The sequence below is a fragment of the Trichomycterus rosablanca genome, chromosome 6 (assembly GCF_030014385.1).
Source record: "Trichomycterus rosablanca isolate fTriRos1 chromosome 6, fTriRos1.hap1, whole genome shotgun sequence".
NCBI classification, from domain to species: Eukaryota; Metazoa; Chordata; class Actinopteri; order Siluriformes; family Trichomycteridae; genus Trichomycterus; species Trichomycterus rosablanca.
In genome coordinates this window covers 13,923,914-14,068,092 of record NC_085993.1, presented here as the reverse complement: position 1 = coordinate 14,068,092, position 144,179 = coordinate 13,923,914, and the positions used below count along the sequence as shown (strand labels likewise).

The window sequence follows — 144,179 nt, the reverse complement described above, 5'->3', positions numbered from 1 at the left end:
TCTTAGACCACAGGGGCATTGGCCCTACTTAGAGGGAATTAGGAAAATTAGATAAAAAAGAAAATCAGAGTTATCAGAACACTAGCTACTGGGTCCAGCGGGAGAAGCCACTCCACCACTGACGCAGCCCATGACCAGTGTGGATCCATCTGTGGGGACCATATGAGAGATCCTTAGAAAAAAGATCAAAGAATGGGAGCATATTCATTCATATTCATCAGCAGCAAATTAATGCTGACAAGACCCAGGGCCTATGATTAAAGAAAATGCTTTTGACAGTCCATTGCGTCTTAATGCCCTCTGCTGGCCTAACAACATAGCAGGTGCACATGCTTCTACAGCCTTTGTCCAACTTTGCAGCAACAGTTTAGGAAAGGTCCATTCCTGTCCCAGCATGATTGTGCCCCTGTGGACAAAGCAAGGTCTATAAAGACATGAAAAAGCTTGGTTTAAAGAAACTCCAGTGGCCTGCACAGAGCCCTGTTTTCATCCCCACCGGAACATCAATTGAGCTGCCATGAAAATGCTCTTTTGACAGAATAGGCACAAATTCTCACAGACAAACGTTAAAGTCTTGTGAGAAGCCTTTTCAGAAGAGTGGCTGTTGTGATAGCTGAAAAGATCACATAGACGTCACTGTAATATATTAGCTTTTGTTTTTAAAAAGGGATGTCTAACAAGCTCATAGTCAGGTGTCCAAATACCATATAGTGTAACTGACGCATGTTTCTATTTATTTACCATAAGTTCACCTGAGTGTTTAGGAACTCTTAAATGGTTATTTAAATCTTCTAGTTTTACTGGAATATAAAAATTTGATGACACAGAGGCCACATATCCTTCTCATTCATCAACATGGCAAATATTAAAGGATAAACAAACATAAAAAAGTGTGTACACCTCTTATTAATCAGGCAATACCTGCATGCCTAAAAATGTCCATATGCTCTGTCGAATTATAAAATTATAAAAAAGTTAAAACAACTGAATCTTTAATAAATTTTTCTATGGATTGCAGTCAAGTGTCCAAAACTATAATGCAATGCCTTTTGCCAAAAACAAATACATTTTTAATTTTGGGCTCATCATTTTATGTTATGGCATCCTAATTACTGACTAGAGCTGGTAAAGTTTTTAACATTACCCATTAAAAAGTACAAACTGGGCATCCTTTGCAAAGCGTTCTCTAAACTCATTGTAATGTAAAGCCAATCATGTTTCAGCCGGTTTTTGGTGGTTCTTGGATTATGTCTGACAATTAGGCCACACTTTCTTTTAGCACAGGGAAAGTCTATTTTCATCCCAACCTTGGCAAGATACCACTGTTCCGTATACACAATCACGTGGAATTAGGAGGTTGTGCCACAAAGCTAAATAATATTATACAACTTTATGCACTGTAAAATTAAAAATCTAAGCCTGTGTATGTACACTCACCGTGCATTGGTTATTTTGGTTGTTCTGGTATACCAGTGTATCAAGTGCAGCAGTGTTGTTGGGATTGTTTTCTAAATAAATTTTTTTCTAAATACATTTATTAGGAACACATACCCTGTTAGCACTGGTTGTAGGTGTACATAAACTAGATACTATAGCTGTTAAATGTGCAATGTGTGCAAATCTTCTCTAGTCCTTCATCAGATGATGCTTTCTGATTACAGGATACTGTTGGCTTTATATTTTTGGGCTGGAGCAATATTCTCCTCCCATCATTGATATTGAGGTGTTTAGAAATCCCAACAACACTGCTTCACTTAATACACACATACCAGAACGATGCACATGTCTTTGTTTTTACCATGTTAGTGTCATTGCATTTTTTAGAATGATCCACCATCCAAATAAAATCTGTCCATTGGGTACAGAGCAACTAATGGCCTATGGTTAGTAATTGTATATCCACAGTGTTTATCTGTATGGTAGGTGTAGTTAAGTGTACCTAATAATAAGTGCTAGTGACCAGTATATATATATATATATATAATTCTCTCTCTCTCCTACACACTCACACACACTTTAATTAAAAGGTTGTCAGTTCATCTTAGTCTGTATAAGCATATTATTACGTATTAAAGTATTTAGTCTTAATTATCTTTAGTACCATTAAATCCAAATGTACCCATATATCCCAGTTTTTGTTCTCTTACCCATTTCTGCAAAGTTGACTATCTCGTAGGCCTGGTCTTTTACAGGCGAGTGTCCCAGGTTGCTGTCCAGCTCCAGTGTCCCGTCAGTTTTGACTCGACCCGCATGCAGTTTGCGCAAAGCAGTGGCAAGTGCAGCGCGGGGTAAAGTCTGCGTGATGTTGGGTCTCTCCCGCAGGTGAAGCTTGCTCAGGATCTGCTTTTTGGCCAGCTCAATAAGAATCTTCTCTTCCATCACGCTGTCCATCTTCAGACCTCCGCAGGTTGTGCAGCCACTGCCAGTATCAGTTACCGCTGCCAAGCCTTCAGGAACCAGAGCGCACAGCAGCAGGAGCGCGGAGAGGAGCGCGGGTGCCAAACGAACCTCAACCAGGTACAGCCACATGGCTGGATATAGATAGGAGTTTAAGCTTGATATTAAATGCATGTCACCGTCTTCTTTACTTCTTGTTTCAGATTCATAAAAAAAGTGCATTAAAAGTTGGCGCAAGAAGCGGATTTGCTGATGTTCCGCTGTCTCAGAGCGACTGATGCGCACGGACTGAGGCCGATTTGGGACAGAGGCAGAGGCCGGGCAAACTGGAGTAATCCACCAAAAGTTATGACACGTTTAATGGGCGTACCAATGCATGCGTCAGAAGTGGTGGTCACACACATACACACACACACACACACACACAGACACATGCAGACGCGCAGACAGTTGTACACGCATGGTACGTAGGGTTCACAATCACGCCACTGCTATCACTTGTGCAAATATGCACATCTAAATAAAGTAGCAGTAAATTCAATATAACCAACCATTACCACAAGAAAGTAAACACAGAGCAGATACAGTTCGTGCGATGGTGCCGCACAAAGAGACCGAACACTTGCCCTTGGTCAGCGCATCACTGACAGTAAGAGAGAGAGAAAGAGCTAGGTCCAGAGCTGCTGATCTTTATCCCAATAACCTCCATCGTGCTGCACATCCAAATCAAACAGTGAACTTGAGGAACGCATGCTGAAACTAGTGTTGTAAACATGATGCAATCTAGGCTACTCACCTCCATGGGAAAGTATAGACCTGGTCTAACTGGATTCGGGGTCGGGGAATGGAGGTCATGCTGGTTTATTTATGGGTGATTCTTCAATTGCGGGCTCTTTTTACCATCTTAAGTTTTGAAAAATAAAATTAGTAATAATTTAGTTTTAATTATGTCAAGATAATGCTTACATGCTTTAGAGCAAAGACTTAATGATGGCTACAATTGAATTTTAATATTTCATATTTATTTGCGAAGTGGCATAGCAAAATGTCATTATGTGTTGGTAATGACGTGTTGCGGTAATGACAATTTTTACTTTTTTTAAGAAAAAAACTAGCTAGGCCATGGATTTGCTAAAGCTAGTCAACAGCTAGTACAAGATGCACTTTAAATACATATAAATAATGTGTAAATTTCTTATTTTTTGGTAAAGTACTGCCATATTGATGTAAATGGTAATAATGCTGAATAAATATACTCTATGATCAGGTGGAATACATGATTAAATTACTCACATTCCCAGACATTAAAATGTCAATCTTCTCTCATGGCTGACATGTGCTTCCTTGCGAGTCTTTGTTTCCATGGTTACAACATAAACAAGTGTTACCTTCAAATGATTCCCTACAGAAACCATACACTGTTGCGGTAATGATGATAATGCTGGGGACAGTAATATATTGCTCAAAAATATGCATAGGTTGTACAAATATGAAAAAAAAAAATTTTTGTTTCTTTTTAAGTTATTATTAAACTCTTATTGTAATTTTTATAATGAATTGATCACTTTTTAGCATTTTATTAGAGCAGAGAAGTTTTAAAGTCTGGGTTGGGGACAAGGCCAAAGTAGCAAAATATTGATGTTTAAATCATCATAAAAAATAGAAATCATAATTATTTTGGTATGTATTTTTTTAGTAATGCAATGAATGATCTTTTTAATACCTAAAATATTTGTATTAAAGTATTTTTAACACAAATTTAAAACCTAGGGACGTAAAAGTTCCCCCAATTGAAGAATCACCCTTATAATGTGCTGTCAGTAGGGTTTACATTGACATGGTTGGAATGTTCACGTGCACACGTGCCATGCGATCAATTATTTGTAAAATAAATACACAACTGAATAAGGAGTATGATAACAGAAGAAAACTACAACTTTTACTAGTCATGCCAACAGTTCTTTATAGTTCTGGATATAAGCTTTTTTACTTTATCAAAGGATTTCTATTAATAATAATACCACAAAACTAAAGGTTTAATAAACTATCTATGCACTAACCTGATTTTCCACAAATCCTAGAGTCGCCGCCTAGCAGTGATACAGTGCAAGTGCAGTCAATTCCAGAACAGTTGACTCACAAATCAGTCTCTAAATTTTCCTAAGATTTAAGTTAATACTCACTCACTTTCTTAACTGCTTAAGAAATCCAATTAGGGTCGCAGGGGGGTCTTGGAGCCTATCCCAGCTTTTCAGTGGGCGCAAGGCACACAGTAACACCCTGGACGGGGCTCCAGTCCATTGCAGGGCAGACACACACATGCACACACCCATTCACCTATAGGGCAATTCAGTGTCTCCAATTAACCTGATTGCATGTCTTTGGACTGTGAGAGGAAATCGGAGCTCCCGGAGGAAACCCACACAGACACGGGAAGAACATGCAAACTCCACACAGAAAGGACCCAGACCGCCCCGCCTGGGGATCGAACCCAGGACCTTCTTGCTGTGAGGCGACAGTGCTACCCACCATGCCCCCTTTAAGTTAATACATTTATTTATTTTTACTGACCCCTTCATACTGTTTATGAAAACACTGGGTCTAGGACGCAACCCAGAAACATCACATACAATCACATACAATTAAACATTTAGTTACTAATTTGCACCTTATATACAGTTGTGAGTCTATCTTCTGCATGTTTTGAAAGGTGGGGGAAGCCAAAGTACCTTAAAAAACTGGTCCCCAAGACCCATATTGCTGTGCAGCTTTAACTTTACCAGCTGCCTCACAGCATTGCCAGTTACAGTGATACAAAAAATAATGTCCCACTGTCTAATTGCCATTTTATTGCATTCTTATGACAGTAAATATAAATGGCTTCAGATTGTTTATTGTCACACAAAGCATATTACACAAAATATGTCTTATATCTTAATGGATTTGTGTTTGGTGAAAGCTACAAATACAGAGTACAGTAGGATCTATAGTAAGTATAGTAAGGGCAGCTACCTCTTAGGGATAATTAATTCCAATTATGGTCATATAACAGACAAGACATATGAAACAGCTTGTGCACTTTATTGCGCAAACACACTTTCCCAATAATGTTGTCAAAGTCCAGGAGACTGTCCTCATACTGTATATACAGCTGTAATTATTTCAGCTGTCTAGCACAATAATAGCTGATTAGCAGTTGGACTAGCACAAGGATGACGACATGTCTGTTTCACAGCCTACAAATGACCAAAATTAAACGTAAATCAGAAAGTGTACCCTAATAAAAGACTTGAGGAAGAATACTTTCTCACTTTACATCTACATCGAGTGCTAACAAGTCATCAAGGGTAATCATTGAATGTATGTACTGTATTGTATTGTGTATTGTCTTTGTGTAATATATATATATATATATATATATATATATATATATATAATCACCATGGTTACCCATCAATTTACACATAATTACCCATAATGACTTTTACAAAATTTAAAAAACAATTTGAAACATTTTAAAAAAATTAAGGAAGCCGCTCAGGTGGCACATCGTATCGAATCTCATCTCTGCCATCCGGCTGGCCTGGGCGGCTACATGAACAACGATTGGCAGTTGTTCACAGGGTGGGATGAGTCGGACCAGGGTTCCTCATAGCTGATGCAATTACGACATCTGCTGGCTGATTGATGGTGCCTGCGCAGAGTTGGGGAATAATGCTGATCGGGGTGCGCATATGAACTCCCCTGGTGCAGGTGAAAAGATGCAGTCGGTACTGCACACGTTTCGGAGGGGGCGTGTGTTGCGAAGCGCCTCAGTCAGCAGTGGAGGGTTGTATCAGTAGAGGTGAAGTGTAACGCATTCCGGGTTATTGGATACGAATAGATTAGGGGAGAAAATTGGGGGGGAAAATCGGAGAAAAAAAAAAACAATACTTTTGCAGCACGCAGCAAAGAGGATGTGGTTAGGCAAAATAAGGCCGGTGGACATGTTCTGTTTGGTAGTACTTCATTCATGTTTTACTGTTAAGCCATTACACAATCTACAAATATAATACAGAAAATTATACTATGGCATTGGCCACAGAAAATCTTCATTTCTGTTATAGTCTGTTCTATTTGTTGAATAAATCCACACAAATCTGCCCACGCTTGAAATAAATGAACGTCTATTTTAGCGCATTTAGCCGCCATATTACATAAGTTCGAACTTGAAGCTGACTCCTGACAACTTGATTAGCTTACATAACTAGTGTAAATTACTCCATCCTAACGTAACTGCTCGCTATAAGGAAAGATTCGAATAATAAGGTGGGTTTGAATAACCCTGGGTTTGAATAACCATTATTTTTTACCCATGCCATAGCATGCAAACCCCTGGCTTAGAGGCTTCACTGCAAGTAAGAAGCAATTTCTTTTTCTTTTTTTGCCCTCAGTTTTAAAGCTGAAGCTAATTAGTTACATGGCAGCATTGACTCCATCTACCAAATCGTCTCAATTTGCTTTACCGTGATAGTGAAGTGTCACCCATGTTTCTGCAGCTAATTCACAGCAGACCTGTTTTTTTTTTGTTGATTTCTGAATTGCACCTAGCATCGAGAGAAATTTACACCCAGCACAATGTGACAGTTTAATGTTGTCTTCTGGCCTTGGCAAAGAGACCACTGTTCCATTTACTTTGATTTGCAGTCAAATTAGCTCTATTCATATAAGCACAGAAAAGTTACAACAAGACATTGGAAGGCTTTGCCACAAGGTTAATTGCCATTAGAGAACGTTTTTACTTTATCTAATATAAATGACTACATTTGTATGTATAATTATTATTTGTATGTACAATTAAAGAACTTTACTTCATAAAAGTAATTTTTATCACTTAATCTCAGACAAAAATATACAGCAATCATTTACAGAAGTGATTTAAATCCAAAGACAGTAGCATTCTAAATGTTTAGAGTCTAATTTCAGTTTTATGTTTTAGACCTCAATTGCATTCCCAGTATGGTAGCTTACTAATAATCAATAGAATGTGATAGACTGACTCAAAATGAGAAAGTGAGATTGAGATTATACCTATATTCTCTTAAAATGCTTTTTATTGTAAGACATTTGATTACTAAATATGTTAAAACCTTTTTTACCATGATGGATTCTGCAAATGCCTTATCTTATTTTGGACTCAAACACTGACATGAATCATGCCAGCATGCAACACTGGGTGAATCTGTACCTTGGACTGAACAGTAGAACAGGTCTGGTTTTTACAGGTGGCCACATGCACTGTTGATTGTAGAGCAAAGGTCACAAGAACCTTCCAACTAAGATCCAACCTCACTTTATAGGTGTAGTTGAACTGTCTGGATGATGTAAATAAATGACTTTATGACTGTTTGGTCATATGATTGTTTAAGCCAGTGGATTGTACTGTGATATTACAGTAGACTTACAGTGAATGATGCCACACTTGGATAAAGTTCTTGTATAGAGCAGTAATTCCTGTCTGGTTACAGTTTTAAGTGAGTCAAAAGAAGGGTGTGAGGTCAAATCCAGTCATGTCAGAATCCAGTCATGTCAGAAAGACAGTCATGCCTACAGACCAAAGGCCTCAATCTTCAGCTGTAAACTTATAAAAGTCAATTTGCTTTGGATAAATTATAAATAAGTAAATGTGGTAAAATGCTAAATACTTTAAAAATATATATTATTAGTTATACAGTGAGCTAAAAGGTATTCATATCATTTGACCTTTTGCACACTTAATTGTGGATTAATTTTTTACCCCATCAGTCTACACTAAATCATCCATAAATAGAAGTAAAACAAATGTTTTTCAGGATTAAAAATCTTATTTACAAAATAATCACACCCTGGTTTCTATACTTTAAAAAGCCCCTTTGTTAGCAATTACATCTGCAAGTCTACTTGAAAACATCTCTACAAGCTTTGCATTCCTGGATTTATGCAGTTTATCTCTTCATCATGGCAGATCCGCTCAAACTCCATTGGACTGTATGTTGAGTTTTAAACTCCTATTCTAAAATCTCTTCAAAGATGCTCACTGGTGTTTTAAGTTGGCCTTTGGCTGAGCCACTCAAAGACAGACAGAGACTTACACAGAAGCCACTCCGAAGTTGTTTTGACTGTTTAACAGTGAAGTGTTTTCTCAGTGTGAGCTTGTGTGCTTTCTGGAGGGGGTTTAAGGAAGTTGGCTGCATTTGTCTAGTGATCTGCAGTGTCTGATTTTCACTAGACAAAGAGTTTAATTTTTATCGTATCAGACTACAGAATATTTTTCCTCGACATCGGCTTCTGTCCTGCCATAAAAGGCCTGATTTATGAGGTGCTACAGAGATGTTTATCTCATTTATTTATTACTGTTGCAGTTCTCTTAGAGACAATTTTGGGATCTTTCTTACCTCCCTGACCAAGGCCCCTTTTGTCCCCAAATTTACCAAAAGCCGTGGGAGGATTGGCTACTCTAATTCTCTCAGTAAGCATGGTTTACACAGGGTAAGTGTGCAGTGCCCTATGTGGTACTTTGTTAGGACTAAATAATGAAATAATTTTTGTAATGAATCAGGTATGCCAAAGCACATACATACAAGGCACTACTTATTTATTTATTTATTTATTAGGATTTTTAACGTCATGTTTTACACACTTTGGTTACATTCATGACAGAAATGGTAGTTACTTGTTACACAAAACTTATCTGTTCAAAAGTGTATTGTCAAACACAGTCATGGACAATTTTGTGTCTCTAATTCACCTCTCTTGCATGTCTTTGGACTGTGGGAGAAAACAGGAGCTCCTGGAGGAAACCCATGTAGACACGGGTAGAACCCAAGGCAAAATATTGGGTAACTGGTCCAGAAAAGACAGAATACATTATTTAAAAATATTTTTAAAAAATCTTTAAATATTTTTTATTAAGTTAGTAAAGAAAACAGTATAGCTGTAAAGAAAATGTATAGCTATTACTTTTTTTATTGTTTAGTTAATATCAAAACAGGCCTTGTGTCCTCTTATTTCCACGTTGCAAAGCAAACCATGAGAACCTTGTCTGCAGACTATGTGCAAAGGTTATTTGGCTTAAAATGCAGAAAAAGCTTATGCACTGGAATGGAACATAAATTGTTGTTGAAATGCAAAAATCATGCTATTTGCAATATAGCATATTGTTGGGTGAAGCATTTGTCATGAATTGTATTTCATGAATTGTCCTCAAAGTAAGAAAACGTAGCGTTGCTGAATGATTTTATTGTATATTTAAAAGAAAAAAATAATAATGTAAACAAAACTACAATGTAAATATTGTCACAAAATACAGAAAAAAAAATGAACACAATATAATTATATTAAACATAGATATGGTTTACAAAAGAATTGATGATATAGAAAAATATAGTAAAAAGCAATAATGAGGTTCACATTTGTAGTTTTAGACTTGCAAAACGGTTATTGTAACTACCTGACTGACCACCAGGTGGGGCTGCATGGAAATACAACACAAGTACATAGTAAATCAATTACGTAACTAATCAGGTAATTCCAAGTATTAAGTCTTCAGGTCAAACCTAAGTCTGAATCTCAGTCATGACTCATAAATGACTACAACACTTGTCATAGACACAAACAGTACAATTGAGGGTGACACTTGAGTGCCACCTGGTTAATCCTGAAAGGATGGAGACCACTTGTAAAAATTTGTTATTTTAGAAATGCCAATAAATTAACAACTCCAATAAATTACAGTCTATAAATAGCTACAGGGAGGACACACTTCTGTAGACGCCATCGGTATGGGCCAGCAGCAATGGCTTGTGGATAAATATGTAGGGAGTTCCCTCTATGGGACAGTCGTGCTGGCCGAAAGATTGCAACGGCATTTTGGTCTGATTGCGTTGGGTCTGATTCATTGTTTGAAAGGCAAGAAAAAACCCTGAACAGGTCGTCAGTCCAGCACAAGGCAGACACACACTTGAACACATTCACACACACTCACTGCAATTTTAGCAGCTCCAACTGGCTTGACTGCATATTGATGAGTATTTTAATGTTAAATAAATATAATAAATATATCAGTCGGTCTTTCAGAGTGGAGTAAATTGATAACTAGTTTACTGTATTTAAGTGTTGGTTGGCATTTAAGTGTGGAGTATATAGGTATATTAAGTGTAGAGTATATTAGTGGGTTTTAAGTGTATATTTTTAGGTATTTAGGTGTGAAATATACTGATTAGTTTACTGTATTTAAGCATGTAGTATATCTGTGAATATTTATGTGTGGAGTATATAAGTGGATTTTTAAGTTTATAATATATTAGTGGGTAAGCATGGATTATATATGTGAGTATTAAGTGTGGAGTATATAGGTGAGTATTTAGTTGTAGATTATACTAGTGGGTTTTTGCGCTTGAAGTAAATACACTGCTCAAAAAATTAAGGAAACACTTAATCATCACAGTATAACAGTATGTATATATATATATATATTGTATATATATAATAAGTCAGGGATATCAATCTGCTAACTTGTGAATCAAGTTCACCTGCTTTGGTGCAAATAAAAGTGATAACAGGTGCACCGGAGAAGCAACAGCAAGACAACCCCCAAAAAGTTAATTGTTTTGCAGGTGGTGGCCACAGACAAATACTCTCTTCTTATCCTTCATGACTAATTCTTCTCTAGTTTTGCGTTTTGCTAGTGTCCTTGTCACTACTGCATGAGGCGGTACCTGCAGCCCTTTCAGGTTGCACAGGTAATCCAGCTCCTCCAGAATGGCATATCCATACGTGCTGTTGCAAGAAGGTTTGCTTTGTCTCCCAGCACAGTCTCAAGAGCATAGAGGGGATACCAGGACACAGGACTTTACACAAGGAGAGCAGGACAGGGCCGTGGAGGAACAGGAGGACCACTTCCAGAGCCCTACAATGTGACCTCCAGCGAGTTACTGGTGTGCATGTTTCTAAACAAACTGTCATCCATGGGGGTGGCATGAGAGCCCGTCGTCCTCTAGAGGGACCTGTACACACAGCCCAGCATTGAGCAGCTCGACTGGCATTTGCCAGAGAACAACAGAATTGGCAGGTTTACCACTGGCGCCCCGTTCTCTTCACACATGAGAGAAGGTTCACACTGAGCACATGTGACAGACGTGAAAGAGTCTGGAGACGCCGTGGTGAACATTATGCTGCCTGCACCACCATCCGGCACGGCCGGTTTAGTGGTGGGTCAGTGATGGTCTGGGGAGGCAAATCCTTGGAGGACTGCACAAACCTCCATGTGATAGCCAATGGTACCCTGAATGCTGTTAGGTACTGAGATGAAATCCTCAGAGCCATTGTCAGACCTTACGCTGATGCGGTGGGCCCTGGGTTCCTCCTGATGCAGGACAAGGCCCAGCCTAATGTGGCCAGAGTGTGTAGTTCCATCGCAGTTCCTGGGCGATGAAGGCATTGATGCCACTGACTGGCCCTTACGTCCCCCAGACCTGAACCTCTGGGACTTTATGTATCAATGCATCAGACGCTGACAAGTTGCGCCACTGACTGTCCAGGAGCTCACTGATGCCCTGATCCAGGTCTGGGAAGACATCCCCCAGAACACCATCTGTCGTCTCATCAGGAGCATGCCCAGACGTTGCTGCGAGTGCATACAGGCACATTGGGGGGCCATACCCGGCTAACAAAATTACATTCTGAGAACGTTCCCCAAACGTTCCATTTTGGTTGTGGGAACGTTGCATTGGAATGTTCCCTCAACGTTATTTTGTCCAGTTTTCTTGATGTTCTCAGAAGGTTTTTTTAAAGTTATGAAAACGTTCATAGAACGTTACCTAAACCTCATTTGCAAACATAATTTAACATTTTCTGCATTTAGCAGACGCTCTTATCCTGAGCGACTTGCTGAAGTGCTTCCATAGTAAACATTTCATTTCTCTAGTTTAAGCAAACAACAGTCGAAGAACACAAATCTGCTGAAACCTGTTAGAACCAAAGTGTGTTGTTGTTTTTTGGAAATGGAAAAAATTGTTAGTAAATAAGTACAAGTCAGCTTAAGTGTTTAGTAAAAAGGTGGGTTTTTTATCGTTTTTTAAAGACAGCAAGAGACTCAGATGTTCAGACAGAGAAAGTTCATTCCACCACTTGGGTGCTAGTACAGAGAAGAGCCTTGATGCTTGTCTTCCTTTAGTCCTGGGTGGAGGATCAAGTCGAGTGAGACTGGTGGCTCGGAGGTTGCGTGGTACAGAGCGGGGTTTGATTAGACCGCGAAGGTAGCTTGGGGCTGGTCCATTTTTGGCTTTGAAGGAGAGCATCAGTGTTTTAAACTGTTTTAAACTTATTTACTGTTCTGGAAACATTGTCCTGGAATGTTCTAAGAACATTTTAAATAAGGTCCTCTGAACGTTCCCTTAACTTTCTATTTTGGTTGTATGAATGTTTTATTAGAACATTCCTTCAATGTTATTTTGTCAGTTTTCTTAATATTCTCAAGACATTTAATACAAGTTTAAGAACATACCCAAAAACATTTTTAATATATATATATATATATATACTGTATATATATATATATATATATATATATATATATATATATATATATATATATATTATATATTAGGGCTGTCGAAGTTAACGTGATAATAACGCATTAACGCAATCTCAATTTAACGCGATTAAAAAAAATAGTGTTCTGTTCTATTTGGCCCTGCGAGTCATCCGTAGTTCATGTTGAGACTTGACCGTGCACGGCATCTCTCATTAAGACAGCGTTTCTCAAATGTAACCGTAGTGATGCACTTTCTTAATAAAAAAATAAATACACGGTATTCACAAGTTGTCGGGAGCATTTAACACTTTTATAACTTTTTCTGTTACGGTACCGAATAGCGGACAGCTAGAGTCATCGTGTTAGCCAAGCATGCTGTTCCATGAACTATGGAAGCCCCAAAGGGTCAAAACACACTCACTTCGTGTAGAAACGTCCATCAAACCATTGTCTCGATACAACCACAGAAAAGTCTGTTACAATAACTACGCCTTATCCCACCTAAAGCACCGCTGATCTACAATGTTTGCTGATGGAGAAATTTTAACCTACAATCTGACATATATACGAAGTCAGGGGTCTCTGCTGGATAGTATTACTGCCTAGTATGTGAGTGAATAAAACTCCCTTACAGTTTTCTCTTGTCCCAGCAGTTTTTAACATCAGTACATTTAGCATAAAATGTGTTCACCATTTTAATTGTAACATTTCACTTAAAAATTATTGTTTTCTATAACATTTACACAGATTTTTTTTAATGCGATTAATCACGATTAACTATGTTTGACAGCCCTAATATACAGGGGTTGGACAAAATAACTGAAACACCTGGTTTTAGACCACAATAATTTATTAGTATGGTGTAGGGCCTCCTTTTGCGGCCAATACAGCGTCAATTCGTCTTGGAAATGACATATACAAGTCCTGCACAGTGGTCAGAGGGATTTTAAGCCATTCTTCTTGCAGGATAGTGGCCAGGTCACTACGTGATGCTGGTGGAGGAAAACGTTTCCTGACTCGCTTCTCCAAAACACCCCAAAGTGGCTCAATAATATTTAGATCTGGTGACTGTGCAGGCCATGGGAGATGTTCAACTTTACTTTCATGTTCATCAAACCAATCTTTCACCAGTCTTGCTGTCTGTATTGGTGCATTGTCATCCTGATACACGGCACTGTCATTGGATGCACATGGTCCTCCAGAATGGTTCGGTAGTCCTTGGCAGTGACGCGCCCAACTAGCACAAGTATTGGGCCAAGGGAATGCCATGATATGGCAGCCCAAACCATCACTGATCCACCCCCATGCTTCACTCTGGGCATGCAACAGTCTGGGTGGTACGCTTCTTTGGGGCTTCTCCACACCGTAACTCTCCCAGATGTGGGGAAAACAGTAAAGGTGGACTCATCAGAGAACAATACATGTTTCACATTGTCCACAGCCCAAGATTTGCGCTCCTTGCACCATTGAAACCGACGTTTGGCATTGGCACGAGTGACCAAAGGTTTGGCTATAGCAGCCCGGCCGTGTATATTGACCCTGTGGAGCTCCCGACGGACAGTTCTGGTGGAAACAGGAGAGTTGAGGTGCACATTTAATTCTGCCGTGATTTGGGCAGCCGTGGTTTTATGTTTTTTGGATACAATCCGGGTTAGCACCCGAACATCCCTTTCAGACAGCTTCCTCTTGCGTCCACAGTTAATCCTGTTGGATGTGGTTTGTCCTTCTTTGTGGTATGCTGACATTACCCTGGATACCGTGGCTCTTGATACATCACAAAGACTTGCTGTCTTGGTCACAGATGCGCCAGCAAGACGTGCACCAACAATTTGTCCTCTTTTGAACTCTGGTATGTCACCCATAATGTTGTGTGCATTGCAATATTTTGAGCAAAACTGTGCTCTTACCCTGCTAATTGAACCTTCACACTCTGCTCTTACTGGTGCAATGTGCAATTAATGAAGATTGGCCACCAGACTGGTCCAATTTAGCCATGAAACCTCCCACACTAAAATGACAGGTGTTTCAGTTATTTTGTCCAACCCCTGTATATACATCTTAACCCCACGTTAAGATGTGTTCTTAGGCTTCTAATAAAAATTTTTTTTTAAATAATATAGGACAACAATGCAAAAAAAGAGAAAAATCCAACCTTTAATTCAAGTGCATTTACTCAGTGGGAAAAATCCCACATTAAGAAATAATTTTTTTACATGAAATCTTGTGTGCCACAATTATTGGCACCCCTGAAGTTATTACTTTGTACATTCTCCTTTTGCCAACAAGACAGAACTTAATGTTCTCCTATAACATTTCACAAGATGGGAGAATACAGAGAGAGGGATCTTCGACCATTCCTCTTTGCACAATCTCTCTAACTCGTCCAGAGTCCTGGGTCCTCTCCTATGCACTCTCCTCTTCAGCTCACCCCACAGGTTTTGAATTGGGTTGAGGTCTGGGGACTGAGGTGGCCATGGGAGGAGCTTGATTTTGTGTCTGGTGAACCATTTTTGTGTAGATTTGGCCACATGTTTAGGGTCATTATCTTGCTGAAAGACCCAGTGACGACCCATCTTCAGCTTTCGGGCAGAGGCCACCAGATTTTGATTTAAAATGTCCTGGTATTTCAAAGAGTTGCCATGCCATGCCATGCACCATAACAAGGTTCCCGGGGCCTTTGTAAGAGAAACAGGCCCACAGCATCACCGATCCTCCCCCATACTTTACAGTGGGCATACTCATCTTTTGTGTTACGCCAGACCCACTTAGAGTGTTTGTTGCCAAAAAGCTCTATCTTGGTCTCATCTGACCAAAGCACACGGTCCCAGTTGAAGTCCCAGTACTGCTTAGCAAACTCCAGACGTTTATGTTTATGCTTGTAAGTGAGAAAAGGCTTTTTCCGTGCATGCCTCCCAAACAGCTTGTTGGCATGTAGATAGCGCCTGATTTTTGTTGTTATGGAGACTTTGTGACCATGCTACTCTTTGATGCAATTCTCTAACAGTGAGCTTTGCAGAACTTTTTACTTCTCTTACCCTCCTCTTCACTGTGTGTGGTGGCAAGATAAACTTGCGTCCTCGTCCAGGCTTGTTTGCCACTGTTCCGGTTGTTTTAAACTTCTTGATGATTCCTCTGACTGTAGATATAGGCAGGTGTAAGCGAGTGGCTATTTTCTTGTAGCCATTGCCTGACTTATGAAGGTTGACACACACCTGCCTTACTTGAATGGTGTGTTCTCTTGTCTTTCCTATGTTAAAGAGTGAATAAGAGAAATAGGCCTCTGTGTCACGTCATATTTATACCCCAGGGAAACAGGAAGTGATGAATTACTAATGAAATGTTCCTAGATACTGTGATTATCTTTATGAACTACAGTAGAAATGACAGAAATACTTCAATTACATTTATTTTCTAGGAATTGTTAGGGGTGCCAATAATTGTGGAACAGGTGATTCTATGAAAAAGAATAATTTGTTAGTCAGGGATTAAAAAAAAATTTTTTTTAATTCACTTGAGTACATTTTTCTACAATTTTCCGTGTGAGATTATGCTTCTGCAATAAATATTGAATTTATTTTAAGGCTTTTAACACATCTTAACCAGGGGTGCCAATAATTGTGGAGGGCGCTGTATATATAATTTTTCCTAATATGCATCTAAAGAATATCACACACATACTCCTTTAAAATTTTGTTTTTAAAAATTTTTTAAAAGACTGTTCAAATAACATTACACATTGAACAGAATATTTATCATGGTCACGTAACGTTTATAGAATGTTCTATTAACGTTATTGTGAGAACGTTTGCTCATAACATTAGGAGAACTTTCACGTAACGTTAGTAAAAATTGTGGGAATGTTCCCTGTTAGCTGGGTACACACTACTGAGTAACGTTATGAGTTGTGATAAAATTCACGGAAATTGGATGAGCCTATGATTTCAATGTTTTATTTTGATTTTCGGTATGAATTTGAGTCCAGCCCTCCATGGGTTGATGATTTTGGTTTCCATTGACTGTTGTTATGTCATTTTGTTCTTAACTAATTAAACAATTTATATCAGTAAAGATTTTCTATTTGAATCTTTCGTTCATCGAGATCCGATGTGTGATTTAAGTGTTCCCTTAATTTTTTTGAGCAGTGTACAGTGGGGCCAAAAAGTATTTAGTCAGCCACTGATTGTGCAGGTTCTCCTACTTAGAACGATGAGAGAGGTCTGTAATTTTCATCATAGGTACACTTCAACTATGAGAGACGAAATAAGAAAAAAAAATCCAGGAAATCACATTGTAGGATTTTTTAAGAATTTATTTGTAAATTATGGTGGAAAATAAGTATTTGGTCACCCACAAACAAGCGAGATTTCTGGCTCTTACAGACCTGTAACTTCTTCTTTAAGAAGCTCTTCTGTCCTCCGCTCGTTACCTGTATTAATGGCACCTGTTTGACATCGTTATCTGTATAAAAGACACCTGTCTACAGCCTCAAACAGTCAACCATGGCCAAGACCAAAGAGCTGTCGAAAGACACCAGGAAGAAAATTGTAGACCTGCACCAGGCTGGGAAGAGTGAATCTACAATAGGCAAGCAGGTTGGTGTGAATAAATCAACTGTGGGAGCAATTGTAAGAAAATGGAAGACATACAAGACCATTGATAATCTCCCTCGATCCCGTGGGGTCAAAATGATCATGAGAACGGTGAGCAAAAATCCCAGAACTTACATGGAGGGACCTGATGAATGACCTGCAGAGAGCTGGGACCAAAGTAACAAAGGCTACCATCAGTAACACACTACGCCGAGAGGGACTCAAATCCTGCAGTGCCAGGCGTGTCCCCCTGCTTAAGCCAGTACATGTCCAGGCCCATCTGAAGTTTGCCAGAGAGCATATGGATGATCCAGAAGAGGATTGGGAGAATATCATGTGGTCAGATGAAACCAAAATTGAACTTTTTGGTAAAAACTCAACTCGTCGTGTTTGGAGGAAGAAGAATGCTGAGTTGCACACCATACCTACTGTGAAGCATGGGGGTGGAAACATCATGCTTTGGGGCTGTTTTACTGCAAAGGGGACAGGACGACTAATCCGTGTTAAGGGAAGAATGAACGGCGCCATGTATCGTGAGATTTTAAGCCAAAACCTCCTTCCATCAGTGAGAGCATTGAAGATGGAACGTGGCTGGGTCTTCCAGCATGACAATGATCCCAAACACACTGCTCGGGCAACGAAGGAGTGGCTCCGTAAAAAGCATTTCAAGGTCCTGGAGTGGTCTAGCCAGTCTCCAGACCTCAACCACATAGAAAATTTGTGGAGTCCGTGTTGCCCAGTGACAGCCCCAAAACATCACTGCTCTAGAGGAGATCTGCATGGAGGAATGGGCCAAAATACCAGCTACAGTGTGTGCAAACCTGGTGAAGACTTACAGGAAACGTTTGACCTCTGTCATTGCCAACAAAGGTTATGTTACAAAGTATTTAGTTCAACTTTTGTTATTGACCAAATACTTATTTTCCACCAAAATTTACAAAAAAATTCTTTACAAATCCTACAATGTGATTTCCTGGATTTTTTTTTCTCATTTTGTCACTCATAGTTGAAGTGTACCTATGATGAAAATTACAGACCTCTCTCATCTTTCTAAGTAGGAGAACTTGCACAATCAGTGGCTGACTAAATACTTTTTGACCCCACTGTATGTGGGTATTAGGTGTGGACCATATAGGTGAGTATTTAAGTGTAGGATAAATTGGTGGGTATTTAAGCGTGGAGTAAATACGTATGTGGATATTGGAGTATGAATATACTAGAATATGTTAGTGGGTATTAGAGCGTGGAGTATGTAGGTAAGTATTTCAATTAGAGTTATATAAGTTAGTATTTAGAATGGAATTGTAAAATATATTGGTTGGTCCTGGGTACTAAGTGTGGGGTAAATATGTGGGTATTAAGTGTGAGGTAGAAATGTGCTTATTAAGTGTGGAGTATCTAGGTGAGTATTTAAGTGTGGAATATGTTGGTGGGTATTTAAGCCTGGAGTATGTAGGTATGTATTTAAATGAGGGTTATATAAGTAAGTATTTAAGTGTAGAATATACTGGTGGGTATTAAGTGTGGGTTAGATATGTGGGTATTAAGTGTGGAGTATATAAGTAAGTATTTAAGTGTAGAATATACTGGTGGGTATTAAGTGTGGGTTAGATATGTGGATATTATGTGTGGAGTATATAGGTGAGTATTTAAGTGTAGAATATATTGGTGGTATTAAGTGTGGGGTAGATATGTGGGTATTAAGTGTGGAGTATATAGGTGAGTATTTAAGTGTAGAATATATTGGTGGTATTAAGTGTGGGGTAGATATGTGGGTATTAAGTGTGGAGTATCTAGGTGAGTATTTAAGTGTAGAATATACTGGTGGGTATTAAGTGTGGGGTAGATTTGTGGGTATTAAGTGTGGAGCATATAGGTGAGTATTTAAGTGTGGAATATGTTGGTGGTATTAAGTGTGGGGTAGATATGTGGGTATTAAGTGTGGAGTATCTAGGTGAGTATTTAAGTGTGGAATATGTTGGTGGGTATATAAACCTTGAGTATGTAGGTATGTATTTAAATGTGGGTTATATAAGTAAGTATTTAAGTGTAGAATATACTGGTGGGTATTAAGTGTGGGGTAGATATGTGGGTATTAAGTGTGGAGCATATAGGTGAGTATTTAAGTGTAGAATATACTGGTGGGTATTAAGTGTGGGTTAGATATGTGGATATTAAGTGTGGAGTATTGAGTATTTAAGTGTAGAATATATTGATGGTATTAAGTGTGGGTTAGATATGTGGATATTAAGTGTGGAGTATATAGGTGAGTATTTAAGTGTAGAATATATTGGTGGTATTAAGTGTGGGGTAGATATGTGGGTATTAAGTGTGGAGCATATAGGTGAGTATTTAAGTGTAGAATATATTGGTGGTATTAAGTGTGGGGTAGATATGTGGGTATTAAGTGTGGAGCATATAGGTGAGTATTTAAGTGTAGAATATATTGGTGGTATTAAGTGTGGGGTAGATACAGCAGTGTTTAAAAAAATAGCAGTGATTTTAAAAAAGAGAATAAAGCACAAAATCATTATAATAACTTTTATTTCCATAAATGCAAATGCACTGAAAATACTACACTTTTAATTCTAAATCAAAACATTAACAAAATTTTGCCAGTTTGTGTTAATCCTTTACAGAAAGTTAAGAAAAATTAATATTAGGCTGTTCAAAATAATAGCAGTGCCAGCATTTTTCTTTAAAAACTCAAAAAATGTATGTATAAACTGAAAAAAATGTTTGAGGTTTCACTTTACTTTAAATTACTGAACTAATATTTAGTGGCATAACAATTGTTTCCAAGGTCTGTGTTGCATGGAGTCGACCAACTTCTGGCACCTCTGAACAGGTATTCCAGTCCAGGATGATTATTGATTTGATTGATTGATTGATTTGATTTGATTACACTACATTCCACAGTTCTTCTGCAATTTTGGGTTTTGCCTCAAAAGAACGCATTTCAGATTTCAGCCCACAAGTTCTCTCTGGGACTGAAGTCAGGGGATTGGGCTGGCCACTCTATTACCTCAATCTTGTTTGTCTGTAATCAAGATGTTTTGGGTCACTGTCATGTTGAAACACCCATTTTAAGGACATTTCTTCTTCGACATAGGGCAACATGATCTCCTCAAGTATTCTGATATATTTAAACTGATCCATGATCCCTTGTATGCCATAAATAGGCGTAACACCATGGTATGATAAACATCCCCATATCATAGTTTTGTACCACCATGCTTTACTGTCTTCACAGTGAACTTTGGCTTGAATTCAGTGCTCGGGGGTCATCTGACGTACTGTCTACGTCCACTGGACCCAAAAAGAACAATTTTGCTTTCACCAGTGCACAAAATGTTGAGCCATTTCTCTTTGGACCAGTCAATGTCTCTTGGCAAATTTGAACCCATTCAGGACACGTCTTTTTCTTAACAACGGGACTTTGCAAGGAGTTTTAGCTGGTAAATTGGCTTCACTTAATCATCTTCTGTACTCACTAGTAACTTCAGATGTTCCTTGATCTTTCTGGAGGTGATCATTGGCTGAATATTTGCCATTTTGGCTATTCTTCAATCCTTTTGAACAGTAGTTCCACGCTTCCTTCTGCGTCTTTCAGGTTTTGGTTGTCACTTCAAGGCATTTGAGATCATTTTAGCTGAGCAGCTTATAATTTGCTGCACTTCTCTGTATGTTTTTTCCATCTACAATCAACTTTTTAATCAAAGTACGCAGTTCATCAGAACAATGTCTGGAACAACCCATTTTACCCAGTATTTCAGAAGGAAATGCGCTATGACCAACCTGTGCAACATTTGCCACCCTCCTACATTAAATAAGGGACAAAATTGACACCAATTCTTCTGCAGAATGCATGACTTCACCAATTGAACTCCTCACTGCTATTATTTTGAACAACCCCCTTTCAATCAATGCTTCGATTACTCAGAATGAGCAGCATGCATGTCCTAATTGTTGGGTTTGTTTTGTTTTCATTACTCTACTACACTTTCAAGTAAATTATTTGCTATGTAGAAATATCACTTCTACTAAAAACAGTGATTCATCAGGTTAATGGTGTTGGACTGCTATTTTTTTGAACACCACTGTATGTGGGTATTAAGTGTGGAGTATCTAGGTGAGTATTTAAGTGTAGAATATATTGGTGGTATTAAGTGTGGGGTAGATATGTGGGTATTAGGTGTGGAGCATATAGGTGAGTATTTAAGTGTAGAATATATTGATGGTATTAAGTGTGGGGTAGATATGTGGGTATTAAGTGTGGAGCATATAGGTGAGTATTTAAGTGTAGAATATATTGATGGTATTAAGTGTGGGGTAGATATGTGGGTATTAAGTGTGGAGCATATAGGTGAGTATTTAAGTGTAGAATATATTGATGGTATTAAGTGTGGGGTAGATATGTGGGTATTAAGTGTGGAGCATATAGGTGAGTATTTAAGTGTGGAATATATTGGTGGTATTAAGTGTGGGGTAGATATGTGGGTATTAAGTGTGGAGTATATAGGTGAGTATTTAAGTGTAGAATATATTGGTGGTATTAAGTGTGGGGTAGATATGTGGGTATTAAGTGTGGAGCATATAGGTGAGTATTTAAGTGTAGAATATATTGATGGTATTAAGTGTGGGGTAGATATGTGAGTATTAAGTGTGGAGTATATAGGTGAGTATTTAAGTGTAGAATATATTGGTGGTATTAAGTGTGGGGTAGATATGTGGGTATTAAGTGTGGAGCATATAGGTGAGTATTTAAGTGTAGAATATATTGATGGTATTAAGTGTGGAGTATATAGGTGGGTATTAAGTGTGGAGCATATAGGTGAGTATTTAAGTGTAGAATATATTGGTGGTATTAAGTGTGGGGTAGATATGTGGGTATTAAGTGTGGAGCATATAGGTGAGTATTTAAGTGTGGAATATATTGGTGGTATTAAGTGTGGGGTAGATATGTGGGTATTAAGTGTGGAGTATATAGGTGAGTATTTAAGTGTAGAATATATTGGTGGTATTAAGTGTGGAGTAGATATGTGGGTATTAAGTGTGGAGCATATAGGTGAGTATTTAAGTGTAGAATATATTGGTGGTATTAAGTGTGGGGTAGATATGTGGGTATTAAGTGTGGAGTATATAGGTGAGTATTTAAGTGTGGAATATATTGGTGGTATTAAGTGTGGGGTAGATATGTGGGTATTAAGTGTGGAGTATATAGGTGAGTATTTAAGTGTGGAATATGTTGGTGGGTATTTAGACATGTAGTATGTAGGTAGGTATTTAAATGAGCGTTATATAAGTAAGTATTTACGTGTATAATATATTGGTGGTATTAAGTGTGGGGTAGATATGTGGGTATTAAGTGTGGAGTATATAGGTGAGTATTTACGTGTATAATATATTGGTGGTATTAAGTGTGGGGTAGATATGTGGGTATTAAGTGTGGAGTATATAGGTGAGTATTTAAGTGTAGAATATATTGGTGGTATTAAGTGTGGGGTAGATATGTGGGTATTAAGTGTGGAGCATATAGGTGAGTATTTAAGTGTAGAATATATTGATGGTATTAAGTGTGGGGTAGATATGTGGGTATTAAGTGTGGAGTATATAGGTGTGTATTTAAGTGTAGAATATATTGGTGGTATTAAGTGTGGGGTAGATATCTGGGTATTAAGTGTGGAGCATATAGGTGAGTATTTAAGTGTAGAATATATTGATGGTATTAAGTGTGGGGTAGATATGTGGGTATTAAGTGTGGAGCATATAGGTGAGTATTTAAGTGTAGAATATATTGATGGTATTAAGTGTGGGGTAGATATGTGGGTATTAAGTGTGGAGTATATAGGTGTGTATTTAAGTGTAGAATATATTGGTGGTATTAAGTGTGGGGTAGATATGTGGGTATTAAGTGTGGAGCATATAGGTGAGTATTTAAGTGTAGAATATATTGATGGTATTAAGTGTGGGGTAGATATGTGGGTATTAAGTGTGGAGCATATAGGTGAGTATTTAAGTGTAGAATATATTGATGGTATTAAGTGTGGGGTAGATATGTGGGTATTAAGTGTGGAGCATATAGGTGAGTATTTAAGTGTAGAATATATTGGTGGTATTAAGTGTGGGGTAGATATGTGGGTATTAAGTGTGGAGCATATAGGTGAGTATTTAAGTGTAGAATATATTGATGGTATTAAGTGTGGGGTAGATATGTGGGTATTAAGTGTGGAGCATATAGGTGAGTATTTAAGTGTGGAATATGTTGGTGGGTATTTAAACATGGAGTATGTAGGTAGGTATTTAAATGAGGGTTATATAAGTAAGTATTTACGTGTATAATATATTGGTGGGTCTTTTGCTGGGGGCACATTGGAGTAATTAACTTCGGTCGGTTCCTCCTACAGCTCAGCGCGTTTGTTATACAGTGTAAAGCTAGGCGGCTAGAAGAGCTGTAGGCTAATTGCTGTAGCCAGATAGAGCCAGTGAGTCAGTCACACAGAGTGCTGGTGCACAGCGCTGCTATCCTCTCTGCAGCCTAATGTGATATTTTCTTTTTTAGAGCTACAGTGCACAACACCTTTATCTAACTGCATTACAAGGCTTGCAACATGCTGTTTTATTTATGAGTTCATATGCTGCAACAAGGTAGCTGTCATTTTCATTAGTTGTGCAGTGGTTAGTTGTTAGCTAGTTAGCTATAGCTGTGGCTGCAAACCAAGCTAGACAAGCAGTTTAAACACATCCAGCTAACAACTGATCAACCGGTGTCGGATCTCGGTAGGTGGAACAAGAGTTTGCTGTTTTCTCCTCGCTGAATGAACACAAACACTCGGTAAGTGGATTCAATTTCAACTCGGTGACAGAACCTGTGTGTATTCTCTGATGTGTAACAGGCTTTCGTTAACTAGTACATTTACTCTTGGTAATGATTGTCATGTTTTATAACAGGTTACCTACTCTAATCTCAGCTTCAGCTAGCTGGCTAGGTAACTAGCAACGACCTACTTGTTTACGACGAAATCCCATTAGTTAGCTAGCAGACTTGTTAGCTTCAAACTGAGTAGCTAGAGCGAATTACACCGGCCGCCATGTAAGGGTTATATTTACAAATATTAACTACATTTTCACACGTGTTTATTACTATATTTGAAAATGGCGTTATATGATTCAGATATTATTGATATAAGCCGACAGGCTAATATTAGCTGTTTAATACATTTAATTCCATAGTGTCTTGTCTAAGGTGAAGAAAGGGTCCTGGTCTTATTCAGCTTGGGTGTCTAATAATACTCCATCAAATTCTGATTATCTGTTATCACACTTTTTAATTCAATTAATAAAACACACAACAATTAAAAACGCCTCATTCCTGTGCTGTTGCTTAACGTCTTTTTATTCAGTATGTTTAGCTTCTACAGTTACCCATTTACTAATCCTGTACAAGAGAAATAAAAAAATAATGTAACATCAGTATACCATGTGCCTTTTCCCCTCAAACACAACAGGTTGTCTGCCACCTTCTACTACTCACATCAGCTACTCACAATACACCAGTAATTGTTTGCTAAGCTGCAAATATTCTTTTTATTCTATTTATTTTATTTATTTTTAATATAGCTACTACTAATACCAATAATTATATTAGAGCCATTCTCTGAGCATCTGTCAAGAATCTGAAGAAGTTTACTATAAGACCAACAAAATAAATAGATGCACCTATTCAAAATCTACTTTTTTAAATGATACTCAGTTCCTCAATCGAATTATTGAAATTGTCTGGAGCTATGCAAAATCTCCAGACAACGTTTTAACACAACCATAACATTAAAACCACCTCCTTGTTTCTACACTTATAAAAGTACTTTGTAGTTCTACAATTACTGACTGTAGCTTTGTTAGCCCCTTTCATGCTGTTCTTCAGTGGTCAGGACCCCCACGGGACCACCACAGAGCAGGTGTTATTTAGGTGGTGGATCATTCTCAGCACTGCAGTGACACTGACATGGTGGTGGTGTGTTAGTGTGTGTTGTGCTAGTATGAGTGGATCAGACACAGTAGTGCTGATGGAGTTTTTAAACACCTCACTGTCACTGCTGGACTGAGAATAGTCCACCAACCAAAAACATCCAGCCAACAGAGCCCTGTGGGCAGCGTCCTGTGACCACTGATGAAGACCGTAAAGGTGACCAACTCAAACAGCAGCAATAGATGAGCAATCATCTCTGACTTTACATCTACAAGGTGGACCAACTAGGTAGGAGTGTCTAATAGAGTGGACAGTGAGTGGACATGGTATTTAAAAACTCCATTCATTGGGTATTCTAATTGTGAATAGTATCATGCCAGCAAACACACCATGTCAGTGTCACTGCAGTGCTGAGAATCGTCCACCACCTAAATAATACCTACTCTGTGGTGGTTCTGATCATTGAAGAACAGGGTGAAAGCAGGTAAAACAGTATGTAGAGAAACAGATGGACTATAGTAAGTAATTGTAGAACTACAAAGTGCTTCTGTATGGTAAGTGGAGCTGATAAAATGGACAGTGAGTGTAGAAACAAGGAGGTGGTTTTAATCTTATGGCTGATCGGTGTATGTTCATGTGCAAGAGGAGAGTGGCATCATGTATGTCAAATCCTCCCAGATCTCTACATTTTATGTTGGACTGGGACATGTAAACCATTTCCATAAGTAACTCCATCCATCCATCCATCCATCCATCCATCCATCCATCCATCCTTGCTGCAAAATAAATAGGTGCCAAAATGAATAACATGAACGCATTGAGTTTGCTGCGAGTCTGAGAACTACAGATTTTCCCATGTTTAAGCATTTAGTCTTATTATACAATATACAGTTTTGAGTTATAGGCTTATACTGATTCACTTCTGATACCCTCACAACAACCAAGCAAACTTTACGCGAACAGCACATGTAAAAGTTCATGACTGTATTCTTTGTGTACATGGATAATCCATGCCATGTCAGCTATCATATGCATTCAGTAAAAAAGGTTAATGAATAGGATTGGGTAAAACAGCAAAAATGATTTGATTCTGATCCAGTATTTTAGTACTTTGTTGGTCCTGTCTCTGATAGTCCACATTAGATCAGTGCATATAGTCATTTGTAAGTGTCACAGTAAATTAATTTGTATGGCCTTATACACTGATCAGCCATAACATTAAAACCACCTCCTTGTTTCTACACTCACTGTCCATTGTATCAGCTCCACTTACCATATAGAAGCACTTTGAAGTTCTACAATTACTGACTGTAGTCCATTTATTTCTCTACATACCTTTTTAGCCTACTTTCACCCTGTTCTTCAATGGTCAGGACTTCCACAGGACCACCACAGAGCAGGTATTATTTAGGTGGTGGATGATTTTCAGCACTGTAGTGACAATGACATGGTGGTGGTGTGTTAGTGTGTGTTGTGCTGGTATGAGTGGATCAGACACAGCAGCGCTGCTAGTGTTTTTAAATACCGTGTCCACTCACTGTCCACTCTATTAGACAGTCTTACCTAGCTGGTCCACCTTGTAGATGTAAAGTCAGAGATGATTGCTCATCTATTGCTGCTGTTTGAGTTGGTCATCTTCTAGACCTTCATCAGTGGTCACAGGGTGCTGCCGGTTGGATATGTTAGGTTGGTGGACTATTCTCAGTCCAGCAGTGACAGTGAGGTGTTTAAAAACTCTATCAGCACTGCTGTGTCTGATCCACTCATACCAGCACAACACACACTAACACACCACCACCATGTCAGTGTCACTGCAGTGCTGAGAATGATCCACCACCTAAATAATACCTGCTCTGTGGTCGTCCTGGGTGAGTCCTGACCATTGAAGAACAGCATGAAAGGGAGCTAACAAAGCATGCAGAGAAACAAATGGACTACAGTCAGTAACTGTAGAACTACAAAGTGCTTCTATATGGTAAGTGAAGCCGATAAAATGGACAATGTTTGTAGAAAGAAGGAGGTGGTTTTAATGTTATGGCTGATCGGTGTAGTTTTGCTTTCTCAACCCTGTAATATTTTCTAAGTAGCTAATGACTTTTTTCTCTGATGAATGGGAGATTTTGTGAAACAGGTAGCTTCCATAGCTTCCAGACCTTGGGTAACCTGGTGTTTTTCATTATGGATTTGGATACAGTGGTTGCAAAAGAAGACTGCTCTTTTTTCTGCAATATCTTTATTGAAACCAAATAATAATGCTGGTACACAGTGCACGTTTGTAAATGATGTAGAAAAAATACTTTTATTTGATTTAACAGTATGCTAACCCTCCCAGTTCTGGGGTCAATTTGTAAAGGTGTCATGCTTGATATGCATCATAGGAGCCGAACATTGCAGTTCATTTGACAAAACTAAAGCACGTTTTGCACACCAAATGTGTACTGTGAAAAACTGAACTAAGCAACATTAAGTGCAAATGAATGAACTCCTTATAAATACTTCATTGTTCCAAAAACAGTCTTGATCCGCCTCACTCTCTGCTAGCTATTTTCTCTGATATTTGGCCATGGTGTTTGGTGTCAGATATAATGTGAAGCTTTATTTGGTTCACTCCTACGTGCAGCGGTGAGTCATAGACGCTGGTGATTCTGGCTCATGTTTAGCAGGAAGCTGCTTAGATGTTGATGAGGGAGAATCCACATTATTATGTCTTGTTGGAATTTGCACACAGAAGGTTTTTGGTTTGCTGTATTTTTTAACGACGACAGGCTTTTTTTAAAGGGTTTGTTGTATTTTATAGTTCAGTAGCTGATTAAAAAGCATGCAAATAGAATCGTACAGTATTTTTTAGGCTCTTGTTCTGCCTGTGTTCTTATGGTTGGTTTACAGCAGAAGCAGAATAGCTTTTTCTCTTCGGAGATTTGAAGCGTCTATTTATAGACACCTACTGGAGCACAGAGTGTATGGTACTGCTGCATCTCTGCTCTTGCTTTCACACACGCACACTCTCATGCTCACCTACAAGCTTTCTCACTTTTCCATCCTGTTAATTTTTTCTGTTTCTTATCACTTCCACCTTTAATTTGCTTGTTTAAGTCCTTTCCTTTTTCTGTTTCAGGCCTTTTTGTAATGTGTTCATGCCTTTTTTTTGTGCTGTTGCGCTCTCTCTCTCGCTCTCTCTCTCTCACTCTCACACTACTTCTGAAAGTGTTAATTATTGATGGTTGCTGGAGGGTGGGTACTGCTGGCATGGCAAGCAATAAGCCTGGTTTCTAATTGAACATATCAGCCATGTCAGACAGTCAATAAATTGCATGCATCTAAATATAAGGTAGAAGCAACATAACAAATGCACACACTTCTCCAGTTCCTTCTGATCTCCAATCACCAGTGGTGCCATGTTGCAACGAGCCAAAGCTGTTGGCACGACTCGAACTGACTGTTCTCCAAATGTACATGGAGCTTTTTATGTAACAGCTTAGATTACTTTATCATTGCTGAGGCTGCTCTGTGCCTGTAGTACAGCAAGAAATATCCTGGTGTTTCTTTGTGTTGGGATTTATTTCTTTTTTCTGCTAGAATGTACATTTTTTTATTTTTAAGTATTTTTTTCTTTCATTATTCAGTTTCACATGGATAGAGAAAGGAAGTGACTATACAATGACAGTAAGCAAGGATCAAGCCCAGATCCCATGTTGCTTCGTGGTACCCAGTTTGTGATACCCAACTATGCCACTGTGGTGTCTTATTTTTTTTTTAATTCTTAAAAAAACATAGTTAAAAAATAGCAATTAATTAAAATGTGTCAAATAACTAACATTAGATTTTTTTGCCCTACTATCTTCAGAAACTCCTCATTTCTATGTAAACAGTTAATATGGACCCTTTTCGAAAAAGCTGATATTAACTTCTACACAAACACACACACACACACATCAACCTGTCAATTATGTGCTACAACCCTTACAATTAAACATATTTTCTTAGAATGTCCTAAAATTTCAGCCATCAGAGACGACTTTTATAGGGTTGACAACACAAAAGACTTGTTCCGGAAGATTCCTCCAATTAAAATTCAGAACTTTTTAGACAGACTTGATATAACATAAATGAACTGAACAAATAATGATGTAATTTTAACTTCATTGCTGATTTGGAGTCTCTTTCCAGTGGACAGTGCACTTTTGGTTGGTTGGATTATTTACCGGTAATCTAAATAAGTTTTAGTATTCAATAGTTAGGATTACCGTTAAATGTAAAGCTGTAATATTACAACATTTACAGCAAAGTTAAATTGTTATTTTGTTTGTAAGATTACTTACTGTAAATAATATATAATACAAGACAATAAAACTAGCATAAAGCACTGATTCTTGCTGTGAAAATTATAAATATGAAAACGTGGCGTTAAAAAAACAAATAAACAAACTTAGTGGAAATAATTCGGGGTGTAAAATGTCTTGGAATTTTTTTGCTTTGCATTTTGCAGAGCTCCTCAGAGGGTGTTGTTTAGCAAATCAAATTACTTTTTCACATAGAGCATTTTGTGTTTGCTTAAATCATCTTGTGTCTATTATTAAAAGTAGTTTGATGATCTGAAACATACACGTGTGACAAATATGCAAACATAGAAGAAATTAGAAAGGGGAAAATACTTTTTTTAAACAATACCTCCATAATTTTCTGATTGTCTTAACTGACTTGTCGAACAGGTCCACTTTTCTACTTTTTACTGCTTCCTGTTTATGATGCTAATTCTTTTTATTAGTGTGTAATGATGTAGTACTCCTTACACATCACCAAGGCTGTCTGTATGGATTACCAGGAGACTAGACTAATTTACCCAATGTAAATAGTGTAAATAAATAAATAGGTACTTACCTGTTGTTGGAAGAAGATCCGGGTGTTGGCGGTGTCGGTGCTGGTCCAGGACTTTAATGTGTAAAGGGGAACCTAAAGATAGAAAAAACAATAATGAATAAAGCTAGTTGAATTATTGATTTAAGTTCTGTATATGCATTATGTATTGTGAATGAATGTGTACACTGAATGATATGGCCATATGAATGTGATTTGTTGTCTGTGTTTAAATGCTCCCTCTAATTTCTCCTGCTTCTGGATTGGCCGCCAGGTCCTAGAGGGGAGGGGCCTTTTTGTTAAAGCGGGAGGCAGTGAGGAGGGAAGGGAAAAGATGGCAGAAAGTCTTATGTAGCTTTGCAACTACAGCCTTACAGTGAGACCGCTATGATCTAAACTTATCTCATTGGTAACTGCCTTCTAGTTGACAGGTCAATCGGGGTTACTTATGTCAACCAGCTTTGGTTTTTATTCATCAATGCGTTTGTAAATACTTCATGTGTGTGCAAATAAAACAGTAGCACTGGGAACTTGGACTTTTGAGCTTCTGTCCTTCTTGCAATCCTCTAACACTTGGCCCAACCTACCTCCCACTTTTATATATTGCACAGCTAAGATACTTATTGGTATCTGACTGAAGCACTTTTGTTGGAGAGTCACATGCCATTCATACTATGGGACTCGTGTGGTACAGTCTCATACCACTGCTGATATCATCGTTGGCTACATTTCTAAGGGATGTATGGTTGAAGCCCTGTGATAAAATGAGTGCCCTGCCCTGTCTATTCCTGCCATGCGCCCAGTGTTTTCCAGTGAAACTGGACCTGCCATGCACCCAGCTCGGTTTCAAGACGCATTTAAAGATTCTAACTATATTATTCATTTATACGTATTCTATAAATTATGAAAAAGAGCAATAAACTATATGAGATAAATCCAGACGTAAGAAGAAATACCAAATACATGAGCAGGGATGGGTGCGAAGTTTACACACAAGATAGATGATTGGACATATAAGACATTTGCACTTGATCAAAGGAGAGGAGGCACCAAAATGCCAAATTTGGAGCCCAACTCTCACAATAAATACATTCTTCTGAAATACCTCATGTAAAACAATAAAAAAATGAAATTCTACACAGCAATGACCATGAAGGACATTTTTAACAACAAACCACCAGTTAAAGTCCCGAAATTACTAGAAGAAATAAGACCAAAAGCAAGTTAAAAAAAACATGTACTAGCCAGGAAATAGCCTAAGAAGCTGAATGGGCTATAAAACAAAAACTACAGAAAAAAATAAAACGTCAATTATGATTTACAAATCTGTTACATTCAAATGTAAAAAATGGTGAAGCATTTTGGCGTCAGTATAAAGCCTGACTCGGTTGCACTGGTGCTTTCATGACCAGGATAAAGCAGTTAGATGATAATGTAAGAAATGAAATAATTTAGTGTTGTCTTGTGTATTTCTACTCTAACAGTTAGCATATTAATGTGTTTTTTTTATCTGTTTTAAAGATGCACATTAGTACAGTTACACCCTGATTATATTAGAGGCTGAGGTAAAAAAAGAGAATGAAATGAGTGTGTGTGTGGGTTTGGGGGTTTAGTTGAAAAACAAAATGAATGAGCGCATGCTCCTGTGTCTGGGTAAGCGAGAGAGAGAGAGAAAGCAAGCCTGAGTGCTGCTCATGCGCTTCATTCAGAAAAAGAAAGGTGGCGTTAGGAGCGAAGCATCTTCTGTCCACGCTAAGCGTAGAGCAGGAGAGGGAAGAGCAGACTAATAGGGAAGAAAAAGCAGATGATCTGTGTTACTGCAGGCTTTAACTATATTGGTGGCTTTCTGCAGCTGAAGGTTCATGATTGTCGTTGTTCATTTTGCTTTAAGTAAAGAAGTTCCCTGCTTTAAGCACCTAATGCTGATCAGGATTCCCACGAACACGCCACTGATTACAGTAAGGTGTGTGTGTTTGCATGTGTGCATGCATGATTCAGGTTCTTAAGCTCTTAATGATGCTTTAGTGTACAGTATGTATGTGGCTTTTTGATTTGTCTGAACATTCTTTCTTGCAATAATAAATGTAGATGTAGTATGGTGTTTTGCGCTGTATAACTCATTGTTTATATGCTGTTGGAAGCAGGAGTGATTTGTTGGACTTGTATGTATTGAATGGTGTACAAACACTGAGCTTATATCATCCTAGAGCATGGGTGTTAGACATGGTCCATGCCACTGTTCTCCAAGTAGAACCTAACAGTTTTTAAAATGCACTAAATGCATGTTTTTACTGACCCTAAGCATACTTTAATTTCTTTCCTGACCCCTTTTCTCTAAGTGGAACTTAACAGTTTGAAAAATGCATTTAAAACATCTGGTTTGTTTATTGACCCTGGGCATACTTTAGTTTCTTTCCTGTAAAGTAGTTTACTAATATAGTACTGTTATTTCATATCTACCTATCTGCATCTTCTTATGGATGAGCCATTTACCACCCACCCCTTAAAACAATCATATTCTGATGTTTTCCAAATGATCCACTGCTGTATTTAGGCTGCAAATGTATTTAATGTGTGACAAAATATACATTTGTTAGCTGGGTCAGCATAGTTACTGTGAGGTTCTCAGTATCAGATCTGTATCAAGAATTAGCTCATTTCTGGAGCTTTGGATATCAGTATGGTATTAAAAATGGGAAAAACAGGATTGGGACATTCCTACAATAAAACACTTTAGTCTACATACATGTAAATTCTAATGATATTGAGCTTCTAATGTGCTTTTAATCTTAGTATAAAAGTGAGTGTGTGTGTTTTATAGGATCTGTGCATGTGCTGTAGTTTTGCTTATCAGGAATCAATTGTTGTGGTAATTTATTTATCGTGCATTTGTCATTGTTGTGTGAGAGTCCCTGTCTGGCCAGCCGTTTGTACAGAGAGTGAGAGTAGAGGTGGGAGGCATGGAGGGAGGCAGGGCCGTTTCTGAGGTAATATGGAATTCCCTTTTACCGCATTCATTCAGCCCTCAGGGTGGGGGCAGTGAGTTGGTGGGGAAAGTGGCATTGACCTGCCATAATACTATCATCCACATTATCACAGGCACATATTGCAGGGTGTGCTGCATGTGTTTCTGTGGGGGATTTGAGAGCATGCATGTGGAGGGTTAATAGATTAAGAGCAATAAGAAGAGGCGGTGGAAGACTTTGTGCGTGTGTGGAGGTAAACGTCATTAAGAACAAAGATAAAATCAGCCTCTACTCCCTCACCGTTCTTATAGTTTGGTATCTTGCTCTTATGTTGTGTTTTTTTCTTTCTTTTTTCATCTTTCTTCACCCCTGCAGAGCAGCCTCAGCCACCAGCAGCTCTTTCTGCAACTCCACCTGAGCTTGCCACACACACACTCACATTTGAGTTATTTTTATACATTGTGTCTTGGAACAGGGTGGGAGCAAAGAGTTGGGTTGGGGAATGAATGTGGAAATAGAAAATAAAGATGTGGAGTGGAGAGAAAATCTGGTAAAGTGCAGAACGACTCTTGTGAATATAAAAATATGCCATTATAAATAGATAGTCTTCATGGCCTTGACACTCTCCATGCTTGTATTTTTTTCTCTTGAAGCCGTTTCCTTTCTCCACTTTCTTTCAAACAGGGTTCTTACCTGTATTTACATTGTTTTAGCAGGTGGCTGCATCTTAATGTTTTCAATTTTTAATAGTTTCCTGCCAACATTGAACCAGCTCTATTAATTAGTTAATGTCTGCAAGCACTTTTCCACCTTAAATGATTTATACACTCAATAAAAGTAGTGTAATTGGGTTTTAAAGTCACTGGGTTCACACTTTGCTGCTCTGAAGTTTAGCAACAAGGTTCTTTGGTGGTGCAGCAGTATAGTATTCTAGCCTACCACAACTAAGACCTGGGTTCAAATCGCAGTTATGCTATTGAAAAGCTGGGCTTTTACACATATACATTTCTGTCTGAGGGGGGGTGGCTGGAGCCCTGCAATAGATTGGCACGCTGTTCAGGCGATTCCTGCTTCACACCCAAGGGTTCCTGGTGGAACCAGAACTGCTGCAATCCTGACCAGAACAAAGCGGTTGGTAAAAGTAGAATGAAAATGAAAGCTGCAAAACAAAATTGATCCTATGTGCTCACTTCAATCACTGTCAAAATGAAGTGTTCTTGCCCTAGTATGAATCTGTCCCCACCTCAATATTTTCTTTTTACGGAATATATGTTTTTGTTAGAGCAAATGAGACAATATGAACATAATGAACTGTTTCCCACCTTCATTTCTTGCCAGTGTGTTTTCAGGCAGATTTACATTTGCATTTACATTTTCGGCATTTAGCAGACGCTTTTATCCAAAGCGACTTACAGTTGTGACGGTATAAGCAATTTAGGGTTAAGGGCCTTGCCCAAGGGCCCAGCAGTGGCAACCTGGCAGTGGTGAGGCTTGAACCGGCAACCATCTGATGACTGGACCAGTAGAATAGAATAGAATAGAGTAGAATGCCTTTATTGTCATTGCACAGTGCACAACGAAATTTTTTGAGCAGCTCCTTGACAGTACATGTATGTACACACAGACATATACACACATGTATTTACAAAATAAACATATACAAATCTAGAAACAAAAATAAACTTGTGGTTTTAAGAACTTTACAGAAAAGAAAAGAAGAAGAAGGTTATTGCACAGTTCCTATAAATTGCACATTATTTCCTAGGATGTGAAGTTTGATAGTTCAGTGTTTTTATAGCGGATGGGTAAAAGCTTTTCAGGAGTCTGGAAGTACGGGCCTTGATACTCCTATAGCGCCTACCAGAGGGCAACAAGGAGAACAGGTTGCAACAAGGGTGAAATGAGTCCTTTATGATGTTTGTGGCCCGACGCAGGCATCGGGTTCTGTAAATGTTCTCTAGTGAAGGCAGCTCAGTGTTGATTGTTCTCTGAGCTGATTTGATGACCCTCTGAAGAGCCTTCTTGTCAGCCTCAGATCAGCTGGCATACCACACCAAAATGCCATGGGTGAGTATGCTTTTCACCGTGCTGCGATAGGACACCAGTAGCTGCTTGGACAGGTTGGCCTTTCTTAGTGTCCTTAAAAAGTAGAGCCGCTTCTGTGCTTTTTTTCACTAGAGAGGTGGTGTTGGTAGTCCATGTGAGGTCCTGGGAGATATGTGTGCCTAGGAATTTGAAATTAGACACTCTCTCTACTGCGTTTCCTCCGATGTCTAAGGGTGTAGGTTCCTCTCTCTGTCTGATGAAGCTGATGACCATCTCTTTTGTTTTAGAGGTGTTGAGTGCCAGGTTGTTAATGGAGCACCATTCAGACAGTTTGAGGACTTCTTCCCTGTAGGCAGACTCATCTCCATTTTGTATTAATCCAATTACAGTGGTGTCATCTGCAAACTTGATGATTGAGTTTGTGCTGTGGGTTGGTGTACAGTCGTGGGTGTAGAGGGAGTAAAGAAGAGGGCTCAGCACACAGCCCTGTGGAACTCCAGTACTCAGTGTGAAAACAGGGGAGAGATGGGCCCCCATCCTAACAGACTGTGGGCGGTTTGTTAAAAAGTTCTTAATCCACCTGCATGTGTGCTGGCTGACACCCAGGTTTAGCAGCTTGGATACCAGTCTGCTGGGAATAACTGTATTAAACGCTGAGCTGAAATCCACGAACAGCATCCTCACATATGTTCCCTGATGCTCTAGGTGAGTCAGTGCCACGTGGAGAGCAGTGTTGATGGCGTCTTCTGTTGACCTGTTGCCTTTGTAGGCAAACTGATGTTGGTCCAGGGTGGATGGGAGTGAAGACTGTATGTGCTTCAGAACCAGTTTTTCAAAGCACTTCATCACCGTGGAGGTGAGAGCCACCGGTCTGAAGTCGTTCAGGCTGTTGATTGTGGCTTTCTTTGGAAGAGGCACAATGGTGGCAGACTTGAAACATTTAGGGACAGTGCAGTGGGACAGAGAGAGGTTGAAGATGTTTTTGAACACCTCTGCCAGCTGATATGCACAGTCCTTAAGTACCCTCCCTGAAATTCCGTCTGGACCTTAACCACTAGGTTACAACTGCCATATTTATTTCATGTTAAGGTAAACACATTAGTTCACATTATAGTATCACTTTGTTTTGAAGGGTCCATATAAAAGGTGGCCCTTGTGTTTGCCTTAAGTGACCCCAGGCATGTCTTGTTGTGTGTGTGTGTGTGTATAAAAGTGATCTGCCCCCCGCCCCAATTTCATAGTCATGAACCACCTGTCAGGGTTACAGGTCTGGTTTCACTGGAAACACAGGATGCAAAGCAGTAATACCCAGGAAGGGCAACAGTCCGTTGCAGGACTTTGGCCATTCCTCCATCCAGACAAAACCAATCATGTCTGTGTAGACGCCCGCCCACAGATAGCAAAGGCACATTAGCGGGTGTATTGAACTGTATGCTACAAACTACTGTTTGGGCGGCACAGTGGCTTAGTGGGTAGCACTGTCGCCTCACAGCAGGAAGGTCCTGGGTTCGATCACCATGTGGGACGGTCCGGGTCCTTTCTGTGTGGAGTTTGCATGTTCTCCCCGTGTCCGCTTGGGTTTCCTCCCGCAGTCCAAAGACATGCAAGTGAGGTAAATTGGAGACACTAAATTGTCCAAGACTGTGTTTAATATAACCTTGTGAACTGATGAACCTTGTGTAATGAGTAACTACCATTTCTGTCATGAATGTAACCGAAGTGTAAAACATGACGTTAAAATCCTAATAAACAAACAAACAAACAAACTACTGTTTAAAATCTACAATCTACATGCTGAACTGGTTCTGCCCATGACGTTTATGTTCATCTTGTTCTACATTACTGTCATGTTCAGTACATTCAGTACAATCCCAACTGTTGTTCTGAAGTTAAAATGTACTTTCACATTGTTCTTTACGTAGAGAGCATACATATTGGAAAGAATGACATTTGAGTTACAACACAACTTAGACATGTAGGGAATTTAAAATGTGGGATTTTTTTTTTGGGGGGGGGGGGGGGGGGGGGGGTAATTCATTTGTGCCTTTGAACTTGCTGACTGTACACTAGGGGGGAGAAAGTGGTATATGGAACATGTAGTGTTAATATGATGTAAACATTACAGCATTTCACCAGCAGTAACATTTGAACAATTAAAGTTTTCATCGATAACTATTTTCCTGGATTTTTCTTCACAATCTATTCAGTTCCAATTCCTGATTGTGAATCTGCTGAGATTTGATCTTGTGAATTAGTTAATTTGTTAATAAATGTTTTTTTGCCTTGTCCCAGCGTGGATATACCCAAATCCCCTGTGCACACTAGCGACCCCTGCTGGTTGCATGAAACCCTCTCGTTTTTTTAATGAATATAATTGCCATATTTACTGTTGTTCAGTACTTTGTAGAAGCCTTGACAGATTAAATGGCAAGCATCTGAACTATTTTTGGCTACCATCTTTAGGTCTTTCTCACAGTTGTTAGATGGGATTTAAGTCTGGGCTTTGACTAGGCCTCTAAAGGACATTCAGAAACTTGCCTCGAAGTCACTTCTAAAGCATTCTTTAGGCTGTTTAAAGTCTTAGTTTGTGTGCTCTCTGGAGAAGGTTTTTCAAGGTTGCTCCTATTTTTGGCAGCATTCATTGTTTGTCTCCCTGTCCCTGCCACTAAAAGGCAGCCTCATAACATGATGCATCCATGACCATGTTACACCTTAGTGATTGAATTAGCCAGGTGATGTTGAGTGCCTGCTTTTTGCCAGACGGTACAAGCTGTTCTGCCCAGTGGGTGCTCAGTCCTGGTTTCTTTCCTGCCACTCTGAGGATTCGGAGGATTTGCAATGGTTCAGTTTAGCTGTGTGAATTTTTGGTGTAGGGCAAATAACCAAGCCATCAGCCTCTGTACTCGAGAGTTTTATAAGATCACACACACAGTTTTACTCACACACTGCAGAAGTACTTCATGTCATTGTACATGAGCACAGATCATCACATGACTCAATCTTTTTTTTGCAATGCTTTGTTTATTTATTTATTTATTTTTTATAAGTGAGAGAGTGGTGCCTGTGGAACACACAATATGCAGTGGGAAGTCTATTTTGCCATTTAAAAAAATAAATATTTTTTAAAATGAGCTCTCCTGGAGGATTTACAAATGAGTCTTGTAAAGATAGTATAATGACATTGTCATTATTAACATTGTCTTAGTATATTTTTAATGTGATTTTAATGTGGAATATTAAAAACTTTGCTGTTCTGGGTTTGACCTGCAGTGCTTTACATAACTGGGTCAAGCACACTGAGGCTGGGAGAAAGTGAGTCTTTGTACCGCTGTTATGTGTGGAAGACTTCTTTTTTTAATTCTTGATTTTTATAACTTTTTATTATTATTATTATTATTATTTTGAAAGGTTTCTTACCAGGAAAATTGGTGCCCTGATGTCTGATTTTTTAGGGGAAAAGATGGCCCATACTGTAATGTTTTTATACCTGTCTACTCTAATAGATGAAAAGCACAAAAGAACATTTTCTTGCCCTGTGATGTTAAAATGGTTGAAACTCAAAAAAGAAAAAAAAATGTAACAATCTGACTGTTTAAATGTGCTTCCTAATTTATGCAGCTTAAAGAACTTAATTGACTTAACTAAGTCTTCTGCGGGCGGCACCGTGGCTCAGTTAGATCCCCAGGTGGGGCTGTCCAGGTTCTTTCTTTGTGGAGTTTGCATGTTCTCCCGTGTCTGCGTGGGTTTCCTCCGGGAGCTCCGGTTTCCTCTCACAGTCCAAAGACATGCTGTCAGGTTAATTGGAGGTACAAAATTGTCCATGACTGTGTTTGACGTTAAACCTGTGAACTAATGAATCTTGTGTAATGAGTAACTACCGTTTCTGTCATGAATGTAACCAAAGTGTGTAAAACCAGACGTAAAAATGTTAATAAATAAATAACTAGTATATTTAAACTGAAGTAATAAGACAATTTGATTTTTATTTAACATTAAAATTTTATTGAAATTGTCTAACAGGCATCATTCAGAATGTCACCGTTACAATCAGCCTGCTGTTTAAAAACTTTGTGTAGAAAATGCAGAGGAAATCAAAGCAATGTTCCATGTGTGCAGAGGTTTGTACTCGGTAGTGAGGTTTACTCAGAACCATTACTACCTGTCTTAGTAGGTGTGTGTGTGTGTAGTGAAGTTCGTGTAGTAAATTCCTCTCTCAGACATAGGTAATTGGGGTGATGCTGAAAGGTGTTTGTGTAATTGGGGGATAGGGTTGATGGGTGCTGAATGGGGGTGGAGGGAGAGAGCTATTCTCTCTTGGTGACAGAGCCTGTTGCCATGGAGCTGCCTCTCCTATTGGTGCAGGACTCGACCAATAGAACTGCGGTACATATTGTATCATTGAGAATTTTTCCTTTCTACCTCTCTTTTCCTCTTGTGCATGCTCTCTCTCTTTCTCCTGCTCTCTCTCTCTCTCGCTCTCTGTTACAGGCTCTGTTCCCCAATAGGAAGGAGTAGAGCAGTTGCATAAGGTATGCAATGAGATCCAGGTTTTAACTTGACACACTTATTTTTAGAGCACCGAAGCAGAAGGGGAAAGCATCACTGTTTCTTACACTAATACATATAGTTCTGTGGAAAAAGAAATTGCTTTCTTTTTCTGTTGCTTCTATTATTACAGCAATGTTATATCTTATAGATATTTAAATTGTTATCCAGTGTGTTTAAGTCAACTTTCTATAGTTACACATTTCGTAAAAAACAGTACTGTAGACGCACTGTCGCCTCACAGCAAGAAGGTCCTGGGTTCGATCCCCAGATGGGGCGGTCCAGATCCTTTCTGTGTGGAGTTTGCATGTTCTCCCCGTGTCTGCGTGGGTTTACTCCGGGTGCTCCGGTTTCCTCCCACAGTCCAAAGACATGCAAGTGAGCTGAATCGGAGATACAAAATTGTCCATGACTGTGTTCGATATAACCTTGTGAGAACTGATGAACCTTGTGTAATGAGTAACTACCGTTCCTGTCATGAATGTAACCAAAGTGTAAAACATGACGTTAAAATCCCAATAAACAAACAAACATAAAAAACAGGCACATTTAAGACACCAATTCTACACTTGTGAAACAATAGTTACCCCCGTATGTAAGTAAGTAACCTTTGAACCAATTTAGCTTATTAAAGAGGGTTGGTTTTAACATTATATCGATTATATAAAGCCAATTCATCTTAAATCTCACTGTCAAACTCAAGCACCTTTAGTTTTTACAAAAACACAATGCCTGAACGTAATATGATTCCAAAAAAGCTGAGAAAACTAAAGCTGGTTAGAAAACCCTTTCTGAAAAGCATCATAAACTGAGTCGTTATCTTAAGACTTAAAACTTGGAACAAGAGTGGCTAGCCTGCTCATATTTAGGGGCTCAGTGACAACTTATTCAAAAAGTTACTTGTGATTCAAGAATAAAATTCCAAAGTGCTATGTCATATGTAAACGTAATGTTCACAACTTCACAAAATGAACTAAATTGAGCTTATTAGGCAAGGCAAGGCAAGTTTATTTGTATAGCACCTTTCATACACAGTGGCAATTCAAAGTGCTTTACATAAGGAAAAAATTAAAAGCATTAAAACATTCCTGAGATCTAGAACCTCAGAAAGACTTCTTGCAAACATTTAGTTACAATTAAGACAACATGAAATTCAAACAAGAGAGATTAAAAATTAAGGACATGAAAAATTAAAAGAAAATATTGTAAAATATACACTACAATTTAGAAGAGCATGAAAAACTAAAAGAAATATGGTAAAATGAGGGTAATAGCTAAAATTTCAAGCTCAATCATAGGCACAAGAAAAAAGAAATGTTTTTAACCTGGATTTAAAGATTTCTACATTTAAGGAACATCTAATATCTCCTGGCAGTCTGTTCCAGTTATATGCAGCCCAACAGCTAAATGCTGCTTCACCGTGTTTAGTTTGGACTCTGGGCTCAACTAGCTGACCTGAGTCCATGGATCTAAGAGATCTACTGGGTTTATATTCTCTAAACATTTCTGAGATGTATTCTGGGTCGAACCCATTCAGTGATTTATAGACCAGTAGCAGCACTTTAAATTCTATTCTGTAACTAACCGGAAGCCAGTGTAGAGATTTTAGAACTGGAGTGATGTGCTCAGTTCTCTTCATCTTAGTTAAAACTCTAGCAGCAGCGTTCTGAATGAGCTGTAACTGTTTAATGGTCTTTTGGGGAAGTCCAGTTAAGAGACCATTACAATAGTCCACCCTACTGGAGATAAAAGCATGGATCAGCTTCTCTAGGTCTTGTTGGCACACTAGACCCTTGATTTTGGCTATATTTCTAAGATGGTAAAAGGCTGTTTTGGTGATGGTTTTAATATGGCTGGTGAATGTGAGATCTGAGTCTATTAGAATGCCAAGATTTCGGACTTGGTCTTTGGTTTTTAGAGCCCGGGAACTGAGGTGTTCACTGACACTAATCCTCTTCTCTTTGCTGCCAAAAACAACAATCTCTGTTTTGTCCTTATTTAACTGTAAAAAATTCTGGCTCATCCAGTTATTGATGTCCTCCAGACACTGACACAGTGAATCTATTGGGCTGTAATCATCTGGTGAGAGAGCCAGATATATCTGTGTGTCATCTGCATAACTATGGTAATCAATGTTGTTAGCCTGTAGCATTTGGCCTAATGGCAGCATATAAAGATTGAACAGAAGAGGTCCGAGAACTGATCCCTGGGGGATTCCACATGTCATAGCCACCCTGTCAGATTCACAGCTGCCAATAGTGATGATGTAACTCCGGTCTTCTAAATAAGACCTGAACCAATTAAGGACTGTTCCGGAAAGTCCAACCCAGTTTTCCAACCTATCCAGCAGTATTCTATGATCTGCAGTGTCAAAGGCAGCACTAAGATCCAGTAAAACCAGAACTGATATTTTACCCGAGTCAGTATTCAGCCGTAGATCATTTAACACTTTTATGAGAGCCGTTTCAGTGCTGTGGTGAGCTCGAAAGCCTGACTGAAATTTGTCAAAATAACCACTGGAATTCAAAAAACTGCTGACTTGATTGTAAACAACTTTCTCAATGATCTTAGCTATGAAAGGAAGATTTGAGACCGGCCTGTAGTTGTTTAACACAGACGCATCCAGAGTTCTCTTATTAGAGAGTAGCAAGAATGAAGGCTTGTCTAATATTTTTAAAAAGCTCTCAGATGTTTTCTGAACCTTTTAGATTAATGGTTGTGTAATGGTGTGGGTGTTTTACTGCATAAAGATCTAAACAACTTGTTGTTATTTAAAGGAAGGAGGAATTCCGCACTCTTTATGATTTGTCTCACGTTAAAAATATGTGGCCCATTCTAAACCACACTGTAAAAAAACAGAGACTGTTGAGCTGAAGTCTTATATCAAGCTAGAATCCATTTTTACAACTACAGGAATTGGTGTTCTCAGTTTCCAAACAGTTATAAAACGAGATAAAAGAAAAGGTTATGTAGCATGCCTTTGTCCCACTATTTTGCAAGCTATTGCAGCCATCAAAGTAAGAATGAGCTATATTAGCCATAACATTAAAACCACCTCCTTGTTTCTACACTCACTGTCCATTTTATCAGCTCCACTTACCATATAGAAGCACTTTGTAGTTCTGCAATTACTGACTGTAGTCCATCTGTTTCTCTGCATACCTTTTTAGCCTGCTTTCACCCTGTTCTTCAGTGGTCAGGACCCCCACAGGACCACCACAGAGCAGGTATTATTTGGATGGTTGATCATTCTCAGCACTGCAGTGACACTGACATGGTGGTGGTGTGTTAGTGTGTGTTGTGTTGGCATGAGTGGATCAGACACAGCAGCGCTGATGAAGTTTTTAAATACCGTGTCCACTCACTGTCCACTCTATTAGACACTCCTACCTAGTTGGTTCACCCTGTAGATGTAAAGTCAGAGACGATCGCTCATCTATTGCTGCTGTTTGAGTTGGTCATCTTCTACACATTCATCAGTGGTCACAGGAAGCTGCCCACGCGGCGCTGTTGGCTGGATGTTTTTGGTTGGTGGACTATTCTCAGTCCAGCAATGACAGTAAGGTGTTTAAAAACTCTAGCAGCGCTGCTGTGTCTTTTCCACTCATACCAGCACAACACACACTAACACACCACCACCATGTCAGTGTCACTGCAGAGCTGAGAATGATCCACCATCCAAATAATACCCACTCTGTGGTGGTCCTGGGAGATTCCTGACCATTGAAGAACAGCATGAAAGGAGCTAACAAAGCATGCAGAGAAACAGATGGACTACAGTCAGTAATTGTAGAACTACAAAGTGCTTCTATATGGTAAGTGGAGCTGATAAAATGGACAGTGAGTGTAGAAACAAGGAGGTGGTTTTAATGTTATGGCTGATCTGTGTATATTAACAATAAGATTTAGTTAAAAATTAAACATCTTTGCAGTTGCATTTTTTATGTGAACTTAGTCCAGGACTTGCAATTAATTGCATTCTGTTTTTGTGCATGTCTTTTCTACTGTCCCAAAATTTTTGGAATTGGGGTTGTATGTTAAAAACACAAATAGACACAAAATAAGAAATGCAACAATAGATTTTGTTTTCCTAAATTATTTAGGCTAGTGTAGCAATGTACTATACGTCTATAATGTATTGAAAGCGGTCTGAATGCTTTTGTGAATAAGAGATTTCAGTGTTTCATTTGTAAACATTTTAACAAAATCTCTAATAATGTTTTTATTTCATTATTATGGGTGATTATCGTGCTCTGGATTTGATATTGAATGGATATATTTGCTATTTTTACCATTCTTTACTTAGTACCAGTGTTTACCAATCCACACTTAGTGTGCAAGAAGTCAAGGGGTCTGAATACATTTAGAATTCCCATCATCCTTCCCCTCCTTTACTTGTTTTTTTTTCATTTCTCTTCCCCTTCTCTGTCCTTCTGTCTGTCAGGATTCCTCTCTGCAGCTATCGTTCTTACCCCTCTCTACTTCACTTATTTCTGCCTGTCTGTTTTTTATTGGTCTCTGTCCGCCTCTCTGTCCTGTCTTAACTTCGTCAGAGAGGATCCCCTCTGCAGCCTTCATTCTGTATTCCTTGCTCTCTTTACGTGTGTGTGTGTGTGTGTGTTGCTGACGCCATCCTCCTCCTCGCATCCTACTCAGTCCAGTGGGTCGAGCTCTGACTCATACCTCTCTCCATTTTTTTACCCCATAAGTCTATGCCAGTTACCTCTGACTTTCCTTTAGTCTGCTGCAGTCTTTTCTCTCAGTGCTGTTGTTCTTGCACTCCTCCCTCACATTATATTGAAAATGAACCACTCTTACACAGCAGATGTCTGACTGTGAAGCTGGGCAGGCTCCTAAAGTGGGGAATCCTCTCAATGACGTGGTGTTTTGTTCTTAAATAAATCTTCACTGTCTGACTGTTAATGAGGTGAGGTGGATTGAGTGAGGGTTAGGGTTAGGGTTAGGGTTAGGGTTCATTCTGGCTTTTAAAAAATTTCCTCTAGCCCCCTTTCCATTGCAATCTACCCAGTTATACAATGCTGTACACATCCAAATGAACAACTTTCTGCCCCATATTTTTTTAATGCATTTTCTCCCCATTTTCCTCCCGATTTAGCGCACTCAATTTTTGTCTTCCGCTGCTGAGAGATACCAGATTGCATCTAAGGAGAGCACGTCACTGTACACGCCTCTTCCGACACGTGTACAGCCCTCCTCCTTTTGCCCCTGCATTCTGCACAGTCGTCTCTTCCGCCAATCAGGGTCCTTACACAGCGTATGAAGACCCACCCACACGTAGTCCAGTCCCCACCCTGCAGATACGGTGGCCAATTAATATCTGCTGCAGGCACTGCCAATTATGCCCGCCAGATGGCGCCCAGCCGACCGGTGGCAACATGAGTTTTGAACTCCATGCTATTTGTTAGCATTAGCAGTAGCAACAACAAGGCGTTTTGTGTTTTTTTTAGGTCTTTTCTGTTGCCTTAGATTCTTCTTTTGCATTGCAATCTACTGCATTTTGGTTTTGGATATAGCACTTGTATTTTCGTTTTCCTCCGTAAGCTTGTGTGGCGTAATCGTAAGAGCCACTTTAGTGCCTGAGCTCTGGGAATTCGAATTCTGGGCTCGGCTGACAAATACAAAAGACACAGGGCAGTCAAACCTAGCAATTAAAGGAGACTTGTATTAGTGTACCCTTAGTGCAAGTCCCAAGCCCAGATAAATAAGAGGCTTGCATTAGGAACGGCATTTGTTCTTAAAATTGTGCCACATCAAACATGCGGTTAAATGTTTAGCTATGGTGGCCTCTAATGGAAGTAGCTGAAAGAAAACATTCATTTATTGTCTCTGAGAATTGTCTACCCATTCTGCCACAAATATAACCATGGTGTAAAACAACTAAATAAATAAAAAATTTTGTCTCACTCCAGCGGTGATAGTTCGACCAATCAACTGTATGCACTGTTTAGCACTCCGCCCATATAGCATTTTAGTATTTTAATAAGTGCTAGGATTCTGTGTATCTAGTATCTAGTGTATTTAATGTGTTTGCTTTTAAAAGCACAGAACCTAGGAGCCAGGGTTTTGTTACAAAAGAAGGAAGGAGGGTAGAACGAAATGGTCTAAAATAGGCACAGTCTTATAGTGTAGGAGGAGAAAGGAAGCAGTTGCACTGCTGGGAGAGACTGTCTCTCTCTCACAATATGAGAATGCTTGTGGCAACCGTGTAATTAGTGTTTGAGTGCTATTGTGTTTCCCAAGAGTTATTATTTGTCTCTGACTACAGACTGTTAACAGTGGAATGGAAGGAAATGTCAAATTTTTAAAACACTGGGTCACCTGAAGATGTTTTCTACAGCATCCATTATAATGCAAAATTAAAAAGCACATTTATTTCACCTCACAATATTTAGAAGGCTTTAGCATGCAGAGTAGTCCTCCAGTCAATCATTCAATATTTTACAGTGTGCATGTAGACTCATTTTAGATAAAGGTACTTCTGATCTTTATAGCTGGCAGCTGGTAGAGTGGGTGTTGCACAGCAATGTGTACTGTAGACTAGGGTTGGGCGATATTGCCGATTTTCATACCGTCATACCGTCTTCAGGAAATACCGCGGTATACGGTATTACCGCGGGGGTGGGTAGGGGGTGTCGCGGACAAACTTTACAGTGTACACACGAGTGTAATTACAATATTTCATTGTTTTATTATAAAAAGATTTAACAATCTGAACGTCAAACATTGCTTATCTTGTCTGATCTATAATAAATACACAAGTATAAATGCATGTGTATCAATTACACTTTAACACAAACATTAACACAACATTTTGGCATTGTAATCTCTCTCTGCCCACACAAAACAGAATAATAGCAGGCTACACACTTCAATATATTTCAAAAGTTAACTGCTTAGTTTATAGTTACAGGTGTTTCTTAAAAGTGTATGAACGTGTACGATTAGTTATGCCTGTAATCCAGAATTAAGTTCTATACCGTAACAAAAAATATGAATGTAAATGTTCATGTTGCAATGACGGTGATGTAAAATAATGTTAAAATAATTCAAAGTCCAAACATTTGAGTGGTTAACGAGAACGCTACTTTACATGTCACACAAGCTCAGTGCCAAACACGAACACAGAAACGGTACAAATCCAATCTATTCCCTACACACTTGCTCCCTACACCCTATAAAGCACTTAACATTCTTAAAGGGCCAGACTATATATTTTATAATTCAAATTACAAATTAGAGACATTCTTTTTTTCTTAATATAGCGCTTTTATTTAGGAAAAAATAGTTCTTACATGGGCAGGAAAATCTATGGCAGACAAGTCAGAACAGCGGATTGGGCGTAACGTTATTATTACTGTTTGCTCCTTTTTCTCAACACTTGTGCTCGATTTACACTGAAGATATATTTAGTAAATAAGTACATGTCCGCGCATGCACGCGCTTGTGTTCATTTCCGTTTGAACTGATAAAAAAATGTTCATTTTGAAAAATTAAAAGACGAGCCGTTTTTCAGTTTCTGCTTGTTAGCTCACAGCTAACGCTAGCCAGTGTGGCTCTTCACTCGTCTCTCTGTGTTATCACCAGTGAGCACCCCACAGCCAATCAGCGAGCTCCAACTGCCTACCCCTCCCACCCCTCCCTCACTGTGGATGCGTGCATGTCCTAAAGTCTCAGTTTTCAAGGTAAACCTGAAGCAGAAATTTGGCGCTTCACATTTAAAAAATACCGTCACCATTTTTGAATACCGTCACCATTTTTAAATACCGCGGTATACGGTAATATCGTCATACCGCCCAACCCTACTGTAGACCTGGCTTCTATCTCTCGGTTTGGTCAATGCCAGTGTTGAGTTTCACATATACAACCTGTGCCTGAATGGGTTTTCTCTGGCTACTCCAGTTTTGTTTCAGCTCCCAAAATGCAGAAAGTATATTGGCTGCTTTTAACTGCTCCACTAAACTCCCGTTTCAGGTGAAAGTAACTGAGTAAATTAGTACGTGGTTCTCTGTGATAGACAATAGGTGCATTGCAATCACTCCAGTGGTGGAATTCGAACATTTTAAGTGAGACTTCAAACCGTAGGGAGTGAAAACATTCAGTTCGAAGGGCGCTTCAAGCTGCATAGGGGGTACTGAGTAACGGTTTATCTCTACACAGGAAGTTGACAGAAAAGTTTACCTCAGTCATCACGTGTCTTGCAGGTTAAGACAGCTGGCAAGGAGAACACATCGCTGTACATGCTGGCTGCATTATCTGAGAGCAGCAAATAGTACGAGTGGGATTATGTCGGACTAATGTTTTATTAATCTTGGGTGAAAATTACCACTGGTGTGAAATTATCCAGTGAATGTCTAGAAATGCTGCAAAATTCGCCAGAAACAAATTAGCTTGTTAAATTTTACATAGCTAATCAGGAGCAATACAGCACAATGTAAACATGATGCAAATCTGTTGCATGTCAATGAAATCATGTTTATTCCCATATTACATTCATATAGGGCCTTACTAAATTCATGGGAAAATGTGCTTATTTTCACAGACCTTGTCTTTCAAAAATCACAGTTCACGGTAGTCATTAAATAACACTCATAAATTGATTGATATAATCAATGAAAGCTAAAATAGACAGCACAGCCTACCTTAACAGTTGAAAGATGAAAAATCCTGTCTGTGTTTTGACACACCCCACTCTGCGTCCACAGAATTGGTAGGTAGTTTTCCTAAATTAGTGACCCGAGTAGTGTTTTTCGCTGCTTTACACTTCGACATCTTGGACATTTTTGTCTAACCGATTGCTAATGTCGTTAGAGTTTATAAAGTAAGAAATAAAGTGTACATATACAAACTTTTGGGAGCATAATACTTTACTGTCTTGTTCTTTTAGGGCGCAGCACTCTATTTATCACGTATGTAGAGAAGCATACTTTTTCTTTGACCATGGAATCCCCAAAAGGACATGCACTCTACGTAGACACATACATCAAACATTGTCAACACACTACTAAAGTCTGTTACACTAGGACTGCCTCATGTTGCGCCTCATTTATGCTCTACTTGAATGAAAAATGTTAGATCCATAAGCACAAACCTTAAATTTTGAATTTCATAGCAGATTACATATTTCACAGCAAACAGCTCATTTCACGGTCCGTGACGTGAATTTCACGGCCGTATATCAGCTAGGGTCTTATACATACACACTCTGGAATTGAATCAAGCTGGTGTCTTATCCAATGTATATTCCTTCCTTGCTTCTAGTATACTCATCATTCTAAAAAACAGTGGTCACTTCAACCCGGTTAAACATTGCAAACTGGGTCTGTGTGTCTGTGTTTGTGTGTGCGTGTCCTTGCCAATGTAGTTGAGTAATTTTGATAAGCTGTTTTTAAACTGGACAGGCAGTCGATATGAGGATATGTGGTTACTGTGGTTACCTGTGTCGCCCCGAACACAATGTTCAGCACAGTTGGACGTGGTGTTTGTTTTTTATGAGGCGTCTGCAAAAACAGATGACCGATTCCTTCTCTTCTTCCCCAGTTTTGCTCACATTTATTTTTAATATTTTCTGTTGCACACACACACACACACACACACACTCTCACACACACTCTCACACACACATAACCACCCCAATGGTGGCAGCTGTGAATGACGTTTTTGTCTCCTTGGCAACCCCGGTGCCTGTGAAAAAGGGTAAAAAACAGACTGAGACAGAAAGGAGAGAGAGAAAAGGGAGTGAGGAGTAAGAGAAAGAAGGAAATAGTTCATTCATGAATCATTTCTCATTCATTGTCACTGCAGTATAAGAATATGCACTGAAATAACTAAAAACTGCTACAAACTCGTGCGTGTGTGTGTCTATCTGCATGAGCATGCATGTGTTGCTGCCAAGTTGTATAAGGGTGTGTGTGGGTGACTGGTCAGCAGTGTCATGATTCGCTGATGACGTCCTTTCTGCAGTTGGGGATCCCTCCTCTGTGTGCTCTGTCGTTCTCTTTCTCTCACTTTCTGTGTGTGTTGCTGCCAGTCGTTTGCTCTATTGCTCTCTCACACCACCCCCCTCCCTCGCCCCTCTCTCTGCAGTATGACGTCATTGTTGGAGTTTCCTCTCTTCTCACAGTTGCAGCATCTGCTGTTCTACTTCCTTCACTCTTACAGCCTTGTGTTGTTACAGCCTGACTTATGAATCATATTTTGTCTGCGTTTCCTGATTACAGGGCAGTGTTTGCATCGGGGCAGATGGCACACAGATGTCCGCACAGTCTAAACGTGAATAAGATTTTCTTGAAAATGATATTTTGCACATCATGTCCGTTTTGTTCTGTATTTACATTTAAAACTCCGTACTCTGTCTTAATTGTTTTGCTGACTTATTCATTGAAGTTCTTGCTTTGTGTTTTTGTTCAGCAAAATAGGTTTGGGTGACTGCGTGAAAAGGATATGCAGGATGCAGAAACATTGAGGACACACACTCTCGCCATGGCGTATCCCCCACCCCCTTCCCCTGTTTAAGAGCACCTGCCGTCAGCCATCTTGCCATCGGGGCTTCAGAGTGGAGCCCCACAATCCAGAGACACACCCCAACACACTACAGTCCCAGGTACTAAACCGTGTACTGATTTTTATGAAATGTTATGCAGCAGGGCTTTTCATGCAAGTTTTTGGGTTTGGTTGTGTTGGTATCAATATTGTCATAGTTTTTTGCTTCTGAACAGCCAGCAAGGGCTGCAATTGCAGCAGTAATGAAGAGTCCCTTCGGCCCACCTACTCAGCCAAACGTGTCTGTGTAGGTGGCGACTGGTTGATAGCCCAGCTCACTTTCAAATTATGAGTAGATACAATTAAAACTATGTTCTGTGTACATACATTCAGAATCTCGCAGCCATAACAGTAAAAATGGAAATATATAATGTACCCGTAATATAAAGACATTTATTGTAATAGCATTCTTGGATCTTTTTACTCACTTTTAACTCTATTTAACTCCTTGTGTTTCGCAGCCCTCTGTGTGTGCACAAGGTGTGTGTGAGTTGGGTTTCGGCCCCCTTCCTGTTGGAAGATGTCTGTGCTGATGCCCCTGGATGGGGTTGGAGAGGGCGAGAGTGCACCATCATCTGAAATTCCTGCTCCCAGCCGCTGTAAAGGGAGCGCCACCACACTGAATAAAGAGAACAACAGTGAGAACAACGGCACAGACCATGATGACAACGTCACGCAGGACACACAGGTAACACACCAACTACTGGTGACTGGAGACCACATCAGTGTTGTCAAACTATTCGATGTTCATTTTTAGGCTGTGGTCAGACACGTTTGAGAGAGCACGCTGAATGTCTAAAAGCAGCCTGGATGAAACATCAAAAAAGTTTTATTGTTCTGTAGTCTTATAGGAGGTGAGGGGACAGGCAGTAAACACGCAGTAAAAATGCACCCTTTAGAAAACATTGTAAATGCTTAATAAAAAAGGTGAACAGAGCTCAGTTGACCAAAACTATAAACTATGGCTGATGTGGAAAGCCTCATCATTGTTAGACCCCAGTGTTGTGTAGATAAAACATTGAGTTCCAAATTACCTAAATGAATTAACCAAAATTAGCTGGAGAGAAAGAGAGCTGAGTGATTTTGTAAAGGTGTGTGTGTGTCTGCGTGTGAGTAAGAGAGTCAGCTGTTTATTGACTTAAAATGTATTGCCTTAAGCATGAATTCCAGCAGGGGTCTTTGAGACCCCAAACAGAAGTTTATTATTCTTGATGTTGATGTACTATTTTGATTTTGTACTATGATTTGTATGGTGTATGTACGTATTTGTTTTGATTATTTGTCTTATGTAAAGCGTCTTTGAGTATCTTGAAAAGCGCTATATAAATAAAATGTATTATTATTATAAATAAGGTAGTGGAACACAAGATTAATGTAAAATATTGTTTATTTGCTGTTTTGACATAACTAGGAAAATTCATGAAGTATCAAGTTGATTAAAAAAGGCGAGGGATATTTTGTAAGCTGTTTGATAGTCTCTGGGCTGAGGGTTATTAAAACTGATTTATACATTGATTTTAAGGGGGGCACTGTGGCTCAGTGGGTAGTACTGTCACCTCACAGCAAGAAGGTCTTGGGTTCGATCCCCAGGTGGAGCGGTCTAAGTTCTTTCTGTGTGGAATTTGCATGTTCTCCTCGTGTCTGCGTGGATTTCCTACGGAAGCTCTTGTCCAAAAACATGCAAGTGAGGTGAATTGAAGATACTAAAATGTCCATGACTGTGTTTGACATTAAACTTGTGAACTGATGAATCTTGTGTAACCAGTAACTACCATTTCTGTCATGATTGTAGGTGTGTAAAACATGACATTAAAATCCTAATAAATAAATAAATATATATGTTGATTATGTTCAGTTATGCTGGGTTCCAGGGCACAGTGGAATAGCGGTAAATAAAAATGCAGACTAGTTAGCCAGAAGAAAAACAAGGCAAAATACAACAAGTACTAAAGTTCAATACATTACAGTACTAGAAAAGTGAAAATTGTATGGACCTCAAATAATAGCCATGAGATACATCTAAATATCAACAATAAACCAAGGACACATCAAGGAAGATGAGTAGACCAAGTTATACACACAAGATGCAGAATTGGTCATGCCAAAATATCTCACCAATATCATCCAACCTGCAAAAGATGTCAAACACCGATCACAATAAAGCATATTCTGATTAAGTGCCCCAAAAAGATACAACTACACAAACCTGAAACTGTAAAAGAAGCCCTTAAGAAAATACCAGAACAGAAATAATAAACAGAATAAAACATTACACCAATCATGCCATGAATGACACATGTTAAACATTGCATTGAAACTTAAAAACATCAATAAATCTTTAGTTGTAGTTTTATCTCATGAAGCTGTTTCTGCACTGTGCATTTACACATTTCACTAACCAATATCTCCTATTTAGAGAGCAAGATTCTTAAATGTATTTCAAGAAATGTATTAATGTATTCTTAACACCAAATAAAACAGAAGCGCTAATTTTTGGCTGCTTTTGTAATGTCAGAGCTTTTTGAGGAAAAAAAAACCAGATACAAACTAACTGAGGCAAAATGAAAAACTGGAAAACTCAATATTTTGAGTGGCTTACAAAAACCTCTTCCATGATATGGCCACAATGATGTCATTTGTCCACTTTCTCAGTGACCTTATTTAGATGCGAGTTATTTAAGGGGTTTGTAAGAACTGATATTGGAATAATTGTATGATTATGCCCATCTTTAGTGTGACCTGTTTACAGTTTTGCACATCAGGTTTTATTCTCTGTAAAATAATCTAAAATAATCATTTGGTTCTGCAAGTTACTGTAGTCACACTGCTTGTTTTCTGATTAGTAACCTTTGTACATTATTTGTCTTTTCTATTTTCCCTAGAAACGCTGTCAGAACCATGGCCATAGCAGGAAAAGAGCCAAGGTAAATGCTGATGCATGTTTCACTGGAGCACCTTTGGGTGTTTTCTAATCCCCTGGCAAAAAATCAAGTGTTCCCAAGAAAAGAAACACACATTCGATAACAACACGCACAACACGCAAGCATTGTAACCTGAACTGATTTTAAGCACTTGATCTGGATTTGAGTTTTTGTGGTATGTAAATGAATCATTTATTCATTTACATTATTTATTCATGCCTTATTGTTTTTTTTTCTTTGATGTGAAAAATTATGCAAAAATAATGTGATTTTGCCCCATGAACAGTGAAGCGCACAGTCATCAGTAAAAAAGGATTCCACTTTAGACTGAATTAGACTGAAGATTTAAACATTTCATATATCATTCAGACAATTCTCCTGAAAATCGTTTTAAGTTTTATGAATGTTTTAGTCTCTTTGAAATATTCATAATATATTGAATATGTTTAAAAAGTGAGCTTACTTGAAAAATTCCAGGGTTTTGTTAATGTAATCACAGTTTTGCTGATGTGTTTACTCTCAGTCCAATGCCAAGCTAAAACTGGTGAGAAGTCTAGCAGTGTGTGAAGAGTCTTCAGGCCTATTTCCTACTGATGGACCTCCAGAGAACCAGGTACTGCAGCATACTTTATTTATCTTTTCCATGCACTGTACTTTATCATAATAAAAAACCTTAAGCTAGTAGCCAGTTTCAGGTTAACATTTTAAACCAAATAATATGTGTAATAATATTTGATAAAAATAATAATAAGATTTAACATATAAGTACATACAGGCAGGTCAATAAAGATTAATAAAACTGAAATTACTGGAGGGGGACAGGGCAGATATGATCTACATCATGTTTTTCTTATTCCCCCATATTAAAATTGTCATCAAATGTCCCTCCCTTAATAAAATATTGTACAGGATCATTCAAAAGATGCTGTCTATGAAAGTATTTATTTAAATGATTTTTTTTTTGTAAAAATATATTTCTTACTATACGTTATAATTATTGTAATAAGTAATTACTCCTTAATATATATTAAATATAATTATTAAATATAATAATTAATAAATTATTAAATATAACAATAAATTACTAAATATAATAATTAATACATTATTAAATATAATAATTTTGTAAAAGATTTTTCCACTTAACTGTTTTTAGGACATTATACAGCTCCACATCAGTTGTCCATCAGACAAAGAAGAGGAGAAGTCATCAAAAGATGAGTACGAAAGTGAAGAGCGGGAGAAAAAGGACAAGACTCCACACAGGATGCTCTCACGTGGTAAGTGTTCCACTGTTCCACTGTGTTTTGTGATAGTCACCCTGTAGCTATCCAGTATTATATCTCAAATACTATGAGATAAAGGAGATTATAGTTGACTTATAGGTCTGAGATGTTAAAACTTCCATGTTGGTGTCTTTGGGCTTTGCAGCACTGTGCCATTAGAACAATGACGTTCAGGCACTCGTAGTCTTGTTTACTGTATTTATAATTGGTTTAATAAAGGCTGATAGATACAGTATGGTGGTTGTTCTAGACTTGGCTACGACAGACCTTACTAAAAATATAGATGTTCTTTCTGGTAATGGGGATAGACATTATGTTTTAAATACCCTACTAGCTTGTGGGTACCTTCCAGAGTAAAGGAGAAGGTTTTGATGCACACACAAAAATACAGTGATTTATGAAACGATGGAAAGAGTAAGATTCAGAATTTTGGTCTATTAAAGATGTGTTAGGTCACCAATGCATTTCCTTGTACTGAGAAAAGAACTGAGAATCATTTTACCTGACACTTACTATGTTAATCTAAGAGTGATTGTTTCCATTACTGAATGTTTAAAATGTTACTATATAAGCTCAAAAGTAAAACAACACAACACAGTCTAGAAGTAAATCTAGAGGTAAAGAGAATATCTTACAAAAACTGCTCTCAGGTCGTTTAAAACACTGCAGCAATAGTGCTGAACAGTTCTAAAAAATTAAAGAAAGAAAAAATTGGTGACATTTTTGGTATACTTTGCACATTTTTGGACATAAATGCAGACATATTGCGGTAATAAAGTGTAGGCTGCAATGTGAAGCTGTGAGCAAGCAAACAGTCAACAAAACCTAGCTTAACATACTAATTTACATGCAGTAATTCAGCATCGTCATGCAAGTCTTACTGGCCCTGTTTTCAGTCTGTTGCTTTATAAAGGGTGTTTAATATTTTTATTTAATTTTTTTGGCAATTTTTTTTGTTCACATAGCAAGGAGTGTCGAAACTACTACAAGAAATGTCTAATCCTAAAGCCTAAGGGTTATGATATACAGCTATTTAGAGCTTAATTTACAACCTTTCAGTAAAGAACTAATTTAGGTGGATGATTGCTACAGTTGCCCTCAGCCTTGCTTTACTTTTTTGATTTGCTTTACCTTCTTTCCTCCTCTATAAGCTAGAAAAGCACTCATGATTTTGTAATTGCCAGGTCTTTGGTTAGTTTGTGCTCTAGGCCCTTTACATGCAACAGATACTTGCCTATCTCTTAAGGACCCACTGGCACTACAAGACCCCAAAATGAAGTCAGTTAAATTGCATGGAAATTGGCAGCCACTTTAATGAAATTAGAATACTGCTCTTTTTTGTGAGAAGGAATTTTTCAAATGAATCACATTTTATTATGAATGACATTGATGCAGCCAGTTAGGATTTACTGCCATTTAGCCTTTTGTGTGGGGCACACAACCAGAAAAAAATGTTTTATTATTATTATTTTTTTTTAAAGAAATTGTACTGCCTTTGTATGGGTCTGCAAGAATGATGTTGAGGCAGTGAATGGAACTTAATGCCGTGTTTTGTTTTCTCCTGCAGATTCCAGCCAGGAGTACACAGACTCTACAGGCATAGATGTGCATGAATTTTTGGTGAACACACTGAAAAATAACCCCAGGTACAAATAACACAACTCACATAAGTATGACTTGAGCCTCTGTACACTTCTGTACTGTATCACTGAAGCTTTAGTTATTTTTCTTGACTGATTTAAAACTTGGCTGGTTAAAATCTTACTTATCAAGCAAATCTCATATTTCACTTATCAAGCAAGGGCAGTTGTAGCCTAGCGGTTAGAGTACTGGGCTAGTAAGCAGAAGGTTGCTGGTTCAAACCCACCACTGCCAGGTGTCCACTGTTGGGCCCTTGAGCAAGGCCCTTAACCCCTTAACCCTCAATTGCTTAGACTGTATAATGTAAGTCGCTTTGGATAAAAGCGTCTGCTAAATGCTGAAAATGTAAAATGTAAAAGCAAATCTCTTATTTTCTTGTTTTTTGAAGTAAAATAGGTAACCACAATCTTAGCAAAGTATTTAAAATACATTTGCAATCCTTAGGGTTGTACGACTTAAAATGGAAATTTCTCATTAGGCCTTCATTGATTAATTAGGATGACAGTTCAAGAGTGTAATAAATTATCTGTTTAAACTTCTTCTTCTCAGAGAAGCTATTAATAAAAGCTAATCCGTGTTTTTAAATAAAAAAAGTTTGCATTTTCCACAAATTTTTTTTTTTTTAAACGACAGTGAAGAGGAAACTGTTGAGGTCAAGTCAAGAACTGAAAGACCAAGAAATTCTTATTATAAAATGTGGTCTGGCTCCTTTCTGTGTGAAGTTTTCATGTTCTCCCCGTGTCTGCGTGGGTTTCCTCTCGGAGCTTCGGTTTCCTCCCACAGTCCAAAGACTGCAAGTGAGGTGAACTGGAGACACAAAATTGTCCATGACTGTGTTTGGCGTAAAAGACTTGTGCTGATGAATCTTGTGTAACCAGTGATTACCTGTTCTGTCATGAATGTAACCAAAGTGTGTAAAACAGGATGGTAAAATCCCAATAAATTAAATAATAATATTATAAAATGTCATTAATGCTTGCCAAAAAGCCAAATGCTTATATATGATGGCATGGACCTGCAGGACGGTTCAGCTGACACAGAAGTGGTGGTGCATCATTCTACTTTGCAGCACTGCTTGCTTAAACATGATTCTCCTGGAAGATTCTTTAGAATAAAGCCTAATTATTGACCTTTATGAACATTTTATGAAAAAATAAACACCTTACTAACTGTTGGGCATGTGGGAAGATCTAATATGCTTTGGGATTGTGTGGCAGCCAGTGGCACAAGAATCAATGCATACGTAGATGGAGGAATAATGGATTCCACCAAATGTCATCAAATTCTGAAAGCAAAACCGGAGCTGGAAAGAGAAGTATTACAACTTGTTAGAGATACACAATTGGAAGATTTTGAAGTGGTGTTTACAGTCCCCTGATATCTGCTGCTGATTTGTTGGAAGATCTTAAGTTTGTTGTGCATTCAATACAGCACAGGAATATCCTGCCTTGTACCCAGTGTTTCTGGGTGGCACCAGACCCAATGTGACCTTGATGTGGATGAATTGGTTATTGAGAATAAATAAAAGAAAGAAAAAGCATCCTGGCTTTCTACAAATGTGTTTGCAAGCTGTGACATCTGCTGGTGGGTTAGAACCTACTTACTAATATAGTAGGATATTCTGTTCCATGTTTTTGGGAAGTTGGACAGAACTGATGTATGCTGGAAAAGCCACATGAAGATACAACTTAAACTCTTCAGACAGTGACCTGAGATGAGCTTTGAGTCCAGGTTCTTAGAACCCACATTGCCACTATCTGCTGCGCCAACGTTCCACCAGCTGCTAGGAATACATTTCTGTACAAGTATTTCCGTACAAACATAAAGTAGATGTGGATAGTTTTATTATGTGCAGGGGTCTGCAGTCTTACTTCGGAGATTCAGAGAGGGTCTAAGTTGACTGATTAAAATGCTGTTGCTGTTTAGTCTTAAATATGTCTGCTGGGTTCTCCTTTTCTGACCTCGATTTATGTCCTCCCACTTTCATAGGGATAGAATGATGCTGCTGAAGCTGGAACAGGATATACTGGAGTTCATTAACGATGACAAGTGAGTAAATGTTATATACTGTAACTGTACTACAGAGATATCAATACTGGGTAGGACATTCCTCTCAAAACAGATTGCATTACCTTTTCGGTTTCAAAGGATACCTTTGGAATTTTCACACCATGTTAGCATGAATTTGTGACATAACTGCTGCTGACTGCTATCAGCTGCATGTTCATGCTGGAAGTCCCTGGATGGTGCACCTCCAGGTTCACACCTATCTGTGCTGTTCCTGTGTCATTTCATTTCTTTTGTTGTAAGCTTTGTTGTAAGCTTTTGCCCACTGTAGTCTTACATTTTTGATCTTGGCTGACATAAGTGGAATTTGTAGTCTTTCTAGAGTTCAGCCATTGAAGCTCATTGAAGTATGAGTTTGGACATTGTGTCTGCCTGAAAACCTAGTCAGCTTTCTACATAGACAGCATTTTACATCATCCTGTGTGTGCTTCTGAGAAGAAGGCTGTCTGAATTCTTAGATGCCTTAAATGCTGCCTACTTAGGTGCCTTATTTCGAAGCTATAAACTGACTGAGCATCCGATGGCGGATGAATGCGGGGCAACAAACAAGTTATTTTGAAATGTAAATACATTTTAATAGATTTTTAATTTGTATAAAGGTGCAATTGAAATGTATTTGCACATGGAGATGTTAGCTTGCATGCTAGTGGGTTGTGTCACCTCAGCCCATGGGTTTAAATGGCCTGTGGCTAACTGTGTTAGCTTAGACAGCAATTACGTCACCACAGTTTTTGCTTACTAAGTAGTGTGTCTGAATAACCTGCCTTAAGTTTGATTTCTTATTAGAATTCTCTCTACTTAAGGGGCTGCCTAGGTAGGCAGTAGGCAGCAAGGTAGCTCGCTAGGTTTTTTTCGGACAGACCCCTTGTGCTAGCTTGAACCATTCTCTTTTTTAACAAGGTGTGTTTTTGCCACAGGACTACTGCTTACTGAATGTTTTTTGGCTCTATTTTCTGTAACAATATATACACATCAGCAGTTTCAGACAAACCTAAACCAGCCAGTCTGGTGCAACCAACCATGCCATGGTCAAAGGTGGTATCTTAACTCTAGTATTATATTTTGAGGTCAAAGTAATCATCAGAAAGTCAAAAATTTTAAAGCAAAAAATTTTAAGCAAAACAGATATTTAGAAATTCAGTATGTAAAGTCTTCTAATGTTAGCTAGATAAAATTTAATGGATAATGTGAAATATTCTAATATAAAATACTGGTATATACTGGTGTATATAACATTTGTAGAATTGGCTCTGGCTCTGGATAAACAAATTGGCAAAATGAATGCGAGCGTTTTAGCCTCTCTTAAATAAATTAATGTGAATATGGCAAGGCGCCAATGAAATCTCAGTCATGTCTACCTAACATGAAGCTACTCGGAGTATTAGTACTTTGTTCGCTGGCCTGCTAGTACTGGAAAACTAGAGGACATTCAACACAATGATCAACCAGTTTGGCAAGATTTTGTGCTAACTAAACTTTTGGCAAAACAGTGTGATGGTGGAAGGCTATGTGAGATGTGTGATAGCTTAAATTTTTCTTAGGTAAAGCAGTATTAATAGTAATAGTGAAAATAGGATTTTCAGGTGTTCTTACAGAGTTCTGTTGTTCATCTTTATTTTAAGTAATCAGTATAAGAAGTTTCCCCAGATGACCTCGTACCATCGCATGCTGCTTCATCGAGTAGCAGCTTATTTCGGTATGGACCACAATGTGGACCAAACCGGCAAAGCAGTCATCATTAACAAGACTTGCAACACTCGCATGTAAGAACTCTTCTACTTAGTATGTTTTTAATCCTTTAAAAGAGTGATCCATTAAATGACTTTGTTTTTGGAATTTGTAATTTTCTTTAGAAAGTCTTTATTGTTTAAGCTAAATGGAAAGCAAATAATTACACAGTATGGCATAGAATTTGACGCCTACCTCGTAATCACTGAAAATGCACAGAACAGTCTATAACTGGCTTCAGCAAAACAAGAATTTTCCTCTATATGTATTGTTATTATAACCATCCATGACTAACCAATTTACATTAAGCCATTTTCTCACCTTGTCAGTCCTGAGCAAAGATTTTCTGAGCACATTAAGGATGAGAAAACTATGGATTTCCAGAAAAAGTTCATCCTCAAGAGAGATGATGCAAGCATGGACAAAGATGATAACCAGGTGAGAATTTAGAATTGGCCTAATGGTGGCGCTGTAGCCTATTGTCAAACTTCAAGGTACATATCTCCTACCTCAGTATGCCGTAGGAACCATATAGCTCCGTCCATTTAAATTTTGAGCTAATGTGCATAATATGCAAAGTCAGATGCCAATCAAAAACATGGGTGGAGCAAGCCATTAAGCGCACCTACTGCTGTAACTCAGAAAACATTGCACATTGCAAGACATCATGGGCAGTTCAGAGGTTACGCAAACAAATATTGTCCGATTGACGTGAACCTTAAAGTATAGACACTTGTTTATATGAGACTCTGTGATGTGTTTTATATTTTGATGGGGGGCTGTAAGCATTTATTGGTTAACCTTCAATTAATGATGATCAGTTACAAAAAACTGGCAAAATTTGCACCCTAGTATCAGTACTAGATAAGGAATCAGTATTTTAATTGAATTGTATGACACAAAATGACACGTCAGCCATTAAATTTTAACCATACTATTTGTAGAATTTGTACTTTTTGCAGTTCTCTTAGCTCCAGTTAGCTTAGGCTCTGTTATGCCAACTGTGAGCAAATTCCAGTTAGTTTTTGTCAACAAACGGCTTTAAACTCTTCATATGAGCCTAACAGCTTCTTGTGTATGATTTAGATTCGGGTTCCTCTGCAGGATGGTCGTCGCAGTAAGTCTATTGAAGAGAGAGAAGAGGAATACCAGCGCGTCCGAGATCGGATCTTTGCACGAGAAGTAAGTGAAAAAGAAATATGGCGCTTACACTAAGCTTCAGTTTTCTTGACAGCCTGCTGTAAAAAGAGTCTTTGTTACCCATAACTGTCCCAATATGTACTAATTCTAATGTGCATTAACTTTTCTGTTATTGAAGACAAACAACTGCTATGAAGTGATTTTTCTGATTTATTAAGCTGTTTAGAAACTCAAAGAAAGAAAGACTTTTATTATTGATATTTATCATTTGCTGTGCACAGGCGTTTGCTTTGATTAAAATGTAATTTTAACAGTCAGGTTTAAAAGCTTCTGGGTAAAAGCTGATTCTTTAAAAATAAATTCAAAATTGTTGGATATTTGTAAATATAAAAAATAAACTGACATCTTTAAACAAGTTTTTGGGGATTCAGCTCAGCTTCAGAGCTGTTCGTAATGTGCAGGTGTTTTTTTCTTCACAGTCTTCTCAAAACGGATACCTCAACGACAACAGGTAAGATATACCTACACTTGTGAGCAATGCTGGTTTAAACCAGTTTTTTTGGGGCACAAGTTCACAATTTTTCTATTCTGGCAATGTGGAAAGCTGTACCTGTTTATATAGGGATTTTTTTGTGGATTTTTTTTTTTTATTTTTTTTTTTTTTTATAATTATAAGGTTTCAAAAGTATGTGGACACCTCGTAATTATTAGTTCAGATAATTCAGACACATCTATCACAGCCTTAATAGGTTACAACTTGTTGGAAAATAAAAGGGCCTTTTCCAAACTGCTTCTACCAAGACTGTGTCCCCGTGTACATACACACACGGTTTGATAAGTTTGGTGTAAAGTTACACAAATAGCCTTTACAAATCCCAGGCCTCAACTCAACTCAACACTTTTGAAATATATTGGAGCATCGATTGTAAGCCAGGCCTTCTCGTCCAACATTAGTGCCTGACCTTACAAATGCTCTTTTGACTGAATGGGCACAAGCAAACTTAAAAATCTTGTGGAAAGCCCTTCCTGGAAAGTAAAGGCTGGATTGAGGGCTTAATGTCCCACAAGCAGGAGCTTATCTGGCACAGTCCACCACCACTGATATCCAGGTTTAAATTTCAGAAGGGATATTGACCGACTGGGCATTTACACAGACATTATTGGATATGTCTGGTGGGTGACAAAAGCCCTGCGATGGATTGGTGCCCTTTCCAAGGTATTCCTGCCTTGAGCTCAGTGTTTCCCGGTAAAAACGGATCCACTGTGACTGACCAAGATAAAGTAATTTACGGTAATTAAAAGAAATGTAAACATGGCCTATAAGATTATGGTCTGGTATCCACATACGTATAGAGTACCTCTCTCCAACATTGTCCGCTTACACATACTGCTGGAGTGGTTGGTTTTCTTATGGCCTTGTAAGATTTCTGTTGGTATATTTATCAGTTGAGTTAAGCAAAATACATCATTTTTATATTTTTTAGGTGGTTGCATTTTTTCATAAATTTTTTGTTTAATTCCTTTGTTGCTGCAGACTAGTAAGAATGTGCACTCTTGCTACATTGGTTTTGCCACATTTTTAGAAGACGCTGTAAATCCAAAAAAACCTTAAATTTGATTTTGTTTGTAGTGTTCCCATAGAACAGAAGTTATATGTTCAAAAGATTATTTTTCACTAAATATTAGTAAAAAAATGCTAGCCATAAAATAACCTGAAAAAAGTTTACTAATTTTTTTTGCTAAAAAATGATTGATGCTGCTGATCTTGGCCAGGTTGAACATGTTCAGACTCCAGACATTAATAAAGTTTAGCCTAGGCTTGATCTGGGAAGTCTTTTGTTTTTGTTGCATTCTTCTCTTTCTGTTTTTCTGATCTCACCAAATGCACATGAACAAACTCCCAAACACACGTTGACCCACTTCCTCCAGCCCACACTGTTCAGTAACGTCCAGCCTTTCTCTTCCCAATGTGACCCCACAGACTTTCCACAGAAGGCTGCTACTCTTCCTCTCATAAGAGAAGGCAAATCTTTAGGTACTAAGTGTGTGCTGTGTGTTTCCATACGCATTGCCGTGGTGAGCGTGTGTGCGCTTGCCATCAGCTCGGTGCATGGCTGCTATGTGAATCTGAACTAGATCTTTTCATCGGGGAGGGGCTTGTTAAGTCACGACCGTTTTGCCACTATTCTCTGATTGTGCACTTGGGTTTGTGGGTAGGTGGGTGTTTTATGTGTGTGTGTGTGGGGGGGGGGGGGGCAGGCAATGCCTGGTTGCTATGGGAAATGTTGTGGAATTGTCATGTTATACAGTAATGCAACAGTGTTGTTAACGAGTGCATGCTGTGGACTTACTGCAGTGTGTCAGTGTCTTCCTGCCATTCTCATGACTCTAATGTATCTGGAAAGTGTGTTTGCAGTTTATTAGTGTAAGAGAGAGAAAATGGCAGAAATGGAGGGCAACAAACGCTCTTCATCTGTGTCTCTTCAGCAGCAGAAATAAGCTGTACAGGCAGCAGTTCATCTAGTAATTACACAAACGTTCACAATATTACTACACACACACACACGCGCAATGAATTACAACCATGAAACATTGATTAATTCTTAATCCACAGACTAATCACCTCTGAAAAATATGTAAGGTAAATTTCATTTACTTAATAGATTGTATTCGGATGCATTTAAATATTAATCAGGTATAAAATTAACATGTTATTTTACAATGGCACCAAATGAGCAAACATGCACGTTGTCTTGTGTAAAACAGGATAGTAGAATACTGCTGCTTTTATAAGCAAAACGACGGACCCACGGTAGTAGTTTTTAAACAATAATGTGTAATATTTTTACTTTATTAAATATAAACTAGCTCAGGTCTATTTTTTGCACTGAATAGATGTGTTTGTTTATGGTGTATGTAAATTGTTGCTTTAACACTACAGTTTCCTTCTGGGGATTAATAAACTAATCAAATCAATTATTTTAGGGGCTATCTGAATCTTTGTTTAAAACAATCCTAAAATAGCAGGATATATACAGATAGCTACAGGAAATAAAAATGTCTCACTTCAGGAAAAGATGTGTAAACCTGACTTTGTTAGATATAGAAGAAGAAAAAGAATATAAACTTTATTTGTCATATATACATATACAGATGTACAGAACAATGAAATTCTTTCTTCGCATATCCCAGCTTGTTTGGAAGCTGGGGTCAGAGCACAGGGTCAGTCATTGTACGGTGCCCTCCGAGCAGATAGGGTAAAGGGCCTTGCTCAAGGACCCAACAGTGGCTGCATAGCAGAGCCTGCATTTGAACTGGGGGGGAAGCAGTATTTTCCATATTCTGACCAGTATTCAGTTTAAACAGTACAAATACTAGATATTTAATGTTTCAACTAAACAGTAGTATTATTGTTCCAAATTAAATTGGTACAGGTGTGCTTTTATCTCACCATTCCTTTTAACATTGTTCTGTTATTATTTGAGAACTAAGGACAGCAACTGTTGTTGTAAAAATAGTTTTTGCTCACTTGATAAAAACACAGCAATTTCTAAAGTGAATGAATAAATTATAACTATAAATATCATCAAGTATATGCCATTAATGTAGCCATAGATGCTTGTATGGCAATAAAAATAAATACAACTAGTACTTCTCCTGTTTGAAATCACACATTTGCTGGTCAGCAGTCTCTTATTGTGTATTGCTCATCATAATGTTCAATAGGAGACGGGCATGGATTGCAGGCAGGCCATTATAGCCCATGCACGTTTTAAAAACTATATAGCCTTGCAGATTTAACACAGGTAGTCACACAAAGTTTTCAGATCAAAGGACATAGATCTACTTGGATAGACATGGAGGAGTGAGGGAGTGGAAACTCATGCAAAGTTTGTGGATATGATATGTGGCCTCTGCTTTGTGTAAAATAGTATTAACTTGTGTTTGTAGATGCAGGGAGTGTTTACTGCCAAGGGTTTTCTGAAGTATTTCCACTTAGCCTATGTCATTATATTCATCACAGAATTGTGCCAGTTTTTTATTAATGCATACTAAGTTCAGAAATTCCTCAGACCTTTTGACTTTTTGCGCACTTGTTGTGAAGTTAAATGAATGTTATTTAATGAAAATTTGTCTCTTGTTTGTATAATTTTTTTTGTTCTTTTTTTTATGTTAGGTTAGACTACGGGTGCTCCGGTTTTCTCCCACAGTCCAAAGACATGCAAGTGAGGTGAATTGGAGATACTAAATTGTCCATGACTGTGTTCGATATTACCTTGTGAACTGATAAATCTTGTGTAATGATTAACTACCGTTTCTGTCATGAATGTAACTGAAGAGTGTAAAACATGACGTTAAAATTCAAATAAAACAAACTTTGCTCCTCACATCCCCTTAATTAAACATTTAATGTTTCATATGGTCTCTCTCTTAAATTGAACATCCAGGAATTTTGTTCATAAGAACTACTGTCTAGCAGTGGGACAAGTTTTAATCCATTAGAAAATGTGTTAGGAAAGGACAAAACACACACACACACACACCATGTCAGATGTTTAAAAAATAAATATGAAAGAAAGCCTTCAGGGTTCCTGCAGTCCTTTATACTGTTTTAGTTATCATGAAAAAAGAAAACTGTGATGGGACATTTTTGTCATGCAACCTTTCTCTGTTACTTTTGTAAATTGTACCTGAATCGAATGTGTGATATCACTATATAAAATAAATTAAATGATTTTCCTAGTCTGCTTCTGTGCAGAGGGAAAGCACAGAATGTTAGTGTCTTATCTTAATGGGTAATCATAGTGCATTGTGCTGTTTTTGTTTTGTGTCAGGGGCATGAGATAATGTGTTAATACAAAGTTCTAGATGTATGTGTGTGTTTCATGTTTGGATTGTGTGTTGCTTGCTGTAACAATACTTGAGGCAGTTTCCTAGTGTGCATCGTGTGTGTTTTGTGTGACTGGGTCTTGTCTCTTGAATTCAGAGATTTCTACTGTTTTTAATAATTTTACTGTAATTTTTCACTGTCTATGATTTTTGAAGGCATTTTTAATGTGGATTTTAAATAAAGTGCATTTCTATAACATTTACAGCTGTTGTAATTTGATGATAAAAATGTTAGCTTATTTTTTCCTCCCTATTCTTTTTTTTTTCCTTTTCATTTTCCTCTCCCCTCCTGTTTTTTTTTGTTCTCTTGCATCCTGCTCTCTGGTCCTGTAGGGCAAACAAGGACAGCTCTAGTCGACCGTCCAGCAGTCGCCAGAGCAGCACAGATAGTGACATGAAGAGTCTGGAGCCACGGCCGTGGAGCAGCACTGACTCGGACAGCTCGAACCGAACACTCCGGCCTCCTGTCACCAAGGCCAGCAGCTTCAGTGGCATTTCCATCCTAACACGTGGAGACAGCCTGGGCAGCAAGGGCTCTCAGGGCAGTGCCAGGGGATCACGCACAGGTCCATAAGCAATCACACGCACTTTAATTACTCACGCTCAGTCAGAAAACAATTAGCATGGCCTTCAGAACACTGTTAATGAATGGATAAGCTTTATAGTTTGTGCAGGTCTTGAAATCTATGCCAAACTATTTTACTGTTTCTGATTTGTATACAGTGGCATCGTCATATTAAAACAGAAAAGAGCTGGGATTTAAACCCACAGAGCCGAGATTTAAACCCACAACCTTTTGATTAATAAGCTCTACTGTCCCCAAGGTCACTGCGCTTTGCTGTATGACCCATTCTAAAGCCAATGGTTAAATGTATGCTTGATTTATACACCTGCTAGCAGTGGTACTTCATACAAATTATAGGTGTCTGTGCTCAGGTGGCGCATCGGTCTAAAACGGTAGCTCATTACTGTGGTAAGGTTGAATCTCTGCAGTGCTACCAACCTGGCTGGATGTCTTACAGACACAATTGGCCGAATCTGAGTAAGGGAAGGTTGGAAGGGTTTTCTTCTCACTTAAGCTGTGAAAAGAAGCAGTCAGTGACTGTACGTCTTGGAGGGGACTTTAAGAATGTGCTGGGCTGCTCTACCTGGCGACAGTGGGGGTGGTGCAAGTGCCACCTGTTCTGTGCATGCAGTTTTGAGAATTATGTTGTTAGACTGGATATTTCTCACAGTGTGATTTGTTGAACATTTTGATGGCTGCATTAATGGTTAACCACTGACTACTAATGATCGGATATGGGTTCAAATTAAAATTGCATCTCTAATACAAATTAATGACATCATTTCTCTTCCCTCCTTTTGTTCTGCAGGTCTCCCTCTCGTCACCACAGAGGCTTGCCCCCTGTTACTACAACCAAGCCGCACTCTTCTGCCTTGCCCTTCCAACTGCCCGTCCAGTGCTCCCCAGAATCAAGCTCTTCCACCTCTTCAAACGGCTCTGCTGCCCACCCCTACACACACTCTCACACACAATCACACTCTCGCTCACCCACAGCACATAATCAGCGGCCATAGCCACAGCCATAACCACAACCACATGCTGCCACAGGTGAGCTCTAAATTCCATTGGTCACAGTAATGAGTTCACAATACAGTTTTTAATTCTGTTTATTGGTTCAACTGACTACTTAAAAAAAGTATAGTATGCTTGGGGGGGGGGGGGGGGGGATTGTTCGGGGGAGCTGCTGATCTGTGTACACTGCATTAATAATTCACAACACTGTGCTTTCATCAATTCAGTCTTTTACTAATTTAAGTAAAGTGTAAGTAAAGTAAATGCTCGGGTGGCGCAGTGCTGAAATACGCTAGCCCACAAACCTAAGATCCAGGGTTCTAAACTCAGCAGTGCTATTAGCCAGTTGGTAGTCTACACGGACATGATTGCCTATGACTGAGTGGAGAGAATGGCAAAACAGGCTAGTCATTGGGAGGCACGCTTGTCTGTGCCAGTTCCAAGGGCATTTGGCGTAAAATATGTGCTTTTAAATACAGAAGCAGCTGAAAGAAAAAAAAAATTATCAAATAAACAATTAAATCAGCTTTAAAATAGTACATCTGGAGCTTAAACCTGTGCCAAATTTGCTGTATATAATCATGAAATAAATTACATTTATGGTAATTTGAGCAGAGAACACAGAATGTTGTGTTTGAAATATAAACATGACTTTAGTGGTCCAATACTAATGTTAGACTTTTACATCCTATAGTAAAAGCTCTTCCTTTATATTACTACAAAGCTACATCTTATATTTTTCTATGGCATGCATTAGGATGCAGCCTGTAGTACTGTGCACTCAAATGAAACGCTGCATTAAAGTAGCAACAAGGCTCTAAACTAAGTAATGTAAAAATAATTATAACCTAATAATTAAAACCTTTTTTTCTATTTGTATGACTAAGCACATTAAAAGGTCGACAATTCGTCAAAGCGGCGGCACGGTGGCTCGGTGGGTAGCACTGTCGCCTCACAGCAAGAAGGTCCTGGGTTTGATCCCCAGGTGGGGTGGTCCGGGTCCTTTCTGTGTGGAGTTTGCATGTTCTCCCCGTGTCTGTGTGGGTTTCCTCCGGGAGCTTCGGTTTCCTCCCACAGTCCATAGACATGCAAGTGAGGTGAATTGGAGATACTAAATTGTCCATGACTGTGTTCGATATAACCTTGTGAACTGAAGAACCTTGTGTAATGAGTAACTACCTTTCTTGTCATGAATGTAATCAAAGTGTAAAACATGACGATAAAATCCCAATAAACAAACAAACAAAACAATTTGTCAAAGCAAAACCGAGATGTTCCAAAACATCAAACAGAAAATAGTAGCAGGTTCATCGCAAAACCAAAGCGTATGACCACTCATAATTATGTGTTAATGCTGAGTGGCCTCATGAAGTGACCATGTTTGTTTTAATAGAGAGGTCTGGTGTTCAAACAGTACAACTGCATTTTTTGGTGTAATTGCACCAGTCATTATAAAGCTGCACCATAAATGTGCATCAGTATTAAACTACTACTTCTACTCTTAAACTCCTGTAATATGATTCTACCTGTAAATGTCTTTTTGACACTTTAATTCCTTCAACTTTAAATCCAGGCTTAATGTTCTATTGTCTGTTCCTGCCTTTTCCAAATGTCTTCTTTCTTATTGTGGCCTCCAACAGTCCTAACAGCCTAACCTTTATTTTTTCTTTCTCTCTTGGCTTTCTTTCTCTTTGTACTTTGTCCTCTACTTTTTAGCCAGTGGCATCTTTGCAGCCCTCTCCACAGTCTGTTACATACTCCAGCACTTCCTGCCCTCAGGTCATCCTGCCCGTTTCTCCTTCACAGCAGTATAACATGGTACTACTTTTTCCTTTCCTGCTATCCTCCACATTTGCCCGCTAACTTATTTTACCTTGTCATTTGTCATTCTTAATAGTTCCCACTGGCTTTCCAGTGATAAGTTTACCTGCATTTTTCTTCAGCTCTGTGTCCACAACCTTCACTCTTATTTCTCTCTTAGCCAACTAGTCATGACCTTGGACGAATAAGCAGCAATGAAATATTGTTTGGATTTACCCATAAAGGACAAATAAAAAACTATTTAGTCTGGCATAACGGTAGATAGAGCAACACAGGGTTGCAGAGGGTAGCGCTGTTGCCTCACAGCAAGAAGGACCTGGCATAGATCCCTTTGTGTGGAGGTTGTATTTTCTCCGTGTCTGTGTGGGTTTCATCCAGGTGCTCCGTTTTCCTCCTACAAGTCCAAACACATACAGTCAGGCCAACTGGAGCTGCTCAGATTGTCCTATATATTAGTGTGTGTGTATCTGTCTCAGTGATGGACTGGTGACTTGTCCAGGGTATTTCCTACCTTTCGCCCAATGAATCAGAGCCACCGCAACCCTGACCATGATAAAGCAGTTGTAAAATAGACAAGAAATGAATTAATGGTAAATATAAAAACTCTGCCCTCCTTATTCTTGAATTATCATAGTTATTATTTCATTGGTATATTTTCTGGTTATTTAGAACATCTGTACACTGTCAAATCCCTTTAGTTTTTTTTTTTTTACACCTGCACAGAAGGGTAGATACTGCACAGAAAATGCATCGTCAGACCGCATCCCAGAGATTTACACAAAAATAAAGCAACAAAATCCTCGGACTACACAGCAACACGGACCAGTGTACCAGTCAAATTATGGAAGTACTTATTAAAATGTTCTGCATTAGAAGACAGAATGGCAATGGCATAACATTTAGGCTTATATATAATGCATGTTAAGAAAATGAAAGGACATTAATTATTGCGACTTGCTGCTTAATAGATAAAATAATTCAGGTCTTTACAAGCTTAATAATTAACAGTACTGATGCCGCCACTTCGCTACTAAAATAAATTTGTCTAACACCGGGTTACAATGATTTTCATTACTTGTGTAAAAGAAATATGCTAAATATGATATATTACTGTTATTAGATTACTGTTTGCACAATACACTATGCTTATTTCGTGTCACCAAAATACATTAGCTGCACCTAAGTTACTAACAAACAGGCATAATGATTTAGGGGTTTTAGACTTGGCTAACAGGAAGGTGGAAAATAATTTGTATTGATGGCAATTTAATTGTAATGAGAATTACACAATGATGTGTATGGGTTAGAATCTCAAAGGGGCTATTGGTCGTCTAAGCATCTACACAACATTATTGACTATGATTGGCTGTGTGATATATTCGCACCCTGTTCAGGGTTTTTCTGTCTTGCACCTAGTGTTTCCCGGGCAAACCGGCCCCAGTGCAACCCTAAACAGGATAAAGTGGTTGATAAAAATGAGCATGGGGACAATAAACATACTTTGCACCTCGTGGCAATCACCTGAAAAATACAGATGAGTTAGCCATACCCACATTTAGAACCACAATGGCTAATTTTAGGGATGTACTAAAAACCACTACTACTGAACCAGTTCTAGTTTTTGATTAAAAAATGTCTGGTTCCCTAAACAGTTTGACAATGTTCCAGAGGATCAGTATCAGTTTTTATAATTTCAAGCATTTATGCCAGGCCTACCAAACTCTAGATATGGATTGCTTTGTCCTAAAGGGTTGCCAACTTGAAGACCTAAAATTTGATCTTTAAATAATTTTAGCTCAAACCTAACCTAATGTTTTTTATATTTATAGTATAATCTTTTTCTGTCTGTTCCAGGCTGACGAGTTGACCCCAGGTTTTGCACAGATCTCTTTGAGCCGTCAGGGCTCCAGCGAAGCTCCAGAACCACCAGGTCTCTATCAGCCTCCCCCTGCTGTCCTGTCCCAGCATCCACCGCCACAGCCAGGCTACATGATTGCTCCACCACCATCTGGCTACCAGCCACCAACACCCCACCCACATCAACCTCCACCGGCTCCACCTCCCAGTCAGCCTGTCCTTCAGACAGCTCCGCCCACACAGACCTACATGCAGCCACCTCCACCACCCCAACAGGTGTGTCAGCTTAAACACATGCTTCACAATGTGGGCACCTTAATATAACATTTTTAATGTCTTACAGGTGCAAATAGAAACATTTAACTCCTCTCAATTTAAAGTGTGTTATGTGTACAGAAATGAATGAAAATATTTAACCAGATGTTTAGAATAAAGAATATTGATACATAAAAGCAATATTGATAATATAATTTGACATCATTTTGAGTTTAAATGAAAGACATCTGGCTCTTTTGACAAATGTCCTTGTGCAATGTTTTTCAACCCCCAGTCTCAGTATTTGGTGAATGCCCTTTTGTCCTGAGAACCACTAATAAGCAAATTTGGTAAATTCTAACACACTACTAACGCCTCTTGTGGAATCTTCACACTTTCTTCTAGTGCAAAAGCTTCCAGCCCAATAAGGTTTGATGGTTTTCATGCTGCAACTGCTTTCTTTGAATCATACCAAAGATTTTCTCTGGGATTTGAATCTGGGGACTGGGAACAGACTTTCACGATATTACAGGACTGATTTCTTAACCAAGATTTGGTTGACTTGGAAGTGTGCTTGGTATCATTGTCTTGCGTGAAAGTCCATTTATCACCAAGGCTCGATTTCAACATAGAAGGCCTAACATTCATTCTTAAAATACTTTGGTAGTTTTGTAAATCCAAGATTGACAGTTCCTGCAGGAGAAAAAAACATCCCCACATCATCACTGACTCTCTGTTATGCTTGACTGTGGAGACAGTATTTTTCTGTACTAAAGCCTTGCCTTGCGCCAGACAAACTGCGGATCTGTTTATCTAAACATTTGCACTTTTGTCAACTGTCCTAAAGCTCTGCAACCCTATCCAAAATATATCTCCTTACTTTTTGGTGGGTTGAATATTTCTGATTTCAGCTGTACATAATTGAAGATTGAAGTTTCAGCTGAACATAACGATATTAGTCACTTTATTAAACTGTGTTTTAATAATATTTTATAGTCAAAATACAATAGGATAATAGGTGGATAATTGGTATATCTACAGGGTCCCTCTGAAACGTGGTCTTTAAAGGGTTAGCAATTCTTAATCTCTTTCTCTTTTTAGATCCAGGTGCAGTATTATTCAACAGGTGGGCAGTATCCTAATTCAGGGCAGCAGTACAGGTCCATGTCCCACCAGGTGTCGTACCCTGCTCAACGCTCTCAACCCCTCCCTCCACCAACGCAACCTTCTGGTTAGTCTGCCCTGCAAATTTTTCTCTGTCCTCACACTGTATCTGATTTAGTTTACTTCATTAGGAAAGCTGGTTTCCCCACCTAAAGTTTTCGTGTCCTTTTATAGAGTATATTGCCCTTATACTGCCATTGGGCAGGGTGGATTTCCTCCCATAGTCCAAAGACATGTAAGTGAGGTGAAGTGAAGATACAAAGTTGCCCGTGACAGTGTTTGACATTGAGCTTAAACTAATGAATCATGTGTAACCTGTAAACTACCTGTCCAGTCATGTATGAATGTAACCAATAAAACCAGTAATTTGTCCAGTAATACACTTACCAATACACTAAGCTGCTTATTGTTTGATTCCAATTTAATTTTGTCCTTTGTTGTCTTCCTTATCCAATCAGCTACTCTTCAGCCTATTATGGCCAGTCAGCAGCCAGCATACCAAGGCATGATGGGAGTTCAGCAGCCACAGAGTGCCAGTATAATGAATTCGCAGCGTACAAGCATGAGTGGACCGATGCAAGGCATGATGGTCCAGTATACGCCCATGCCCTCCTATCAGGTGCTGTTTCTGTGGCAATGCACATGCATGTATTTTGGGAGGAGTTATCATTAAAACTCCTGAACTGGAGCTTTAGGTTCTTTTGTATGGACAGTTTCATTGTGTGCATGAATGTAATGCTTCTGTGTTTTAATTTTAGGTGCCTGTAGCTAATGAAACCCAGCCTGTGGTGCAACAACAGTACCAGCAGCCTGTCATGGTGCCTGTAAGCCAGTCTGTACAAGGTGCCATGCCAGCTGCTCCGCCAATGCCAGTCTACTACAGTGTCCTCACCCCCACGCAACAGAACAGCACAAGGTACTAAAAAAAACTCATCCTGTGCTGTTATGCAAATGTTTCTATGCCTGTGTATACATAATTACATTTCATATATTTGTGTTTTGCATATGATTTAGTCCATCTGTGAGCTACTTGCAGCCTCCCAGCTCGGATCAGTATCAGATTACTCAGTCTCCTTCACCGTGCACTCCTCAGCAGATACAGCAGCAGTACTCTGGTACATAAACTATTTTGTATATTTGCATTTTTTTACTTTCAGTGCCGGTATCAATACCAGGTTTATATGTACTGCACATTCTCACAATACAGGGCTAATGTGTGCTTTTGTATATTAAATAGTAATTTATAAATATGTACTTACTATCTTGAACCAAAGCAGAGACAGGTCAAACTCCTTACATATATTTATCTGAATACACATTTAAAGAGCAACAAAACAGCATAATCTCTGAACAAGGACTGTAGACTGAAAAAATTAAAGGGAATCATTAACATTTATGCCATGAATGTAACCATTGAGTTCATATGGTGTTAAACATCCAAACAAACAAACTTAGTGATTTAAAATAGATAGGTATAAGGTACCTTGTGTAATGGAGGGAAGACTGGTTGGTGTGTTACCTTTTTACAGATGTGACGGCAACTTCCTGTTTCTAGTTGGTTTGCCTACATGAGCAGCTGAAAGCCAGAGTGAGGAGAAGAGAGAATGCTGAAGCATTTAGCAAAAATTACATTTGGCTGAGGCGGCGTGTGCCAGCCTTCTCGGCCGGCGTGGTTTTCGTGCTGCAGGCGTTGACGGAGTGCAAATACAAAGTGGGAGAAAAAAAAAATCACAAAACACGAATGGTAAAAATATAAAGAGCTGCATTACAATGTCTAAGCTCCAGCTTGTTGAGGAGGAGAGTTTAGATTAATGCAGACAGACGCATGGCAAAAAAATGCAACCACACATACAATTAGTAAAAATGGTCTAAAAATATATAACGAGTGCAGAAATTTATTATTATTTTTTTATTAACCTTTATGGAATATATGCATTTTAGTCACAGAATAAAAACAGTTGCAGAAATCTTTAGTCTGTTCTGAAAAACAGCTTTCATCTTTATACTTTAACTGAATTTTAACTGGGAATTTGAAAATAGTTATTAATTTACGGGGTTTTTAAATCATAATTGAGCCGCTCAGGTGGCGCAGCAATAAAATACGCTAGCACACCAGAGCTGGGATTTCGAATATATCGTATTAAATCTCAGCTCTGCCATCCGGCTGGGCTGGGCCGCTGCATGAACAACGATTGGCTGTTGTTCATAGGGTAGGACAAGCCAGATAGGGACTCCTCGTAACTGAGCGAATTACGACCTCTGCTGGCTGGTTGATGGCGTCTGCACAGATAGAGTATAACTCTGGTAAACTGTCACTGCAATTCGTAAATAAACCTTTTCTGTCAATTACAGATTTATTTATCATTTCTTTTTTATTTTTTTTGTCTAGGCTTTAGAAATGGTCAGTGTAAAAACTGAGACTGTGATCAGTGCTATATTATACAGCCAACATGAAACCATAACACTAAAACCTAATGTCCTACATAGAAATCCAGCTGCCAGTTCTTAAAATAAACTTGTTTGTTAAGGTTATGTTATGGTGTATCAAAAAACCCACTGACCTTTTAAGGTAAATGGAGTAGAAGGGGTCATTGGCATGATCTTTGCCACAAATAGTTACTCAACTTTCACCTGATTTAGTCAGGTATCTGATATCAGGCATGTGTCCTCATATAATTCCATGAAAGTATGTTTAGTGTTTTTTCTAGTATTCAAAGAATCAGCCTCAAAGTACCACTGCCATAATTGTACTCTGTAACAATCATACATTGATGCAGCTTTGTGTCTAATTAAATGTAAATGATTATAAGAACAGCCTCATGTTAGTGCAGTAGCACTTATGTTGGACTATTAAGTTTCTTGAACTAGCTGGAGAATAATAACTGATCACTGTGTTTCTGTATTTGGGTGCAGGAGTGCCACCTCCTGGACCAGGCGTAATGGTGATGCAACTAAGTGTTCCCAACGGGCCACAGCCGTCCCAGAATCCTCCGTTAGTGCAGTGGAATCCCTGCAAGTATTACAGTGTGGAGCAGAGACCCAGCAAACCTGAGCAACAGGTATTATTCTACCAAACTGTGAAGTGTGCAGCATTTGTAAAATCAGGGCTTTGCTCGAATGTTAGCTTTTTTTAAAATTGCTGTTCCACCATGGTCAAGCAGACCTCGAGAGGTGGCTTATAGCTTATTTATACTTGTTTTCTAAATTTGCATAATTATAGCTTCAGCTAGCAATCAAATTTTGTTCTTTAAGCAACCTTTTCACCCTCCATCCATATTTAAAATCATTAAAGAGTTTATAAAATTGTAATCAAGCAAAATACCAAAGACGCCTAGGCTTCTAAAGCAAACACTATTGTTTGTAACTGTATTAAATTTAGTAAATACATTTAGTAAATACATAGTGCAAGTGCCAAGCCCGGATAAATAGTTAGGATGCATCAGAAATGGTGTCCAGCGTAAAATTCGTGCTAAATCATATGTTGACGAATAATCTGCTGTCACGTCCTCTAACAGGAGCAGCTGAAAGGAAATTCATATTTTGCATTTTTTAAAAGCTGTGATTTTTGTATCCTTATGTAAAATAAAACACTTCTTGAACTGTTCAGACATGACAGTAGGTGCACTGGCTACTCAGAATTGTCCAGGTTGTGTTGCTGTTTTGTCAGTTTAAAGTGTCCATTAAAGTGTCCATTGAAGTAAAAGATTTAAATGTTTTTGAGAGTGCGCTACTTAATTTACTTCTAATTTGCTTCTTCAGGTCAGCACTCAGCTGAGCAGTCCTATGGTGTCTCCTACTCAGTCTCCCACTCCGTCTCCTTCCAGCAGTGGGAACAGTGTGTGTCAGGGGCTCGGCCCACTGCCTCTCATTTCTCAGTTTCCACGGACCGGCGGACCAGCACAGGGTACTCGCACACATGCACTATGCAAAATTGTAACAGTGTTAAGTCATGACCTAAAGCTGTATGTCACTGTCACTTTGCCGTACAACCAATCACAGTGACCTGATTAGGTTATACTGTACATGCACATTCATTCTGTCTGTCAGAGTCTGGATCTGGACCTCTTTATGTCCTGTTGATGTTTTGTGACCTAATCTTGTTGACTTTGGCTCTTCTCCAAAAGCACTTAACACTTATGTTGTGTGTGTTATAGGAGATGGCCGCTATTCCTTACTGGGACAGCCTCTGCAGTACAGCCTGTGTCCTCCACCTATCATGCAAAACCACACCCAGTCGTCATACAGCTCTCACCAGGTAGGCATGTGTATACTTAAGAGGATAATTTATTTAATAACTATATTACAAACACAATTTATGTTTCCATGCTAAGTTTATTCTGGCTGGTTGTCTACAGAACCCAGGAGTGCTGAAACATGGAGCCAGAGGAAAGAAACAGACACTAAAGTCTGCTTCTACAGACTTAGGAACCACCGATGTGGGTAAGACGCACAGAGGACTCGGACTCAGCTGTATTGTCATTCAAAAACCATGTACATGATTAGAACGAAATGCAGTTACTTAGGTCTCGGTGTGTGTAAACATGATAAAATATAAATAGCAAAAAAAAAAAAAAAACTATGTTAAGTAAAAATAAAACTTAAGACTTAAAAAAAAACTAGAAGAAATAACTAAGATAGGAATTTTAAATATTTACATTTACATTCAAGTATTGCACAAGTATTGCACAGGAACTACAGCAGCTTTATGTGGATCTAAAGTGCGTAGAATCCACATCCTACCGAGCGCTGCTTTAGTTCCAAAGGTATTTGAACATGGACACTGTTGTTTAGTTCCATTCATGCTGTTGAGCTATACTTTATTGCTATTCTATTTGAAGTAGTCATACTATTTTTTTTACAATAACACCGAGAGCTAGAGAAGCCGCTGCACTGCTGCGCGAATGAACTCCTGCACAACTAGTAAATGAATTCACGAAGTGGAATCTGTATGTAATTAATCTGCATTAAGTCGCAGTCTGCATTAAGCATGTCTTTTATACAACCAACACACTCAGCTCTCCAAAGCATCGAAATATTTACAAGTGTGTGCTTATTTGTGTACTTCTGCCCCTTGTTTCTACCACTTACACTAGAGAGCGACAAAGATACATGCAACCATTTTTGTGTGAAAGTGTAATGTGGGACTACGATAACACCCACGATGACCAGAGACAGAGGTGGAGTCATGCCTGATATTTAGAGTTTAAGCAATGTCTGATATTTAGAGTTTCTCAATTTAATGGAAATAGGGTATGACGTGGTATGCCAAACAGTTTAAAATCATGCACAGGATGCTGTTACTATCTAGTTTAACTAATCAGGGCATCAGTAGGGGGGGGGCAGCAAGGGCTGGGCGAGATGAACGATAACGGGGAGAGATTTGCCGATCTATGCGCCGCAAGTAACCTGGTCATCGGAGGAAGTGTTTTTCATCACAGGAGGATACACAAGGCGACTTGGGTGTCACCAGACCTGTTGACGGAAAACCAGATCGACCACGTGTGCATCGGGAAGAAGTTTCGCCGCTCTCTTCAAGACGTACGTGTCAAACGAGGAGCAGACGTTGCTTCCGACCATCATCTCCTTGTGGCTAGATTGAAGCTGAAACTGAAGAAGAACTGGACAGGGGGGTCCAGCCAACGACAGCGCTATAACATCGCTACGCTGAAAAACAGCAAGAAGAAAGACGAGTTCAAGGTCACCCTCTCCAACAAGTTCCAGGTCCTAGAAGAGCTGCTCGAAGATGAGACGATAGAACAGAAGTGGCAGAAAGTGAAAGAAGCGGTGACTTCAACATGCCAAGAAGTTCTGGGCTTCAAATCTTACACACACAAGGAATGGATCTCAGCAGAGACGCTACAGAAGATAGAAGAAAGAAGAGAAAAGAAAGCAATGGTGAACAACAGCAGAACAAGAGCAACAAAAGTAAAAGCACAAGAAGAATATACAGAAGCTAATAGAATTGTCAAGCAAAGCATCAGAGTAGACAAGCGGAGCTACATAGAGTCACTGGCAATAGAAGCAGAAGAAGCAGTGCATCAGAATAGCACCAAGGACCTGTATTCCATCATCAGGAAACTATCTGGAAAGTTTGCCAAGCCAGAGAGGCCAGTAAAGAACAAGAATGGAGAGGCAATAGCAGACGAAGAAGGACAGAAGAAGAGGTGGATCGAGCACTTTCAGGAGTTACTCAACAGGCCAGCTCCTGCAAACCCACCGGAGATACCGCCAGCCGAAAGCGACCTACCAATCAGGTGCTGTGCACCCACGAAGGAAGAGATCCGAAGCGCCATCAAGCAATTGAAGAACGGCAAGTCTGCAGGACCTGACAGCATCCCGGCAGAAGCGCTTAAGGCGGACGTCGAGACCAGTGTGGAGCTCCTCCACCCACTCTTCTGCAAAATCTGGGAAGATGAAGAAGAACCAACTGAGTGGAAAGAAGGCTACCTCATTAAACTCCCCAAGAAAGGTGACCTCAGTTCTTGCTCCAATTACCGAGGGATAACGCTGTTGTCCATCCCAGGGAAGGTGTTTAACCGCATCCTGCTTAACAGAATGGAAGACGCTGTTGACCCGCAGCTTCGTGACCAACAAGCTGGTTTCCGTAAGGGAAGATCGTGCACGGACCAGATCGCAACCCTGCGCATCATTCTGGAGCAGTCCCTGGAATGGAACTCGCCTCTCTACGTCAACTTCATCGACTACTAAAAGGCGTTTGACAGCGTTGATAGGCAGACCCTCTGGAGACTACTGAGACACTACGGAGTGCCAGAGAAGATTACCAACATCATCAGGAAGTCATATGAAGGAATGACCTGCAGAATAGTGCATGGCAGACAGCTCACCAACGCCTTCGAAGTAAGAACCGGAGTGAGGCAAGGCTGCTTACTCTCGCCCTTCCTGTTTCTGCTGGCCATAGACTGGATCATGAAGACATCTACAGACCAGAAGCGTAACGGCATTCAGTGGACACTTTGGAAGCAGTTGGACGATCTCGACTTTGCCGATGACCTGGCTCTCCTCTCCCATACCCAACAACAGATGCAGGAAAAGACCAGCATCGTTGCGGACAACTCAGCTAGACTGGGCCTTAGTATCAACAGAGGGAAGAGCAAGGTGTTCAAGACAAATGCATCTAACGAGACACCCATCGCAGTCCAGGGTGAGGCGCTGGAAGAGGTGGATAGTTTCACCTATCTCGGCAGCATCCTGGACAGCCATGGAGGAACAGATGCAGATGTCAGAACCCGCATCGGTAAAGCACGAACAGCCTTCCATCAGCTGAAGAACATCTGGGGATCCAGCGAGATCAGCACCACCACCAAGATCAGGCTCTTCAACACCATAGTAAAGCCAGTACTACTCTACGGAGCAGAGACCTGGAGAACCACCGTCACCACCATGAAGAAAATCCAGGTCTTTATTAACACCTGCCTCAGGAAGATCATAAAGATCCGCTGGCCCGATAAGATCAGCAATGTAGAACTGTGGCAACGAACAAAGCAGCAGCCTGTTGACCAAGACATCCTTCAGAGACGCTGGCAATGGATTGGCCACACCCTCCGCAAACCTACATCCAACATCACCAAACAATCCCTCACCTGGAACCCCCAAGGGAAGAGGAAGAGAGGACGGCCTAGAAATACCTGGCGCCGAGACCTGGATGCAGATGCCAAGCAGATGGGCAAGACGTGGGGACAGCTGGAGAGACTCGCCCGGAACCGTGATGCCTGGAGAGAGCTTGTCGGCGGCCTATGTCCCAGACGGGACCACAGGCGGAAATGAAAAAAATGAGTAGCTCAGTGGTTAAGGTACTGGCCTTGAAATCTGAATGTTGTTGGATCAAGCCCCACTATAGCCAATTTGCGACTTTTAGGCCCCTGAGACCCTTAACCCCAAATTACTTGCATTTTCTTTAGTTGGGTCATTTCACCGAAGGGGTTCCATTTGCGTGTAGTAACTCGATTACATTAAACTACTCAGAATGTGTTTGTCAATCTCAGGCAACCTTGTTTAAATTTTACAAGGTTTTTAAGTGGTAGGCTTTATTTGTAACAGGACTGAAAGTAACAGGACTGAGGTTTTAGCATAGAATTAGCAAATACATAAAATATAGTAGCATGGAGTTCATGCTAAAAGGATAAGAACACTGAGGACATGACTAAAACATCTAATTTAACCACATTATAATAAATTTCTTATGCAAAATACATAAAAACATAGATGGGATATGGAGTCACAAAACAATGCAAGGGAGAAGGATTTCTGAAAAAGTTCACTCATTATATTTCATTGTAAAGTGTAGTTACAGAGTGGTGACATGAAAAAATACTATTCCTTCAATGTTATAGGGAGTTTTTATTAACGTTTTAAATTATATATCCCAAACTTGCACTTCAATGAATGTGCAGGACAAATAAAAAATGCATTTTAAAGTTAATGCATTTATACTAGGGCTGTCGAAGTTAACGCGATAATAACGCATTAACGGGATCTCAATTTAACGCGATTTAAAAAAATAGTGCCGTTAACGCAGATTCTAGTTCATGTTGAGACTTGACTGGTAGAACAAACGTTTTAATGTCGGACTTGCCACCGTTTTTCATTTGCGGTTTGTTAACATAATGTAACCGAGCGTCGTAGTGATGTACTTGCATAATAAAGAAATAAATACACGCTATATTCACAAGTTGTCGGGAGCAGAACACTTTTATTAACTCCTTCTGTTACGGTAAAGAACACCGGACAGCTGAGTCAAGCACGTTGTCCATGAACTATGGAAGCCCCAAAGGGTCAAAACACACTCACTTCGTGTAGAAACGTCCATTAAACCATTGGATAGTATTACTGCCTAGTATGTGAGTGAATAAAACTCCCTTACAGTTTTCTCTTGTCCCAGCAGTTTTTAACATCAGTACATTTAGCATAAAATGTGTTCACCATTTTAATTGTAACATTTCACTTAAAAATCCTTGTTTTCTATAACATTTACACAGATTGTTTTTTTATGCGATTAATCGCGATTAACTATATGAAATTCTGAGATTAATCGCGATTAAAAAATTTAATCGTTTGACAGCCCTAATTTATACATATAATGTCCTTGGGATGGAAATGGCATCGATTCGGCAGAATGGCCCTGTTACAATTCTAAGTCACATTGGACAAAAGCATAATGCATAAATGTACATTTAAATGTTATCATAATTAACCATGTTATATATAAGGGTTGTAGGTTGCAGGTCCCATTTGGAAAAAAAAAGAAAGCTCTGCTCTAAATTCATTTCCAACGTTTTTCCAGCTTTGCTTTAATCTTTGCTGTGGGCTTCTCTTTAACTCTCTTCATTGTTTTAGCTGACTGATATTATATAAAGTCATGTTATAGGTTGCTCTGTACCTGTGCATTTTCTTCACAACTAACCCCAGGTGGGGTGGTCCGGGTCCTTTCTGTGTGGAGTTTGCATGTTCTCCCCGTGTCTGCGTGGGTTTACTCCGGGTACTCTGGTTTCCTCCCACAGTCCAAAGACATGCAAGTGAGGTGAATTGAAGATACTAAATTGTCCAAGACTGTGCTTGATATAAACTTGTGAATTGATGAACCTTGTGTAATGAATGACTACCGTTCCTGTCATGAATGTAACCAAAAGTGTAAAAACATGACGTTAAATCCTAATAAACAAACAAACAAATCACAACTAACAGTTAATGAGGAATCTTATGTCAGTACACCAAACTAGTCTTAAATCTGAATTATCGTAATTCAGTAAAATCACATAATCCATCAAATAGGGTCACCTCATTTAGTCTTATTTCTAAATGTGAAACCTTATGTACACATCATTTTATGCAACCTTAATTGATTAAAATCGTATCACGTATGAGTCAATTCATCTGGGGGTGCACCCTTTAGAAGCTATTTTTAAACTCAACTCAGGGCTTTGTTCATGTCTTGCCGCATGCTTGTTTGACTGTCTCTCTCTGTTGTTTCGTTAGGCTGCTTTTTACCGTCAGTTGTTCTGCTGGCATCCTTTTGATCTGGTTTCTGGGAACTCAGCCAGTTGGCGTGGTATTTTTCTTGTATATTGTGGTCAGCATTTTTGAGTTTAGCCATCACAAGAGAACAATCCTGGACATGAGCAACCTCCTGAGGTGGCATGGCATCATATTCTCCATGTGGTTGTGACAAGAGAACCATCCTTTGGGAGTGGTGTGCAGTGGTCGTGTGTCTTTTTGTATTTTTGAAAGTCCGCTACCTGTGTACAGTATATCTTTTTTGGTTCTTATTTTTGAGAGCCTGGGTGTTTAATTACTGGTGGATCAAGTAGGTGGCACAAGTGGCAGTTAGCTCAACTGTATTTCTTCTCCTGGCTATAACTCTTCTTTGGGTTTTTTTCTCTAGAGCGATCATCTGCCTTGTTGTGTTTTCCAACTGATCACCCACTGGTCGTACTGCTCCTGCTATGCATTTTCACCTGCCTGTGCTATTCTGTAATACTGCTTAGGGCTGCAGCCAAAGGATATGTGATGTTCTGTGTTTATCTCGAGTTTATTTTCTTCATTAATTCGTAGATTTGTATTTCTAGCTCTCCAGATTTCTAGATAACACTGTCGAAATTCAGTGGATAACTGTCAACTGACAAGCACATTACAGCCAAAAAAGCAAACAAATCATTGCGTTCCAAGTCATCTTATGGCTTACCGCTGTTGTGCTGTTGGGGAATCAGAATTTAGTACAACCCTGATTTTAGTTTTATGCCGCTATTATTCCAGATCCACTCTCAATTGATTTAACAATTGTAATCGGTTTTAATGAATCCCGTTTTTATCTGCTTAAATGAAAACCATAGTGGGAATTTGAATGTAAAAATGACGTAAATATGGGTTTGTTTTTTTGTGCAGTGGTGAGTCGTGTACTGGAGGTGACCGACCTGCCTGAGGGAATCTCACGCCTTGAAGCCGAGAAGCTCTTCGGCCAGCTCTCGCTGTGCGGTGCTCGAATCCAGTGGCTGAAAGAGCCCCAGGGACCCAGGGGAGCCAACACCGCCCCATTGGCTGGCGCCAGAGGGGGCGGACCGGGGGGAAAGAATGACAACCATGACCCGGCACACCTCTACACAGTGGTGGCGGTGTTTCCCAACATCATGGCCGCCCAGAGCGCTTCCTTTAAGCTAAACAACAGCAGCGGGAGTCTGTTCAAACTGCGTGCTGCCAAAAAGAACTATGACCTGCGGGTGCTGGAGAGAGCTAGCTCACAGTGAGGAGAGAGAGAGAGAGAGGGAGGGAGAAAGGGAAAGTAGGAGAGGAGCGAGGAGGAATAATGGAGAGAGGGAAAGATGAATCTGCTGCTAGTTATTCTTGAGAGGAAACTGAAGAGGGTAAAGGCAAGAGATCATACGAATCTTGTTTTTGTACCATTTCTTAAAGAAGTGCACACAACAGACATTGTGTAATTCTGTTCTGGTATAGAATGACTTTATATACAAACACACACACACACACACACACACACACACACACACTCTCTCACACACACACACACACACACACACACACACACTCACACACTCACACACTCACACACTCACACTCACACTCACACACACACACACTGAAGCCACGGTCACACTGGGTTTTTGTATACGATATCATCAATTTAAATGTAACGTTCAGATTTGTTGAACTTTCAACTACGAATACATGTTGTAAACCAGGTTTTGGCTGGTCAAATGTACCTGGCTTGCCCTAGTGACCAAATTGTGTCAAATCTTTTGGTGCCAAAAAGCAGGTTTCTCCATGGACCTGTTTACAAAATCGAAAGCATTTTCAGAAAAGACAGTTTGCCTAAGTGACACTTTGCTCTCTAAATGTGGTGGTCTGCCATCAGTTAGTCATTGTTTTACTGGCTTAAATGTGTCAGAGAAGACAAGCCGCGTATACTGTTGTTGCTGGTACAATACACCACAAGACAACCTCCATTAAAACATGTATAGGATGAATCTATCTCAGTTTTTGTTTACATCAGTAATACACCCAAACCCTATAGCTAGGCTTTCTTGGCGCTGTATGTTGACCTTTGTAGCACCTCAGTAGATCCAAAATGCAGAACAATCTCACTGTAAATGTGTGCCTGATAATATATATACATGCTAACTAAAATTAATTTATTGAAATGTCACAGCATCATTTGCAGTCAGTTAGGAGGCTGGATTCTGGCGTTGATGTCTAGCATTTGTGCTTTTTAATAGTTATCAAAGCTGGGTTAGCATAGCTTGCTATAACTGACTCTTAACAGGTTGCTAAGTAACACATACCCCCAAAACTCCCAGTGTTCAAGGTACCTAAATGGCATGAGTGAGTCGCCTGTGTGATTGAGCGAGTCGTTTGTGCGAGCAAACAGGTGAGTTGTCTGAGCATGCGAGTGAGTGAGTCGCCAAAGTGAGCGAGTATGTGAGTGAGTGAGGGCGAGCAAGCGAGTCGACTGAGCATGCGAGCGAGTGAGTCGCCTGTGAGAGTAAGCGGGTCGCTTGTGAGAGCAAACAAGTGAGTCTGAGCATGCGAGTGAGTGAGTCGCCAGAGTGAGCGAGTATGTGAGTGAGTGAGTGCGAGCAAGCGAGTCGACTGAGCATGCGAGCGAGTGAGTCGCCTGTGAGAGTGAGCGGGTCGCTTGTGAGAGCAAACAAGTGAGTCTGAGCATGCGAGTGAGTGAGTCACCTGAGCGAGCGAGCGAGTGAGTCGCCTGAGTGAGCGAGTATGTGAGTGTGCGAGCAAGCGAGTCACCTGAGCCAGCGAGTGAGTCGTCTGAGCAAACAAGTGAGTTGTCTGGGCGAGTGAGTGATTGAGTCGCATAGGCGAGCGAGAGAGTCGCTTGAGCGTGTGTGTGTGTGTTGCAGTAGCGAGAAGGCGATAATAGTGAAAGAGTTGTGTGGCGAGTAAGATCTGTTCAGTGAGGTGAAGTGTCTGAATTGATTCACTCCACTCAGTCGTTTTGCATCTAAAAATGGGCAAAAAATTTGGTGTGACTGTGGCTTTATTCCCAGGCAGCAGACACACATGCACTGGATACTGGATGTTAGACAATATCCCCTCCACCCTCCACCCTCCTCCACCTTCTATTTCTTTCTCTCTTTCATCCTGGCTCTCCATCAGCCACCATATGCAGATTCTCTCTCTTGCTCTCTTTTTTTCTCAGCTTCTTTTATTTTTTCTGTTTCTCACTTTAGGAAGCTCTTTCTCACTTTCATGCTCAGTCTGCTCTTTCTCTCTTGCTTTCTGTTTGCCTTAATGCTGTTGTGGACTGCTGTATTGCGCTGTTATCTTTCCACTCTCTCTCTCGGATGAAAAAATGTTCCAGTTTTTTGTTGGATATATTTATATAAGTGATGTAAGGATTATGAGAAATCTATATATTCAGTGATTTTTTTTTTCTTCCCCAGTGGATGTTAAATCTTCTTTACTACCCATTCACATCCATCTCTCCTTTCCCTCCTCCTCTCCCTGCACTACCTTACTTTTTTCCCCTCTCCTCATGATGTTGCTTTTTTTTGTTGACAGCTTTGCAGGAAATGATCTGAGGTATTTAAAAGTGCACAAAGATGGAAAATGTCCACTGTAAATTCCATTTATTCTGTTCTATTTTTGTTTGTTTTTAAAAATATAAAAGATGACCAAAAAGAACTTTGTCTGTTGTCACGATTATGAACTGGAGAAGAGTTGATGTTTGGGAATGCAGACATGTGATTATGTGCTGGCTCAGCAGCTCAGCACAGTCCAACCCAGGGCATTGCACAGTTTTTTTATGTCTTAACACTTACTCCAAGTAATTCATGGTAGCTACATGTAACCACATACAGGGATCAAACTTAAGTACTTAGAGCTTTGCGTTACCAAAAATGCTTACTATGCTACCATGTCTCAGAGTGTAGATGTCTGGTAAGCAAAATCAAATCCTCAGTATTGATTGTGGCAGTTGATCATCATTGCCTAAATGGCCCTTGCACTCATTTATTAGATTTAAGATTATATTTTGTGTGTGAGCAAGAAAGTAAGGCACAAGTGCATACACTTTCTGTTACTACACTTTCTACACCTGGCTGAGAGCTGATATTTGAATTCTAGCGCAAGATCTCTGTGTGGCCCAAATTATTAAGGGTAAATTTATTAACCTTTTACATTAAAATAGTATTCAAAACCCAAAATTTATCATTCTGCTATTTTTTCACAACAGAAAATTTGCTATAATAATAATGTTATCTATTTGATCATGCTTTGCATAGATTTAAGGCCCACTATGCTAGAACCAGAAAAGCAGCCCCAAAATATCATTGAACCTTTTTTTTTTTTTATTTTTTTTTTTTTTTTTAATATAAATAAGAGTAGGCATACTGCTGTCTTTTTCCAAAGCCATTTTAGGAAAGCTTTAGGTTTTTTTTCAATCCTGAGAACATTCTGGCTTTACAACGTGACATTTGTCCTTCAAACAGACAAAATGTCTTGCTTAAACACAACAACTTTACATGGAGACATGAAACATGGAGACATGAAACATGGAGACATGAAACATGGAGAAGTTTTAATAATGTTTTAGTTAAAATTTTGTTCAGATTTTGTTCAGATTTTGTTCAAAGCATGTGTGTGGGATCTGTGCAAAGCATGATATCAGAAGACTCAAGTAATTTCAAGGAAACCCCCTTTTTTCACCCCCCTACCACAAACCTATACAACATTAAGATTCCCAAGGGCAATGAAAAAAACATACACTGATCAGCCATAACATTAAAACCACCTTCCTATTTCTACACTGTCCATTTTATCAGCTCCACTTACCATATAGAAGCACTTTGTAGTTCTACAATCACTGACTGTAGTCCATCTATTTCTACACATACCATTTGAGCCTGCTTTCACCCTGTTCTTCAATGGTCAGGACCACCACAGAGCAGGTATTATTTGGGTGTTGGATCATTCTCAGCACTGCAGTGACACTGACACAGCAGCGCTGCTGGAGTTAAATACCGTGTCCACTCACTGTCCACTCTGTTAGACACTCCTTCCTGGTTAGTCCACCTTGTAGATGTAAAGTCAGAGGCGATCGCTCATCTATTGCTGCTGTTTGAGTTGGTCATCTTCTAGACCTTCATCAGTGGTCACAAGACGCTGCCCACGGCGGGGCGCTGTTGGCTGGATATTTTTGGTTGGTGGACTATTCTCAGTCCAGCTGTGACAGTGAGGTGTTTAAAAACTCCATCAGCGCTGCTGTGTCTGATCCACTCATACCAGCACCATGTCAGTGTCACTGCAGTGTTGAGAATGATCCACCACCCAAATAATACCTGCTCTGTGGTGGTCCTGGGAGAGTCCTGACCATTGAAGAACAGCATGAAATGGAGCTAACAAAGCATGCAGAGAAACAGTCAGTAATTGTAGAACTACAAACTGCTCCTATATGGTAAGTGGAGCTGATAAAATGGATAGTGAGTGTAGAAACATGGAGGTGGTTTTAATGTTATGGCTGATCGGTGGACATCCCAGTGGGATAAGCCACCCACCAAACCTGAGAGGACTAAGAAGTAATGGAATGCCATTCAGAGATACAGTACGAAAAGCTCTTTTACCCCCAAAGTTTGAACCGTAACTATAAATGACCCATGCTATGTTTAATTCTGTTTTTATTAGTTTTACTGTTAAGGTCAATGTTACATAAAGTGTCATCACAGAAATTCTGGTTTTAAAAAAGCTTATGTAAATGTTCTTTTCACACCCAATATCCTGCTGCAATGCCATATAACTTAAATAGTGATGTGCACTTCTAATACCCGTTTACACTGACCAGTCCAAGCAGCCTCTTGTATTTAGGATGGGTCATATTCAGAAAAGAGTCCAGATAAAACTTTGAAGAAGCTTGTTTAAAGAAACGATTTAATTGGCTTGTACATTTCTTTCAGTCTGTTGTAAACTTTTGACAGGTGCAGCTGTTTAAAATTCTGTTTGTGCTCCACCCTGCTTCATTCTTTGGGGATGGGTGCATTGCTATCAGAATTCCCCACCTGTTGGGGAAATGGGTAGGAGGTTTGGGTTCAGCTCTACTGACCACTTTTACCCTGAAACTCCAGCCAGTGTGGGACCTAACTCTGCAGGATCTGAGGACTAAGGTAAGGCTACATATTTCTGTTCAGAGACCTTCTGATCCAGAGCAAGACCATCTTAAAACATAAATGGTATTAGAATTAGGATTTTAACTTTTGGAGAGTGTATTTGTGTGTATTGGGATTTGTTTGGTGTTCCATGTAGACCAAATAAATACAGTAAAACGCAAGACATTGGACCTTAATGGTCGAATTCCAGCTTTAGTATTTCAGATTTTCATGGTGTGTGAAATAATACTCTTAAATGTGATTTTTAGTGCTTCTTTTGGTTTTATATGCAACATTAAATATATCAGAAAAGGCGAAGGGTTAAATGTGCCATAATTTGTAAATTAAGCAAATAAACCATAACTGTTCATTAGAACATGCAGACGTTTTTTCTGTGCAGTTGGTGTTGACACAACTGTACATTTGTTCAAAAATGGACTACAATTAAGACTCGCAGTCAAATTAGATTTGTGGTCATCCCTGGAGCCAGACCTAATGAAACATTGTCTAATGGCACACTCATTACAGCTATATTGGAAATGCAATTAGCTAATGCTAGTTCACTCTGTGCACAGAAACAAATAATGCATTTAAGCAGAAGGACAGAGATCTATTGAGTTGAACATATGTTAGCAGATTTAGTTTTACACTTTTAAATCTAGCAATGGTAATAAATGTCTCATAAGGCAGTCCAAAGCCTATAGTGTCCCTAAAGTAAATTCAGTTCTGGCTTAAATCACTGTAAATCACCATCCTGCTTCACTAAACACTGTAAATAAGAAATACAATAAATATTACCTTTATTACATCTTTGGTTAATAAGCAAAATCCCACAATAAAATACTCTAACCTGAAACTAAAGTTTCAAAACAAAAATACATTTGAGACACTGCAGCAGTGAACCTTCCCACCTCTTCCCATAAGATATAGAAGAATACAGAGCAAAAAACCCTTATAAAACTTCTCATGACATGATGGCTCCAGGACTCTTCTCTTTAGCTCACCCACAGTTTTTATAATAACTAGAATAACCCTGGAAATAAGTTTCATTCTTTGGCCATCTAATCAATTTTTGTGTGGATGTTTTGGATCATTGTTCTCCTAGGAGATGCAATCATTACCTTATTTTAGCAGCATTAAGAGCTCAGTGCATCACACTTTCAAAATCATTAACGAAAAAACGCCCCAGAAACGTCAAAGATTCTTTATTATATTTGATTACACTCTTCTTTCCAGTTATGATAAACCCACTACGTTTTTTTTTGCTAAACTGACCATAGATCCCAGTTTGAACCACAATAGTAACATAAAGCAAACTTGTTTGTGGTTAAATAAAATAAGCGGCTTTCTTCAAACAGAGGGCGGCACGGTGGCTAACACTGTCGCCTCACAGCAAGCAGGTCCTGGGTTTGATCCCCAGGTGGGGCAGTCTGGGTCCATTCATTTTTCTTTTTTTTTTCTTTTTTTTTAATGCATTTTCTCCCCTTTTTCTCCCTTTTTAGCGCGTCCAATTGCCCGATTGCATCATGCTTCCTCTCCGCCAATGCCGATCCCTGCTCTGATTGAGGAGAACGAAGCTAACCCATGCCCCCTCCGACACGTGGGCAGCAGCCGTATGTATCTTATCGGTGCAGCTCAGCATTGTGTACGGAGAGAGACACCCTGAGAGCACTCTTTTTCTAATCTCTGTGCAGGCGCCATCAATCAGCCAGCAGAGGTCGTAATTGCATGAGAGAGAGACCCCATCCGGTTTAGTCCCGCCCATATCTGAACAACAGGCCAATCGTTGTTCATGTCGCTGCTCAGCTTAGCCTGCAGGCAGAGCTGCGATTCGATACGATGTATTCGAGGTTCCCAGCTCTGGTTCAAACGTGGGTTTTTACCACTGCCCCACCCGAGCGGCCCCAGTCTGGGTCCTTTCCAATCCAAATAAACACACAATCTTCAGACAGAAGTTTTTATACATACTTCATTTAATATTAACTGTACACTGATTAGCCAAAACATTAGAACCACCTCTCAAACATGACAGTTGTGCATGTGAGAGTCAGGGATGTATTAAACATCGGGCTGACGATAGTTACTCGTAGTACAAATGTTGAATGCATCAGTTATGATTAGCATAATGACCTTGTAGTAACCAAAATTTACGATACCTTTAAAGAATGTTGATTTCTGACTTCTGGCAACCTTGACCTGACCTTTGTTTAAAATAACTGTTTGGTAAAACCATAGACATCAACTTGGGTGCATGTGGAAGTGGCCTTGCTTTGACCGATGGTTCAAGCCCCACTACTGCCAGGTTGCCACTGTTGGGCCCTTGAGCAAGGCCCTGAACCCTCCTTTGCTTAGACAATATACTGTACTGTCACAGTAATGTAAGTCGCTTTAGATAAAATCATCTGCTAAATACTCAAAATGTAATGTTCAATGACTGTCCTGGTCAGGTTCCAGGGGGAAAAGTGGTAGCAAGGCAGGACTACTTTGGACAGGCTGCCAACCCATCACAGCCTATCGTGTGTAGACACCTGACCAATCGACAAAACTTAAAAAATTGTATTTGTATGTTTTAAATCTTCCTTATGTTAAATGATAGCTAAGAGAATTTGGACTCTTTCCTCACATATTTATACCCTCTGTGAAACAAGTTTAAGTTTTACCTCAGGTAATAAAATATAAATGGAAAAAAAATTTTAGTTGCATTTTGTTTAGACAGATTTTATAGCTGGACGTGTTTTGACACAGCATTTTGTTTTGGAATATATTTTATACGTTTTTTTCTTAATAATAAACATTAGATTAATTTTATTTTTATTATAAGATTTAGTTGGTTAACTTCTGCTTTTTTATACCCATCTTTACCAAGGGTGCCACTCATTTTAAATCAGACTGTTGTGTAACAGGAAAGTCTTGAGTTTACGCTACAGCGCCCTCTGCTGGTTGTACCGGAGTTCTGCAGCCCATCTACATTCATCATGTCACTGGATGATCAGTAAGTACTATCCAGTATAGCTTTGCTCCTCTTACGTTTCCTTCCTTTATCCTTTAATTGCATCTGCTCTCAGCTAACTGAAATTAAAGTGTAAAGGTGCTACTGGCAGGTTGTGTGGTTATTAAGTTTATTTAGATCTTAATTGAGAATTCATAGTTTATTTTTCACACAAATTAAAGTGTCAAATGTACTGAAATATTCTTTTACATCAGACGTTTCACCTCAGCTTTCTACTGCATTACAGACTGGATGATAAGGATTCACTGGACCTTTATGATAATCCACCCATTCTTGATAATGTGGTGAGGGACGATAACAACACGGTGGGTTCAGTCACCTCACACACAGACCTCATTTCCTGTAAACCTACACCTGGGTTCTGTTTAATTACGGTTCAGCAAATTAAAATTACAATTCATTTTCATTTACCGATTTATTCTGGTCAGTGTCACGGCTGTTTTGGTTTCACCGGGGAGGAACACCCTGGACAGGCTGCCAGTCCATGGCAGGGCTTCAGCCATACTTTCCCCAACATCACACTATTCAGGAGTTAATTATATGACATTATATGTATTTTCATTATTTTTTTTTCTGTGCAAAGTGTTGAGTTCATGTTGGTGCCACTGATTTAGAAGCACTGAAGACCTGTGATGGATCTTCATCTTTAGTTACTGTTTGGGACTTTGCATAGGTTTTCTTCAGATACTTCATCCTTCCTCCCAACTACTGTAGTTTTGGTTTGAAGTGAATGTTGGAAACGGTGTTGCCTGTGGGAATATTTTAAACTGTTCCTCCAGGTTCATGTATAATACCTCTGATGGTGGGTGCATAAGGAGGTGGAGGAAATGGATTGTCTAGCTTTTTGTTTTGGTCGCCATGTTAACAGGTTTGTGGTAGATGTTACCATTCTTATTGCCATAGTCCTTGACTGGTCTGGTGCCATGTGCTGGTGAAGCAGTGTACTTGCATATTTGTAACCTACAAGCCCAAAAGCTCAGCTCTATACATAGGCTCCTCACTTTATTACATCCCTGTGTAACAGCTGTGGACGGTCTTAGTGGACAGCTGTTAGACTGGAGGTCTGGGTTTGAAGCCCCTTGGCTTTGTTAACTGTTTACACATTCTCAGCAAATTTAGAACTGTAAACAAGTGCCATTGAACTGAGAACCAATGTAATAAGGAGGATTACATTTCTGTTTAAGACATAGTCAAAACTGTTTGTCTATTTAAGAATTTTTGGCCGGCACGGTGGCTCAGTTTGTAGAACTGTCGCCTCACAGCAAGAAGTTCCTGGGTTCAATCCCCAGGTGGGGCGGTCCAGGTCCTATCTGTGTGGAGTTTGCGTGTTCTCCTTGTGTCTGTGTGGGTTTCCTCCAGGAGCTCCACAGTCCAAAGACATGCAAGTGAGGTAAATTGGAGATACAAAATTGTCCATGACTGTGTTTGATATTAAAACTTGGTTGCACTGTGGCACTGACAGTGGGAACCCAGGTTTGAACTGAACTGTCATTGTCTGTAAAGAGTTCTGCATGGTCTCCTTTATATTTGGTTCCTTTCACTTCCCAAAATCATGGCTGGATTACTGACCGGGCCAGTGGGGACAGCGCCCAGGGGCCCTTGAGGTCAGGGGGCCTCGGGGGGGGGCCCTGGCCCAAAACATTTTGCGATGCCTATCAACATTTATGATACAATATATTTTTTATTTCCGAGGGCCCTACATTTTAAGGATCCTCTGACTATTAGGGACTTTGACCCCAGGGCCTCTTGGGGGCCCTAGCCATGCTTTTGGGGCCCCTAGCCATGCTTTTGGGCTCTAGCCAAAATACTTCTCTGTTATAGTTGACTCCACTCCAGACCTTGCTCATGTGGACCAACTTACTTTTATTTTCAGGTTTGTTAATAATGACGGACATGTAGTTGAGCGTTTTCTAGCTTTTGAGCCTATTGAAAACCATAGTGGGGACAGTTTGGCAGAGTGTGTCGTTGCTATGGTGGAGAATCTGGGCCTAGACTTATCCAACTGTAGGGGCCAGTCATATGATAATGCAAGTAACATGTCGGGAAAGTAAAATGGAGTCCAAGCTCATCTTAAACAAAGAAACCCTTTGATTTGTTATGTCCCCTGTGCAGCACATTCACTGAATTTAGTTGGTATCAATGCTGTTGACAGTAGCCCAGAAGCTGGACGTTTTTTTGACTTTGTACAGGCAATGTACACATTTTGTGCATCATCTACACACAGGTGGGGAAAGGTTTTCCGTGATACTGATATCAAACTCACACTGAAATCACTGTCAGGTACTCGATGGAGCGCACGAGCTGAGTCAACTAAGGCTCTTTGGAAATATTATGCACAACTGAGAGAGGCATTGAATGATATGTCTAAAGATATGGAGGAGAAATGTGTAACTCGAAGTGAAGCCTCTGCACTCTGTGACAAATTGGACACGTTGGAGATGGCCTTCATGGCATACTTCTGGGACACAATACTACAGAGGTTCCAAGCCACAAGCCTGCAGCTGCAGAAGCATGATATTGACATATGTACAGCTACACAACTTCTCTTGTCTTTACGAGACTTTGTGGCAGCACAGAGAGATAACTTTGAGGTGTTTGAAGGGGCAGCTTTAAATGTCACCACTGCTGTCTCCCAAGGGTACAGGCATGACCTCCAGCGTACAAAGAAGCGCAAAATTATGTCTGATGATAGTGCAGAGCCAGGTGTAGCATTTAACGGAAAGGACAAGTTTCGGATCGAAACTTTCAATGTTGTCATTGATAAACTTGTGTCCTGTCTCAACCACCGTTTGAATGCATACACACACTTAACTGAGCTATTTGATGTTCTTTTCATGCCTGACAATATGTCCAACAGTGAGCTCACTTTAAAGGCTAACTCACTCGCTGCAGCATATCCTTCAGATCTGAACATGAGCCTGGCAGATGAATTGATACAATACAAATCATTCATAACAGAAAAAGAAAAATGTCCTAGTAAAATGCTCAAAACCATGATACATTTGAATTTACAGTCAACCTTTCCAAATGTCTATATAGCACTTAAACTTTTTTTGACTATGCCTATCACAAATTGTGAAGGGGAGCGTTCATTCTCCAAACTGGCTCGTATTAAGAATGAACTCAGGATTAGCAACTCTTTGCCCAGGGGCCCAGACTATCCTAAATCCGTCCTTGCCCAAAATACACAAAGAAGGTCGCTTTATTATTCTAAATTACCCCTAGATGTGAGTAAGTAAAAGCATAAGTCTGAGTTGGCCTGTAATTGGTTGACTCTCTGCACAGGATGTTCTGCTTTACAGCCAATGTTTCCAGGTCAACCACAGCACCAACCAGAATGGAGCGCTTTATGAAAATAAATGAATTGTTAATAATGTGGATGATAGGCATTTTGTCCTTATAAGTGTATGTGTGTGGTCAAAAGATGTTTCACAGCTTCTTACCTGGGAATGCTGATGTTCTCTTGGTTCCTTCTTTTAGGTCTACTTTATCTATGATGAAGAAGTTGATGAGGAGGAGAAAGAAGAGTCTCCTCCTCCTGAACCTGTCAAACCTTTCAATAAAAAACCACACAAATTTAAGGACCACTACTTCAAGAGGTCCACATTCTGTGATGTATGCGCTCGCATGATTGTTCGTAAGTGTTCTTGTTTAACTTCCTCAAATATTGTTATGCTGTCATCTTGTTTAGTTTGAGTGGGTGTTTATATACACCGATCAGCCATAACATTAAAACCACCTCTTTGTTTCTACACACACTGTCCAATGTTAACAGCGACACTTACCATATAGAACAGACCTGGGCATTGTACGGCCCGTGAGACATCCGTAACCGGCCCGCATGAGGTTCGAGGCAATTAAAAATCAGACGTAAATAAATGTACATCAAACATGCAATATAACAGGATTGATTTTGACGGGAGCGCTGTGTCTTTAAATATCCGTAGGTTTCGTTTTCGTGTGTGCGAGTGTATCAGCTTCACCGTAATGCGAACAGAACTGAGTGTGACTGACGCATGGCTGGATTACTGACCGGGCCAGTGGGGCCAGCGCCCAGGGGCCCTTGAGGTCAGGGGGCCCCGGGGGGGCCCTGGCCCAAAACATTTTGCGATGCCTATCAACATTTATGATACAATATATTTTTATTTCCGAGGGCCCTCCATTTTAAGGATCCTCTGACTATTAGGGACTTTGACCCCAGGGCCTCTTGGCATGCTTTTGGGGCCCCTAGCCATGCTTTTGGGCCCCTTATGAAAATGGATGAGGCGTTGTGGCACTGCTCTGACTTCGACTTCTGGCTATTAGGGGTCCTAGGAAAGAGGGGGGCATATTTTTAGAGGGCCCTGGTTATGAGAGCCCCTACCAGGGGGCCCTAGAGAAGAGCAGGACATACCATTAGAGGGCCCTTGATCACGAGGGCCCCTGCTATGGGGCCCTTGACTTCCATAGAAGTCGTTTACCATGGCTCCTTGACTTTCTAGGGACCTACAAATTGCCAGGCAAGCTACCATATTTCATAACAGACGTTTTGTTGCAAATATGCGATTCAACTCTTTGCCCAGGGGCCCAGACTATCCTTAATCCGTCCTTGGACTGACGGTGGAGTTTTTAACAAGACGTGAACTTCTGAAGTATTTATTCACTGAAGTCAGATGTAACGCTGTTTAACGATCACAATTTAGGCTTTAAATCGCTGTTACTAAACAGAGAAATACAACAACATGAACGATGCGGAGCGTCACACCTGAAGCTTCACTAACTAAACGGCAAAAGCAACAAATACTTTTTATAAAGTTTAACACAACCAGAACTGAAGCAGTCAGGACCAGCTTTGTGATTGTAAAAAGAATATCCAACAATAACAAAGGACTGAAAAACAAATGTGGTAATTAGACTCAAAACAAAGTAGTTTAAAAATCTGCACATTTGTTCACATTTGTTTTTTTTGTTTAGTTTTTTTTGCTTTTTATTTGTTTAAAAAGTAAAATAATGTTGATGTTTTTTCTCTGCCTACTTCTAATTTCCTGATTGTAACATCTAAACATTAACAGCTTATTAGAACTGTACAATTTACTGCTTCTCATAAAGAGTGGGCAGTTGTAGCCTAATAATAATAATAATACATTTTATTTATAACGCACTTTACATTTGAAAACAAATCTAAAGTGCTACAGAAAAAGAGTAATATAAAAAAAACATGAAATATAAAACAAATATAAACATAGCATTATGAGACATACATCATAAAATCAGCGGTTATCTAACAGTCTTATCTTAAGCCTAATGCTTAAGGTACTGGACTAGTAAATACAAGGTCGCTGGTTCAAGCCCCTCCACTGCCAGGTTGCTGCTGTTGGGCCCTTGAGCAAGGCCCTTAACCCTCAATTGCTCAGACTGTATACTGTAACTGTAATGTAAGTCGCTTTGGATAAAGATGTCAACGCTAAATGCTGAAAATGTAAATGTAAATAAAGAGATAAAATTAATATTGAGCAGAATTAAGTTCACCTTATTGGTCCGGCCCTCCACAACAGTCCCAGTTTCTTATGTGGCCCCTTCTAAAATTGAATTGCCCACCCCTGATATAGAAGCACTTTGTAGTTCTAGAATTACTGACTGTAGTCCGTCTGTTCCTCTGCATGCTTTGTTAGCCCCCTTCATGCTGTTCTTCAATGGTCAGGACTCTCCCAGGACCACTACAGAGCAGGTATTATTTAGGTGGTGGATCATTCTCAGCACTGCAGTGACACTGACATGGTGGTGGTGTGTTAGTGTGTGTTGTGTGTTAGTGTGTGTTGTCTGATGAGTGGATCAGACACAGCAGTGCTGCTGGAGTTTTTAAATACCGTGTCCACTCACTGTCCACTCTATTAGACACTCCTACCTAGTTGGTCCATTTTGTAGATGTAAAGTCTGAGACGATCGCTCATTTATTGCTGTTGTTTAAGGTGGTCATCTTCTAGACTTTCATCAGTGGTCACAGGACGCTGCCCACGGGGCGCTGTTGGCTGGATATATTTTTGGTTGGTGGACTATTCTCAGTCCAGCAGGGACAGTGAGATGTTTAAAAACATACACAATCAGCATTGCTGTGTCTTATCCACTCATACCAGCACAACACACACGAACACACCAGCACCATGTCAGTGTCACTGCAGTGCTGAGAATGATCCACCACCCAAATAATACCTGCTCTGTGGTGGTCCTGTGGGGGTCCTGACCATTGAAGAACAGCATGAAAGCAGGCTAAAAAAAGTATGTAGAGAAACAGATAGACTACAGTCAGTAATTGTAGAACTACAAAGTGCTTCTATATGATAAGTGAAGCTGATAACCTGGACAGTGTACAAACAAGGAGGTGGTTTTAATGTTATGGCTGATTGGTGTATAACAGTTATACTAGTTATATGATGTTTTGTGGCTTGTCTTCTTGCAGTCAATAATAAATTTGCACTGAGGTGTAAGAACTGCAAGACTAGTATTCATCATCAGTGTCAGAGCTACGTTGAGTACCAACAGTGCTTTGGAAAAATTGTAAGTACAAAATTGCCCTAGAAGATCATGTTTTTAATCTTAATTATTGTATAAATTAACTTTTTTTTTCCAATGACCTTGTCTCAGCCTCCAGGATTCAGACGGGCATACAGCTCTCCTCTCTACAGCGGTCAGCAGAACGCTACGGTTAAAGAGCTGCTTCCATTCTGTAAATTGTTTATCCTCTCAACCAGTTTCTAATAATCTCATTCCAACCCTGGCTGATTCCATCTGAATTCGTTTACAAACCATTTGCCTTTTTTGTAGCACAGTCTAACCGCACTGACCCAGTCTTCGAGACTCTTCGTATTGGAGTTATAATGGCAAATAAAGCACGGAAAAAAGAGGACAAGAAAAATGTAAGCTTAAAAGCCCGCATTTTGCTTTTCACAGCATGTTTTAGGACAGGAACTGACCTCAAAAGAAGTCACCAGAACTCCTACACATCCCACGGAAAGTACCAAACATAGTACTATTAGTTCAAACATATGTAAGGTACTGGAACCGTTGATACTGGCAATAAATAAATAAATACATTTTTAAAAAGAGAAAACCCACTGGTTGCAGTTTTTGCATGATTTTAGGGTATTAGATACACTAAACTAGGGCTCAAAGAGAGACTATTGATAATTTCAGTATACACCGACGAGGCATAACATAATGACTACTGACAGGTGAAGTGAATAACCCTGATTATCTCATCACAGCACCTGTTAGTGGGTGGGATATATTAGGCAGCAAGTGAACATTTTATCCTCAAAGTTGATGTGTTAGAAGCAGGAAAAATGAACAAGCGTAAGGATTTGAGCGAGTTTGACAGGGGCCAAATTGTGATGGCTAGACGACTGGGTCAGAACATCTCCAAAACTGCAGCTCTTGTGGGCTGTTCCTGGTCTGCAGTGGTCAGTATCCATCAAAAGTGGTCCAAGGAAGGAACAGTGGTAAATCAACGACAGAGTCATGGGCGACCAAGGCTCATTGATGCACGTGGGGAGCGAAGGCTGGGCCGTGTGGTCCGATCCAACAGACGAGCTACTGTAGCTCAAACTGCTGAAGAAGTTAATGCTGGTTCTGATAGAAAGGTGTCAGAATACACAGTGCATCACAGTTGAGGGCTGTTTTGGCAGCAAAAGGGGGACCAACACAATATTAGGAAGGTGATCATAATGTTATGCTTGATCGGTGTAAGTGTGTGTGCATCATCACGTGCATGAGCAGAAATAAATATTCTACAATGGAAATCCTTCAATGTGTTTGATTGCATTATCTGTGCCACTCAATAAATATTTCTATTTAACAGATGATGCTGGAAGATGAAGAATCACAACCTAAAACTGAGGAAGAAGGAGAAGGAGGTAAATTATAGTGAAATAACATTTGTACATTATGTATGCAATCAAAGCAATGTGAAAACACAGCAGTTTGAATAACACCATGATCTCTGTCCAGTAATCCATGAGAAAGAGAAGTTGGCTGCAGATGACAAGGTTAGACACTACAACTCAGTAATGTTCATGTAGAAATAATTGTGTCTTTACAGTTCTAACATTAAGAACTGCTTATAACCAGTTTTCCATTTAGAATCATAGTGAATAGGACATGATTATGACTACAGATTTTTCTGTATTATTGTTTCACAGACAAAGAAACCACAGTCAGGAAAACTGGGGGTCTTCTCTCAGGTCCATTACTACCTGGCCCTGTACCATTTTAAAGCCATTGAGAAAGACGACCTTGACTTTTAGTAAGTGAGATTCCAAATAATTATTTAGCTGAACACTTATCTTAGCTGAAAGCTTTATTGAATGCTTGTTTAAATACGTCTGGTTAACTGGGTTTCTTGTATAATTAGTTTATTTAGATTCTCTTTCTGAATGTAAAATTTCTCAGTTTTTTATTGGCATAGAGGCTTGATTGACACATTGGTCAGCTTTGGTTCCATCATAATGTTTTCACTTGTATCTTATTTAATTGTGTGCATTTTTGACCTATACATGACATTGACACTTCTTAGAAAACTCACTCACTCACTTTCTTAACCGCTTATCCAATTAGGGTCGCGTGGGGAGTGCTGGAGCTTATCCCAGCTTTTCAATGGGCGCAAGGCACACAGTAACACCCTGGACGGGGCGCCAGTCCATCGCAGGGCAGACACTCACACTCACACTCACACTCACACACTCACACTCACACATACACACTCACACTCACACACTCACACTCACACATACACACACACACTCACACATACACACACACACTCACCTATAGGGCAATTTAGGGTCTCCAATTAACCTGACTGCATGTTTTTGGACTGTGGGAGAAAACCGGAGCTCCCGGAGAAAACCCATGCAGACACTTGGAGAACATGCAAACTCCACACAGAAAGGACCCGGACTGCCATGCCTGGGGATCGAACCCAGGACCTTTATGCTGTGAGGCAACAGTGCTACCCACCGAGCCACAGTGCCACCATTCATAGAAAACTGAATATTAATGACAAACAGCATAGCATAATTATGTGAATGCGGTTGGTTCTGACGGGAAGAACTTAAGTATGAAGAGTAAGAAAAGTTAAGTGATAATTACTATAATTCTTACATTTACACAGTTCATTTCTTTTACTTGTATTTATTTATTAATGTTAGTTTATTAAAGTGTGATGACTTGCGTGCCCTGAATATTGAGAGTCAGCCTGGTCCACATTGACCATGCAGGTCATTATAGTAATTCATAAGTATAAATAATACTTTATACTGTGATATTTCAATACTAACACATTTCTAATTGTAATGAAACAGAAGATTTCACAGAGTCTTAGCTTATATATGGTACAGTAGGTGTCTATGTGTAACGTATAGTTCCCCAGAAATTATGTTACACACTAAAATGTTATTATACTTGTACCTGCTGACAGTTAAGGGAATTTTGTGTTTGTGTGCATTTGTTTTTTAGTCCAGGTGATCGTGTAACAGTAATAGACGATTCCAATGAAGAGTGGTGGAGAGTAAGTATATCTCAAGATTCGTCTAAATCATATTCACAGCTACAAACCTCTAAAAAGTGGGATCACTGATTTTCTTTTAACTGAATATTTGCTAATCCAATGAAGAAAAACAATGATCCCACTTTATAAAGCTGGTACAGAGGGAGGGGTGTTCTGTAAAATGAACTAAAAATAAGGATCAGTGATTTGTGAACTTTATCTGAACTATTTAACTGAAATACAATCTTTTAACTGTGTTGTCTAAATATAAACAAATTTGGAATGTAATGTGTGTTTTACCTTTCCTATTAATTACACTAGTAAGACGTCAGCTGTTCAACAGTTCGTGATCACCGTTTTCTGTACATGATACTTGTGTGTTTTTATTACAGGGTCGGGTTGGTGAGAAAACAGGCTTCTTTCCAGCCAACTACATAATCCGTGTCCGCTCAGGGGAATGTGTGTACATGGTGACACGCTCTTTTGTTGGAAATCGTGAGATGGGCCAAATCACACTGAAGAAAGACCAGGTTGGAATATATAGAGTTCACACTAAATTACATTTTTGCCAGCAAATGTGTATGCAAAATGAATGCCATGAGTTTCCTGTCCAGATCTATTAAATTCAGTGCCCAGTTTACAGTGGTGGCAGTAAAGCAAAAGCAAAATGGGGATATTAACAGCAGAACTGAACAAAATAAACACTGACTTGATTAAAGGGTGTAAGTAATTTGAGATGTCAGGCATAGTTGGATAAATACGTTTTTTACACCATGGCCAGTTTAAATATTAGCAGTCAAGCACCAAACATGTTATTTAAAAAATCACTGGTCTCAGGATGTGCAATGTAGGTCATGTAGCATGTTGGTTTTCTATTTATGTTAATAAGATTACTGCAGCTAAAACAATAAGTGTATAACACCAAAATGTGTGTATGATGTTGCATTTTATTACCTAGTTGAAAAATATTATAACAATATGCTTTACTTTTTATGAGAAAAGGATTTTCAGTGGTTATCCCATGCATAAGATAAATTGGGTCAAATAGGACACTTTTCTGGAGTGAAATCAACAGGTTTCTAAGCCACCAGGTGGAATAAGTTACAGGCTCCTACTGTGAAAGTCTGTAGTCCAAGTATGAGTATAAATGTATATAGTGTTTCATTTCTTTCAGGGTTTAAATCATTTTATGAACATAAAACAAACAATTTAACTAGATTGATTAAATTAAATGCTTTTTCAGTGTAGTAGTAGTAACTTAATAAATGTATTCTTTGCAAAAAATGCCCCTCTAAGCTTATTACTTAGTTCAATTGTTTACAAATAAGTAATAAAATAAGTTTTTTTTGTTTTTTTAAACTTACCAGCTGTCCCACTTTACCCGAACATGTCACTGGAGTGATGTGGGGCTTCTTGATGTAATTAAAGGTCCAACGTTTTTACTTGGCAACTCATTTTCTTTATAGAAACATAGTGAGATCCATAACAAATTTTAAAAGTATCACTTAAGTAGTCTTTGGAATTTAACGTTTTTTCTTGGTAATCTACCAACTGTGTCCCAAATTATCTGACTGCACCCTAGTGGTGGGCTAGCTTAAAAGACCACTGCACCACCCGAATGGCTCAATTTAATTTAGATTTTTTTTTTTTTTTTTTTTTTTTATGTTTACTTCAGACTCCTAAAACGACCTGGCTTGACTACATTCTCATTAGAAGGAAAATATTCATTGTGTGATTTTGTTTTTGCTACATTTGTGCAGTATTTATGAATTCTGTGTGCATTAGCATCTATTTTTGAATATGCTTTTGTGCAGATTGTAGTTAAGAAAGGAGAGGAGGTCAACGGCTATACAAAGGTCAGCACTGGACGCAAGCTTGGCTTTTTTCCAGCAGACATTCTCCAAGAGATCTAAGTGTATGTGTGGCTTTCTGTTTACCTCAAGGTGTCTTTCAGTGACAAGCATAATTATTAACTTTACTTAATGGTAGTTTTTTACTGTTGGGATGAAATTTAACAGAGAAAATAAAGCGTTTAATCAGTTTTCTACTGAACTACAGAAATAGTTTTTCTGGGTGTCATTTCTTTTTATCTTGTGATCTCAAGCTAATAGTTTTCTAAAAGAGCTTTCATAGTTTTCTCTATAGTGTTTTACTTAGTTACTAGTCACCCACAACAGTAGGTAATGCATTATTTGCAGGGTCCCATACATGTTATAATTTAATCATTTAAAGCAATTTTAGAGTAATATCAGGACTAATTTACATAGACCTGCATATAAAGTTCAAAATAAACTCCTCAAATAATTCAAATAAATGATGCTGCCCCTTTATTTCAATGTTTCTGTATTACAAACCCACATGCCTACCAATGATTCTAATGCCTCTAAACTGAAGCGGCATTTTAATTTAACATGCTTTATTCTGTATTGAAACACTATTACTGTGTTATTAAAATAAAATTCATAATTTTCATGCTCCTAACCAAAGTGGAATTGATGAAAAATTGTTCTATTATTTATAAGACTTTCATTTAACACTATAACCAATTACACAGGATCTTAAAATGAAAACACTTATGTTGTGTGACATTGTGTGAAGTGATTATTTGAAAAAAAAAAACAACAATATTATTTTTAACAACTGATAAGAAGTGCTGTACCCTAAGTGAATGAGCAGTTAAGAAAGTGAGTGAGTTTGTGTGTCTGTGTGTCTGTGTGTCTGTGTGTGTGTGTGTGTGTGTGTGTGTGTGTGTGTGTGTCTGTGTGTCGCATTTTTTCTTCTCTGCATTGCACTCATACTCTCATGCTCATGCCAGACGTGTGTCTCTTTTTAGTCTCTCTTACTTTTTCTTTTTATTTGTCAGATTAAACCAATAGTCATATTAATTTATAAAATTTATGGTGCATGTACACACACACACACATACACACATACACACACAGCTTGTCTGACTGTCAGTGGCAAGTGTGAAGCTTGCACAGGTAATCATTATGATTCAGCAGTCACATGATTGGCTGACAGAAGCCCCCTTCAGATACGGGTCACTTGCTGTTGATGGCTGGCTATGCGTCATTTGGCAGAGGACATGCCAGGGTGACCTCAAATCCTCTATGTCATATTTGAACTTTGCCCTCTGTCTGCCAAAAAAGACAGAAGGTACGGGACAAACTGAAAGGAATATATTCAGAATAAAGAAAGGCAAGCAAAAAACAGCCAGAACTCACTGCACTGTCTATCATCTGCAGTACAGTGGGGTCTGACTTTCTGCTGTCAGAATTCTGCCTGGCATTTTTATGTCAGAAAATGCTAGTAAATTGGGCCAATATTAAGGGCTAAAATTCCACTGGAAAGTTCAGCTGAAAATGTAAATTTGTAACCATTATAATTTTGTATGTAAAATATTCTCTAATTTTAATTTGAGTGTTCTTTAATTTGCAATTTGGAACCCCTTTATACACTTAGTTTTCTTTTTTACAGATGGAGACGTGATATTTAATAATAGACAGTATATAAAAATATATTTATATTTTGTGATAGCTCAGTGGTTAAGGTACTGGACTAGTAAACAGAAGGTTGCCGGTTCAAGCCCCGCCACCACCAAGTTGCCACTGTTGGGTCCCTGAGCAAGGCCCTTAACCCTCAATTGCTCATTGTGTTTCGCTCATTGTGTAAGTCGCTTTGGATAAAAGCGTCTGCTAAATGCTGAAAATGTAAAATCAATTTTACTTGCGTCTCAAGAATTTCCATAGAACAACACACTTTGCAGTATGTGATTTGGTTTGTAAACAGCTAGCGGGCGGCACGGTGGCTCAGTGGAAGGACTCACAGCAAGAAGTTCCTGGGTTCTATCTCCAGGTGGGGCGGTCCGGGTCCTTTCTGTGTGGAGTTTGCATGTTCTCCCCCATGCCTTCGTGGTTCTTCTCTGGGAGCTCCGGTTTCCTCCCACAGTTAGACAGGCAAGTGAGGTGAATTGGAGATACAAAATTGTCCATGACTCTTCTATAGTAGAATAATTAAAGTACAAGTGCTAATTACTAAAATCCCATGATTCAAAAGAAAACATGCATTTAATAGTACCTAAATATTTTAATACAAGAGAATAAAAGTAGCTAAGAATTGTGCTCAGGACATTTGGTTACATTTCAGTTAACCAATTTTAATTACACTGTCATTTACCTACTATAAGCAGATCCAGTGTGGTGAATTTTTTGTAAGTGTATATAAATATGTATATATGTTGTCATATTGAGATTGGCTAGTTGTAAAGTTTTTTATTTGTGATTAGACTTTTGCTCTGATTGCAAATTTAATTTAAATCTATTTTATGAAGTTTTATAATCTATGGATTAGTTGATCAGTACCCGCTGCTTCTGCAGCATAGTTATGTTCACAAAATTCTACATAAACTGCACCAACCTGATTGATTGTGACACATTTCTGCTGGTTTTAGTTGATCGGCAACCAGGATTTGATGTTCTTCTCTGAAAATCAGCAATAGATTAGCAGAAACCAGTTTAGAGCTGTGTGTGGGGTTTTTTTTCTCCCCTTTTTTGGGTCTGATTAGCTATTAGTGTAGCACATATGGCAATTTATGCTTTCATTTAGGTGAATTTCAATAACAGTAACTCACAGCTTTACTTTATTTGAACTGCAGGCCCTGTGTTTAAGCACCTCTGTGTTTCTGCAGTTAGGCAGGTCTACACACTCTGTATCAGTCCACTGTGTTTTTTTTTCACCACCAGATGTCCTTGTTGTCTTTTGTTACCCAGCACTCAGGTTTTTATTCTCCCTCTTCATTCATCACTTTATTGCATTTTGGTTTGGGCTCCGCCGTCATTCCATCTAATGACCAAAGCTGTGTTTCATGCATCTTATTATTTGCAGATTTTCCAGGTTTTGTGTAAAAAGGACATGTTTTTCCCTTTCATTTGACCCTGATCATGCATAAGCACTTCAAACCTGAAAAGACTGAAGTAAAAACACATTTTTATAATAATATACAATTATTAATGCTGCATTGTGATTTTTATTAGAGAAATACTTAAACCTAATCCCCACACATTGTAGCAGAAGTGAACCTCAGGAAAAGCATAAGAACCTTAAATTAATCTTTACTGTTTTAACTACTATTGTTTGTTTGGCTTAATAATAGATAAAACTCAATATAGCAAATATGGAATTTTATTATTTTATTATTTAATTTATATTTTCATTTTATTTCATTTTTATCAACTATTTTACCCTGGTCAGTGTTGCAGCTGGGCAGGAACACTGGGCACAAGGCAGGAACACTTCAGACACGTTGCCAGTTTGTTGCAGAGCTTCGCAGGGCTTTAAAATGCCCAGATTTATTTTCTCTTTAGCCTATGAAAATAAATTCTGTTGTCCTTGTACTGTACATTACTCCATTATTATGCTATAGAATATGCAGTTGCAATTAAAAATATTCAATCAAAGAAAATAAGGATTTATAACGCTAACCTTTTTTTTGCAGAGCTAGATTTTGCTTTAACTTATCTCCTTATCAGTTAAATGATACAGCAAATGAACAAAGCAAATGAATGATGTTGTATTTTAGAGTAGCAGGATATTTGTTAATACTGCCATGTTACAATTATTCAACCCCTACATAACATTGCTGATCCTAAAACCTTTGAGGAAACTATTGGGAACTTAATAATGACCCTTAATTTGATTCAGCTGTAATGTGTTATATAAACATGTGTTCATGGTGTTCTGTGAAAATGGGAAAAACTAAGGAGCTGTCACAAAAGCTGAGAGAGGAGATCATTTATCTGATCCAAATGGGCAACAAGTATGAGAATTTTAAGATCATTTTTAGAGACATCACTGAGAATACTATCTGGAAGTTCCAGACTTATGGTGCATGTGCCTGCCTGGCTGTGAGAAAAGTTCAGGCGTCTAAGCAGTCTCATTAGGACAACAAAGAAAAATGCCTGTGTTACTGCAGAAGACTTACAGCATGACCTGATAAAGAATAGGACAAATGTGTCAATGGCAACCATAAGATGATCACTTAATAACGAAGGACCTTATGGCTGACATACACCATTCCTGACCAAGAAGCAGAGTAAGGGTTGAGTAAAATACACCAGAAAGAATTTGGATAGTTCTGCAGAGTTATGATAATGATATATACATACACATTGAATATTTTTCATTGCAACTGTATGTACAGCATATAAATATGTATAGGATAAAATATGTATATAATCTATGTATAGTATAGAAAAGTATGTATTGCTAAATAAATATATGTAATTATGATAAATAATACAGAATATGTTAAAACACCCCGGTTCGAATCTCGACTGTCGGGCGGCTGGGCGCCATCTAGCGGGCACAATTGGCAGTGCCTGCAGCAGACACAAATTGGCCACTTTGTCTGCTGTGTGGGAAAATGACCGGACTAAGTGGGTGGGGTCTTCAAATGCTGTGCAAGGCCCCTGGTTAGGAGATAGAGGTGTAAAGAAGGGGTCTGCTAGGACTGTGCATGCGTCTGAGGGCATGTGAGCAGCAACTATACCCTCCTTGAACGCAATCAGTGATTCACAGCAGCGGAAGACAAATTGACTATGCTAAATCAGGAGAAAAATGGAGAAATGCATAAATAAATAAAAAAATACAATTAAAAACATTTGTTTCATGAGACTTCTAGAATGTGTTATAAATTGTTTGACCCATTTTTTGTAGCTTTTTATATGTTGAATGAAGTGGATCTGATAGGCATTTGGCTTTCTTGCCTGGACACTGGAGTACTGAAACCCTGGTGTACATCACTACATGCACTCCAGACTGTGCAGAAGTGCAATACACAATTTTCGAAAAATGAAAACTGTCCTGTTGTGCTTTACAGCGTTACTACTGAACAGAGAATATATTGGATACCTGTAGGTGTTTGAATACATCACTGGTCTGGCGGTGCAGAGGTGCGACTCACTGCAGCAGATCCGATCTGAATTGGCCTGTTATATTCGATGGCACTATTTGTATTTATTATATAACTGTTCCTGGTGCTTGTGGCTGTGGCTCTCGAGTGCCATATTGGGTCTTATGTTTTTAGTAGCACATAAAAACACAGGTGCATAATGTGTGTTTTTACACACGACCATCTGATTGCATTCAAGAGCCTGTCCATCCAGCAGTGCTTCAAATCAAATTAAGGGTCCAAAGCAAATCCATCCATTTATGCTTTGAGCTACTTTTAGACATTGAAAAATGCTACAAATGTGTTTAGAAACTAGGCTAATAGAATAAAAGTATTTCCCACGGCAAGGTGCAGGATCGAGCCGATATTGATTTTAGCACATCGTTTCAGACACTCTCGTCCGCTCCATTAATGTTTCTCTTCCCCAGTCCCTCAAAGACACCAAACTACATTATAGCATTAGAGAGCAGAATCAGTTATTTTTACATGTTTTTTTCCCTCCTTTGACGATATTGCATTATCTTTGTGCAAGTAAGTGTGTGTGTCCACAATATCCTCGCTTTTTGTTTCTTTCTCTCCTACCCTCTCTTGCTCACTTATTATTTTATTTTTTTGTAGCTGATTTACCAAACCCCATAATGGTTAAATCTATGAGGCATAATATTAAATCTCTGACATGGCTCTTTGGGAAATTGTTAAAGAAAAACTATTCTTATTTCATCTCATTTTTCACCATGGCTGAATTCAATTATCTAATATGATTTGTATGCTTATTAATTTCCATTATTCATAGAATCAGACCGGCTTTGCAAATGCTGTTGAGTTAACAACATTTTGGTGTTGTCATGGAGGACAGGTAATAAAATACGGGTGAGTTAGATGACCAGAGAGCGATAGGTGGTCATGGTTGAGTTGCTCTATGCCTCCATGTCCTGACGCTCGTGGAATGACTCACCTGCAGTAGAACTATACTGATCTGTGACGGTCTGTCATTCCCGTCAAGACTTGGACACAAAGAGGATTCAATTCTCACCCTGGGTCACACTATCCTTTTCTCACTCTTATTTTTTCTCTCTGTTATTTCCTGTCTCTGACCCTTGAACATAAAGCTTCACTTTGACTTACATCTATAGTTCCTGATGAGCCACAATATTACCATCATGATCATGCTCGGCAGGCCTGTAGCGGTGTAGACCTGGAGATAAGGCTGCAGGGTTGAGAGCAATTAAATGCACTGGAGTCACACATGTTCACCATCACAGACACACACACACTCACACACACACACCTGCCCACAATGTGGCTTTGTGCCCCTGGGGAGTGCTGGTGAGAGTTTGTGTGACAGTGTGAGCGATCGTCATCATTAGCATTATTTATTCTCTAAGCACAGGCTCACTGCAGGGCCGGGACTAATAGAATTCAGGAATTACAATGAGCGGAAAAGTGTGTGCGTGTGCCTGCGTCTGCGGCTGCCGGCTCCTCAAACTGTCAAAATACGTGCTGTTTTCTCAATTGTGATTGGTGGTGTCTCTGTTGGGTGAGAATGCAAAGCGACATCTGTTTGCATATATTTTGCCATATTTGATAGTGTTGAGATTATGCAATTACTTTGAATTAGTATTATTAAATTTCATAGTAAGCATTTTCAATTTTTGACTGTATGGTGTGATGCTACAAGATGGAAGCTTCCCAGATTCAAGGGATAAAGCTACTCAGCTAAATAAATGTATCTAAATCTTACCTAAAAACATCAGTGATAAACTAGTGGCGAAAAGGAAAACTTAATTTGATCCAATGGTTTTATTATAAACTATTATAAATTTTATTATTATTATTATTAAATCTGCAAGTTACAAATATGACCAAGACTGTTCATGTACCCCTAGTGCAACTGAGCAGTGAAATGTATTTATTTTATTTATTTATTTCTGTACTGGGCAGCACGGTGGCTCAGTGGGTAGCACTACTGCCTCACAGCAAGAAGGTCCTGGGTTCGATCCCCAGGTGGGGCGGACCAGGTCCTTTCTGTGTGGAGTTTGCATGTTCTCTCCGTGTCTGCATGGGATTCCTCCGGGAGCTCCGGTTTCCTCCCACAGTCTAAAGACATGCAAGTGAGGAGAAACTGGAGATACAAAATTATCCATGACTGTGTTTGACATTGAAGTTGTGAACTGATGATCTTGTGTAATGAATAACTACCGTTTCTGTCATGAATGTAACCAAAGTGTGTAAAACGTGACGTTAAAATCCTAATAAATAAATAATATTTCTGTACTGGCCCCTGAAGGTTATCATTGGTGATATTTCATCAGGACTTAAGGAAGAAATGTTAAAGCATGATCTAGTGAAGTTATATTTTTACTGGGGCTGTTTCTGATACAGCACTGGAACTTTTGCTAAGCTATTGTGGGATTTGCTTCTCCATTTGTATTTTAAATGACCACATACAGATCAAAAGACATAAACAGGATGGCAAGACCCTTAAAAAGCAGACAGATGTACTCCTGTGTGATAGTAAATTCCAGTAGTCCAATCCAGTTTTTAATCCAAACCTTTTAAAGTGGATTTCTGGCACTGTAGAAGCAAGACCTTGGCAGGGCCAACGAGAGAAGGTCTGACAACTATTTAATGCTGGAATTCCTTTTCCTAGGTTAGCCCAGCTGTTAAGATTAATATTCACATTTACATTATCACTGATTACTGACATTTATTTATAGAGTAAACTAGAAAACATTTTACAGTTTATATAAACAATTACTAAATTGACTAAACTCAAATATAATTTACTTACAATATGGTTTGCATTCAGTCAAAAAGCTTTTACATTATGAGTAATGTAGTAATGTTCTTATTTTCTAATCACTGACTTGAACAGAATGGCAAGTGGCAAGGTACCACATTCTGGAGAGAATAATAACAATTATGGAGCTAATAAGGCCCAAAATATCAGGTTAGCTGTAGCTTGGCCATACATTACTAACAAATAATAATAAAAAAAAAAATAATAGTGCCAGGTGGCACAATGATCTATTATGCTATTATTATGCTAGCTATTATGTCTGTGGGGGGCCCTGCAATGGATTGACGCCCTGTTCAGGGTGCCTTACACCCAGTGTCTCCCATTAGAACTAGTCCCGCCATGATTCTAAGCATGCTTAATGAAGATAAATTATAGTAATTATATCTTTAAAAATTATTATTAAAATACATACAATTCTGACTTAAGTATCCCTAAATTGAAATTTATACTAAATGTTAATGCAATCCGGTAGCTCACCAGGTAGTGTGGGTGCCGCACAGTGTCTTTGAGGAATTTCACATGTTTGTGCTACGTCAATGTAGTTATACCCTGACTATCTTAAAACATGCCAGGGGGCAAATTATCTGCTCCAGATTGCCCCGAGGTGTAAATAAGTGAGTGAATGGACATTGCCCTGTGATAATTTGATGCCCTGATGTCCTGCAGCCAGTGTTTCAGTAGGTGACCCAGACCCAGCCCGACTCGGAGCAAAATAAGGTGGTTAGTGAAGTACACTGAATAATAAATAAAACTAAATTTAACATCTAGGTAATTTAACACAAAAAGTTATTCAACCTGAAATGATCAAACCTTAATTCCAATTCTCCTACATATTCTATTGCAGCAGGTGGTAGGAAAGTAAAAGTGGGTGACGGTGCTGTTGTCCTGTCAAATGTACTGAGGATACTGATTTATGTAAATAAAAACTGTAGAATTTTAAATTAAACCAAATAGGCAATTTGCAATTTTGTTTTTGTGTGGAACCACTTTTTATTGTGCTAGTAGTTGTTTTCCCAGCCTGTTTGTGGTTCTCATAAGTTGACTGTTGTGAAAATGAGCTGATGTGTAATAGATCTGTGGAAATGGTCTGACACTTCTAACCCTTCAGATTAGTGTAAGACATTGCAACATTACAGGTTAGTAACTGTATTGTTAAACTAAATGGGCTTAAAGTGAATTAAAAAGCTAGAAATACAAGCTGCTCATGAAAAAGTTTTAATGTTTTATAAATAAAATGAAATATGTCCATATTTTATGGGTTTCAAAAAGAAAATCTTACCTATAGGTCTAAGACCAGAAACCAGTATAAGTATGTTTATTTTTTGTTCTTATGGTACCTTGAACCAACTTTATACTGGTGTGGTTAGTCATAACATTTGTGACTGGCTTACATCATGTTCCACAGAAGTAACAGGTTGATGCCCAGAAGCTGAGGTGCTGTGCCCAATTTGCCTGTGTTCATTTTAAATAATGAATAAGAGCTAATGCTAACCATGGGTGGCATGGTGGTGCAGTGGGAAACACTGTCGTCTTATAGCAAGAAGCGTCTGGGTTTGATTCCTTTCTGTGTGGTGTCTGCATGTTTTCCCTGTGTCAGTGTGGGTTTCCTCCGGGTGCTCCGGTTTCCTCCCACAAGCCCAAAGTCATGCAGTCAGGCCAACTGAAGATTGCCCTAGCATTGTTTCCCTTTTGATGGGCTGGCGACATGTCTGGGGTGTTTTCTGCCTTTCGCCCAGTGAATTAGACCCACATGACCCTGATCAGGATTAAGTGGTGGTAAAACAGACAATAAATGAATGAATGAATGATGCTAACCATTCTTTCCAGCTGGGTAAAACTCTAGATGGGGATGAATGTTATTGCTAGTACATAGTGTGCTGAAATGCTCTGTGTATTGTTTACAGGATTCATACTGCATTTGTGCTGAATGGTTAGTAGCACTGGTTCTAGAGTGCTCTATGGTTAGAGCATAACTCATGACACTTTGCAGTGAAGAGGTCTCTGGAGCTGAACTCCAGCCTAGAGACTCGATCTTTTCGCACAGTTAATCGATACCCCGGCCTCGATAAGGCAGAGTGGAAGGGTAAAAGCAACGAGTAGCAGAGCTGGGATTGCAGGATGAAGGATGAGCATTGGGTTACCTTTACCCACACAGGACTTCTGCATATCAGAGCTGACTGAGGTTTTTCAAAGAACAGCAAAAAGAAAAAGAGATAAGCGATAATGAGGCTTGGACGAAGAAAAAGTCAAATGAGAGATGCTGCGCAAGACCACCAGAGAGAGAAAAAAGGTGAGGAAGAGAACTCTCTGGCTGACCAGGTCAGCATACAACAAATCCAGCTCAGCTTTTTCTTTTGCCCTTCTGTTTCCATTACTCTTTAATATTTTTCCCATTCTGTATACAAAGGCAGCACTGTAGATAGGTGATAGCATCATTTTGGTATTTCAAACACTAAATATTTTTCGGCCTTATCTCTATATACTGTATGTGCAGTGTTATAAATTGGTCGCGTAGTCGAATTGTCCATGTCTGAATAATTTTCCCAGGTCATCTTTAAATTTTAAAACAACAAATAATCCTTTGTAATCCAGATTCTCACTGTAACACTCTAGATAATAAAATTAAAGCTAAAGTGTTACAAATTGACTTCATGATTTGTGTGAGATAGAGGAGATGACCATCAATTTTGTACTTTAATCACATTATATTAGACCAGAGATCACTAATATTCAATTGTGGCCTTTGGAAGAAGCCTCTTACTAAGCTTATAAAATACATCTGGTACTGACAGGACGAAGTTCAAAATTATTTGGACACCTAACCATGAGTTTAATGGACGTCCCATTTTAAACACAAATGATATTTAGGTGATCTTTTCAGCTATAACAAAATCCACTTTTCTGCGAAGGCTTCTTACGAGCTTTGAAGTGTCTAGAAAATTTTGCCATTCAGTCAAAAGAGCATTTGTATGGCTGGACACTGATGTAGGTCAAGAAAGCCTCAATTGATGTTTCAAGTTATTTCAAAGCTGTTCAGTGGGACAGAGGTCAGGGCCTCTGGAGTTTCTTTAAACCAAGCTTTTCTTCATGTCTTTTATAGACCTTGCTTTGCACAGTCATGCTGGAACAGGAAAGGACCTTCCCTAAACTGTTTCTTCAAAGCTGAAAGCATATAATTTCCCTCAGATTTATTACACCTGTTAGCAATTGTTATGGCTGAAACACATGAATTAAAAACCAGAAAGGGTGTCCCAATACTTTTGTCCATGTAGAGTAGCTTGTTATATTTTTTTCCTCCTCTATAATCGAAAGGTCGCTGGTTCAAGCCCCACCACTGCCAGGTTGCCACTGTTGGGTCCTTGAGCAAGGCCCTTAACCTTCAATTGCTTAGACTCTATACTGTCACAGTACTGTAAGTCGCTTTGGATAAAAGCGTCTGCTAAAAGCCGAAAATGTAAAAAAAAAAAAAATGTACATACTCAGTGAGGGGATGAAAACTGAGTCATAAGCTGAATCAGTTCACAGGGAGAAAGATAATGTGCACAATGCTCACTTGCTTAGACCAAATGCTAAGGATCCAGCCCTATCTGATCAGTTTTAACACAGTCCCTAACCTTTCTCCTCCATATTTGCATTGTATTGTAAAGGTCCTAGATCTTTCAACCAAATAAAACTCAATGAGGGGATGAAAATTGAGTCATTACTATAGCCATAACTACCAAGAAAAAAATAATTGTTAAATTTAGTAAGTAATAGACACCAGACTGTTAAATTCCATCATAAATGAAACTGAATCATTACACATTTTAACCGTTGGGATTTTTTTAAAGAAAAGTTTAGCACAGTAATTACTCATTAAAATTTGTAGCATGGCCATGTACTGTTTGTTTCTTATTCTTTGAAGTTCTCTGGAGGTTGTGAGGTGGTGACCACTGAGTGGGCACAAGTAAAATGTGCTGAATTACTTTTTGCATAAAAAAGGACCTTAATTTGCTTTTTTTTACATACAAAAAAATATATATATATACAAATCTTAGCATGCCCTGTTACAGGTACTCTTAGCCTTAGTCTTGTTTGCTTCTTGACAAAGAGGCCAGAGAATTAGAGTTAAAGTTTTTAAGTTTGTTTATGGAAAGAAGAAACAAAAATCTAAAGATAAAGGTGAGCATTAGCATTTTCAGTATTAGTGTTTGAATAAAGTTGGTATATAATTAAGTCTGCAGGCAGAACTTGCTTGAGCTGAACTCCTTTTTATGGAATCAGAGCATCATCATGTTGTCCACTTGTCCTCTTTGTGTATCCAGCCAGATAGGTGATGATTTGAATCTTAATGTTTTGATAAAACTACAGAACTGAAACCTTTAGTGGACATTCGTTGTTTTTTTCTGTGTTTGCTTTCTTGGGAAATCTAATGTGCAATATAAATGAGATACTTGAGATCTTCCTGTACAGTCTGGCCACTAGAGTGCATAATACTATTATACAAAGATTAATGGTAGGCATCCATTATCGTTTGTGTCTAAGTAATGTGAAACGTACAGTATATGTACTGTATATGCACACGTACATTGCCTTTTTTACACCACAGTGCCAAGCAAGGTTAGTTAAAGGTTCCAATCTAATACTTCTTAGTCTTTATACACACACACACACAAAAACCAGAGAAGTAATATGCTTTTATTATTGACATCTACAAAATTGAGAACCTTGTTTCCCCAACAAGGGATTTGTACCAGCAAATATTATTATATTAAAGCATATATTAAATAAAAAAATATAATTATTATTATCTTGTAATAACTTTCACTAGTTTCCCAGAAAAGTTTAGTTTTAATTGTTTTTTTTGTTTTTTTTGGTTTGTAGGATCTCAAGATTTTTAGATTTTTTGTTTTTCTGCAGATCTTACAGGTCAAACTATTTGCATAATCGTTTACAATATTTCACATTTAACAGTAGTAAAGTACTTTATGATAGTACAACATAATTTTTACGGTGAATAACAACTAGGTATGTCCACAGGGATGCTCCAATTAAATCCAAACCTGTTAAATAAGCTTGGGTCATTAGAGTTCCTTCACACTAAATGTGACAAGCCATGACTTTATGGACATCCCTTTGTTCACAGGAAAGAGCCTCAAACTTTTATATAATAGATTTTTTTTTATACTGTATAATAGATTTTTTATTTTTACAAATGTTGTGACAAACCAGTGCAATGCAATGCGTTTGGTTAAAACACCTGGACAAGTAAAACAATTGGGACATTAGTTTAAAAAAAGTTGCATCATCAGCCCTGTACCTTTGCTTCTCAAGGGCTTGCTTCTGTGACATCACTGAGATGTGGACCTATGGCTTGGGGTCTCAACAACAGTATGATGGTGTGAAGCATTTGGAAAAAAAGCTGATGATAAACAGTCTGCTGAGTAACTTGCTGACTGGACAGGTATGAAAAAACTGGTAGCATGGACACAATCTACTTTTTCTTCATCCCTGAGCACAGCACTCCTGACCTGTTATTGTATGTGGTAACTACCAAGGACGGATTAAGGATAGTCTGGGCCCCTGGGCAAAGAGTTGCCCAGGGCCCACCCCCCAACCCCCCTCCAAAAACATAAATAAATTAATACATTAAACAACCTGTCAATAACTAACCCTAACACAAGAATCTATTTTATATAAGTTTCTTTCTACTCTTCTTTCTTGCAAAGTCATCCACAAATTCATCAAAATTAAGCTGTCTGACCAAATCTGATTCAATGGCCAGAAGTGACAGTGAGTTCAGGCGGTTTTGGCGCATCCTAATCCTGAGTTCATTCTTAATACGAGCCAGTTTGGAGAATGAACGCTCCCCTTCACAATTTGTGATAGGCACAGTCAAAAAAAGTCTAAGTGCTATGTAGACATTTGGAAAGGTTGACTGTAAATTCAAATTTATCATGGTTTTGAGCATTTTACTAGGACATTTTTCTTTTTCTGTTATGAATGATTTGTATTTTATCAATTCATCTGCCAGGCTCATGTTCAGATCTGAAGGATATGCTGCAGCGAGTGAGTTAGCCTTTAAAGTGAGCTCACTGTTGGACATATTGTCAGGCATGAAAAGAACATCAAATAGCTCAGTTAAGTGTGTGTATGCATTCAAACGGTGGTTGAGACAGGACACAAGTTTGTCAATGACAACATTGAAAGTTTCGATCCGAAACTTGTCCTTTCCGTTAAATGCTACACCTGGCTCTGCACTATCATCAGACATAATTTTGCGCTTCTTTGTACGCTGGAGGTCATGCCTGTACCCTTGGGAGACAGCAGTGGTGACATTTAAAGCTGCCCCTTCAAACACCTCAAAGTTATCTCTCTGTGCTGCCACAAAGTCTCGTAAAGACAAGAGAAGTTGTGTAGCTGTACATATGTCAATATCATGCTTCTGCAGCTGCAGGCTTGTGGCTTGGAACCTCTGTAGTATTGTGTCCCAGAAGTATGCCATGAAGGCCATCTCCAACGTGTCCAATTTGTCACAGAGTGCAGAGGCTTCACTTCGAGTCACACATTTCTCCTCCATATCTTTAGACATATCATTCAATGCCTCTCTCAGTTGTGCATAATATTTCCAAAGAGCCTTAGTTGACTCAGCTCATACGCTCCATCGAGTACCTGACAGTGATTTCAGTGCGAGTTTGATATCAGTATCACGGAAAACCTTTCCCCACCTGTGTGTAGATGATGCACAAAATGTGTACATTGCCTGTACAAAGTCAAAAATTGTCCAGCTTCTGGGCTACTGTCAACAGCATTGACACCAACTAAATTCAGTGAATGTGCTGCACAGGGGACATAACAAATCAAAGGGTTTCTTTGTTTAAGATGAGCTTGGACTCCATTGTACTTTCCCGACATGTTACTTGCATTATCATATGACTGGCCCCTACAGTTGGATAAGTCTAGGCCCAGATTCTCCACCATAGCAACGACACACTCTGCCAAACTGTCCCCACTATGGTTTTCAATAGGCTCAAAAGCTAGAAAACGCTCAATTATTAACAAACCTGAAAATAAAAGTAAGTTGGTCCACATGAGCAAGGTCTGGAGTGGAGTCAACTATAACAGAGAAGTTCTTTGATCTCATTAACAATTGCCTGCTTTGTTCTCTGTCCCATCAAATGGATAAATTCTTCACACACTGTCGATGATAAGTAGGACACAGAACCTTTTCCCTTACCTCCAAACCTTTGGAGGTGCTCAGCTAGGAATGGGTCAAATTTGGCTAAGAGTTCTATGATGCCCAAAAAATTACCATTGTGGGCTGATCCTAATAGCTCATCATCTCCCCTGAAAGCAAGTCCCCTCTCCCCCAAAAACTGGATGACTGCAACAACTCTTTTCAAAACTTCCCGCCAGTATTGTCTTTCTGCATCAATTTGTTTGACAATATCAGAATCAATTGTTGCTGTGCCTCTGGAGCGATTATATAATGCTAGCATGCAAGCCCTATACTCCACACTCCCCTCATGCTCACCAATCCGCTCTGAATGTTTCCAGTCAGAATATCCATGAACAAAAGTATTGTGCTTACTGGAAAACAGTTTGCAAGCAAAACAATACACACAGCCAGTTGAAGGAGAGTAAAGTAGCCACTGCCTAGTCACAGTTTGCCCGTTGGGTAGAGAGCAACTGAGTAGAGCATTTGTGAAGCTCCTACTGGTACCCCCAATGCCTCTATCCCGGACTGAGGCTGGGTACTTAGCACTTCTGTTTTGAAATGCAGCTTCTCCTCTACTAACAAGAATCGACTTGGCTTGGTCGGTAATGGTACTGGGCCATAAAGCAGGGTCGTTGACCGTTTCACACCAGGAGTTGGGGTCCTTGCCCTCCTCATTTGAAAAACGACACACACGATGCAGCTGGCTGGTCTGATTGTGGGTCTGACACACCTGCAACTTTCCTTTCATGGTCTTTCTGCTGCTGGTCTGTGGTAGCCTGGCAGGGCTGGCATTCCTGCTCAGCACCTGACTGGGTCTGCAAAGGTACATAGTCACTGACAGGTGACACTAAGCCAGTGGTGATCACATCTTCATTGCTAGAACTCTGATCACTGCTAACATTAGCAATACTTGTCTCACTCATATCCAGCGGTTTCTCAAAGAAGTTTGAGATCAAAGGAACGCTTTTCAGGAAATCTGCCTGATTTGCTTCCTTAATCTTTTTTTGCTTTTTTTTTTGAGGCACCACTTTTTTGTTTGGGATCCATGTTATTAATGGCAAGTGTTTCTTAAGATGCAAATATAGAAGCTTGTCTTGCAAATTCCTATTCCTATCCAATACTTACTATGTTGTTTCTATGTTGTATGTTCAGGAAAAAAATACAATCACAAAATTGTAGAACCAGATACAATACGTAATAAAAAAAGGCTGACCTATAACTATTTAGCTATAAATTGTTGTTATTGTAAATGTATTGTATGTATGTACTAATATTATAAAGCTTACACTTCTACTATTATCAATAATGTAATATGCAAATAACAATAAGCTTTTAAAAAAGCTGTGAGTTGCTAGTTAGCAACGTTACACTAGCCTTGAAAAAGGCTGTGAACCTTTCAAAGTTTAATATATTATATATAGTAATATAATATTATATCATGTAATATAATATAATATATAAGCCTTTGAAATGACTGAAAAGAATGTAACAGAATATATGCAATATAGTATAGTATAATATACAAATATTTATATATATTATAAAATAATATAATGCAGTATAAAGGGCAATGAGCCTTTAAAAAGGCTGTTGGTTGCTGATCTGGTAATAGCAAGGTAAAAGTTGTAGTAAAAGCACAGAGCAAGTTCGCAAGCTGAACTGTCTGAATGTGAGGAGTTTTGATACTGGCAGGGGGTTTTATATAGATCTTGCATATTCACTTGGAAGTTCTCGCAACACCTGATTGGCTCAGCCCCCGTGGGAATTTAGTGCAATGTAACAATTTTTCACCACTGAGTGAGAGAGTGGTGGAGGGGCAGCCACTATCTACTACAAAAAATGCGTGGGTGTGGGTGTGGGTGTGGGTGTGGGTGTGGGTGTGGGTGGCATGGAGAGGGAGACAGGGGGAAGGTTTTGAGTATATTAAAAATGCTGTGTTAATGATATTAAATCAAGTTTAATTATTGTCGAGACACCTTGAAACATGTCAAGTCATGTCAAACTGTCATTGAATAGTCATTAAATTACAAGCTGAATAAAATATGTTTTCCAATAAATAATCCTCAAACAAAATATCAGGGTTACACGCATACGCAGCCACAGCTACTACAACAAAACCACTTGCTGTTTCATCATCTGTCACCAAACCAAAATTGTGCTACTCAGTAAAATTAGCTTGCAGTTCTGTTGTATGAAAAGGCACTTTTCCTTTCATGCATTCCTTTAGAGCTAGAGTGACCACTGGTCTCTTTACTGTCGTTTATTAAAGGGGAAACATGAAACTAGTCAAATGGCTTGTTGTTTTCACATAAGTGAAATCACACCCTTGGCCAAATTCACTCAATTTAATCGGTGTCAAAGATAGCATTCATTAGACAAATTGCTTGTCTTAAATTTAAATAATTGCTAAATTGCTAAATTAATTTGTGTCTCTGCGCTTAAGAGAAATTGAACATAATAATTTTGAAACAATACAAATTCTGTTATGAAATATGGTAGCTTGCCTGGCAATTTGTAGGTCCCTAGAAAGTCAAGGAGCCATGGTAAACGACTTCTATGAAAGTCAAGGGCCCCATAGCAGGGGCCCTCGTGATCAAGGGCCCTTTAATGGTATGCCCTGCTCTTCTCTAGGGCCCCCTGGTAGGGGCTCTCATAACCAGGGCCCTCTAAAAATAGGGCAGTGCCACAACGCCCTAAGGGGCCCAAAAGCATGGCTAGGGCCCAAAAGCATGGCTAGGGGCCCCAAAAGCATGGCTAGGGCCCCCAAGAGGCCCTGGGGTCAAAGTCCCTAATAGTCAGAGGATCCTTAAAATGGAGGGCCCTCGGAAATAAAAATATATTGTATCATAAATGTTGATAGGCAAAATGTTTTGGGCCAGGCCCCCCCCGGGGCCCCCTGACCTCAAGGGCCCCTGGGCGCAGGCCCCACTGGCCCGGTCAGTAATCCAGCCATGGTAACTACTTATAAACTACAGATTCAGTTGGAACACTGAGGTATTCCTTTAAATCCAGTCTTGAATTTAAAAAGTCTGTCTGTTTTTTAGGGTATGTGTGTATATGAATGTGTTGCTTTGGGGGATTAAACAGTTCAGCTGTCAGCTGTTGTATTAAGTTAGAGGTAAGTTGGAGGTACTGTCCCAACTTACAATCCCAACAGACACTCCACATTGTTCAAAACTTAATAACCTTTTTTTAGTCTTCCTACCCTTCAAGTTTCTCTTGCTTGTTGATCATTTCACATTGCCCCTTTGTCACTTTCCTTAATGGTAAAATGTATGAACTATACTTTACTATAAGACCAAGCTGAGTTTTATTAAGCGTGTGCGTGTACACATGGCTGTCCTCTTTTTCGTCTGTCTCAGTAGCATGACGTCCCGCACTCAATTCTCTCAGCTCTGTCAAAGCGAGTGTATGAGTGATGGGCGACGCTGATGGCGGGTGCGAGCATTGACGGATGTTTGTGACAGGCAGATGGTTTTGGTTGTTGTCTCTTTAATCACTGCGGCTCGGCTGGGCGTGAAGGCAGAGCTTTGTCTCGTCATGGAAACACAAACAGGAGACAAATTTATCCTCCACTCTTTCACTCACTCATCTGTTCTGCGTCTCTTTTTTCATTTTTTCTTCATTTCTAGGCAAGTAAGAAGAGCTAGAGAGAGCAACTAATACAGTGTTTTTATTAATGGTGTTTTTTTAGAGAAAAAAAGAATGAGGGCAGAGGGTAAACTGTCTTAAGAAAAGAATAAGTATGAAATATTGTTCTAAATGGTGCTTTGAGAACTGTGCTTTTAGAAAAAGCATCTGAAGTGTGAGCATCTGGTCTGTAGTTTAAACATCTAAAAATGGTGCATTATCACTGCTGCTTATTATTTGCTGCATGACTTGGAACAAACCTTTGCAAGTCATTTTCTTAGGCTTTTGAGACATGAATCAGACAAAAGCAGGGAGGGTTAGATGTATTGCTCCATTTGATTGTGGGATCAGTGATTTTTTTTGTTGCATTTTTAACTTTTCTACCCAATCTAGTCGTCAGTTTGTAACCTTTTCCTATTGCTGCAGACCCCCATCCTGGTTGAGGAGAGCCCTAGACTGTCACACACACGTGTAGCCACTGCCAGAGAACAGTATGGCGTGTGGAGAGCCATGCACTGGCATCTACAATCAACCGTCTGTCATGCAGGCACCTCAGTCAGCCAGCAGAGGCCGGAACTGCAGCAGCAGTAAGGAACCTCTGCTCGACCATTCCTCTCAGTACAGACACAGCCAATCGGGGCTGTGGAAGGCACCCGGATGGTCGGTAGCACAGCTGAGGTTTGAACTTGTATCTCAGTGGTGTGCTAGCACATTAGACCACTGCTCCACCAGGGTGAGTTCTTACATTTTGGCTGCTTTCATGAAAATGTAGCTCTGTGGACAGATCAGTATCTGTGCTGTAATGACCTCTATAAAGTAAAAAGACTATTCTATGTATTAACAATCAAGTGATGGAATGAACTTCCACCGAGGTGGGTATATTGCTGCTCACGCCTCCTCTGACCCGTGTGCAGCCCTTAGCAGAACCCTTTTTCACCTATGCATTCTGCACAGGTCCTTGCACAGCGTTTGAAGACCCCACCCACATAGTCCAGTCATCCCGCCCTAGTAGAAACGTGTCTGCTGCAGGCACTGCCAATTATGCCCGCTACATGGCGCCCAGCCGACTGGTGGCAACGGCGAGTTTCGAACCGAGAGTTCAGAATCTCGGCGCTGGTGCGCTAGTGGAATATCCCGCTGCGCCACCTGGGCACTACTCAATTTTGTTATTTTCTGTTTAAATGCAGTATACAGTTGTACGCAGTGGGGTTCACTGAAACGTTATGCACAGACCCTTGAGTACTAATGCAAGCCTGCAAACTTTTTCCACTCTTTACCTCCTCAGAGAGGAGCTGGGGGCTCTGCTTTTAATACTCAACAGATTTGTGAAGATTAGAATATTTAATCATGCCCTCCCTACCAGCTCCTGCACATTCATTTCTTTCTTTCTGTCTTTACCCTCCACTTTCTCTTACACACACTCACACTTGAAGCTCATCACTACTGTGTGAGTGTATCTCAAGGTTAGTCTGTCAAGGTTAAATTGACTTTAGATTAATGAAGTGTCAATTAAAGGGGTAATTGTTTCATAATGTAGTCGGCCCTAGAGACAGAGAATGTGAGTGAGCAAAGGGTGGTACTGTCAGACTCACTTTAGTAGCCTAACTTGCTTTACCTGTGTAAGAGTGTGTAGGTGTAAAAGTAATCAAATCGAACATTTAATTTACCAAAAAATAGATGTGTCTGATTGGTTAGTGATTAGCACTGCACACTTTGAATTTGCAATAAAAGGTGATCGGATTCAGTAGATAAGGAGGGATCAGATGAACTAAACACTGAAACCTGTGGAGAGAGAGAAAAGAAAGAAGAGATATAAAGAGAGGAGGGGAGATGGATTGAGCTATAGAGAGATAAAGGGAAAGAGAGACACTGTTGATGAAATGGTGATTGCCTCTTGTCTTTAATGGCTGGCCTGCAGGTTTCCTGCACAATGGAGCTCATTCATTCATTCTATCTTTCTTTTTCTTTCTCTCTTATACACACACACACACGCACACACACACACACACACACACACACACACACACACACACACACACACACACACACACACACAATCTTAGTAGTTGCACCCCTTTATTTCCCATTAATAATACTCAGATCAGCTTTATAGTTTTTAGATGACAATCCATCCTTTTCAATCTTGTAATACAATATATTTTTTCACCCAATTTTCTCCCCTAATCTAGTCATATCTAATTACCCTGGATGCGTTACGCTTCACCTCTACCGATACAACCCTCCACCGCTGACTGAGGAGCTTCACAACTGACACACTCCCCTCCAACACGTGTGCAGTACCGACTGCCTCTTTTCACCTGCACGAGGCAAGTTCATATGCGGATCAGCCTTGTGCATGGACAGCCACACCCTGATCAGCATTATTCCTCAACTCTGCGCAGACGCCATCAAGCAGCCAGCACAGGTCGTAATTGCAACAGTTATGAGAAACCCTGGTCCGGCCCATCCCATCCCTGATTGCGTTTGAAAAGCTTTCTCACTCCTCATTTAGTTTCAGGTTAAGGCATGCAGGACAGTATTTTTTCCATACCATACCGTACCTTAATGGTTTTAGTGCAGTGCAATTTATAAACTAGTAAACCAGGATTAAGTAAGACGTGATATTGGTATGCATGGGAAAGGTTCTCATTTGCATATTATGCATATACATAAATCATGACGTTTTTTATGAAGGTGTCAAAATGGTTACAGACTTTTATTTCTAAGGCATTTATAGCAGTTTAAAATACACTAAAAGCCACTAGAATGATGCTTGTATTTTGCATCTGTCTTGTATTTGTACAATATTTTTTTATCATAAATGTCAAAACTACAGTTAACATTTTACTTACACTAGTAATGGACATGTATGTCATGCGGTCCTGGCTTTTTCATGATTTCATTTTTTTTCATTTTATATGACTGAAATATTGGAAAATACTGGAACACACACTTTTGGGTCCCAAAATGAGTCAAAGTTATACTAATTCGATAATAATTTCATGCAATTATCATTGACTATAATTGGTAATTTGGTACATTAGTACATGGAACAGTAATTTCTTGTAGAGGTACAATCAGAGGCGATTTAACCTGCCTGTGGGCCCAGGGGCTACGGCCGGTTGTGGGCCCCTATGTATAGTTTTCATAAAATCAGTACACAACGCAAGACAACAGAGTTCAGTGGCGTAACTAGGAGCTCATGGGCCCCAGTGCAAAAAATTTTTTATACATATATACATATACATACAGTGTATCACAAAAGTGAGTACACCCCTCACATTTCTGCAAATATTTTATTATATCTTTTCATGGGACAACACTATAGAAATGAAACTTGGATATAACTTAGAGTAGTCAGTGTACAACTTGTATAGCAGTGTAGATTTACTGTCTTCTGAAAATAACTCAACACACAGCCATTAATGTCTAAATGGCTGGCAACATAAGTGAGTACACCCCACAGTGAACATGTCCAAATTGTGCCCAAAGTGTCAATATTTTGTGTGACCACCATTATTATCCAGCACTGCCTTAACCCTCCTGGGCATGGAATTCACCAGAGCTGCACAGGTTGCTACTGGAATCCTCTTCCACTCCTCCATGATGACATCACGGAGCTGTTGGATGTTAGACACCTTGAACTCCTCCACCTTCCACTTGAGGATGCGCCACAGGTGTAGGCAAGATACAGTTGTCTTGGTACTTCTCACCAGGGCGCCGCCACACATGCTGGACACCATCTGAGCCAAACAAGTTTATCTTGGTCTCGTCAGACCACAGGGCATTCCAGTAATCCATGTTCTTGGACTGCTTGTCTTCAGCAAACTGTTTGTGGGCTTTCTTGTGCGTCAGCTCCCTTCTGGGATGACAACCATGCAGACCGAGTTGATGCAGTGTGCGGCGTGTGGTCTTCAACCTCTGCAGCAATGCTGGCAGCACTCGTGTCTATTTTTTAAAGCCAACCTCTGGATATGACGCCAAACACGTGGACTCAACTTCTTTGGTCGACCCTGGCGAAGCCTGTTCCGAGTGGAACCTGTCCTGGAAAACCGCTGTATGACCTTGGCCACCATGCTGTAGCTCAGTTTCAGGGTGTTCGCAATCTTCTTATAGCCCAGGCCATCTTTGTGGAGAGCAACAATTCTATTTCTCACATCCTCAGAGAGTTCTTTGCCATGAGGTGCCATGTTGAATATCCAGTGGCCAGTATGAGAGAATTGTACCCAAAACACCAAATTTAACAGCCCTGCTCCCCATTCACACCTGGGACCTTGACACATGACACCAGGGAGGGACAACGACACATTTGGGCACAATTTGGACATGTTCACTGTGGGGTGTACTCACTTATGTTGCCAGCTATTTAGACATTAATGGCTGTGTGTTGAGTTATTTTCAGAAGACAGTAAATCTACACTGCTATACAAGTTGTACACTGACTAAGTTATATCCAAGTTTCATGTCTATAGTGTTGTCCCATGAAAAGATATAATGAAATATTTGCAGAAATGTGAGGGGTGTACTCACTTTTGTGATACACTGTATGTGTCATATAGCATGACATAATGCTGTGTGTTCATTGGCCCTGTCCCTTGTAGCTATTGTAAATCATCTGTATTCATTTATTTATAGTTACACATAATAATTATATCTAATTGCTATAATAATTCCAATTATTAATGATTTAGGTCTACGTTATAGTTTTAAATGTTTTTCTTCTTATTAATTTTATCTGCACTGTGTGTAATTGATTGTTTTGTGTTGCATCCTGGTCCTGGAGAAACATTGTTTCATACTTTTAGCAATATACAGTGGGGTCAAAAAGTATTTAGTCAGCCACTGATTGTGCAAGTTCTCCTACTTAGAAAGATGAGAGAGGTCTGTAATTTTCATCATAGATATACTTCAACTATGAGAGACAAAATGAGAAAAAAAAATCCAGGAAATCACATTGTAGGAAAATAAGTATTTGGTCAATAACAAACAAGCAAGATTTCTGGCTCTCACAGACCTGTAACTTCTTCTTTAAGAAGCTCTTCTGTCCTCCACTCGTTACCTGTATTAATGGCACCTGTTTGACCTCAATATCTGTATAAAAGACACCTGTCCACAGCCTCAAACAGTCAGACTCCAAACTCAACCATGGCCAAGACCAAAGAGCTGTCGAAGGACACCAGGAAGAAAATTGTAGACTTGCACCAGGCTGGGAAGAGTGAATCTACACCAGGCAGGCAGGTTGGTGTGAATAAATCAACTGTGGGAGCAATTGTAAGACAATGGAAGACATACAAGACCATTGATAATCTCCCTTGGGGTCAAGATGTCATTCCGTGGGGTCAAAATGATCATGAGAACGGTGAGCAAAAATCCCAGAACTTACACGGAGGGACCTGATGAATGACCTGCAGAGAGCTGGGACCAAAGTAACAAAGGCTACCATCAGTATACACACTACGCCGAGAGGGACTCAAATCCTGCAGTGCCAGGTGTGTCCCCCTGCTTAAGCCAGTACATGTCCAGGCCCGTCTGAAGTTTGCCAGAGAGCATATGGATGATCCAGAAGAGGATTGGGAGAATATCATGTGGTCAGATGAAACCAAAATGGAACTTTTTGGTAAAAACTCAACTCGTCGTGTTTGGAGGAAGAAGAATGCTGAAGAACACCATACCTACTGTGAAGCATGGGGGTGGAAACATCATGCTTTGGGGCTGTTTTACTGCAAAGGGGACAGGACGACTGATCCGTGTTAAGGGAAGAATGAACGGGGCCATGTATCGTGAGATTTTAAGCCAAAACCTCCTTCCATCAGTGAGAGCATTGAAGATGGAACGTGGCTGGGTCTTCCAGCATGACAATGATACCAAACACACCGCTCGGGCAACGAAAGAGTGGCTCCGTAAAAAGCATTTCAAGGTCCTGGAGTGGCCTAGCCAGTCTCCAGACCTCAACCCCATAGAAAATTTGTGGAGTCCGTGTTGCCCAGCGACAGCCCCAAAACATCACTGCTCTAGAGGAGATCTGCATGGAGGAATGGGCCAAAATACCAGCTACAGTATGTGCAAACCTGGTGAAGACTTACAGGAAATGTTTCACCTCTGTCATTGCCAACAAAAGTTATGTTACAAAGTATTGAGTTCAACTTTTGTTATTGACCAAATACTTATTTTCCACCATAATTTACAAATAAATTCTTTAAAAATCCTACAATGTGATTTCCTGGATTTTTTTTTCTCATTTTGTCTCTCATAGTTGAAGTGTACCTATGATGAAAATTACAGACCTCTCTCATCTTTCTAAGTAGGAGAACCTGCACAATCAGTGGCTGACTAAATACTTTTTGACCCCACTGTACATGAGTACTTGTATATAGCTGAAATGACAATAAAGCATCTTAAACTTGACTAGACTAGTTTAGTCACTGTAATAATTCTAATTCACTGCCTTAGTACAGCAAATAATGATATTAATAAATATATGCTTATAATTGAATGTGCCTAACTACTGGACAAGAGTATCAATTTACATAATACTAAAACAATACAATCAGTGGAATTCTAACTGAATGAGTTCATAATATGGCTTAAAACATTTTTAACAATTATTTTATTATAATTTGCAGTGCATTTCTGTAACTACACTGTTTGCTTTGAGAGTACTTGTTCAGGGTTGGCTCATGCAAAATGACCTTTTATTGACAGAGCCCAAGTGCATCTTCTACCACTTTAACACTAATCTATTTTAATTAATGTTTGAATCAGTGCAGCTGTAATGAGTTTAAGGAAGAAACATTGCTCTCTGGTTCCTTTGCTAATTGATAATAGGACTAGAGTTGCTTGCTGCATGGCCTGACTTTTTGCTTCCTTTGTATGTTTAATTATTCTCTAATTTCAACCTTTTGTTTTGTCAGTACTGAGTAAGGAGATGGGCTTGATTTTTTTTTATTTATTTTTTTTATCCTTTTGTAGATTGGGATCGAAAATGTACACTTAGTTTAGTATTGATCTGTGTACATTACTTGGACAGGTTTTTTTTATTTTGTGTTTGCAAAGACATGGCTCTCTTAATACATGTGATCAGTCAGACAGTTTTGCATGGTGCTCTCTTTCTCTTTCTCTTACTGATGTCCTTTTGTTCTTTTGACCTTTATTGACTCCCTCCTTTGCTCTCCAGATTCCTCTTTTCTCATTTTGCATCGAGTTGTTTTCCTCTGTGCTCGGCAGATGGTTTGGACACACACTGTTGCTTTAGTTGGACGTGATAGGATGGTGTGAGAGTAGCTCTTGTGTTGGTGTGCATTTGTGTTTTTCCAGCAGGGTTCCTTTTTGATCACTTTTTCTCAAACGCACTTGATCTTTCCACCCATTCACCCTCAAAATAGGCCTTCTCTATCCTCATTTTTCTTCCACTGTCCTTCATGGTTGCACCTCTGAACTTCAGAGCGCTTCTTTAACGCTTTGATTACAGCCCCAGCTGAAATTATGGAGCTGATTATGTGTTATCAACCTCCCTTTTTCAAATGGCAAGGTAAGAAAGAAAGTGGCACACTAGCACAATCACCAGACAATTCGGAATAGATGTCGATAAGTAAGCACTTGTCCTAACTGCAGTGGAAAATAAAGTGCATTTTTAGAGTAGTTATCAGCCTTTTCTTCAAGCTATTGTACACATCAGATTAGAAAAATGCTGGTTCCGTTTTCAGGAATGATGGTGTATTGCATCCTGTTAAAGGATTTGAGCATTTGGGCATGTAAGCTCAGAAAAACATGCACACAAAATCAGCTCCTGTTGTTGTTGTTTATCCAGTTTTGATCTTTATTTTGTGTTAGTGCCTGATCTTTGCTGCTAAGCCAGTGATTAATTAAATAAATGAATGTGATCATTTTAATTGATGTATTGAGAATGGCATAATGGCTATTAATTCTTAGTAATTTAAAGCACTCAAATACACTTATACAGTTACACATCTACATTACATAATCATCTTTATTTAAATACAATCAAAAATATTTAAACACCCTAAACTATATAACCTAACAATTAAATGAAAATATGACTCACAATCTTTCTCAAGGTTTTAGGCAGGGACAGGGGGCCTGTAGCACTAGGACAACATATATGAATAGACCAATATATAAATCAAACCAATCCAATCCAAATCCAATTTTCAACAAAATATAAAAACGATCTTGTTATTTAGTAGACAGATTCTTATAAATAAGAATAAGCCCTTTTCCAAGATGGCGCCGGGTATGGCTGCTGTGTTGCGAGCTCCCTCCAGTTTTTGTATTTTTTTGCAAATTTTATGTATATATGTAACTTTTTTTGCACTAAACATTGTCAGCACCTTTATCTACGACAGACCAGACAGACACTTTTAGACATAAGATCATCAATAACTTCCATAGACAATCCCCACCATACACACCCTATACAACCCATTCTGCACTTTACTCACTTGAACTACAGGTATATCCACCACACCTGCACACACACCATGTATAATTCATATCTTGTACAATACCTGTACATCTTGGACTTATAATTATTATTCCAAATTATATATATTTATATTCCTCATTCCCATTTCATCATTTTTGTACATCTGTAGTCATCTGAGTCTTTAATCAATACCTGTATATATTAAACAAAGGGTGCTAGTTTTATATAAGTTAATGTGTATATTTTTTGTAATTAATGTGTATTGCATCTGTGAGGGACTATGCACCTAAGATTTTCACTCACCTTTCACACCTGTGTTAATGTTGTAACTATAAAAGTCTGTTACAATGTGATGTGACAATAAAGTGATTTGATTTGAATTGAAATAGTCCCATAAATTAACAAAACCAAATACTGATGTCACATGTCATTTGCAACTCTAGCCCATCGCTCAAATTTATTTCAGCAGGAAGAAGGAAAGTTAAGTATATTTCCTGCGATTTATTAAGTTGCTGAGCAAACCCCACTTAAATGAATAGAACCTAATGCTAATGCTATACAGTTTGTATAATACCTCCATGGGGTTAGCCTTACCTCTTATGTACTGACAGTTTTCATGTGTTGAGGTAAAATTAACAATATGTACAAAGAGGTCATATAAGCAAGTGTGTTTTAATTAGAATTATAAAACTTACATGTTTAATACATTTCAGTGTCATATTGCCATTCCTTTATAGACAATATAAGATAAATATTGTAACTGCTTTAACGAGATAAAGCTTGACTGCCTTGGGGTTATCTTGGCTTCTGTACACAAACCTGAGAATGATGTTTGTCTGCTGTAAATTTTTAGAAATGTATATTCTTTTTTTAAATACATTTTCTTCCTATTTTCCTCCTGATTTAGTGCACTCAATTTTGTCTTCTGCTGCTAAGAGATACCAGATTGCATCCAAATAGAGCACGTCGCTGTACACGACTCTTCCGACTTGTGTACAGCCCTCCTCTTTTCACCCCTGCATTCTGCACAGGTGTCTCTTCCGCCAATCAGGGTCCTTACACAGCGTATGAAGGCCCACCCACCCACACATAGTCCGGCCCCCACCCTGCAGATCAGTGGCCAATTAGTATCTGCTGCAGACACTGCTAATTATGCCCACCAGATAGCGCACAGCCGACCGGTGGCAACACAGTTTCCAAGGAGTTCAGAAACTCGGTGCTGGTGTGCTAGCGGAATATCCCGCTGCGCCACCTGGGCGCGCCTTAGAAATTTATATTCTGAATATAAATTATAATATATTCTGAATATTCTGAGTGTTATACAGTTATGACAAGCTAAATAATAATGACAATTTAACTGTATTTGAGTCAGCCTTGAGTTCCATTTCATTTCAGGAGTCCCAAAGAAACAGAGAAAAGATTTTTTTATATTATTAAACGTCATCTAATTTTACATAGCCTTTTAGAATTGACTGACACCAATTAATATACAAGCTAAAGCATTATTATTTCATCATCACTACTACTGGTTATTCATTAAGTAATCATACTTTTCCTTGAGTTATTATACTGTACCCATCTGTGATTCCATCAAACCACAACATTAAACACTTTTTGGTACTAGCTCTTTCACAGTCGTGGCTTCAGGGGGTTAGCACCCCTTGCTTTAGTAAAGTCACAGTGAATGAGGCCTGACCTATCAAACGGGTACCAGTTCAGAAATGATACATTTATTTGGCATTGGGGCAAGCACTCCACTCTATCAGAAGAGCAGCAGTAATGTAATGGAGACAGCTGTCATTGATAACACATGCTTACCCTGCATGCACACTGAACTCTGACAGACTGCTGAAGAGATATATGAAAATGTATCTGCTGAAGTGTAATGACTCAGTGTCTTACATCTCTTCTCGTTCTGGGAGGGGGCTGGTTGGCAGGGTGGGAATAAAACCGTGCCTGTCTCTTGTTTTGTGGGGGGTCAGGGGAAAAAAATAAATTACAGAAAAGAAAAATGAATTAGGGATGACAACGCGTTGGCTTTGAAAAATTGGACTGTCAGGGCAAGCAGTCGTGAGAGTCTGATAATGGAAGAGGATGAACTTCTCTCTTTGCTTTGATTTTGGCATGTGTGTTTTGTGTGTGTGTGTGTGTGTGTGTGTGTGTGTGTGTGTGTGTGTGTGTGTGTGTTCAAGAAAACTGCATTTTATATTATTTCATTATTAAAATCACATGAAGAGAGATCATTTAAGAACATTTCTGTTCCAGTTTGTTTGTAGGCAGAACTAAATATCTGCACTGCAAAAATGTTCTTTAATACAGGCAGTTCATTACATGGTTTATATTGTGACAATATAATAATTATACAGCTATATATTTCAACTGGGTGGCACGGTGGCTAAGTGGGTAGCACTGTCGCCTCACAGAAAGAAGGTCCTGGGTTCGATCCCCAGGTAGGGCGGTCTGGTCCTTTCTGTGTGGAGTTTGCATGTTCTTCCTGTGTCTGCGTGGGTTTACTCTGGGTCCTCCGGTTTCCTCCCACAGTCCAAAGACATGCAAGTGAGGTGAATTGGAGATACAAAATTGTCCATGACTGACTTTGATATAACCTTGTGAACTAATGCATCTTGTGTAATAAGTAACTACTGTTCTTGTCATGAATGTAACCAGTGTAGAACATGACGTTAAAATCCTAATAAACAAACAAACAAACATTTCAACTCATTATCCTAATGTATATTTTTAATATAAACAATATTCTTAAAAAAGAAATCAGTGGTGGTACAGCAGATGGTGTTGGTACTGCACATCTGCTGGGTCCTAAGGACATGGTTCAATCCTGGTTTTCTTTGGGTTGTTTTCTGGAGTGCTTTAGTATCCTTAAACATCTCAAAACATGCATGTAGGTGGATTAGCTATTTTAAATTGCCTCTAGCTGTGAGTGTAAAGGACTGTAAACTATGATTTTATCCAGGATTCAATGAGCACTGTGGATGAATAATACAATACTAAAAAATAAATACTAAAACTGAGAAATTATTTTCAAATTCTCAGCCAATGCATTTAAGTTGTTTTAATTACAAACGTATAAGCATTTAGTAAAATGCTGTAAAGAGAAAAATCTATTACAACAGCCCAAATGTAATATTGCACTTCTGAACTGCACGTAGTCAATAAAAGATTTCATAAGTCATTATTGCACAAAAGCAATGTGTGGATGTTTATAGACAGTCTATCCCAGCCTGTCCCAGTTTTTCAATGGGCGCAAGGCACAAAGTAACACCCTAGACGGGGCGCCAGTTCACACCCATTCACCTATAGGGACATGCAAACTCCACACAGAAAGGACCCAGACCGCCCCGCCTGGGGATCGAACCCAGGACCTTCTTGCTGTGAGGCAACAGTGCTACCCACTGAGCCACCGTGCTACCCCTAATGAATAACTAATAACTTTAATAATAAAGTTAATGGGTACATAAGATCAATCACACTGCCAAACAGTCTACAAAGGCAGACACTAACAGTAGACTAGATTAAACCAAAGAACTCAGTGGCATGGCACTGCCATGTCAAGGATGCCACCTTTATCACATTTCTGACCCAATAAACTGTAGGTGCTTTTGTGAAGTTACATCTAGAATCAACACCAGCTGCTGAAAGTGGTAAGAAACAAGCTTACAGAATAAAGTTAAATGGTGCTATTTGAGATCAGAACTTCCTCTGAAACCAGTGACATTAGATTGTAAAAATAATGATTTAGGCCTGGTCTAGTTCAAGTAAAATTTTAGTCTTACAGCACATATTAACATCCTATGGAATTGTGTGCTTTCATCCTGATGTTAACAGTTAGGGGAAGGACCTTTTCTTTTTAAGGATGGCAATGCCCCTATACACGAAATGAGCTTTTTAAAGAAAACCTGTCTAGTTTAATGTGGAGGAACTTTATCTTGATGATTTTCACCGAACACAAATCTTAACCCATTCAGCATTTTTGGGATGAATTGGAGCACCAGCCGATATTGTGCACTTGTGCCTCACCTCACCTCAATACGTTTATGACAAAATTATATGAAGTAATTTATAATAAATCATTTGTAGATGTGATGTAAACATGCCTGACGGTTTTGGCCCTGTAGTCTATTAAATGTATTAATTTCAGGCTTCAAGATGTGCTTGCTAGATAATGAAACTTTTTTGCTGTATAGACTTGATTACATGCCCGTTGTTGACAAAGTTGGGTCTGGTTGTAAGTCTTGGTCCTCCAGGACATTTAGCTCGTGATAGACCCGCATGTGTGTCTGCAGGTGCTCAGCAAAACTCGCTAAAGTTATTTATGTGCCTGCTCGATTGTAATTGAATGAATAATGGGACAGAGAAGAGTCTAAATGGAGGAAGGCTATAGGCTCATTATAGGCTGTGTGTGTGTGAGTGTGTGAGTGTGAGTGTGAGTGTGAGTGTGAGTGTGAGTGTGAGTGTGAGTGTGAGTGTGAGTGTGAGTGTGAGTGTGAGTGTGAGTGTGAGTGTGAGTGTGAGTGTGAGTGTGAGTGTGAGTGTGAGTGTGAGTGTGAGTGTGAGTGATGTAGTGATGTAGTGATGTAGTGATGTTCCCCACATCTGGTTCCTTATTAAAGCAATTAGCAATCGAACTACCTGGCGTCGCGGAAGAATGCTTTATTGTAAATTTATACACAATAAATACATTTATGAATTAAACATTGTTGTATTTATTGTATTTTATGTTGACTGCCGTTTTATAAAAGCAATAAGCCACTGGAGACCGTGCGTAAAACTTCTTTCCCCGTGCTAAAATCATAGCAGTAACGCACGGTCTCCAGTGGCTTATTGCTTTTATAAAACGGCAGTCAACATAAAATACAATAAATATGTTTAATTCATAAATGTATTTATTGTGTATAAACTTACAATAAAGCATTCTTCCGCGACGCCAGGTAGTTCGATTAACAGTGTTGCGAGGCAACATGAGGGCGAAAATAACATTAACTTTTTCTTTTCAGTGGCGTATTAAAATGGAATGATGTGAGGTGGTCATAGGTGTGCGTTTATCGGGGATTTTACAACGGCTTCGAATGCGGCTCAGCCAATCAGATTTTAGGACCGGAACTATCCGTTTTATAATTTAAGTTTAAACATGGACCAAGAAAGCCACTGATAACAACATACAACTCTTAATTTTACACCGTTCAACTAATCTATGTATTACAATTAACAAATACTTTCGCTCAGGCAGGTAAATGTGTGTATGCAAGCTATTGGTCAAGCAGAAGTACAGTAGATCAATGTGTCTTACATAAAATGAATGGGAGCAAGTGGGAGAAAACGGGATAAAAAATGCTGCCACAGTGTCATTAATGGGACGAATAATAATAACAATAATAATAATAATAATACGTTCTGTGACACTAAAGAGTGCCAAAGCAGAAACTCATCAAAAAAAGCCCCACTATGAGCTTCTCCTGGCCAGTTATGTTCATGACATCTTTATGATATCAGCATGTGTCACTCCTATATAGAATTACTATATACAGTAGAATAACATCCACATTCAATGACTCCAAAACTAGTTTTTATATTACTGATATTTCATACTCACTAAATTACTGCAGCACTGAGTCAACCGGGCCAAAGAATTAAACTGTAACAATACACACAATGACCTAAAGCACACATGCTTATATATTTCTTCTTTCTCTCATCAGAGTAAACAATGTAGCACTGTACTTTCAGACCTCTCTCTCTGTGAACTCTTTTAATTAGAAGATTAAAATGCATCAGACAGCTCAAAGTATCTCTCCTCCAGAGCTCAGCTTACTCACCGATCTCCCACTCCAGTTTCTGCACCTTTATTCTTATTCTGCCCTCGTTTACTGCTTCAGACATGTTGCCCCTTTCCTGGGTGGCCACCGTCTGTGTCTGTGTTGTTACCTGCCTCCTCAAATAAACACACACACACGAGGGGTCACCTTTTATCCTCCGTCTGTGCAGTTCATCCCACCTCTGCCAACTACCGTGGTCCTGTCTTCTTATCTAAAATGCAATAGCAGTCTTTTTATAGCTCTGCTTTAATTGCTCATGCAATGACCTGGCTTGTGGTCAGCCAGTAGATTAGTTAATATCCAGTTACATCAGTGATAAAACCTAACTATAGTCAAAATGATGAGTAAATTAGGGACCTGGTTCGATTGCTGGATTAATACTGTGTGAGCTCGTGTTGAACAACGCTGATACAATACCAGTAAAAAAAAAATACTATGTGATTTAAACATTAACTCTACAAAAGGTGATTGAAGGAGTGATTGAAATAAGCAACTTAGGAACATTTAAAGGTTAATCTGCAGAACAAAGGTCCCTCCGAGAAAAACATAGCTGAGCTGGTTCATGAAGCATTTTCCACGTCTCAACTGACATTTATACAATTCTGCTTTTTACTTATGTAAACATACATTACAATGGCAGTCTTGCCATGTAATGGACTGGCAACCTGTCCTAAGCTGTTTTTAGGATGGTATCTGTGTGATCTTGGAATTGCTGTGGGCTTTAAAAATGATGTTCTCTTTAAAGATTCTCAAATAATAACATCCTGTTTTTTTATGCATTTTCTCCTGATTTTAGTACGTTCAATTTTTACCCAATTGCGTTATGCTTCCGCTCTACTGGTGCTGACCCCCGGCCCCTGATTGAGGACAGCGAACTGACACATGTCCCCTCTGACACGTGTGCAGTAGCCGACTGCATTTGTTCACCTGCGCGAGTCGAGTTCACATGCGAATCAGCTCTGTGCGGGAGAGCCACACCCTGATTAGCATTATTCCTCCACTCTGTGCAGATGCCATCAATCAGCCAGCAGAGGTCGTAATTGCATCAGCTATGAGGTCCCTATCCGGCTCCATCCTAGGATGAACAACAGTCAAACGTCCAAAAAGCCCAGCCGGATGGCAAAGCTGAGATTCGATATGATGTATTCGAAATCCCAGCTCTGGTGTGCTTTTGCTACAACAAGAACCTTTGTTGTGTGTTTTGATTTACACAATAATCTCTAATAAGCTCTAAATTAAAATAATCAACCTCATCTTGGTAAAAGTTTATATACACACACCAATCAGCCATAACATTAAAACCACTTTTAACAGCTCATATAGGAGCACGTTGTAGTTCTACAATTACTAACTGTAGTCCATCAGTTTCTCTGCATGCTTTGTTAGCCCCCTTTCATGCTGTTCTTCAATGGTCAGGACCCCCACAGGACCACCACAGAGCAGGTATTATTTGGGTGGTGGATCATTCTCAGCACTGCAGTGACAGTGACATGGTGATGGTGTGTTAGTGTGTGCTGTGCTGGTATGAAACAGCAATGCTGCTGGAGTTTTTAAATACCTCACTGTCACTGCTGGAGTGACAATAGTCCACCAACCAAAAACTTCCAGCCAACAGCACCCCATGGGTAGTGTCCTGTGACCACTGATGAAGGTCTAGAAGATGACCAACTCAAACAGCAGCAATAGATGAGCGATCGTCTCTGACTTTACATCTACAAGGTGGACCAACTAGCTAGGAGGGTCTAATAGAGTGAACAGTGAGTGGACACGGTATTTTAAAACTCCAGCAGCACTGCTGTGTCTGATCCACTCATACCAGCACAACACACATTAACACACCACCACCATGTCAGTGTCACTGCAGTGCTGAGAATGATTCACCACCCAAATGATACCTGCTCTGTGGTGGTCCTGTGGGGGTCCTGACCATTGAAGAACAGGGTGAACGCAGGCTAAAAAGTATGTAGAGAAACAGATGGACTACAGTAAGTAATTGTAGAACTACAAAGTGCTCCTATATGGTAAGTGGAGCTGATAGAATGGACAGTGTGTGTAGAAACCAGGAGGTGGTTTTAATGTTATGGCTGATCAGTGTTAAATCTCATTTTTCTATTATTTATTTTGTTTATCTGTCACTAAATTTAGCTAAACTTTATAAAAATCTATATTAACCATAACTTCTGAATTACCATATTGCAATTTATTGGGCTTTCAACTGTCTTAAACATATAGGTATTGATTTAAACCAGACATAAACTTTTATGGCCGATCGTAGTCGGTGGTCAGATTCTAACAGGTTTATATCCGCAATCCAGGGCAAGCAGCAATTTGGAATTGGAAAAAATGGTGTAAGAATATTTCAACATTCAAAAACTATTTGAAGCATTATTACTATTACTAAGTATTATTACTCTACATTTGAATGTATGCTTTGTAAAATATTAAGATCATAAAACTAATCAAGTTAACTCATAGGAAGAAATAGTTTTTTTTATTGTCTTAGAGCTGGCAATTGTGTCAGAATTATTGATTGGATTAATTACACAAACTTGGCAGATGCAGTGACGAGATCAGGTTTGATAGAATAATCATTAAAAACCATGTTAAACACTGAAGTATTATTTAAGCTAAGCAAATAGTTGTATGTGTAAGTCCATCCTAGACCTATGTTTGTATTGATTCCCAATTTACACGCTGCCTTAATTTAAATCAATGTTAGGATTATTCATCTGATTGATTGTCAGTGACACTGTCTGGTTCTGCTCATGTCTTCATTTGCTTTATTGCATATTTAGGAAGCTGTGGTGTATCTGTACACCAGCACAATTTTACTATGGACAGCTACAGTTTTAATATGAACAATCAAAGAGTTTGCTTACTTAAAGCTTACTTAAATGCAGGTTTTGATGCCTTTAACGCCTCACTATGTGATGAAAATCGACCCAGGGTCAGGGTTTATGCCCCTCAATGTTTTAGTGCTGTGGCCTCCCAGAAACCCACTGGCTATAGTTGTTTGTTTGATGAGAAAGTCTCCACAGGCAATCTTAAATATTCCATAACCATAAATGCACTCCCTCAGCTCTGGTACTTCAGAGCAAGTGGTGCATTCATCCTGAAAGAGATAATATCCTCTTGCATCTCTCTAGCTCACTCTGTCTTATACTGGACTACATCCTCACTTAATGAAATGCTCTCTTGCTTCTTGATCTACACACTCGCTGTGTTTCTTTTACAGCATTTACTCCACTGTGTTGTGCTGCTGTCATAATAAATGGAACGCTTTTTTCCTAATTGTTTTTGCCAGTGGCTGACTAAAGTTTTCCTTCTATAACCGGAGTGATGAGAGTAAAAAAGAACTGAACCTGTTTGGTTTGTGAGACCCTGTGTGCTTATCTAGCCGGCTAATTATCATTAGCATCTCTATCTGCAGTCTATCTCTATCTCTATCTAAGGTTACATTAAGGTGATAATGTTTACAGATCCATGCAAAAATTTATTTGGCAATTATTAAATCAACATATGCACACACAAGTCTGTCAATAACACTTATTTTTGAAACAATGATGTAATATAACTGTTAGTAGTTAATTAGTAGTTAGAAATAAGGTGGTAGCAGTGATACATTGCTACATTGCTCACCAGACGAGGTGTAAATATTGTTTATGAATAATGTGATGATAATAGTAATATCAGTAAAGATCTGCTATTTTTTATTTCTACATAAAAATCTTTCGCAACTTTTCCCCCAGTATTGCATAATGAATGCAGCAAGTAATAATTACCTTTTATAATGTCAAGGGTGTGAAGTACATTAAGAATCACATATATTTGTACATAAACAATCATACCTGTTATCTATGCAGTACAAGGCAGGGAGGTTTAAAAGGGTATAATCAATAATCAATAATAACAAATAAATACGATGGCCACAATAACAAACAAAGTAACAAATAAAAAATAAAAAATCTGCAGCCCACAGTGGAGAAAGTGAACAGAACAGGGATAGTGCAGAACTGAGAACTGGTTGTCACAATATAACAGGCTACTCTGGCCATCTGCAATAGAGTTGTATAAGAGTCCTTACACCACCTCTGAGGTAATTTGTTTTTCCAAGGTGGTTCCAGTGTAACACCCCCAAACTAGCTCTGCATCACAGAGAGGTTTCACAGAGAAATAAGTTTGATTAATGAACCATTTAAATGGTAAAACATATATGATATACAACAAAATAGAAAAGGCATTTAACCTGTGTGTGATTAAATTTGTTCAATGCAATGGTAGCAAAGTTACAATAAAGTCTGGAGCAGCACGGTGGCTCAGTGGGTAGCACAGTCACCTCACAGCAAGAAGGTCCTGGGTTTGATCCCCAGGTGGGGCGGTCCGGGTCTTTTCTCTGTGGAGTTTGCATGTTCTTCCCATGTCTGCGTGGGTTTACCATGGGTGCTCCGGTTTCCTCCCATAGTTTAAAGACATGCAAGTGAGGTGAATTGGAGATACAAAATTGTCCAGGACTGTGTTTAACATTAACTTGTGAACTGAAGAACCTTGTGTAATGAGTAACTACCGTTCCTGTCATGAATGTAAACAAAGTGTAAAACATGACGTTAAAATCCCAATAAACAAACAAACAATGAAGTCTGTGGTGCTAATCCAGCATTAGGAACTAATGAAATAACCGGGTCCTTATCACAGTAATGTGATTTCCAGCATTTCAATGCAACTAGTACAGTAAGCTAAATTTAGATGAATACAGAGACTCACCATGTAATTGTCAAAAGATCATGTTACATAGATTTCTATATGTTAAAAAAAAAAAGATGACGTTGGCAGCAAAGTCAAAGTTCAGCCTTATTATGTGCATGAGAATGTTAAATTAAGTACCTGCAACAATGCCTAATGCTTTAATGAGGCAGAAAAGCATTGTAGAAAGACTAGCATCCATTAAACAATAATTAATCTGACCAGAATTAAGCAAATGCCAATTTTCTGTGCAAAAATCTGTTTTTATACTTGGTCATACAACCAAGCTAGTGGTATTTAATTTCCAGCACATTGTATTGCAACCCAGTTATTATTAATAATAATAATTCTTACTGTAGCAACCATACATGGTTTTTAAAATCTGGTTACAACACTACATATAAGATACAAGAGTTTGATGATTAAATGAACGGTTTAGTATTTAATGCTTACTGTTGTGGACACGTGCTTTGTGGAGGGCAAATTCATTCATTCTTAAATTCATTCAGGTGTTGATTTGTTAATTTGTTTGTTTTAAACCCATCAGTTTGTTCACAGTTCAAATTCTCTCCGGGTGGATGCTGTTTTCATTTGAACAGTAGTTACACAGAACTGTTAGGACAATCTTAAAGTCATACTTCTGTCATTTATAGTAGGTTACAGTTTGTAAGCCCAAGCTGTAAATCTTTGGGCATCATAACTGGCACATGTTAAATAAAAGTGTTTGCATGCTAATGTGTATGTGCCAGAAATCAGCATTCTTTTAAAGCACTTTATTTAAACTCATTCCTCTTTAACATTCACCCAGGTTCCAGCAGCTGGGACAAACTGTCTTGTTTAAATGGTGCTGCTTCTTGTTTAATGTGTATAATCAAAACTTTTCTGCTTTTTGTTATCCTAAAACAATCACTTAAAACTAGATACGCTTTAGTAGTGATTACAATGGATAGATTGAATCCAAAACTGTTACAGCTTAAGCAAATAAATTGATGCTTTCTGTCAGTTTAGGCTTCTTGTTCTCTTCTGCCATTGAAAAAAAGTAGCTGTTTAAGTGACCTGTCCCCCTAAAACTTATTACTTTTTTTTTTTTTTTTTTTTACACTTTATCTTACATTATGTTTTAACCTGCCATGCTCAGTTTGACCTACCATATAGTGGGGTGCAGTTAGAAAAAAACTGTAATTCATACTGAACACTTCCCTGCGCCTTATCGAACATTACTTGCTACAACTGGGACTGGGAGCAATGATTTAAAGTTTTCCTGGAACTCAGCTTTGTGCTTAGTCCTCTGATTTTCCGATTTCCAGAAGCACTTTCTGGCTTTCTCTCAGTCAGTAAATGGTGACAGTATTGTAGTTTTGTAGCTGCCACAGGCATTCTTATGTTCTTGAGTTTTGTCCAAGGCTTATGTGGCATCTATTTGGTTGTTGGTTAAAGTTGTTGTTAAAGTAAGTGGACAAGTGACCATAAGCTTGCTGGACTTTCCAAAAGCATTGGCTTTAATACAGAGTTGGTAGTTTAAGGCTACAAACTACCAATTGTATCCAAGCGTTATAGTAATTTCGAGGTAATCATCCTTTCTTATTTTGTTGACTTTCTGCAATGCACCAGTTTCACTGGCAACAACAGCCCTGACACACACTATCAAGGTCAACAGTACAGTTTTATGGGGTTTAAATGTATCAATTCCAGTACATACAAACTTAAATGATATTATATAACTTATTACATTATCAAATTAATATGTTGCTACATTTATATGTTTTCATCCTATAGATTTCAGAAAACATCAAAAAAGTTATACAATTATATTACATTACATGCATGACCATCCTGATTTTTTGTTAAAAGTACTTCAGCCAACCAAAAACAATCTACATTATTTATTTATTATCTAAATTGGCAAGCCGTAGCCTAGTGGTTAAGGCACAGGACTAGTGATCCAAAGGTTGCTGGTTCAAGCCCCACCACTGCTAGGTTGCTGCTGTTGGGCCCTTGAGCAAGGCCCTTAACCCTCGGTTGCTCAGACTGTATACTGTAGCTGTAATGTAAGTCGCTTTGGATAAAATAAATAAATGTAAATGTAAATTAACCAGCCAAAAGGTCTGAACTATTAACTACACTAAACTTGGGGTTAAGATGGGCTGAGAAAAGAAAAAATAGCTTTTTGTCTGAGCTAAACACAGAGCTGCATGTTAGGTTTAAGGGTTTTTAGGTTAAGGCTTCAGTGTTTGGAGCTTGACCATGATCTGTGTGAACTTTTACACATAGCCTTTCTGTTTCTCAGTTTGTAACATCTTGTTCTTTATTCTGATGTCATGAATAACAGTTAAACAAATAATGCAAGTGCAGGTACATGAAGTGTGTATGTGTGTGCATGTGTGTGCGTGTGTGGGTGGGTTGGTGGGTAGTGTGGGTGGGTGGGGGCAACCACAAAAGCAATTCCATTTGTTGGTGAGGACTGTGGCGGTGTGGTGGTGTGTGTGAGAGTTAATGAGGCGTGTGTGTGAGCTCTTACTCATCCTGCCAGCACTGGCCGGCTTCTCTCTGATTACTATAATGAAATGGTCAGGGGATTATTAACCAAAAATCACACACACACGCACACGGAGACGCATCATGGAAACATTCTGCCTCGCACACACACAAAAATAGCATTGCACCCTCAAGTTGTTACTGAGTCATTTAACCCATTTGTCCACTTTTGTTGAGAGAAAGAAAAATGGAAAAAAACAAAGGCCATTTGAGAGGATATCAATGCCAGAAGAACTGCCTGGCCAGCTGACCTGCCACAAAGTGTGTGGCCTCAAGCTATTATGGTGTATGACTTTCATTAAACTCAGATAGAAAAAAGACAGAGATAGGGATGGGACAGAATAAGTCCAAGGTACGGCTATCTTTACTGACAGAGCAATAGGTTAAATGGAACCGCTCCATATACCTTCATGATGTGATATAATCTGCATTCTTGCAGAAAACAAGGTGCTCAAGAAAGCTGTTTTTAAGGTGAAGCATGAAGCGTACATTCATAAAGGCATAAAGTACAAGCTGTGTGTTCAAGTCATTCTTGAATGGAGCAACTGTAACATAGAAGTATGAAGAGT

The 144,179-nt window shown here is 39.1% G+C and overlaps 3 protein-coding genes across 10 annotated transcripts in view; 2 read left to right on the top strand and 1 right to left on the bottom strand.

Annotated features, from left to right (window-relative positions):
* The window catches only part of LOC134316916 (inhibin beta B chain), a 7,310-nt gene extending 4,020 nt beyond the window's left edge, over window positions 1-3,290 (bottom strand). Inside the window, exons 1-2 of one of the 2 annotated variants that reach the window (XM_062997462.1) lie at window positions 3,194-3,290; window positions 2,148-2,531 (exon numbers count right to left, since the gene is read on the bottom strand). In XM_062997462.1, coding sequence (XP_062853532.1) covers window positions 2,148-2,529 — 382 coding nt within the window. In that variant the 5' untranslated portion in view covers window positions 2,530-2,531; window positions 3,194-3,290. Of the gene's footprint in view, window positions 1-2,147; window positions 2,715-3,193 lie in introns of those variants that run through there. The other variant, XM_062997461.1, reaches the window with a different exon arrangement.
* A 20,883-nt stretch (window positions 3,291-24,173) lies between these two features.
* Window positions 24,174-86,498, top strand: LOC134316915 (R3H domain-containing protein 2). 7 transcript variants are annotated; one of them, XM_062997457.1, is made up of 26 exons: window positions 24,174-24,373; window positions 50,347-50,539; window positions 50,940-51,166; window positions 53,361-53,402; window positions 53,923-54,012; window positions 54,556-54,679; window positions 56,253-56,331; window positions 58,316-58,375; window positions 60,016-60,156; window positions 60,451-60,559; window positions 61,208-61,303; window positions 61,741-61,772; window positions 63,243-63,296; window positions 66,485-66,717; window positions 67,525-67,763; window positions 69,444-69,545; window positions 71,403-71,681; window positions 72,762-72,891; window positions 73,283-73,443; window positions 73,583-73,740; window positions 73,839-73,939; window positions 75,738-75,883; window positions 76,584-76,728; window positions 76,979-77,079; window positions 77,180-77,264; window positions 83,724-86,498. In XM_062997457.1, exons 3-26 carry the CDS (start codon window positions 50,999-51,001, stop codon window positions 84,080-84,082), a joined length of 3,234 nt encoding a protein of 1,077 aa, XP_062853527.1. In that variant the 5' UTR covers window positions 24,174-24,373; window positions 50,347-50,539; window positions 50,940-50,998; the 3' UTR covers window positions 84,083-86,498. The 7 variants fall into 7 exon arrangements, with proteins under 7 accessions (XP_062853527.1, XP_062853523.1, XP_062853529.1 ...); XM_062997453.1 differs by having other exon boundaries at window positions 61,723-61,772; XM_062997456.1 differs by lacking the exon at window positions 24,174-24,373 and adding an exon at window positions 32,277-32,319 and having other exon boundaries at window positions 61,723-61,772.
* Window positions 86,499-91,820: 5,322 nt separating this feature from the next.
* LOC134316294 (SH3 and cysteine-rich domain-containing protein 3-like) lies at window positions 91,821-103,518 on the top strand. Its single transcript, XM_062996630.1, has 12 exons — window positions 91,821-91,946; window positions 92,191-92,269; window positions 95,445-95,601; window positions 98,401-98,498; window positions 98,586-98,667; window positions 98,766-98,857; window positions 99,799-99,853; window positions 99,948-99,985; window positions 100,139-100,242; window positions 101,454-101,505; window positions 101,877-102,014; window positions 103,299-103,518. The coding sequence occupies exons 1-12, from the start codon at window positions 91,930-91,932 to the stop codon at window positions 103,395-103,397; spliced, it is 1,011 nt and encodes a 336-aa protein (XP_062852700.1). The 5' UTR covers window positions 91,821-91,929; the 3' UTR covers window positions 103,398-103,518.
* Window positions 103,519-144,179: the final 40,661 nt, after the last annotated feature.

Bases quoted from the DNA above. Each gene is read 5' to 3' on its own strand.
- LOC134316294 (XM_062996630.1), top strand. The intron at 95,602-98,400 runs GTAAGTGTTCTT...GTCTTCTTGCAG, and splicing joins ATGCGCTCGCATGATTGTTC to TCAATAATAAATTTGCACTG. The intron at 98,858-99,798 runs GTAAGCTTAAAA...TCTATTTAACAG, and splicing joins AAAAAGAGGACAAGAAAAAT to ATGATGCTGGAAGATGAAGA.
- LOC134316915 (XM_062997453.1), top strand. From the start codon at position 50,999: ATGTCTGTGCTGATGCCCCTGGATGGGGTTGGAGAGGGCGAGAGTGCA. The intron at 51,167-53,360 runs GTAACACACCAA...TATTTTCCCTAG, and splicing joins ACGTCACGCAGGACACACAG to AAACGCTGTCAGAACCATGG. The intron at 77,265-83,723 runs GTAAGACGCACA...TTTTTTGTGCAG, and splicing joins CTTAGGAACCACCGATGTGG to TGGTGAGTCGTGTACTGGAG.